General features: G+C 40.5%; 1 protein-coding gene across 3 annotated transcripts; it reads left to right on the top strand.

Annotated features, from left to right (window-relative positions):
- Positions 1–51,659: 51,659 nt before the first annotated feature.
- Positions 51,660–96,599, top strand: GABRA1 (gamma-aminobutyric acid type A receptor subunit alpha1). 3 transcript variants are annotated; one of them, XM_087760125.1, is made up of 10 exons: positions 51,660–51,811; positions 55,268–55,355; positions 59,158–59,270; positions 69,309–69,376; positions 75,175–75,395; positions 77,009–77,091; positions 81,720–81,863; positions 87,250–87,402; positions 90,058–90,260; positions 93,759–96,599. In XM_087760125.1, the coding sequence occupies exons 2-10, from the start codon at positions 55,282–55,284 to the stop codon at positions 94,065–94,067; spliced, it is 1,368 nt and encodes a 455-aa protein (XP_087616251.1). In that variant the 5' UTR covers positions 51,660–51,811; positions 55,268–55,281; the 3' UTR covers positions 94,068–96,599. The 3 variants fall into 3 exon arrangements, with proteins under 3 accessions (XP_087616251.1, XP_087616249.1, XP_087616250.1); XM_087760123.1 differs by lacking the exon at positions 51,660–51,811 and adding an exon at positions 52,645–52,815; XM_087760124.1 differs by lacking the exon at positions 51,660–51,811 and adding an exon at positions 52,748–53,043.
- The last annotated feature ends 24,429 nt before the right edge of the window (positions 96,600–121,028 follow it).

Here is a 121,028-nt window from a genome sequence, read left to right as displayed (position 1 = left end):
TTGATATAAAACATCAGAACAGGATTTTTTTTTTTTTTTAAATACAATAAGGATTGCTAAAATAAGCCAGATTCTGAACTGGTCAAACTTGGCCTGGTTTCACTGAAAGGTTAGGAGCTGCGCTGATTTGCAGCACTTGAAATTGACCCAAAGTAACGTTAAGAAATCTGTCAAAGGGAGCTGCAATCCCATCATGTTTTCATAACCCTTTCATAGAAAAGATGAATGCTGAATTTTGATTTCATCTCCTTTAATTTGAGATAATATTTATAAGGAAGAAGAGATAACAAAAAAGGAAACAAAAATTATTGTTCATGTACTTTAGCTGGTTAGCTATGATAGCCTAACTTTTTTTGTTGAGAGTGACCACGGAAGCACAACCGGACTAGGAACAAGCAATTTCCCAGCAGGATCTAGACATGCAGGACAGAGGTGTCAGGGAGTTCTCAAGGTCTAAAGCCGAACAGACAGAAAGTTGCAGCTACCCATCAAGCTAAATGCAAGCCTCCAGCTCCAGGGAACTCCCTGGAAGCAAATCTTGACAGCTAGCTAGGGAATAAGCTGCATTTTATCAGCTGATTCTACTGAACTGCCTGTAGCAAACTCCTTAGAACATTTTTCCAGAGGCAAAGTACTATCAGCATATTCAGAGTTTAAAGGTAATAATATTTGATGTATTTGTCACTCTCAACACAGTCACAGTATATTCACCCTTCATCTCCATAATCCTTCTTAAGAATGTAATTAGGAAAGATATGCCTAATCAAATCAAACCCAAGCCAGCTTTGCTGCAGGTGTGATGGACACTGGTGGGAGTCAAAAGAAGACACAGAAGTTTACATGCAGCCAAATAAAAATTAAGGACTCCTATCTTGAAATTAGTTTTAGTACATTAAAGAAACTTGAAATGCTGCATTGATTCAGGAAATTCAGGGTCTTTTGCTTTGTCTAAACAAACATCTTAGTCACTGTGAGAAAATATTTAGGGGCTGACTAATTGACCAGTAAGCTGTCCACTGCTTTATTGGCACGGTAACAATTTTAACTGTCTGATGACCTAGCTCCAGCTGGTTTCCTCCTCCTATTTCCAGAGGAGTATATAGCTTTTACTGGTGTGGTAGCTGGACTGAACAGGTGAGACCACTTTTTGTACTCCCTGTTCTTTAACTCTGAAGAGCTTAGATGGGGATAATTCAAGTAGATTTGAGTCCGTAATAACTGTTGTTTGCACAGAGATGTCATGTTTGCAGTTTGCTTTCCTGACTGGCTGCAGGCTAGCACGCTTGGATGTATTTGTAAGTGCACTGAATTCTTTCTTCATTTTGCTTTGAAACTAAAATTGTGACAATTCTCCCATTTTCAGCCTTTATATACTATTTTTTAAAAAAATTAAAATATGGACACTGGGCAAGTATTTTATAATTTGTAAATACATCTTCTTTTGCAAAAAGCAAATTGTGCTGTAGGGACCCAGAGGTTATTTTTCAGTATAACTATACTCATTCTTGCTTCACTGACTACTTTTCTGAGTACGTTAATATCTGTAAGAGTTTTCAGAGTATTTTAAAATTGGTTTATGCACAAAATGACAATGTTTAAAAGCTATGGGAAAATAAGCGACACTGAAGAAGCTGAATTTTGTATCTGACCTTTGTTTAAAAGAAATCTAAATACGAATTTTACAGAAGATGCAGAGCGTTACTAAATAGTCACTATTTCCTTGGAGTGTAGTATTTCAGTGTATAAAATAGTGGTAACTTCCTGATTAGGAAGCTGTATCGGCACCTGAAAAATGTAGTAGCAGCTTTTGGTATTTAACAGCACATTTCAACGTGACCACAAAGACTGCTTATCTTTTTTCAAAGGAGCTTTTAATGTGGAAAAGGTAGAGAAGGGTCGGTTCTCCACATCTGTTTGAATGGTAGGAAGGGAGTATGTATTTTTCCTATTACATGCTTTGTAGAGACACAGGTGTAATCAATAATAATGTTAATAATGTCAAGTTATATCTTAGAATAAATGTCATTACTTGCAATTAATGTCAGTTCTTAACAATCCTGGTTATGGTCAAACATTAACCAAACAAGCAATATAGCAAAAAGAGCAGATAAACAGAAAAGGTTGTTATGTATATATGTATATATTTATGTATGCATATATACATACGTATTTCTGTAGAAAATATAAATAATATCTATTTCTCTTTAACACAAATTTAAAGGAAATTAGGGGATATGGGTTTTTTCCAGTATTTTTTCCTGTACTGCTATAGGAAGAGCAGGAGCTAAACTTGCTGTAAGAAGATGCGAATTTGCACGTGCAAGACAGGACACTGCGGGGGGAGGACGGGCAGTTACCTTGAGCTGTCGCACTCTGGCAATACATTATTCAACACTGACCTAACTTTCTCTGTATCCTGGTAGAAAGGATGCTCTGGTTTTAGCCCACAAACCCCTCAAAGGGATAGAGCATAGCTTAAATTCATCTTTAGTGTGTTCTGCTTGATCAGAAGTGCAAGAAATAGAACTAAACACAATTACAGAATTATGTCATATTACAGCAGAAACCTCAATGACATATTAGTCTTTATTATTATTGATCTGGGTTCCCCCCACCCCCCCTTTTTCATAGTTTATAAACAAATAAAAATCCAGCAGTTTTAAGATAGAGAAACTAAGCGATGTCACACTAGATCAGCCCTGAGATCACCCGCTACTACTGTGTTCAAAGGATAGTCCTCACCAGAAGCTAAAGCAAGAGTAGGATAAACCCCAGATATGTGAGGATGAAAATCCTCAACACTCTTTTGATATAGCCTGCTGTCCAGGGTTTTGATATTTTGATGCATCCTGTTGTAAACTCGGCGTGCTGATTTAAAATACATGGAGACAGGGTGTTCCCAACAGGGATGCGGGGAATAGTTAGGAGGTTTAAAAGTGGGTTCTCAGCAAAGAAGTCACAGGTTCTACCTGCATGTGAAACAAACCATAGTAAAGAGAGAAATACTAAAGCTCAAACTATGCCCTTTATTTTCTGCTTTCATCCTCTTTGTGTCTATCAAGTCATCTGACGGAACTGTTATTTAAATTGTTATTTAAGTCACTGCATAACATTTGCAATCTCATCAGGAAATCACATTAAAGAGTTGTTGGTTCCATGGATGAGTCTGTGGGAAAGGCCGGATTGTGATGGTGAGACAGGCTGGAAATGACCAGGAACAGACTAGTTCTTCAGCCAAAGATTTGAATTTCACTGGATTGAACTTGTTTTAAAAGGCAGAAATACCTTTGCGTGAACAAAAAGACGGGTTTTAGTCAGTAAATGTAATCAAAGTGCATTCTCACATTTTAGTAAGTTCTACATTCCTTAGGGGCTAAAACTTGGTATACTTCACGCACACACACACCCCCCCATTTTAATGTGTAAAAGCTGCTGTTTCCTTTCTGATCCAGTCTTCACATAAAAACCACCATTAATTGCTTGCTATGAGATGTCTGCTTGCAACTCAAATCTATTCAAAAGTAAAAATAGGTGTTCTTTTTAAGCTTAATCCGTTTTAAATTTCACCCAAGTACACTTTATTTTGAAACGCTCTTTAGCCTTCTCACTTGTTTGCCTGCAGATTTTCGTGAACTACATGACTCTGCTTGGACAGCGGCCTTTTAGAACTGAGCAGTAAACAGCTATCTGAGTAATTAGAGTTCATAAGATGTTTCTGAGTTACAGCAGATCAGCTACACAGCCCTGAAGGAGCACCTGAGTAAGTATTAGTGAAGAGTAGTTTTAGTGTTACGAATACATACATGAGAAAGCCAGAGTGCAGCTTCTGAATTACCTACTGGTGTATTGAATTGATTCCTGTACCACATGCTGCCAAGAGCAGCATTTCTCTTTTGTTAAGTAATTTAATTCAAAAATAAAAAGAAAGCAGCATTACAACAGTAAAGCAAAAAAAAAAAAAAATTGCATCAAATCTCTCAACGTGGGCAAAAGCTCGCGAGCAGAGTGGTATGTGATTGGTATATGGTGTCTTCCATGAATGAAAGATTCCACTAATGGCAGCCAGGGCGCAAACCATGGACTGAGGGCAAGAAATGACCTTCTCTTCGTATCTGTAAAATGCAGACTGAGCACAGTGTCTGGGTTTCGGCTCGGATAGAGTTCATTCTCCTCCTAGTAGCTGGTATTGTGCTGTGGTTGGGATTTAGGATGAGAATAATGCGATAACACACTGATGTTTCAGTTGTTGCTAAGCAGTGCTTACGCTAAGTCTAGGACTCCTCAGCTTCCCCTGCTCTGCCCGGTGCACAGGGAGCTGGGAGGGGGCACAGCCAGGCCAGCTGGCCCAGGCTGGCCCAAGGGCTATTCCATACCGTGTGACACCATGCCCAGTAGAGAAACTGGGGGAGTTGGCCGGGGGCAGCGATCGCTGCTCGGGGACGGGCTGGGCATCGGTCAGTGGGTGGTGAGCAGTTGCATCACTTGTTTTTCCTGGGTTTTGTTTCTCTCTCTCTTTGTTGTATTCCTTTTCATTACAATTATTTATTATTATTACTATAATATTTTATTTTGTGTCAATCATTAAACTTCTTATCTCAACCCCCAAGTTTTCTTACTTTCGCCCTTCCAGTTCTCTCCGCCACCCCACCGGGGGGGCGGGGAGGGTGAGCGAGCGGCTGCGTGGTGCTCGGTTGCCGACTGGGGTTAAACCACGGCACAGGGAGAATCAGTACATTTAACGTTACCTTTGGATTTTCTGCTTCTTCCTTCATTTAGTTACATTTCTAGGTAGGTTTTGTTTTCAGGAGTAAACTGCTGAGTCACTCACCGGTGGAGTAAGGAAGACCTTAATAACACTGAACATGGGCTCTGTAAAATAGTTGAAAACATTTCACAGTGCAGCAACCATAGAGTTCCTGGTTTCTAATTATTACTTCCCAATTTAATAAATAACAAGCACATCACCTGTCTAGTCTTGGATTTGAAATCATTCGGACATTTACAGTTCAAGTATAATCTGTAGACAGATTATACTACATCTGGATCCCCAAAAACGTCCTTTTCTGATACGGCGGACAGAAGTCAGTATACGAGTCTGACAGCTGGAGTCAGGCTCTATGCTTTTAATAGTACCTAAAGTTTTTTTCAGGTAGATTTTTAAATCAATACGAGGAAGCAGTAAGTTTTGCCCTTACTACTGTAAGGGCTTTATTCCGATATTACTTCCAACGCCATAAAAGTGGAATAATTCTACTGCAGCAGAGGGAACACAACCGAAGTGAAAGGAAATAGAATTGAGACTAACCGGTGCCATATTTAAGATGATGTTTTAAATACCGGGTTTTAAGCCTATATGATAGCTCAGTTGTAATAGTAGTATATTACTTAAATTTAATATGGAACAACCTATTACAAAAAATTACATAGATCTATTCACCATAGATTGAGACGGCTTAAAAAGGCCAGCTAAAGAACAGTAGAATGTTTACAGCTTCAGTAATTACACGAATTAAGGCAAATGTATCCTGAAATACTATACTTAGGAATGCCTATTAGAGTACTTTTTTTAAAGAATGAAAACAAACCCCAAACCATCCTTTACGTGCCCCGTGAAGGCAACGTGAGAAGATTATAGCAGTGAATAAAGGAGAAAAACCTCCGGGGTGCAGGAGCTCGGAAGGCAGAAAGACCGCAGGCGCCTGTCAGCAGCTCCCCACCCAGGGCACCCATGCCTGCTTCTGTTCTGCAGGCATACCAAAACTCGGTATCAGAAAATCACCGTCGGTGTTTGAGATCTGCTCATTAACAGCTCGTTACAGAGCAGTCACAGGAGTATTATTGTGTGCTTGAAATAAATTAAAACCACCGGGTAATGTGCTTTATTCAGCAAAGCAGCAAACACAGCTAAGCGGGTTGAAAACTCTAATTCTAGGTGTACTAGAAGTTGAGAGCCACACGACTCCAACAGCCTACCTTTATTTGAAGATTGGAAAGTAATTTATTCACTCACAAGGTATCATTTCATTGGGGGCTGATCAAGGAGTCCTGACTTTTATAAGCGAGCACCTTAATGTTCTGAAATCACCAGGAGAAGATTCAGGTCAGCGATGTGCAAACATAACATTTTTCTCTCTGCGCGTTCCATTTAAAGGTGCAGCAATCTCAAAACATCTCCCATGACCCCCTCACAAGGGAAAAATCATTCCTGGAGAGGTTAGATGGAAAAATGTAACTGGAAACTCTTCTGATTCTAGGACTAAAAGGAGAAGGCAAAACTGGATTTTGTTACTTACAGGTTTCTGCAAGGGACAGTTTGGCCATTAAGATCATTAAATAAGTGTCGTTTGTAGCGGTCTCCGCGAAGGCACGCTGACAATAACAGACAAATTAAGACCTACATTCACCATCTGAGACTCTTCCTTATGGGCCACGCGACTCACGTCGCCTTGAAGGCTGAAGAGATGGTAAAGGCACAACTACAGAGAAAATATGGCTCCAAGAGCAATCTTTTTGTGGTGCCGAAGGAGAGCAGGCCGCCTAGTTCCTTCGCATCACTGGAACAGCAAAAATTGAATAATACTTGGACTTGAATCCAGCGCAAACCCTTGCTGCTAAGCGTACTTCAGCTGACACGTGGTGGCTCACGAAAGCCAAAACGTCACACGAAAATCGGTATCAACAAAACTGGAACGTGGGGTTCCCTGAGGTTTAGGAGTCTCTCTCTGGTCCTTTCTGACGGGATGTCATAAATTAACCAAACACAAAACGTGGTAAGCAGACAGCATTCAAGTCAGCACAACTCTGCTTTACGTTGTTTTCAGGGAAAAAAAAGTTTCATTCTAGAGACAGTAACACATTTCCTCGGAAATTGTCGGGGAACGGTTTTCCTGTCAGTTCCCATATTATTCTGCATACGTTTCTAGATGGTTAAATAAAGCCTCAGCAGGTTAGGTCAATATATGGCCATCCGTAGCGACACCACCGATGCGATGCGTCACCCCACTTCAGCCGTCGTTAATACGAAGGCTTTCCTTGGGTGGAGCGCAGGTTCTGCTGCCCGGGAGGGATGCCGAGTAAGGCTTCTACTGCGGTGAAGCGCAGCGTGTCCCCTGCCACGGCTCCGTTAGAGCTGAGCGAAGGGACTGCACGAAGGCTGCGGGATGGATTCTCCAGCAGAAACACAAAAGGGCTGTGGATCAGGCTCCGACCAGAAGTGGTTCTTGCACTAGAAAGCTTAAGTGTAGAACTGGACAGAGAAATGATCCTGCCTTCCCTCCCTGGGAGATTTTGATCATCGTAGAATAAACCAGAGCATTCATAGAAGCAATTTTGTGATGTTATTAAAATCAAAACATTAGTTTTCCAAATCATCTTTTTTTCTTCATTTTAATCTTTCTGGCTAAAGTGTTTTAGGTTTGGGTCTAAACTGTATCCCCATCCCCACCACACCTTCCCTAAAGAAGGTGGATGATTTTCAGGGGGACACACACCAAAAGCATTCTCCAGTGGACAAAAATTTTGTTGAAGAGACCAATTTTCCATTGAAAAACAGTTTCGACAGAAATGAATTAGGATTTAGGTATCTATAATGCATCCCAGATGGAAGAGAGTTGGGAAGTAGAAGCAGCGACGTTCAAGGAAGTTACGTCTTTCCTAACGATCGCACAAAGATCAGTTTGCAGGGGAACCGGGGACGCATCCAGACCGCCGCCCCCGGGATGGCACGCCTTTTAGGAGGAAGAGCTTTAGGGAGTAGGAGCTCTACTTTGAGAGGAGCCGTTTTCACTCGCTTGTGAGAACGCGCCAGCGCCTGCTGCCGGTTTGAAGATGACAGAAGGAAGACGGACAGCGCTGCCAGCGTTCCGCCCAGCCCCCACGTGCCAGACCTAGCGTGCCAACTGCCACGCAAAAACGCACGTGGCCTCCAGAAGAAGAGCGCGCGCGCTTGGAGGACCACGGCAGTGTCCCAGGTACTGCCGGAGATACAGATACAAAATACAACCCCTATTGTCCAGAGACTTTCAGAAAGGGCACAAACCGAGCAAACAAAGTACCACGAACATGCCAGCAACGTCACCTGGTCAAGCTACGGATGAAAGGAGGCAAGTGCAGATATTCAAGCCCAACAGCAAGGAATTACAGCCCGCGCTCAGAGTGGTTCTGGCCCGAGTCGCACAGCCACAGCTCTCCTGTCCCGGGCGCTCCCTGGAAGGGAGGGAGCGCTCCACTGCTGGCGCCGAGCTGCTGCTGGCTAGGACGAGAGGGGCACGCATCTGCGCCTCCCGCAACTGCGAGAGAAAGCAGCCTCGGCAACTTCAGTCACCAAAGCACCTTGCTGAGTCTGCCTAAAAGTTCCTTCTTGTCTTAGAGGGGGTCCAGGAACGTTCCCAGTCCTGTGAAACCAATTGGTTCACAGACTTTGGTCGCTGAAGATCACAGCAGTTGGTTATGTTTTGTTTTTCTGGTTCGTTCAAATAAAAATGATAAAAAGAATAACAAACTCGGCTTGCAACGCCTTGAGTTATATGGGCTGCATATTGCTGTGACTTTTAGGACAAGACTGCAGCCATCGCCTGCGTCCTCCACTCCAGGCCACGGCAGTCCGTCTCAGCATTTCCTTCTCATTTCCATGAAGGGTGGTTCCCAGAGTCTCGTTCTCATTATTTCAAACAGCATTCACAGAATTTTCTTCCAAAATATCAAGGCTATTTTCTTTTATAACTCCAAACCCCCAAACTTGCTGTATACAATTACTTCATCTATTTTTTCACATTAAAAAGTCTTTCTACACCCGGCTGAATAATACAAATCACTACTTCATGACATTTTTGCCAACTGCTGAGTACATTATTCATGAATATGTATTTATTACTGCTGAAGCAGCTCTAGAGATAGCGAAGCAAGGTGCGCTAAGTAGTTTTATTGTGCCTTTTATTTTCATAAAACAAAATAATTTGGGAGCGTATTAATTTTTTAATCCAATACGCTGTATTCATGTCGGGGGCAGCATACTCCTGTCACAAAGCACTTCCATAAATGTATTCCGCCGAGGAGGCTGAAGACTGGCCTGTCTCCCGATGGCTATTCAAAAGGTAAGAAGAAAGCCCTCCAGCGTACGTTCCGTCCCTGCAGCTAAGGGCAGGCAAGCGATCGCCCTCTGCCTAAAGCCCACCGTCCGTTCTGGGCACAAAAGTCAGTCAAACCAGTATTTTATAAGTGCTATGGACACGTTTTTGCAAAACCACGATGGTACATAATACCAGGATAAGGTAAGTTAACAGAAATTACTTTGAGATCTTAAACAGGCTTTTTATCACCTTACTACTAACTTAATGCTAATTTGCATCCAAGACATTAACGTGGTTTTCCTAGTACACATTTGTCAGATGAGCAGTGTTTTACGGACCGTCTGCCGCGGGAGCAGGGCAGGGCGTGAGGAGCCCTCCCCTGGGGAGGCAGGAGCGGCAGGGACAGCGTGGGATGGACTGACCCCAACCCATTCCCGTCCCCCTGCGCCGCTGGGGGGGAGGCAGAGAAATCGGGAGCGAGGTTGGGCCCGGGAAGAAGGGGGGGTGGGGGGAAGGGGTTCTAAGGTTTGGTTGTATTTCTCATTACCCGACTCTGATTAGATTGGCAATAAATGAATTTCCCCGAGTCGGGTCCGTTTTGCCCGCCATCTCTCCCTGCCCTCATCTCCACCCACGAGCCTTTCGTTATGTTTTCTTTCCCCTGCCCAGCTGCAGGAGGGGAGCGACGGGAGCGGCCTTGGCGGGCACCTGGTGTCGGGCCAAGGTCAACCCACCGCACGTTTCTTCAAGGGTTCGTTTCTACCTTTTCACTTTCAAATGTTTTGATTAAAAAGCTCACGATGTCCCTGTAATCTGTAGAACTTTTATTTACCTTATAGACACACTCGTGTTCATCTGTTGTTGCGGTGTACGCAATTGAGCAATGCACGGTTTATTGACTAAAATGCCAGTTGTTTGCTGGAACCCAGACAGTCTTTCAGGTCAATAAGAGAGCTGGTGCACGTAAGTAATAAAACGATGCTAGAGTTGTTTTCCACAGTGTATCTGCCAGGCAAATACACTGATTAATTAACCTCATGACAAAGTAATTATGCAGAAAACGTAGGATGTCAAGGAGACGTTCCCGGTCAGAACAGTTGCACAGGCAAATATGCTGAGGAGCCTCTAAAACACCTCATCGTGCCACAGCTGCATTAACAACCGTAATTAAACTCTCCGATAAAGTTCATCTAAATATTATATATATAAAAAGAGTGGACTAATCTGTGGTAAACGGGTTGAGGAGAAGAGAGCTGGGAGATAAAAAGGATACTTTTCAAAGAGCAAAAATTTGAATGCATAATATTTTACTGCAAAAAACTGATCGGTTACAAAATTGTCAGAAACGTATTTGTAAATTTTAATTATACCACGGCTATCTAGTTTTAGTGCTGTGATTGCGTGTTACATACTGCAGGACAGAAAAGCGCATTCGAGTACCTCATGAAGCACTGATGAGTTGAAAGTCCAGCGCTACGACACCATCTGATTCTCGGTCCTGTTGAGCTCCCAGTCAGCCATCAAATTAGATCACTACAAACTGGGTCTAAGTAACACCCATTAACTTTACTTGCTCTATTTATGACCAGTACTTTCTCACTGGAAATATTTAGAGACGTTTCAAAATGGAGCTGGCATTTTCTATTCCTAGGAGCAAGGTGGCTCACTTCATAAAGAGCCTTGGCTAACTTAGGGGCTGCAAGTGTCACTTCGAGGAAGGTCCAAGGAAACGTTTCCTTAAACGTGTCTTTTATACCTTATTTTGATCTACTTGGCATCCATTTTGCACATTTCCTAACCAAACTGCTGGATGCTTCAGGTGTAATTGCCGTTCTAGAGAAAGCGCTTTTGTATCTATGGTTTATCAGCATTTTTTAAGTTGAACTTATTATCCTTGTTATATTATTAGTACCATGACAGTTTAACCCTGCAGTTCATTACTAACCAAAAACAGTTCTAGCAAGTAAACCGGTCTAATTTAATAAAAATATCAGGTGTTTCTTCTCCTTTCTAAACTTAGGCTAAACTGCTATAGCCTTTGTGGTGATGGGATACTTTCTAAATATAAGCGTATTCATAGTCAGTTCACTTGAATTGGAAAACTTACTGGAGAGACGTTTGTCCTGCTTCTGTTCAGGTACACCTAAAAGGTCTCCATAGTGCTAACAAGCTAGCAGAAATCCGATCTGCTGCAGCCATCATCTTCTGCTTCCACATCTTTAAGCAGAAATTAAATGCGGGACATTTCATTCCCAGCTTGGGGACACAGGGACAGTGAAAAGAGAGTATTTTCATGTTAATTCCTGAAGTCCTGGGGGGGGGGGGGAATCATCGTACACACAACATGGAACACCCCCCACCCCCCACCCCCCCCCAAAACCAGGCAGGCCAAGTCCATAAGAAGCCCGATCTGGGGATCAGTAGCATTGATTTTACCACCTCCCGCGATGCTCCCGAAGGGTGACGTTGCCCACCCCTGGAAGAACGGGGCAGGCGACGAGCCCTGAGCTGTGGGGAGCCCTGCGGCAGTACTGTTCCGACACTGCTCTGCCCTTTGGAATGAGACAAAGAAAGAGGGTACAAAATCCAGGCTTCCTAAGCAAATCAGCCTGTATTCAAAATTTCCAAGCCAAACAAAGACTATTTGGGAAAATAATTCTCCAGCAATTCCCAAGCATTTTAAGCAATCCAGGTTACTAAACTTTACACTGAGTTTTGTGAAGAGAATAACGTTCCTGCTTTAGGCTTGTGGGTCTTATATTTCCATCTTATTACTTCCTTGCAAAATGTGCAAAATTTGCAGTTGCCTACTAGGAGCCAAAAGCTGGTACAAAAGTCCTCCTTTAATTAACAGCAAACAACGTTCACAGAGCTCAGGGGGCTGCACTCATTTTGCTAAATATAAAAAATTGTCAGAAGTGCTTGTTAATATGAGAAGATAATTATGGAAACTCGTACAAAAACATACCTTTCAGACAAATTTTCACTTGGTCGCCTTATTAAAACAACAGTAGGTCCTACCGTTACTAGTCAAGAGGCGCAAAGACCGAGGGATGAGCGAGCACCTATCTGCTAGCTCCATTCAGCAGTTCCGAGATTTAACTGCCAGAGGTTTCAAGGGTTGGAAGAAGCAAATTTATTTCGTATATTCACCAATAAATTCTAACGTCACATAGGCCATTTTCACCGTATCTTTAAAACGGGGGCTTTTCCAAAGGCTTCAGCAACGTCAGGTCCCATTCACTCATCTCCGTAGGGCGCGAGAACTCCATGCCGAGTTGGAGGCAGCTGGCCGTACAGTTCACCGTCACGTTTCCAATGGCACAAGAGGAAACTGTGAAAGTTTTCAAACCTAAATTCTGCATTCCATTGAATTACTTCTAAGTAATTATACTCTCTCTTGTAACCAGCTCTAGTTTTTCTGTTTCTTTCTCCACCTGACATAGCTTTGTTACGTAATTCTGAAAACTCGCATTTCTGTTAAACCTTTAAGAGGAGACTATCAATGAGAATACAATGTTCCACGCAAGATTATACATGTATTAAATATAATAGTAATTTGGACATACTGTAGTGACAGGTAGCACCAGATGGTGCGGTTACAGGTAGTATTACTAGTTCATTTTCAGTTATGAATAACCTATTTACTTCAACAAAATAAAATGTAGCTGTTTGTTTTGCAGTCCAGATTCTCGTGGTCGCTTGTTTCCAAAGAAAATGGAAGTGTTCTCTGATTTTTTGTCTCTACCTTTTTAGCGGGTGCGGTCTTGGTACGGCGTTACACATCCCGCCCCACTTCACCCCCCAAAGCCAACAAACTAATGTTTGTACCGTACTTCTTGATTAAAAGAAGAAAAAAGCTATGCCTGCATTCTGTTGATGAACATCTGTTCAAGATAGTTTTATGCAAATTCACATTTCTTGTTTAATTTGCTGGGTGGGCTCAACATCATTGAATTCCCTCCCCGCGGGAGCACCACACCTATTGATATTCGCACAGGCTTGCACTGTTCCCCCCTCACCCCGTATCCAAATATTGAGTTCTCGTCAACCCCTACCACACCTGCAGCTGCAGTGAATGAGAATAAGCAATGCCCTTTGTAAAAATGGCATTGATTATGTCTATAAATCAGGTGCAGGAATGCAAATTACTATCCATTTTGGAAACAAGGGGCTTTACAAACATAAAACTTGAAAGAGTTCGGTTCAAAGTGCCTGACGCTTTTTCCTAATATGTATCTTTAAAGAATGCTCAAAATTAGAGCAATCACTTTAAAACATTAATTTTTTTTGTCCTTTTTTACAACAGTAATTATTTTTAGTAATAGGTTTTTCAGCATACTTTTCAAGATAAACTCCTTAATTTTCCATCATTCCAGGGAGCTGAACGCAGATGTGTTGGGGCTGGTTGGTTGGTTGGTTGTTTAACCGATGAGAGCGCTAAGATGGCAGGGGCACCAGCTCAATATGACATTCAGCACCAGATGCACTGCAAAATTCTAACTCTCATTAATTGCATTTAAGGTTGCATGTACAACTCAGCTGACATGAGACACTCAAAATTGCAGACTGCTTTTAAAGATCTCAATGCAACTTTCCAAGGTCAGATGAGTCAAGAGAGAACAAAAATGAGAATTCATAAGTTTCCTCCTCTGTGGATTTATAATTACCGATAGAGTTCCTTGTATGGTTATTGCTAGTCTAAGTGCTGCACAACTGCAAAATAATACGTTTTGCAGAGGGATAAAAGTCCACCTGCTCTTCTTTTAGCTGGAATTTTCCAACCTACTTTTGTGTATTCAGCAAAACCTGAATTCCTGTTTTAAAGAGGCAAAGGATAGCACTCACCTACCCGACAGGAGGCTTTGCTCAAACATTCGAAGCAGTGAAGAGCTAACGTACAGTTTTCAACCACAACCCAGACACAGGTATAACGATCTGGACCCAATTTTCAGTTACCAAAAGGGAACCAGTAAGATATAGGACGTTACAGTACAGGCACTAAACCAGGATTAAGGCTATTTAAATTTGTTTCCCGACGCTGTCAAGAGTCTCATATATGGCCTTGAGAAGTTCATGGTCTCTCTGGAATTTACACCTGGGGACTCCACACAATAGAGATTCCTATCTTTTCTACATATACTGTAAACTCTTCAAATCATCAGGGTCTGCCTTATTACATGCTCGTTACAGCAAAAATCCCCAATGAAGTACCAAACCCATCATTGTTCTCTGAGTTTCCACAATATATAAATACACTAAGAATAATTTGAGTCTTCCAAATCATGCAAGTCAACGTCAGGAGACATTCTGTCTCATTAAAGGGAATGTCAGGAGCCTCTTCATCCCACTTAGTCTGCAATTGGTGAACATTCATCCACCTCACTGTGGGTAGAAACACCTCTCACTTTCAGAAGCTATGATATTTTTATGCACACACTTATATGCAGCTGTTATTAAGAATGCAGTCACATCATTTTTTATTCTAATAGTGGGAGTACATAATCAGTTCAAGTGCTGCACTAGTAAGGAGAATTCAAGACAAATTATAAGTCATAGATAATTACTATTAATAGAAAATATGCCTCAAGGAGAATGGAGTTATTAGATAAACATCATTGCAGTGCTTCGTAGCTCAGCAGTGGATAAAAGAAAGGAGAATGAGTTGCTTTGGGATTCCTCCACCATGTAGTAGCTGGTGAAGGGATATTTTTTTTTTTAGCATCCTTTCTGTTGCTAGCCACATAAATGCAGATTTCAGTTTAGAAGAGGCATGAGAAACTACAGAACAGTGCCATCCTGAAGCAGTGCGATGTTTGGTATCGTTGCAGGGGATGCAACAGCTCCTCAGCCAAAGCAAAGGCTCACTCTTCATCTTGGGCACCTTTCTGCCTCAACTGATCGTGACTGAACCTCCTCACAGCAACACTGTTGAAAATACTTTCGTACTATCAAAAGCAAGTTTTTGTGCCCATGACCTGGCTGCTTTAGATTTAAATTTGCATAGACGTGACATAATTTGCTTGCTGTGTTCAGTTTTATGCCCTGTACTGGAAGAAATCTTTCCAAGCCTGCCCTCCTTCCTCTCAGCCCTCCTTCAATTGGACAACTGACTGCCGTTCTACCAGATGGCAGATGCTTTTCCTTTAACTTTAGTATTAAAAAAAAAAATAAATCAAGAAAACACCTAGAAGAAATATCCTTTCATCTTGAAGAGGAAGGTGTGATTACTGAACCACTGGATTTGCTTGATACGAGGGTATAATCTTCGATTGACCACATCTCCTCCGAACACCTGGGGGCTGGTGTCCTTTAACGGCACTCTGGGAAGGATGACCTTCCAAGTCCGACGAAGCAAAGCCGTAGCAAGCCAGCCACTTTCAGCCCTGAAGGGGCTGGCTGCTGCCGCACACGATTGGGGCACACCTAAGGGGGGAGACCAGAGGCCAGAACAGCAAGGCTTTTGACAACCTGAAAAAAATAAATCAATAGCTTCCTAACACACATCCTGAAGTGTCTCAGTGCTAACAAAGAACAGATTATTAACCTGACACATCAAAAAGTTTAAAAATTAATGTGCCTATTATATCGCCCAAACTATTGAAAAAATTGCTTGTTTAAAAACCCTTTTACAGAGAGAAAGGGATCACTGCAATATTTCTTTTTCTACATTGCACATATCTGGCTTTCTCCTTCCTTTAATCCTCCCCCCCTTCTGTAACTAAAAGAACACAAAATTTTCCCAGCTATTTCTGAAAGCAACCTGCAGTTGTTTTAAACTGATCCTTCTGTGCTATTTGAAGTCAACATGTTTGCTGTAAACAAGAAAGGTTTTCTTCATTGCGGCCTCTGTGCAACAAGTGGAAAGAGGAGGGCAAAGCAGGAAGGCCAGGACTGCAGAACCCGGGTGGAGGCTTTCCTGGCCGGCAGCGGGGGCTACAGCACGACCTCGGGCAGGAGGGTGCCTCCGGTAAGCGACACCCGTCCTGAACCGCGCCCTTCGCTCCTCCCGTCAGAGTAAGCGGTGCGGGACCACCTGCAGAACTTCCATTCTTAAAAGGAGGTCTTTTCTTCTGAAGTTCTGTTCCTAAAAGACTTTCAGTACTTCTGGCAATCAGCGGCCTCACGCTTTATGACAATTCTTGATAAATTAGCCTGATTTCACACTGCTTTGCAGTCCAGGACTGCAGAAGAGAAATATTGTCTGGCATTTTCTAGTCTGTATGCCCGTAGCCAAGGTAAGCATATAGAATATTTTCCATGGAAAATTTCCTTGACTTACAAATATTTCACATTTCATAGAAGGCTAATGTATTACTGATTTACAAACCCCATTCAGTGCGATTTCTGTAAAAGCAGAAGACTAGGTAATTGTAGAAAATTGAGCGTTGCATAGAGCATCTAGGAAAAGTAGCGTTACAACCGTTCATGCTTAGAAAAATTAAACCATTGTTGCCTACAACACCGTCGACCTACAGCTCACAGAGCGACGCCATAAATGCCTGAGAACAGCTATTTTCCACCTCTTTTGAACCTTGGTTCTTTCTGAAAGATATATGGGGGAGGACGCACAGCCTCCTTGAATCACAAGGAATTACAAATTGCCTTTTTTACCCCTGAAATTTCTCATAAACCTTCTGCTCTTCCTTTCCACTCCGCCTCCAAAGCTGGACAGGGAGCATAACCGCGTCGGCTGAGAGAGAGGGAGCTGACCCCCGCGGGCTCTCGGCCTGCGCGAGGCTGTTGGAAGCAGAGGAGGAGCGCTCGGGCAGCAGCAACACGAGAGTTGGCATGAGCACTGTCTTCTCTGTGTTTCGTGAGTGAAAAACAGTCCCCATTGGGTTATGCCATAAGTCACAATCCATAGAACTGCTTGTTAGAGCCTCCATCACGTTATACGCGACTCCCCAGACACAGCTCTGTGGCTTTTTTATCAACACGAGCTCACGGACGCCTAACTCCCCCGTTGGATTGAACGGCGGTGCCAAATTTGGCACAGTCCGACCACCCTCTGTGTAAAGAGACGTCTCAGAAGGGACACCTGCGAGCTCAAGTGGGAGGTAATGGAGACCTCTCCTGCCAGCTGGCCAAGGGGCAGCAGGGGTGTCAACATCTGTTCTTCCACCTGCAAGAGTCACGGTGGCAAGCAGCTTTCAGAGCAGTGGGGAAGACACAAATGTATATTTTCTCATTATGCAATTGCACTCTCCTGCCTATTTTCCATTTGGGAAAGGAGAGCAAATTGGCACAACTAGAAGTTTTGCTTCACTAATGCGCACACGGATCAAATGGGAGCCTGCATTACAGAACAGAAACGGTAGTCAAAACAGTTCTCAACCTCTACTCACTGTAATGACAAGAATTACGATGTCTAGTAATTTGATGCAAAGAAACTTAACAGTGCTGTAACGGAAAAGAAATGACATAAGGAAATATTTAAAGCCAAAGGCTAGATTCCATGATACATAAAGATTTTTCCCTTTATAAGACACAGCAGTCAGAATTGACATGATTTGTCTTTGCGGCACTTCACAGAAGAGAGAATTCATGAATTAGGGAACCAATGGTAGCTCTATTTATTTATTGGCGGTATGGCAGAGCAGCCCTGGGACGTACACTCCTGTTTGCTGCCTTCACTGGCCCCAAACCTGGACAGAAGCTTCATGGTGCTCTGCACAGTTCTACTCTGAAGTCCCGGACGGCTTGACTTCTGCGTGACGACACTGGCCAGGACGCAAAGAGCTACTCAAAGTAGAACACGTAACAGGGGCTTTTGGTCCTCGCAGCATGGGTATTCTCCACCAAAATACAGGGCACTGAGACCCCCTTATTGCAGTTTCAGATCCTGAAATACTTCTCTATACGAAATATAAAGTAGCAAGGCGTGACAACAAAGACTTCAGCAAGCCTTCTCAGTTGTAATACTGCATTCAGACTCACTGTCTGAATAGCATCCTAAAACTCTCAGTCGGTCATTCGTAAAAGCCTTCATATGAAACAAAATCCCATATTAAGAACAGTCACGTAGTAATAAGATTACCTTCTTCATCCTATTAGTATTTAAAAAAACAGGTTCTAAATAAGTGATACTTTTCAAGGAAAGGAAAAATTTGAGACAGAAACTCGGGCAAATAAAATACCGAAGGAAAGCACAAAGCTCTTTCTGCCAGTGTCCTGGTCATAGCTAGCAGGTCAAAAGCCTGAACAATACGCACGTGTACAGAAAGTGGAAGGATCCATGTTAAAAAAGTGAGGTAGGCATCATTAGATAAGGACTTAATATTTCTGAATACCCCCCCTTTGAATTAAGGGATATCCACAGTCAAATCCTTCTTTGGAGCTGAGCCTGTGAAAAGCTCTCAGAGCCAGATTTTCAGGCTCTCACGGTTGATGTTTGGAGCTGTATTTCCAAGGGAGGACAGCTGACAATGAAGGGCTGTCATTAAGATCATAATACTAAACTTTTCTTTCAGGAAACAACAAGCAATGTAACATATAAAAATAGTCACAGATATTCAGGATTGTTTTGTTGTTGCTTTATGTTTATTTTGTTGGCTTTCTTAAAGATAGGAATATCTCTTCCAAAACTGATGTTTGAAAAGTGTCCTCACAAGGCTGACTAAAATTGGAATGAATAGAACTAGAATAAACACAATTTCATATTGGTTTTCATCTGTTATTATTTTCAGCTCTCCATTTAACGGTGAACGATCATGAACAAAATTTGTTTCTCTTACTAATGACACACTCCTCTTACTCTTTCATGTGGGATTGCTCAGATTGAAACACACTAATGAGCCTTTCAGAGCTGAGCTCCCAGTTCCCACTTTCTTTGAGCCGTGCTTCAGAAAGCAGATTTGCTATTCGTGGAAGCAGGGAAGAGGAAGAAGCTTTAGAAACGAAGCCAGGGCAGGTCCAAGGGATGACCCTCGGGACGCACCCGCCGCCTCATAAAGCAAGGAGCCTGGGGTGGGACGACGGAGTCTGAGCTACCGGCACCCACCACCCTTCCAGCAGTACCCAACGATTAGTTTTTCAAAGATGTACAGCACTCCTTCATTTATACAGAATCAGGGAGGCGATGAGCAATACAGGTCCATGCTACACCTAAACAATCCGGCAGCGAACCCAGCGCTTCCAACAGGCTGAGCAGCAGACAGACACCACGAACGGCCAAGAAAGGGCCTACAGGAGTTCACTCATACACAGCAGTAACGAAGCCCTCTCTCTCAAAACCAAACCAGAAACAGTCAGGCAGATACTTTATTATTCCATAATAGGTTTTTGGTCAAGACAAAACAAAAGTTAGAAACACGACATCTTGTTTTAAGTAGTGTCTTAAGCCAGCAAGAGTAGATGTATTAATAACAAGAGCCTAAGCAAGCTATAACTGGAAGTTTTAGCTTAAGAAGCTTTTTCTACTCCTATTCATACACTGGAAATACATTTAAAAACCTAAAACAGAGTGATTAGAAATCAAGAAGCCTCCAGTAGCAGAAAAATTTTGAGAGAGAATCAGAAACTTACTCAGAAAAAGCACTAGAAGAATGTAGTTCTAAAAAAGGACCAAAATAAAAACCTGCAAATATTAACAGGAAGGCAGGAAGAAGAAGAAAAAAATATGAATACCAAACATCATCCCAAAGCCTTGAGAAGGTGATTTCAAAGGAAACAGAGAGATAAATGGATGACAACATGCATATTAATGAGCCCAAAGCAATTCTCAATTACAGTTCATTATCATTAACCATTTGAAAAGTAAAAACCAGATAAACAACTCAGCCTACTCTAGCAGGAGTTGCAAATTGCCTGGCAAGAGATGCTTCCCTCTCAGGAATTCTAAGTAAAGGCAAAGAGCCTCTGAATGTAACGCTTAGGATTCAATTCAGATAATGAAAAAGACTCGGGGAAAGGGGAATTGAGTTGTATTATCCAGAAGGACAAATAGTAAGACCCAAAGACACCGCGCTATTCATAATATTCTGAACCTTCCATTAAATACATCCTCCCGTGCTGGCTCACATTAATACTCCACTCCGAGCCCCAGGGTGCAGTGCAACTCCCCTGACCTCTCCACCTTCATTTAACCTCCTCATCCCACCCCCAGCCCTGCTCATTCTGAAATAACGCCCCATCAGCAGGTTTCGGGGTCTGCTGATTGTTTTCTTGGTGCTCACTACTGTAGGAACTTTCTCTGAAGACTGCTGACTAAATACAATTCCCATGCGACTGCATACGTGCTGGGGATCTATTCACAGTACACACATTATAGGTTCAATGTCAAGAATTTCTTGCCTTGTAAGTATAAAAATGAGTCACCTGCCTTGCTTAGATCCTGAATTAAGTTTTGGAAGGAACAAGGATATCAGAAGGGGACAGGATTTCGACACTAGAAGAGCAAACTAAGGCTGGTAGAGAAACTGTGGGAGGCAAAGGATTCATGACACTTGCTGTAAAGAGCACAACATGCTCCGTTTGTCACACTGAAGAAGTTTTAGAAACTTGCCTTCTCCCCTCAGAGCCTGTGGCTGACTGCCGTGGTGAGCCTAAGCCATCGCTCAGCCTCCTGGGGACAAATGTCTAGAAATTAATAATTTGCAAAAACCTGAAGGGGTTTTGGTGACCCGCAGGAGCGGGAAATGAAGGAGCAGAGCATATATCACTCGGCAGCTTCTCATCTCTGCCATCTACCAAAACAAACATGTTTCGCTCTTGAGAGTCTGGTATCGAGCATTTAATTCACAGACCAGATGAAGCACCTAAGGGAAGGTGCTGGAGCGCTTGCCTGCAAATTAATTGAGAGCTTGGCACCTCTGAAGCGATTCCCAGAGTGCTACCTCGGAGTCGGCTCCTCTGCTGACAAGAGGGGTGTAATTGTGCTTCCCCGGGGAGGCTGCCCTCCGTCGACGCCATCCTCCAGGGCTTGTGCCTTGCGGACACGGCAGGTGGCCCTGCGCTGCCCAGATGCCTCGCGCGCCCCCTCCGCCGCGTGCCCGGAGCGGCAGGACCCTATGCCACGGTGCAGGCAGCACTTCCACGTTCAAAGCTTCATCACTAGTGTAATCTCTTTCAAAACTGTTTAATCTATATTTTAAATCTATTTCATCTGTATTCAAAAATAGGCTTATCTACTCCAAAACTTCATCAAGAGGCAATTTATAAGCTCTTTTCCAGGCTTCGGGCCACTCGGACAGAGGTGGGACTGTCGTGACTAACACGACTTCTGTTTCAGTCGGAGTAGCTGTATGTATGCCCCAGCTGTCCCTTCAAAAGTCTGTGTGAAGAAAACAACTGGAAGGAGACTGGCAAAGAAAGAAATCTTGCAATAATTCCATATTAAAACCAGAGAGGTTCAATGGCATTACTTTTTTCTTTCTTTTACTTATTCAATTGTATTTTCTTTTATTTTTCTTATTTTCAAAATTATAACTTCTGGTAAATTCTCTGCATTCTTGGTATTTTCCCTCTTTTGATGTCACAAAGTCTTCCACTTTCACAGCTTGTTTTATAGAAAGTAGGAAGCCATTTTGCTAAGCTCCAAATTTTTTAAGACTTATAATTGGAGCTTGAAAAAAATTCATATCCTGCCACTGGGTCAGCAGTGGAATCGTCAGCAATTCCCTTCATGTCAGAAACATTCGTTATAACTTTTCTAAAGTAAGCTGCTTTAAACTTTTATTGCCATCCTGCATCTAGTACAGAGGGAATAAAGCATTTGTCTAACACTAGACAATTACAATTTCTATGAAGATTTTATTTATGAATGAAAAGCTGAGAGTCGGTGCATACCATCAGAAACACAAACTGTCTGGGTCTGTTTAATGACACTATCGATGAAGTCAGCAGGCAGAATTTGTTCACGAGCTCTGTTTCTTTCAAGGGAACAGCGCAGTTCTTGCTCTTTGTGGCGAAAGCAGGCAATCGTTCGGTTCTGTACCGTACGGACTTCGCACTGCTTTCTTCCCAAAGCTGGTATTGTCTAGTCCTAGTCAGGATTTCAGAGCAAGTGCTAAGACGTGGAACACAGAGGAAGAAACCCACAATTATGAAACCTTTTCTCTAATGAAATTCGCAGAATCGATGTCCAGTTCTACACAAAAGCTTCCAGCACCTCTAAGTGAAAATAATTTTATTTTCCCAACTTTGAATACAGTAAGCAGGAAATGTAGTTGTTCAATATTTGCATTGGTCACTAACATTTAGGAATTGTATCCTGATATTAAACACATTTCATGAGTTTAAAAATACCCTTTCAAGAAATTATTACACAGAAGCTTCTGTGTAGTGCATAAATCTAATTTTATTTTATTTTTTAATTCAATGTTGGAACACTGTGGGATGCTTTCCCATAAGAATAACTGTTTTTCAGAGCAATCATTCTTTTGTTTTCTTGAAATGTACCTAGTCACTACAGGGTTTGGGAAAACAGAACAGAAATAATTAATCTGGATGAAGAACTCCAAAGTATAAGACTTGTTCGTTTGTGCAGAGATCCTTCAAGCACTTAAAACAGAGTTAACCTATCATAAGCTCTTTGACTGAGAAGGGCTCTAACGACATTTCTTTTAGCAATTAACAGTACTACTTCTGCATTCCAATGTGTTTAAGCAGGCAGAGCTAAGGTAGAGAACAGGGAACAGAGAAGCACACAACAGTTACAAGACCTATTCAAATATCATATTCATCTTTTAAAGCACCTCCCTACACACATCGGGTCCACGATGCTCAGGTAACAAGGGAGAAGAATGCTGTAAAATGACTTTCCCAAGCAGGAATTTTTACATAGGATTATCACCATTTTGTATTTGTTCATTAAGCAATTTTCTGCTTCATTTATAGGAGACCTACACAGACTCACACAACTCACTGACATCTCACATACTCACGACGCTTCATTTACTCCTCATAGCGGCACTACGATTTGTATGACTTCTGGTACACAGGCGATTTGGAGAAGTCGCACAACTCTTTACCAAAGGCCCTGAAGAAGCCTCACCAACAGTCACTGTTCTCCCATTCTTAAAGTCACTGTCATAGACACCATTAGAAGAAAAGGGGAAAAAAAAAAAAGCCCATAATTTATTTTCTATTCAAATTTTTTCCCCTGCAGCTTTCACTAACAAAGTTCACTATTAAAGACATTTTCTGCTTTATTGCTCAATATTACAACAATGCTGCATTGTTTAATTTCAGAAAGACATTTCAATGCAGCATCTACTGTTGAAAACTTCTTGCAGACTACCTGGCCAACAAAAGTTTTACCATTAATTTCAATAAGCAGAAGCTGTCAAATTCATATTAAGAAACATATTTTGCTGATGTGCAGTAAGCAATGCGATTATAGAGGTATATTACCCATCTATCATTTCACTGCACTGCTATTGCAGTAAAACATTGGGTTTAACTAAACGCTTTGACGTCATCAGCATCCATGAAAATGGAGCGTAACGAATGCGTGAATGGGAGACCTCTCCAGTCTGGAAGTTAATTTGCATGACATTATGACCTTGTTTGCATTGCAGAATATTAAAATATTCCTTTTAGAAAACACTGGCATTTTGAATACCCAGGAAATGCAGTGCTGAGATCTTAATAGGTTATTCGTTATATTTCAGCTTCCCCAAATTTTTCCAGATGGGTGTAATAGAAAAGAAAAGAAAAGAAAAGAAATTCTTATTATGGGAGAAAGGGTAGGGTTTTTTTTTTTCTTTAAAAAGATCTTTAAAGATCCAGGAGAACAATGTTAACATGTATCAAGAGAACAGTATTAAGCTACTGCCAGTCCTCCCTGTTAATATTGCACTACATTTTAGAGGAACACACGCGCTATCATTTTCTCTAAGAATTTATATTGTTCCAGATAAAATTATTACCTGTATTTTCAGCTTTATAAAAAGCTGAATATTGTTGTTATTATTGTATTCGTTAATGAATGAACAGAATGAAATAAGGCAGGAATACACTTGTTTTCATCCAACAGCACAAAATCTTTAGCACTTACAGCTCTAAGTAAGCAATAACAGTTTATTACCCTCAAAGACAACTAAAAGGAAAAAATAAACTAGCAGCAAAGCTCCAGCCCTTGGTTACTGCTTGCTCTGGCTCGCAGGGGTCGGGACCAGAGGCTACGCCGTCCTGCTGCCCTGCGCGCCCCGATGCTGCCCTGCAGGCACCAGGAGCCGGGGTGCTCAGCCCAGAGCAGTGGAAGGGCAGCCGCGGCCAAGACAAGGCCGAGCGGCTCCCAGCTCCCAACGCCAGCAGCAGCTGACGGCATTCTCGCACGGATCAGTTCAGCACGTGCCCCGTCCTGCCTACGGTACTGACGAACCTGACTTCTCCCACGGGAAAGCAGAGACAGAGACAGCAGATGCACACTCACATTCGGTGTTTAGGGTAAATGACATTTTGATGCACCAAGGTCTTTTTACTAATGGAAACTAAGCTCCGGAAGTATTTTGAGAAAGTATCATAAATCCTTCAACCCTGTAAATCACGGCATTGCATATGAATGTGTAACTGCTGGTATCTGCGTTTAGGAATTCATCAGAGGTTCAGGATGCAGCACATTTTCCCTAAATACTCAGCTTCTAGACTGGCTGCTTGGAAAACATTCATTCACAACACACCAAGGAAAAAAAAAAAATTGCACTTAGGTTAAGCACTCCAAACTCTACTCCAAAAAGGGACATAGATATCCTTAAGGCAGGAAAAAAAATTATCTAATGGCAGCCCACAGCTAAAGACTCCTATTTTCATACAGAGCTATCTACTCCTTCAAAAAGCACCCAAGAGCAACTCTTGTTTGCTGGAAAATGGTACTTATTAAATCACAGTCTGATCTTTTCAAGATCTTAGAGATGCAGAATCTTCCAATAGCTGGTCATAATGTTCTTATTTTTCTACTTATTCTTTTGCTTGTGCTCTCTCCAATATGTCACCGTGCTGCTCTTAATGAAAACATTCCCAGAAGTACATCTGTGAGAGCAGAGACAAGTGTAGCCAAAAATCAAGTGGGTCATTCACAGCCCTTGAATTAGAGGGGAATGCGAAGTCCCTGCAGGCTCAGGAGTGCACGGAGCCCGGTCCCGGGGCAGGCTTAGCCCCAGCCCTTTTAAGGGGGATTCACACATCATTCAGACACATGGCAGACTAAGGGAGTCTGCCATCTCTGGCGTCAAACTGAGTTATGTATCCAACTTATATCCCATGAGTTTCTCTGGCTATGAAATTATTTCATCTGTAAAACATATATTAGCTGTCTTCAAGGAAGGGGATGGGCATTTCATTCAGAAATGCAGAAGACAGAAATTGGAGGAGGAACCTAAAGCTGTTCTCAGAAGGCAGTGCATGTGCGATGATGGGGCGGGAGGATGGAGGTCCTACCCGTAGTCGTGCTGGTGACAGAGCGGCAGGGGAGTGCAGAGAGGCACCAGTCTCTGCTGTCTGTTGCAGTTATTTTCCCTTTCCATTTCTGCTATGTTGTTCTTTCCCCGTGCTTCTTGCCTTTGCCGCTTTCTAGACTGTTTAGACCTTGTCCAAATTGCCAAGTGCCATACCTATTTGACTGCGGTATCGCCTCTTCCCTGAGGAACTACGGAGCCTAGGCTTCTTCCTCTGTTCCTCACCTTAGAGAGGCCATCATCCGCTAATCGGCTGCAAGATGTAAAGAAATATTCATAAGCGACTTCATTTTCATAAGACATCGCTAATGCCACAGAATCATGAGTTACATGAAGGACATTAAGCTTTCATTCAAAGGAAAAAAAATCCTTTCTATTATTTATAGGCGCAGAGATGAGTTCCGAAATCCTGGCAGAAGTTTTCTGCACTGGCCGACATCTTGTGCCGGCAGGTCTGAGCTCCTGCGAGAAGTGTGATAAAGCCAAACCACACCACTTCACAGCAGGCAGACACCACCTTTGAGGACTGCTGGGTGCAGAGCGGGAGTAAGCAAATGCTGGCGACTCCTGGCTCCACCTGAACAGCACAGGAGGTGTGATTCACAGCACGTCTGCAAGTGCTCGTCTTCCCCCATCATCTCAGGAGAACTCCAGCCTTCATCTGCACTCGTGCGGCCTGCTTCCTTGCGGCACAAGGGGCTGGAGGGTTGGCCAGGAGGGATTCGCATGGCAATTTTTGCCATGAGCTGGGGACACCTATGCCCAGCTAAACAGCAGCGCGGTGTCCTGCAGTTCAGGCATAGTCCACTTGACCCATCCAAGCAGATGTCATTCGACTGCTGCGGTATTTAAAGTGGTACTGAGAAGGGGACTAGTCACACACACGTTGCTTCTGACTTTTGCAGCAACGTCTGAAGGATAACAGTCAGCGAGACCTTTTTTGTTATTTTTGATGGAGGAAGACAGTTCAACCTGAAAAGGAGCAACTAGAGAAAATTTAGCCAAATGACAATTTAAAGAGGAACTAGAAAATTTGCAGATAAACTACAGAAAGTTCACTGAGTAAATTTCCAAGAGTCAGATACTTCATAAAGCCTCTGAGGTCTCGTAGCCTCAAGGGGTCTATGGCCCCAGCTACGTTCAGAGAAAAATACTCTGACTGAATCCATTTCGAAAAGATACCTCGAGCAGAGTGCAATGTTAGAGTCTTAGCAGTGACCTGAAAATGGAGCCAGGGCTGCTGCTTCCATCAGCGCTAGGGAAAGCATCATACCCGCTTCGCATGAAAATGGGACAGGCGAGCTGGGCTCTAAGGGCGGATACGCCCTGCAGCAGTTTGCGTTTGGTTAGCAGGTATGGCTAGCACGCTTGTTTTAGTAATGCTCCAGGCAGATCCCAGGAACTTTATAAATAAAATGGCTTTTTTTAAATTAAAAAAAATACAATACTGAAACCATAACTTCCAAAGTACTAAAAAAAAAAAATTAGAAAATTTTCAGCCATGAGTCTATTATGAACTACCAAAGCACTTAGAGTTCAGTGACACATACAGACACATATGTAGATTTAGCTTTACACAAAAAGATCATTTCATGCATTTAGAAGGAGAGATTTTTTCTAACAGAAGAGAGTAAAGACATTTCTTCCTATTTTGCCTGTTTTCTGCAAACAGCATAGTTGTGCCTGCTGTCAACAAAAAGAATGTGTCTTTCCTTTAGCAGCAGATCAAGGAGTCTAATTGACAGGAGTTTGTTTTAGAGAACAAAATATGAACATCCTTATTTTTACTGTGCAGATATTTAGTTCCTTCTGCTGGGCAATCCAGTCATCAACTTACCCAGTCCAGTCTACAGGCTAATCCTGGATCTCACCTATGATAGCTTTGTCACACCAAAGGGCCAGAGACTTAAGAGAGTCTTTGCTGAAATAGATGATAATTTCAGATTTATTTGGTTTGGAGTCAGTCAGTAGTGTTGTTGGCAGATAACACCACTCCAGTCCTGTCTTTGAATCAACACGTGGTTTTATCAATGCATTGCACGCTATGTTCATTTATGCATTTTTTTTTTTCCTTTTCCTAAAGGAAATAGTCGCTGTATTTCTCTTTAACCTTTCATTATTTTATTCCAGATGGTACAGAGGTGCGCTTTCCCAAAAACATTCCACCAGAGGAAATCTTGAGGGAGACACACTACTGCTTCACAGGCTTGTGAGCAAAATGCAGCTAGGAGTGGTGTGTGGGGAGCAAACGGAGGTTCTTCATTGCCTTCCGTTGTGACTTGGGATCACTTGTTAATGAGGGAAGCTTCATAAATTTGGGATAGTTTACGTTTTGATTCAGAGGCCCTTGTGAAAATACCCATTTCGGCACTCTGAAGGGTGCTTGAACCTGGGCCAGGCAGAAGCTTCCCCCGAGCACCAGTTACTGTGCTCGAGCAGGTGCCTCTGACTTCAGACATGAATTATGCCCATGGTCAGATAACACATCTGAAACCTAAATGCTCTGTTGCCTTCATATGGCCATTCCCCCTTCCCCCCAAGCTTATATATAGCAAGAATATTTGTGTTCTGAATCATTATTTTTCTTTGAAACATCTAAAAATACCATTGCTGGAGGAAGCCAGCCATTTGAACTATGTATATTTAGTCTTCTCCAGCTGCTGGAAATGCTGATAGGATTTGAATTTATCAGAATTTTGGTTTAGGCTGCAGGTTTTTTTCTTAGCAACAGTTGCTATGCAAATTATTCAGAGAGAGTTTCTGCTGCAATTGATGCTGGATGGAGATTTGGAATATCAGAGTCTTAAAAATCTTGGCTGTGAAGCACCAAGTTCTTAACCTTTTAATGTGTTGAAAGTTGATAGCTCTATCAACAGAATCACTTGCCCTTCAGCAGTGAAATCTTAATATTTTTCTTCATAATACACAGAAAAATTAGGGTTTCTAATATTCCCAGTATTGCACAAGAGAGCAACCAAAGAGACATGAAGTTGTCCTTTTCTCTACTCTTTCTTTACCACAGAGGGATCAGTCCCTTGTAAAGGCAAAACCACGCTTCCTGGTAGTGCCAGACTCTTGAGGAAAAAATGGGGAAAAAGCAGAACTCTCATCTAACATTGTCTGTTAAAATCTTTGTGAAGGTTGAGTCAATTTTGCATTCATTGTACAGACAGATAAATCAAGCCATGACTAGGTTAAATCAACTGTCTCAGAATTGCACAGTAGAACTAGGAATAAAATAATCCTGAACTCCCAAATTTCAGACACTCAGTGCAAGTCTGCAATAATGAAGCACGTTGTACTGGTCATCTCTCCCAGGTCACTTCTTGAAGGTGTTGGATTTCCATTATCTGCTATTATGCATTTATGCAAAAGCACCTTACATAACCCATCCTGTTCTGCCAAGAGCGGCAGCTGGGGAACCAACCCCATGCTACTGCTGCCATTTAGGAGTAGGTACGAGATATGGGCCGAGTGATCACATTTCAGTTGGGTTTAAGCAAGGTTTCAGTGTTTGAGCCTCTCAGTAAGTCAGAGCTATAGCTGGATACCCAGTTAGGACTATTCTTTCTGCTTCCAAAAATCTCATGAAGTTAATACAAGTGCATAAAGATTAATTACTCTACTGAGAGATTTTGTGTTCAGTCTGGAGCGAGAAAATAGGCCACTAAGAGTTTGAGATCATACCCATAAGCATGTTTCTAGAGCTACAAATCTGAACAATCTTCCCTTAACCCAAGAAAAGGATGATTTAAAGCCAAGCTTTTAGTTCCCTGAGAAGTTTTGTGTGACAAACATAAGCGAATTTATCCTTTTGCTCATTTTACTTAAATGGGGGCGGGGGGAATAATCACCAGTGACCAACTGATAACTCCTGAACTTGTGCAACACGTGAGCAGATGTAAGAACTCCAGGTCTGTGATTACATTTTGCATATTGCCACAGCAGTGATCAGCTGAGGGGAAACCTTTGGTTTTCAGCTGGACTCAATGGCAAGTCCAAGCCACGTCCAGAGGAAGGACTAAAATGACTGAGGTGAGAAAACACTAGGGAAAAAACCTAACCCTGTCAAAGCGAACTATGGGGTGAAGAGTCACAAGTCTACAGGGGTCTTAAAAAGCTGAAGAGAAGCTGGACTATTTGGAAAATTTTCCCGCAAGTTATAGTTCTGTACTTCTGCTGGGTGTGTTGATATTGTACAACAACTGCGGAGTTTGAGCTAAATCTCTACATGCCCATCTGTAATCAGTGATTACTTTCGCGAATGTCACATGGTTAGTCAGATTCTCATTATCCGAGAATTGTGCATTTCTGTTCTACGTAAACAATCAACGAACAAGAAGTCCTCTTCCGAGGGCATGACAGGCAAATGCATTATGCAATATCTTACATTAAAGAAGTAGAAAGCATAACATTTGGGACCTTCTAGACTCTCCAGCTAAAAAAGGCATATCAGCAAAAAAAATTATATTTGTTGTTGTGAAGAGGATAATCTAGATCTCAATTATTATGTTAAGTAGCATACAATGGAAACAAACGCACGATTTAGATACTCCCATCCTCAGCTGCTATAAGCCGCTACGGCTCGCAAATGTACTGCGCGCTAACTTAACCTTCTGTGTCAACCAGGGAAGGTGGGCATTGCGAAAGGCATGACAACGAGCACCATAGGAGCCTTTTGTATAGGTGGCAGGAGGGAGGGGGGTAACGTATTGCAGTAACTTCTTTGTGAACCATTAGCAATGAATTTACTCACTGAACTGAGCTAAGAAGAGACAAAATGCTAATAAAAGCTTGCCTTGGGCAACAACTTTTTTATTTAAGAAATTCTATTTCCATTTCCATCATCTCTGAGCATTACGAAAATCTTCCTCTGACTTTATTCACAAGAACATTTGTTCCTATGGCAGAAGAGCTGCAGTACTGCACTTGGGGTGAACACTCTTACTTGGCATGTCTGTTCTTTTGTGCAAGGTTCATCTCATCTTGTGTTTGATGTGCTGTAGCCAGCTCCATCTCAGCAGGGAGTTTAGGCTCCTTTCAGAGACACTGGGGAGAAGCAGGTCTGTTCTAGGTACAACTAGTCCCATTCTGGGGCAGTTGTCTGAAATAGCAGACAAAAATCACATCCTAGAAATAAGTCTGTGAGGGAGTCCAGCTGCCCCACTCAGATGTAGGCACCTGTTTGGTACGGAGTTAAAGTCAGATGAGGAAAAAATCCCAGCCATTCAGTCTGCAGTCTCAGTCCTGTGCATATCTGAAGCCACAGCCTATGCAGAAAGTTATCAGACAGGTCCAGAATGACTATTTTAATAACTATTTTTGAACACTGAGGATTACCAGATAGCTTCCTTCATTCTTTCCCCTGCTTATTCCTAATATCAGTGAAGAAGGCTTCCTTCTGCCTCAAGAATTGTCTCTTCCATTATAGCTTTAGCTATTAATATATTTCTGATAAATTGTTTCTCCCAGGAATAAGCAAAGTGCCTCTGAAGCCTTTTTGTGCCTTTTAGGTACGACATGCTTCAGAGTCGGTCACAAAATAGGGCCTTTCACCAATGGGTCCATCAGATGGGTCACCAAGCAAAAAACAAAGGGGAGGACTATCCTGTTGCGTTGAGTGTTATAACCAAATAGTCCCCTTCCACTTCAAGAATTAATAGTGTGCTTCCTTCCAGAAGCATACCTGTTCCTTGCCTGGGCAACACTGTGCTCATCTAGGGCAGTTAGAGAAAACCAAATGAGTTTGGCCATTTAAATTTAAAGTACTGGCCTCAGATCTTTTGTATTGCGTATTGTATGCTATGGATACCCAATTTTATCTTCAGTATCATTCCTAGAAACACAATATAAAAATCATTAAAATCCTACAAGTCTATGCATAAAGTTGTAAGATGGTCCCTTGCAAGAGTGAAGAAAGATTACCCTATCTTCACATAAAAGGTTCAGCACGATAGGCTGTATTTATTTAAATATTTGTTCATTTTTCATTTCTTGTCGCAATTAAAGTGAACTATTAGCATGAGTTAGATAAAAGACTATATAGATCATTATGATGACATGGCAAATTTAGTATTCTTTTTACGACTTTGCTGTTGAACTATAGGTTACTAAGATTCATTGAGAGATCTGAAAGCTAAAGTTGATTTTCTGCTATGACAGACCCTTATTCCTTCCTCCTCCCAACCCCTTGCTTAGGTATGTCTTGTATTTTTTTCTTTTTACGTAGCCTCAGCAACCCCAGCCTAAGAAAACTAATTGCTTTGCTGTTTTTGAAATCGCTGTGAGCATTCCACTGTAGAGAAGCTGCTTTTCTAAAGCAAACATATGAGTTTCAGAGATAGAAAGGCTTCAATTGACATCAGAGGGCTTTAGAATTGCTTCTTACTGTTTACATACTTTTTAACAAGGCCGAATTCCCTTTGTAGAAATCATTAGTGCAAAATTCTTTAGCAGGCTACATTCACTTCAGTCATTTCAGTTGCTGTTTATTCTGAAGTGATTTAACATCCAAAGCAAATGAAGGTCTGCTGCAGTAAAAAGACAACTTCTTGCTGTGCCACTCTGTGCCACTGCATGTAATAAATACAGAGCAGACAGTATAACAGAATTATAGCAAGAGTGATTTGAACCGCAGTCATTTTTCTAATATGTTTAGTACTGACCGCTACTGCTTGTGACGCTGATATAACTAACAGACAGAGTTCTGGTATTTTTAATGTCTCATTTTCTAGCTTTTTTGTAGAAGTCAGATCAATTGATCTGACCTTAGTCTCATAGCACAATAACAAGCCAAAATTCTACGTCCAGTGAAGGAGGGAAATACATTTCCCAGTTAAAAGCTATTCTTTTCTATGAATCTGTCTCTAGCGAGAATCCTTTCCTTACGATTTCCAAATCCATAAGGTAGGTTTGGGGCAGCGTAGTGTCAGACCTTACTCCAAGCTTCCACAGTGTATTAGAGGCAACCCTGACTGACACGGTCCTGATAGCTGTTATAAACCAAGTAACAACCAAATCTTTCACCAAATCTCTTCACAGGGATCCTTTCTGGCAGCAACAGGGCCAGCCAGTCAACCCTGAAAATCCTAGTGGAATAAACCAACAATCCTAGCACCCATGCAGAATTTCACAAACTCAAGGCACAGGGTAATGGATGGGGATTGCTTCCAAAAGCAATCTCCATCTTTTCCCTTTGTACAAGCATGCTTCCTTGGCAGCCATCAGCTACTGAATTAACAAGAGACCTGAAGAAATCTCCCCTCTCATACCAGGACTAAGTCATAGTGTATGCAAAAATTTAAAAAGAAATAGAAACAAAACCATGTATGTCTACCATATGGGCTCTATTGGGTTCCTACTGAAAAATTCTCAAAGACTAGTCAGACACCAGCCCACAGATCAGTGCATTTAATATTTGCAGTATTTGACAACCCTACTGCTTAAGTGGTGAGCCAGACTTGGAGCATAAACCATAGAAGTTTGACATACAAAGGAAAGAGGGAACTGAGTGAGTCCATTTTCATCAGCATTCCTCCAGCACTAGCTTTAGTTACCTGGAGACAGCTCACGTGGTCACACACAGCCCACTGTGGTGCTTACTGTAGCTAGGAATAATAAAAAAAAATTAAAAAAAAAATCAGTGCTCTCATTTTTGGCTGGAAGGAAGGGTATTGCCTCCTGCGCAGGACAACATTATCAAGTAGAAAAATACAGTAGAAAATGAGACCCTCAAACAACTTGGGATGGCGTGTAAAAAATTCTTCCCTCTATTCAGTTTCTTTAAACGAAACCAGGAAAACTGAAAAAAAAAAAAAAAAAGAACCAGACTTTGCCTAGAAATTTTCAGGCTTTAATAAATGTGCACATGAGAGACTGAGGGAAAAAAAATTCTTCTGAACTATGTTTTGAACATCTTTAAATGCATCAGTTCCTGTTATTTCTCTGCTCTCTCAGCTGCTTTGTCAAAAGAGGCTGTCCTACACTTGATAAATTCCACTTTAATCAGCAGGTGTCTCTCTCTATTTATGACTGAGGAGAATAAAAAAAATTGGTTAATCAGTCAAAAATGTATATAATCAAATAAAGAAAAACTCATAGAAACTCTGCGAGACAGTGTCTGGAGGTGATTAATAATTAACATTCCCATTTTCAAAAGGAAGTTTTATCCTTAGAGGTGACTAATTTTCCCATTCAAGATTCCATCTTCCTTATTTGCTTTAATATCCTTTTAGAGCAAATAGAAATGCTCTTCCCAAAAATTCATAACTCTCAAATGAAACTCAAATGCATTTCAATAACAACACTTGCTTTCCAGAGGTTAATGTGGAGATTGTTTTTTCCCTTGCTTTTTGCATTTCAAAAGAGATTAAGCTGTTACTGTACAGGAGGAATACCATTCAGAAATGGATGAAATTAATTAATTTTAAACACTGAACAAACATATATTCTTGTTTGTCAAAATGGCTTCCATCTTAAAACAATAGCCATAGCAAAACATTTGCCATAATGCCATTCATAGTTTCCTCTATTCTCTCTCATTCCATGCAGAAATATTTGAGAATTAAGATTAGAGATTAAAGGTTTTGCTTCCATTCTAACATAAAATAAAAAAGAATAGGTAAAGTAGGAAATATTTGATACGTAGTAAAGAAATCAAGGAGCTGCAGTATTCCCATCCCCCCGAGCAGGTTAACAGGACTGCTGTAAGCTATTCCTGTCTAAAAAAAATCCTGTTTACAATTTCTAGTGGACCATAGTCAGTAGAAATTACTTGTAGTTTTACTATCCAGAACTCTCTAACACTTGAAACTCTATGACTTAATGAAAAGCACAGCATAACCTTCAGCAGTAAACCTCTTTCAAAAAGCACTCATGTGCTTAGACTGCCAAGTGAATTTAAATACCCTCCCACCAGCGAGAGAAACCGAAGTTTCCTGCGCTGGTGCGAGCAGGCGTTAGCTACACGAGTGTCCTCTAGCCCAGCTCCTGCAGACCCTGCACGGGAACCTGCCCCTGCCAGAGGGCTCTCTCAGGGGCTCTCACAAGCCCGGTGTTAAAATACCACCACCAAATTGAAGGTCGGATTATTTCCCTCTCTCTGATGGAGTGCACCCCTTTCTGGGTACTGCTTAATCATCCCTGCTAGAAATAACTTTCCCCTGGGGCTTATGGAAAGACTTCTGAAGAGAAAATCTTTCGCTTTCAGAACGTATCAGGCTGCCCAAAATGGCAGGTATTTTCAAAGGCAGTGTTCCCAAAGGAGGATAACCTCCCTACAAGGTCTTTACTCTTTCGCTTTACCCAGCTCCACCAGCTGAGCACTGCACCGGCATATTAGCATGCACAGCATCCCTTTATGAAAAAGCATAAACATTTCCAGCAAGGGCACTCTGTGCAAGTTTGTCTGCTAAGTGGCTTTGCCTTCTCCTTAAGATATGCTTAAAATAAAGCAGCTCTCAGCAAAACAGATTCCTTGTTATTCCCTTCCCCGCGGAAGGCATTCAGAGCCAGGTCATTTTTAGACCCTCTGCATTAACTCCTGGGAGTTTGCATCCAGCCCCCCCATCTTTTCACGGAGGGAAGATCTTGTTAGAGGCCGGGGTGAGTGCCCTGTGCCCGCGCTCTGCTGAGGCGCCAGCCGTGCCTCGCTGCAGGACCGGCTCCCTCCGCTTCAAATGGGCTCTGCAGGCAAAGCTAAGTCCTGGGGAACAGATGCACGCCATTGTTTCCAAACCAGTACAGAAGATACCGGTGATCTGATGGTTGCACATGACATTGCAGATTGGGCTTCAGTATTCCTGCAGGATGTTGTATTTTACTGGGAAGAAATAGCGGGAGGAAACCTATTGGCTCTGTTGTTTAGTTTTTTACCTGATAATTAGCAGTGTTAAAGTGCCAAAATAATTCACCAAATCCTTTCAGATTTCTCTATATGAGCTATAGGTTCTGGAAGGGTACAAAAACTCCAGCTCACTCCACTAAGGTATCAAAGGTTATCCTAGTGGCTCCCCTTTCTTGCACTGAGAAGAGACTGTCTTTACAGTCAGTCCCAAAGGCTCTGCAGCCAAGGCTCTCCTTGTGGTTCAAGACAAATAAACCACTCTGACCTGTAGCTATGAATATTGAATAATACAAATTTATAAGAATTATTTTTATTATTCACTATTCATGGCTACAGATCATATAGTCCTATTAATTTGCTTTGAATTAATCAAAGATATAAAAGGAGACTGGCATATATGCACATATATTGCTAAATATACATACAGATAGATATATGTACACACATCATGCAAGTCCACATCTACTTCAAAGAACAGATGCTGACCAAGACTCTTCTGAATATCATTTCTTTTATGCACAATGGTACAACAGAATCTACAGCTTCATTTAATGACACGATTGGATTTGAGCTACTAAAATTTCATTTCAGCAGAAATAACCATTTCTCACTTTGTCGTACAGTATGGATTATATACTGTTAGATCTTAACTACAATTTGAAATATTTAAAAATCCTTTACACAATTCCTATGAATTTTGTGTTTGCCATTTATCGTTCACATTGCAGAGAGGATCTAACTAATTAAAAATATATATTACATAAACAGAAACAACAGAAGACAATCAAAGAGAGAGAATAACCAGGCTGATGCTTCAGTTTAGTAAAATACTTAGGCGCCAGCTCCTCCGAGCTCACTGGAACTACTTATATACTTCAACTAAAAAGTTACATGCCCCAGGCCAAAGGCCCCAGAAGCATACGGCCGCGTTGGCAAGTACCCTGGAAAGACTTTGCTTTCGCGCCCACCTCTGGCCCCAGCTCGATCTGGAGGCAGCCCCAGAGCACGGGCATCGCCAGGCTGACTCACAGAAAGGAACGCCACTCGGCCAGCGAGAGCTGAGGAGCAGAGGAGGGCCTGCCCCGCTCCAGGGCGCCTCAGGTCCCAGCCAGCGCCGCTGGAGTTACGGGAGGAGCAGACGGAAGCCATCCCGACGCTGTAGGTGTCTCCTGCCTCGCTACTCATAGGTGCTTATCCTTGATTATGCTGAGCACAGAATAGGAACGAGACTAGCAGGGGAAAGAATAGAAGCTTAATGAAAACTACCTTTTAAAATACCAACTGATATCTTTTTTAAAGTGTTATAAATATAGACAATACAACCTTTGGCAAAGCCCCCAAACCTTCAAATCTATAGTTAGCTCAGCGAGTGAACAGGAGTAGAAGCTAAACTGAAAGCGATGGTATATATTTTAAGAGAACTAATAAATCATTCATCAGCCTTTAATTATCGTACTCTATAATCACAGAATCAAGCAATAAGCATTTCATATCCAGATAGAACACTTCTACCTGGCCATTGACTAAAATTGGGAAGCACTTAAAGACTTCTGTTTTGTTTTAATTATAGACAGCCCAATTTCAATCTATTTATTATGTTATTTGCATCTCATCCTGAAAAATACATATGCATTTCAGCATCTTTAATTGCGCAATTAGACCAATGACACTAATATCTGTAAGACTGTTTCTTTTCTTTTGAATAATATTACTCTGGTACCAGAACAGATCCATTCTGAAAATACTTACTGACACTTTACTGTCTTTTAAGACTGTTCTTCAGTACTCAAACCTAAGTAAAAATACAGGAAAATGTTTTCTTCCTTGACTGTTCCTCATTGCGATTAACACACTTTTAAAGTGCATTATTGCTACTGCAGCCCATGGACTCTTACCGGGGACTCCAGGGAATCCATTCTCTCACCGCCCCTGGAGCAAATGGCCTGCTAACAAACCTGCATGTCCTTGTAAGAGACGGAGCGAGCCAGAGATCACTTGGATGTCAGAGTCCCCACTCATCACTTTTAATGTGAGGAGTATCACGTAAAGAGTTGGGTAGTTAACATATAATTTAATGACATTTTACTAATTCTGAGAAAAGGTTAATTAAGGTAATTCAGAGATAATAGAGAATTGTTTTAAACTAAATGCCAAGTTTTGTTAAAACCTCTCAAAAGCAAACCCTAACTTAATCAATTTTTCCTACAAAGGGAATACATTAGCAAATGTGTGGGTTTGACTGTCTTAGAGGGTATTTTTCCACTTAATATTATTATGCTTATGTGCTGTAAAGAAATGTTTATGTAAAAGAACATTCAATTATAAGTTTAAAAAAAAAAAAAGACCAGGACTTATACTCTATAAGGATAAAGTATACATGCAAGATTGCCTTTTTATTACGTTAATGTAACTTCAAAAATAACTGAGAAACCTCTGAGACACTTAAAGGTTTGCTCAATCAAAAATACACATTCAAATTTTATTCCAATTTGCCATGTCTAACATGACATATAGTCTAAATAGAGAAACAATCCTGACAGTCTGTTTAAAGCATGATCGTAAGCAACTTTTGCTATTCAGTTTACACAATTGCACCAGACCCACTACAACTTCTGCAGTAATTTTAGCCAGTGTATACCTGCATCGAAGGTCTAACAAGACTTAAAAAATGAAAGTTCATTTTTAAGTAGATGTCTCTTTGAATAGGAAATTCTTTTTCCAGCACCTTTGCTATCCATACCTGCTCCCCAAAACAGATTAAATTACATTACAGTGCCCTCACACATGATCTTGGCTGACTTCATATTTTAAGCAGGTTAAAAATAAATCAGCCAAATCTGTCCGCCTTTGGTATCAGCGAACATTTCTCCTCCTGGTTTCAGTTGTGCTGGTGACATAATTGGTTGGGAAGTTTTCAGGACCTGGAGAGTCACGACACCGTAGTACAAGTTTCGTCAGCGACGCCTCCCTGCAGTAAGGCTGGTATGCCCCAGCATACTGCCAGAAGCACCTACTGCCAGAAAACTTAGCAGATTTGGGCCTTATCTTTAGGCATTGTATTTTTTATTTATCTGAGCTTTATCATATGCCCGGAAAACCCAGCTTCCCTGTGAATATGTCTCAGCATGTCAGTTAAAGAACCCCATAGAGAATGTCATTTTTCACAAAAGCCTTGAATTAACCCATTGCTCAAAGTTAGATCTAGAAATAAGTATTAGAAACACAATACTGAAGTTAAACCTGGAACATGTCTTTAAGCTCACTCAAAGAGTCTCAGGATCTGCCCACCACTGCCAGATTTCAAACAAGAAGCATGGCCCCGGGGGATAGGCCACCAGCTGCCTGGGAGGAAACCGCTCCTTTCACACCCCTCAGGCTACAGGACTGGCAAGCTCTCGGCCAGAGGATTCCCGTGTAGCTCCAGAGCACTTCTTCACTGCTACAGCTTTTGCATCCCCGAGAGCGTTAACACTAAGGATACGATCGCACTTCGGCCTTCACCAGTGTGAAACGGCTTCCAGCAGCTGCGCTGCCTGGCCCTGCGAGCGCGGGGCCTGGCGTAGGCCGTGTCCCGTGCTTCGAAATCGCACCATGCTTGCAACCACCATCATAAAATGGCAGCCGCAGCGGCAGCTTCTTGGCCACACGGCTATCAGTAGTACTGCATATACGTATGTATGTATACAGTATGCCGACAGTGAACAGCACGGGTGAGAGACGTTTCCTTGCCATAATAATGTTCTTCAGCTACAAAAAACTATTGCAAGGATTGCTCAGTTTTCCTTTGAGAGCACACACGCTTTTAGATTGATCTGGTTCTGAGCATCCTATCAGAAACATGAACTCCTGAACTCCAGACCCAGGTACCACAAGGTTCAGCTCTAGGGAGGTTTGGTTTTTCCCCCCTCAAGTTTTCTAGAGGCAATGAGCCAGTCTTGTCAAGGAATAAGATCAAGCAGATGTCAGGTCCTTGTATTTTCATCAAGGGCAGACTTTATTCCCTTCCTATTGAAATCTCATCCATATTATTTTCAGAATGTAGTTCTTGTTCATCGAGTTGATGAAAAACTAACACCCTGAAGCAGCCTGCTAATCCATACAGGTTTTATATCTTGACATACAAACAACAGGTATTGACAGTCAATACTATCACACTATATATGAAGGGTTTTTTCCTTGAGCTTGGGAGAAATACAGCAGTCACATGAAAAAACATGGCAAGGAAAACTAAAGTAAAAAAATGTTTGGTTGTTCCCCAGGTGTAAATGTGCAAGGGAAAGAAACAAAAAATCAAGTTTCATATTCCTATCAGTTCCTGTGCTTTAACCCTGCCTACTGACTTCTTCGGCTGGATCTCATGCAAGAGGATGTGAATGCCAGTGGGTCTCCTGGTACTGACGGGAAGAATAAAAAGGTTGGTGGTGTTTTTTGGTTTTTTTTTTTTAAAGTTTTAAAAAGTTTTAAAGTTTTTTTTAAAGTTTCTTGTTTTAAAAAGAATAGATATATATTATAAAAAATCTGCTTTATAAACTCATGTATTTATTTACTTTTTTTACTGTGCCTTCCTTATTTGGTCAGAAGCTGTGTTAGTAAAGTGTAGATGCAGTATAATAATTTTGCTGGAAAAAGTAAGGACTAAATGAATGCTGGTGCTTGTCTTGTTTAGGGCTAGGAGGTACGATTTGAAACTCTGGAGATCCTGAAGAAAAATTAGGGTATTCTGAGTGCATGTGTTTTTATAGCTCTCTTAATAGTGTTACTAAAAAAAAAAATTATAAAACCTGCAAAGCTGCTCCTGAAAGGCGTACACATTTTTCTTGGGAAGGTTCGTTATCTGTCTGCTCATGCCTTGTGCTGTCTTCTGCAGATTCTTGAAAGGGGCTTTGAAGCGGGAGCAAGACAAGTGCCAATATCCCGAGCAAGTCTAAATATTAATTCCTCTGAATCCTGACACAAGACTTTGGAAATATGCATAAGAGGCCAAGAGAGAGGAATGACACTTATAACCGCATTCATTAAGAGCAAGATCATACCCATTCTGTGCCTAACGAGTGTCCAAGATCAACAGAACTTCCTGAGCATCCTGAGCTTTGATTTAGGGAGATCCTTAATAACCTAGGACGCAGGATATAAATGCAACTACAGTTACACCACCAAAACCAGACCAAGGATAAAATCTTGATCCTTTGTAACGGCTAAACATCAACTTTCATGATATAGCGCTGAATTTCAGAAACCTTGATTTACTTGCTGATTTGTGAGTCATTTCTATTCTAAGCAAACAATTGCAAATTCTGAGTTGATGAAAAGTGTCACAATATAAATGTTTGGGATATGCAATTGCTCCTGTAATTCATCCATGGCATACAATTACTACCTCTCTAGCCCTGTATAAGAAGCTATTTAACAAAATGTATTAATAGTTGAAGAATGGTGCTGGGAGATTAAGACTAGGAGTTGAGAATATAATACATGTATTAAAATTACATAATGTTAATGCTCTTTTAAAGAGCAATTTCTGTAGAGGAATTTAACAAACATTATGGCTAACAAAAATAATGGATGCAAAGTTCAAGACCAGACTTGTTAACAGTGCTGCAATTTTTTTCTAATACAAATTTGACAGCATTTCATAGCTTTGACTTTCAATTCTCCACGTTTTGTTACAGCAAGATCCGTAAGATGTTTTGCTGGTTAAATCTGTTCTCATTTTAGCTTACTTCAGAAGCACACATGCTGTCCAAAGGGCTAACAACCGTGTGTAAGGACCAGCGTGTTATAATTTAGTTCACAGCCACCCATATTTTCAAAAGTACAATAGCTACATCAAGACTATGTTTCACCTTGGCTCTCCTGCTGTGGTGCTATACCTCTGCTTATGCTTTTCTGTGCAAGCCTTGTCTGTCTTCTTCTTGGTGCACTTTTTATTACAAAATTTCTTTAACTTGGCAAGTTTGTGTCTCATGGTTGGATGCTTTAAACGTAAACCTGATAGACGCTCTCAGCTGTCGCAAGCTGTTTTCACAATTTTTAAGACAAGCTCAAGGGTACGGAGTCCTGCTCCTTTGCTGAAGCACAAACCCCTCTGCACAGGCCACGCTGGGACCAAGTCCTGTGGGTGCTGCCTGTTGGTGATGCAAGAAAAACTAAAATAAAACATCCTGTCAGAGATGGTAGGGCACAAAATGCCCCTCCATCCCCCTGCTGAGAACAGGGACTGCTGTGTGCTACACTAAAGCCTGACAGAATTACCAAGGAATAGAGAATGCGTGTGAATACTGTACTTGAAGGTCAGAGATAGATAGGGTGACAACTCACCCTTCAGCATCTTTTAAAGATTACAGTTTTCATTGGTTTAACCTTTCTTCCTTCATGGCAGTAAACTTGTGCTAAGACAAGCTGAAGGGATTCTGCCTTTTGTGCGTTCCTATTAACGGCCTGTCCCCTGTCACTCTAGTGGACAAACTCTTACATGGTTATAACAATGGAAGAATCCAGCATACTTCCCAGCACATTTAAAGAGCTTCAACATAAATTTAATTCTTCAGTGTTTTTTTTGGTGTTTTTTTTTTTCCCTCCCAATTTTTAATGAGGATTAAATACAGTTATCTGAAATACCTGTTTGGTTCTGCATCCTTACTACTGCTTAATAGCTTCACTACCTACTGTAAAGCACAGCTTCCAAATTACTGCGTAAAATCCTTCCAAGTTATTTCTACTCTGTGAGTGACATAAAAGCATCTGATGTTGGTATTTAATTCTTACCATGATACCATTGTTACTATCAAACAAGAATCTCTTATAGTAAGTATTTGCTTATTACTCATTATCAGGATAGCTCTGTCTGCATCTTTGCGTTTTTATGTTAAATTCAGCAACAGATAATTCTGTGAGGATAGGACATTTTACAAGCATATTTCACATCTCTCCACAGTATCTTAAGACACTTTTCACTTGAATTTCAACTGCAATGTTTGCTATGTAATAGGCGAACAGACACCGTTCTGATGAGGACTTCCTTGTTACATTGCCTGACTCTTGCCCTCTGAAAGCTTTAGCTTTCCAATTTCTTCCTCCTGTAAAAAAATAATGAGGTCCCTTCTGTGCTGCTCCATGTTGTCAGTCATTCTTCATTGCAGTGGTCCTTTAAATAGTTTTTCTGTCATAGAAGTTGCTCTAAAGGTGTTAACACGGTATACTGAAATAAATGCATTCATCCACCTTAATTATAAAAAAAAAAAAAAAGACAGAGCTCCGTGGGATGCTGCTAGCAGGGAAGCAACATTCTAAATCAAGGAAACACATGGCTGGCATAACCATACACAGGTATATGCCGATCCACCCCCTAAAAGAATTTTGAAGGTTGGGGACATGGATATTGGCATGCCTAATATCCATACTATCAGTCCCAAATGCACAGCAAAAGGTAAAGTGAATTAATACAAAATAAAAATTATGATTCATATCTAATTACCATAGGCTGCCTTTGCATGCTCAAGCACCATAAACCAGTAGATAGAGATATCTAGAGCAAAACAGCTGATGCAGTAGATCAGCACCCAACCTTTATGCATTTTGAGAGAGTTACTTTAGTCTGGCCCCATGGGCTGAATATCCCTTAGCTACTGGAGCATATCAGATACACACCTGGAGACTACCGTCTGATGTTCTTTCATTGGTAATGATTTGAATTTCCATGTTCTAAGACTCCTCCCTAACGTGATCCAAACTGCAGTAAATAGGAATAGCCAGATGTGCTTCAAAAGGCCACACAACCCAAATAAAACACTAGTGTAAATGCATCTTTTAGATACCGAGTTGCTAAATAAGGCTACCTGTGACTCCAGCGCTTTTCTACAGTGGACATTCTTACTATGAATAAGTACTCATCAGGTCAGAAGAGGCAATCAAGAGTACAATTGCTGCTTTAATTATCCCATTGATTAATCCCTATCATGAATACCTTCCAGTAGCAGCTAAGAAATTCCCAGATACCCTGCTGAATTCAGGATTAAGATGGTTCCTGGCAAGGGGGTAGGTCTCTCATGGAATCAAGTCTTCAAGTTTGCTTTTGAAGTACATTCTTATTTTGATTGTTTTTCAGCATTTAGATTGCAAGAATTTCTAACATATGTGTGTTCCTGCTACACTTCCTAGAAAATGAAAGCCTTTAATGGGAAAATCTGAACTACAACGTGTTACCCACTCCTGTGGGTGTCTACTGCAAAACATTCACGGAAAAGAAGTTTTAGCATTAGACAGCAGAAATGATTATGCTGGATGAGCATGCATTTCAAAACCAGGGAAAAATGCTTGAGTGGCTTAGGTGACTGATAATTTCTTCTATACTACTCAATTTCAAGAACAATGAAAAGATAAAACAAGGAAAAGTTCATGGAAAAACCATGGGGAGAAGAGTGTGACAAGTGCATATTCTGTTCTTTGAAGAAAAAATTGGTAGAAAAATGTAAATTATATACAGAATTATTTCCATAAGCACCTTGAGCTGTTTCTCCTAAATGACAACAAAATTTGCAGTTTTGACTGACCTTACTTTGTACAGCAGATATTTTGTGCTAGTGAACTTCTTGCCTTTAGCAGACTTTCTTCACTTCTTCCATTTTGCTTCTTTACTGGGAGTGGGGGGGAGTCCAAGGCTGAGCCCTTTCTGGCTGCCAAGGATCTAGCATGAGGAGGCTTCAATAACTACAGTCTTGTTGACTAACCAGTTGTATTTGCAGGCACGTGCTGGTTTGCTGTCCCACTTGTTCAGTTTGTACCACTGACTTTAGAAAAGGGCCTTCACTCTCTCTCTTTGTCACCCAAGGCAAAGCACACCTTGATATATTTTAGCCACTAGAGTAAATCACTACGCATAACCAAAGAAAATACCAGCAGTTTTGCAGTCACAGGGCCACTGGCATCCCTAACAGATGAGAGAAGTTCATGACACCACTACAAAGTGAGCGAAGATTTTGCTGCAGACTACTAAGACAAATGTCACATGCCAATCGCTTTATGATCCAGACTTAAGCCATTTCAACATTTAGGCCTCTCAAATTCTTGCTTGAATTATATAAGTTAGTAAGTAACACCACTTTTAGTTTGCAACGAGGAAAGTATTTTCACTCTTGACAAACAATCTCATATGCCAATATGGTTGGGGTTTTTTTTGTCCTGAAAAAATGGAGGCTATCGTCACGGCACCACACCTGGCTCAGTATCAAAATACTGCTGTGTTGGATATTTCTCTTGAATTCTCAATTGATCAGATACAATTGAGAAACTGTAAAAAACCCGACTCTCCAGAACTGCTACAAACCAGCAGCAATGTTCTATAAGCCTGAATTTAGAATCCTTTATTACATTTACGTAACTAAGTTTTAGCTAAATGTTTATTAGTATTGTCTAGTAGAATGCGATATATCCCCACGAAAAACACAATTCATTCTATTTCAACAGTCTCTTAAAAAAAGTAGAGTCATCTTATCAGTCTGTTGATTACAAATGGTATCTACATGAGAAGTTAGGAATCCAATTAATTAGTCACAGCTGAAGATGGGTTAGATGAACCCTGCCTTTAACAACCTGCAGAGCAGAGTTTTACTTTCAAAACGAACAGCTGACTCCTGTACTTGCTACCTTACCACCAAATGAGAAAGTCGGACAACCTTTTGTCAGCCCGTGAAATATTGCTAATAACAACATTCCCGCGTCCAGAGCCTGCGCGCTCCCCTTCCCCTCCGTAAGGGCAGCCAGCGGTAACCGAGAGGGTGGTCCCACAGCCGCACCACCGAACTGCTCGCAGAAACGCAGAGCTCTTCTCCCCACAGCAGGACTAACACAAGTGAAAAAGTAGTTTCCCTCCCAGTCACACCACCAACTGTTAGCCTGAATGTTGTCCTAATCTCAATTGCTTGGCTCTTGACTGGCAGCAGTAAGAAAAGACTCCACACTCCTTTTTACGGAACCACTACTGACTAAACCGGTGCTGCTTCTATATAGACACATTTTGTAATTTTCATAAGTAACAGTTCGAGCTCTAAAACACAAACAAATTAACATTAGTACACAGAATCTCAAAAGCAGTAGAAGTGCACACCAATATCCACGCTACAAAGATGAGGAACACGTTAACAGTTTTACGAAAGCAGCAAGACTATGAATGCTAAACATGGCTTCGTATTAAGCTGACCGCCTTTTCACATATTACCTGAGCAAGCCTGGCTGTTCATAGCAAGTGCCTAGTTGTTGAAACCAGGTAGTAGGTGGGGACCAGATCCACAGCTGCTGCAACAACCCAGCTCAACTCAGCCCAGCTGGGCCAGTTCACACCTGCTGGGGAGCCGATCCACACACCTGCAAAACTGGTTATGCTATGCAACATTGAAGATTATTGCTCACATTCTAAAATATCACTTGGATTATCTTGGATTATCAGAGACCTTCAGAAATGGTATTGTTATAGCTCTCCTTAGAATAAAACACAGATTCAGATTACAAGACAGTTTCAATTCTAACTAATATTTACATTCACTGATAATGCCCAGAGAAGTATTTATTTTTATTTGTTTGGAGTTTTGCCTCCATAGCCCAGCAATTATTTCAGCTGCTTTTCAAAGAAAACAATAATTTCCTAATATAATATAACCACATATAGCAAACTATTGTAAATGCAGACTTCACGTTGCAAAGTTGGCATATAAATATAAAAATTGTGAGGTATATTTCCACGAATAAAATAGCTGGAACGGGAAATGTAGTTGAATCAGTAGGTTACAATCAGCAAGAAAAACATTAAAGGTTCATCAAGCAGCTCTCTAGCCAACGTCAAAATTTCAGTTCTGCCTGACTAACACTGGGGGCTCTGCAAGGGAACTCAAAACATATAAATCAGGTTTTAATCTGTAACAGTAAAAACAAGCAACATAAACCACAGAAGAAATCAGGAAGAACCCACCTTAGAAGCCAAACGCGCAGAAACTGGGAGCCTGGGGCCAGAGGAGGGCTTACCTGCAGCCTACCCTGCCCTTATATTGCCTGTAAATGCCTGCCGCTAACACCTGGACCTTCAATTACCCCAGCACAGCAGCTCGGGGCAAACTGCACACGTTTTTTCTGTATAATTTTCAGTAGGTATAAAACCAAAGAGAAATAATTTTAAAATGGGAGGACAACGCAGAGGAGTTGTGTTAGTACCTTTTGGATAAAGACCTTAAAAGAGGTGAGTGCAAAAGCTAAGCGTAAAATCATGCCATTACAACATCACTGCGTTAATGACTGTCCCCGTGTATTCCTCATCGGTATTTGCTGCGCCTGACTACGCTTGGATTTTTAGCACTAGGCAGGTCACACAAAAATTAAATTTGAAAATCCGAATATCACTTCAACGTTTACTCTGCTGTTCCTACAGCAGACTTCAAACTCTAGAACAGGACAGCGCATGCCAGAGCGCTTTGGCAGTGCCCTGCAGCCGGGCAAGTACATCTCCACGCAGTAATGCCAGCCGTCCGGAAGCATCCGGCATGTCCAACTGGAAGGTAAAATCATCGCAAGAGCCTCCTTGTCACCAGCTCTAAGGCGGCAGCGGAGTAGGAGGAATGGGTGAATCAAAGGCTGTGTGCTTCTAAACGACAGTGGGACCCAGCACCTGGCAAGCTAACGTGTGCGTTACCTTTGCTTTACAAACTTTGCTCTGGTTTCTAAACCCTATTTGCAAGAAAGCTTCAGCTTAGTATCGCGCTCACTGAAATCTGCAGGAATTTTGGCTCACTGAACTTCACGGGTTGCAATGTTCTCATGCTAGATAAAGGCATCAAGACATGGGAGAGGAATTACATGTGTCTGAGGTCGCCTAATAAGTCAGCAGGGTATTCGGCTTCCAAAGCAGCAAAGCAGCAAAATTCAGCCCAGTGTGACACATTTAAGTTTAAGAATATTTATGACCCGTGGCATTAAGTGGATTCTTAAGTGTTTGGCTGAATAGGGATGGATTTAAGCACATTTTAAGCATCTCTCTGAATTCAGGCTGAGATATTCTGACTCTACATCTTTTAGTTCAATCAAAGGCAAATATTCATAGTCGGACAATGGTGAACTGAATTTTTCCCTACGGATTTTTTTCCTTAATTTTTTAAAATTTATTTTATTGTTTCTTATCTCTGTAAATATTTATTTTACTTTGACCACTTTCTTTTCATAGTCACTTATTTTCGTTATCCACAAATAATAAGTACCAAGGGCTTATTAACGCACTAAACATTGTATTGTTAGATAGATTTTTTAAAGGAAAAAAAACTATCAACCTTCAGGAACTTTGAATAAGCTAGAACTTCTGCTTACATAGATTTTTATCCTATCTGATTTTAGGAAAAATCATCATTCCGGATCAATACTGTTGCTTAAGAAAATGTGCAATTACAGGTTATCATCTCATTGGTCCACAGGAATATGAACTGTCATTAAGTATATCAAACCGCAAGTCATAATTCTAAGGCCTGAGTCCCAGACAAATCTTTCCTTCCAAATGCAGAGCAGGAAGGACAGCGAGCCACAAAGTTATTTTCTTATTTCTGAAGGGTACCTGAATGACATCCACACCGGGACGCCCAGAGCACGCTCCTCCCTCTTGGCGGGGGAGCTTCCTCGGTGTAGGCGGTGTGCTGAATTTATACTAAAAGGGTGCTGTGAAAGCCCCAGGAGGTCGTAGATTTCCAGTCAGGACTTCACCTCATCAGAAGCAGAGTCAGAGCACGGCAGATAAACACAGTTGGTGTTCGTATCCCACTATAGATAAATCCAGCTGTTGCAGGAAAAACCTCCTGAAAAAGATCTCGTCAATGATCCCCCCTGGATTTACCCGGCTCTTGTAATCCCCACAGGCTCCCGGTTGTGACCTTTGTTCTTTTTGGTGGTTTTCATTAATTCCACAGCGGTTTTGTAGAAAACAGATTATTATCCCATTCTTCCTTTCTGACATCAGACAAGAAATCGTATTATTATCTAGGAAAGAATCCTCCATTTCTGGCCTTACGGATTGAATTTCATGATGTTTGGCAACAGCGCGGCAAGGCATAATAAATTGTTGTCTCTGCGGATTAGAAAGTCTGAGAAACTTGTAAGTAATTCTGTTTTCTGTTTGAAATATTGTATTTGGAGACTTTAAAATTCAAGAGACATCACTGTCTCTAAGTTCCTGGGCATCAGCTATTTTACATCTTTATTCCATTATTAATAGCTAACGGGTTGAAAGAAGGGCCACTTTCAACTTTCGACACAGGTCTAGGAAGAACATTCCGATGTCCTTAATGGGCAGCGTATCTCAGATTGACTCTCTGAAAATCACGCAACTTGTTTTCATGACGATTCTCATTCGTATTTCCCTGGAAGTTCTCTTTCTACTAATTTTTTGAAGAGGAGAGAGGCAACGGATAGAACCTCACTGTAAAATGAAAGAGGCGTAACAACAGTGAACGTTTTTTTTATGTCATCACTTGCCTCTTATAAAAACACTAGCTGGCAACTATATGCCCTGATTTCTTGACTGTGGCTCTAAATTAAAGGTAAAAAAAAAGTTAAGCAACTGAATTTCGTTACGTCTACCAAAGGGTCAATTGCTATTCTTCAATGTATTTTTGAAACACATTAAATTAGAAATCAAATTCAAATCGTATCTTTAACAAAATATTTCCATTTAATCACACGAGCCGGACTGGTAAATAACAGAGTTCAAAGCTTTGGAGCAGATGGTCTTTCTGTTTTAATTCTTTATCCGATCCGCTGTATGCCAGTAAATCTCGGAGTTTCATTTGCTTTATTCAAATCCCTTGGCTATTCAGGACACATTGTGTCAAAGCATTCTGCTGTGGAATTTCAGTTGGTTTATATATGCTCCAGAACTAAAAAACCCATATGTATATTTTGTACACACACAGAACAACGTGATAAAAACCACAACACTGGGAAAAAAAAAAATCTTCCCTGATGACTTCTGTAAGTACTCTGTCTATGTGTTACGTATACACATATACACAGAGCGAGGATGCAGGCACTTAAGGAATAGGCCGGGTTTCAAAAAGTGTTTACTAGAAATTCAAAAGAAAAAATCGTTCTAACTGCTTTAAAGATCTTTCTCTCTGTCAATTTTAATCCATCATTTAATAAATTTATTTTACCAAAATAGGATTCAGTTGGTTTAACTTCATTGCTACTAATCACTTGCACTAACATCAAGGTTCAAAGCGTTGCACATAGTAGCTGTGCCAAGTTCGTTTTGGCTGACTGTTTCGATTTAATAACATTGTTTTTAAAGGATTTAGCTCTGCACTACCTCGTAACATGAATGACATCGCCTCTTTTTGAAAACTCTATGGAGTCATAAAGCTGACTTGAAAAAAACTTAGGTCTCCTTGACATCTTCATCTTCCAACTGTGACTGTGAAACCATGCAGTGAGATGCACATCACCTAATACCGACTGACTTGGAGGCGTTAAGTTCGAATGCATGCTCCCTTCCTCATCTGAACAATCCGCTCCAGAATGAAATCATACGACCCTAAGACTCACTGGTAATGCACACATTCCTGTATACAGCTTGAGACTTTCAAAGATGCCCTCTTAAGTTAGGTGCCTGACACCCACAGAGGGACTTATTTGATAAATGCATTACCCTCAGCGGGGTTTGGATTAGGCCAGTGGAATTTGGATGGGAAAGGGAAAAGTAAGAATTGCAAGACCTGTATCTCCCACTTTGTACTTGTTCTTCGAAAGAGCACTCCTGTTGGTAACAACAAATTATATTCTTTAAAGATGAGATGTTTTCTCTTATAGTTGGTTTTTTTTCCTTAAGAAACAGTTATTTTGTTACCACGGTCCACCATAAAACAGCTTCTTTGTTTGATTGCATCCAAATATTTTGAGCGTCTACTATGGAATGATACGATAACTGTGATAACGGCCCTTGAAAAGAAAAGGGAAAATCTGGGTTACGTGTGAGCACTGATGGACAGGAATCTCAGCCATGGAGGAAAAATAGTTTTGTCCTACTTTCTGAACAGATGAAAATTAGAGAGAGAATGAGCAACTTTCAATTTTAGGTCAATATTTTCACCCAGGGAGAACTCAGAGAAACATATCATCCTTTGGCATGCGGCAGTCGTATCCATGGAGGCAAAGACTATCCTGTGTAACCCTTGACGCTTTACTCAAATAAAACCAGTTGCCATGGTTTGTATACTAATGAAAACAAGTCAAGAAGAAAAAAGCAGGATGCAAGGTTATGTCTCGTTGGCTCTGAAACTACTTCAGCTGCCCACTTGCTCGGATCTTAGCGCACAGAGGTAGCTGAACCTCTAGCCGTTCCATCGCTCGCTTTTCAGCCCATCTGTCTGTCCAGCTACCTATCGCAGACACACATGCAGCACATGTACTTATCGTTTCTTTGCTCATCAGAAACGACGGGGAAAATGAAACACTGGAGCTATGTTGAACATTTATTTATTTTTGCAAACATATATTATTCATCTAGAAAAAACAGTTGAAGGTCATTGTAGATAATGTAATTAATTCCCTGGTGACAGGGCAAGGAATCTCAGCGGTTTTACAGACACACAACGTCCGTGTACTTCAGTAAAAATCCCTTGTGCTCTTTCCGTAAACTCAGCTGAGGACCTCAACTTACTTGTTGCTTAAGCAAAACTCTCTCATGCTTCAGTGCAAGAATGAAAGAATAGTAAATTATGTTAGCTAAGAGCAAATGAAGGTGGAAACATTGCCTACTTGGAAAGTACCTCGAGCCACTAAGAGCATGCCTATGTGCTAGTGATGTGAAAAGTCGCTACTTACTATTCCCTTGGGAAGTCAGTAGGTTTTTCTGTTCCCTGCTTTTCTGTGCACTGCTAACAACCTTGGCTCAAAATGAGATGAACTACATTGGGAACGTCAGGAAAGTAAGCAAAAAGTCCATCGTGAGTCTTTAAAATAACCTGGTGGCTATTTAATGCTGATCATAAGGACGGGGTGAACCTGGTGCACTAGGGGACCTTGATAAACAAAATTTCTATTTTCCCTGTGCTTAGGAAAATCATTGCAGCGTTTAGACTGTTCTAAGTCAGGCACTTATCCAAAATGACTGCCACCTTGGAAGTTATTGCCAGCCTTAGCGATGAATGTCATTGGTTTGTTGGGTCACACCAAATCCTCGTGCTGTTACAAAGACAAACAAATCGTGTATTTTGTGAGGATGTGCAGAATGTGCAATATTTGATTTTAAAATCTGGATAAGGCTTGCAACAGATAGTTTAACTGTAGCACAGGATACCGGTTCAGGCTATCTCTGACAAAATACATGGATTTTGACCTCCCTTGGAACAGCATCATAGGAGGGAACAGAAACTGGATGGGCGATGGCACTGAGAGGGGAAGAGTAGCCAGTATTTGAAGCCCAGTAGGTGCACACGAGATAAGGATTTTTCCCACCCCACGGACGCCGGTAGAGCGTTGTAAGTAGCAGACACTGCCGCCGGAGGAGTCCGTTTTGCCTCCGCGCCGGACAGAGCTCCGGCAGCTGAGCGCGTTCGCGGCCGGCAGCAGCGGCCGCCGCTGCCGCAGGGGGCCGGGGGCCGGAGCCGCAGCCCCGGGCGATGCCGCTCAGGCCCTGCCCGCCGCGGGCCCGCCTCGCCCCGGCCGCTCTCCCCCGTGGGCAGGGCGGTCGCGGCGGGGCCGCTGGACGCCGCCTTCCCGCGGAGAGACCGCCGGTGGGCAGGGGCCGGTCCCTGTCCCTGTCCCTGTCCCGGGGCAGCCGGGGCGCGTCCCCGCCGCGGCCCCTGCGGGACACCGGGGGCCGGGGCAGAGCCGCCGCTTGGCTCCCGGCGGCCCCGCGGGGGAGCGGGGCCGGAGCCCCCGAGCGGAGCCCTCGGCCGAGCCCCGCCGCCGGTAAGGGCGTGCGGAGTGCGGGGGGGCGGCGGGTCCCGGCGCCCGTTCCCCGGGTCTCAGTGGGACCGCACGGCGTCCCCGTCCCCGCCGGCTGCCCCGGGGCCACCGCCCGGCGCCCCGTGGGTGCCACAGCCTCCAGGCGCACACGCGTCCTGCTGCACCCTCTGCGTCTCCAGCTAGCCTGCGTTCATATTTGTGCCGCGATTAAATATTTGATCAAAGGTTGAACGCTAACGCCGGTCGGTTGTATTTTTAATGTACCGCCCTTAAAATAGACTGTTTTGTAAACTGCAAGTGTCTAAAGATTGCCAGCGCAGCCTCCCCCGGCCGCGCAGCCCCCCCCAACAATAATAACGCTGCAGATTGTAGAAGGATTTGAGTCTGCAGCCAGAGAGAAAGGGATTAGGGCGAGAGCGCTGGAAGTTAAATTGTGCTGCATATAAAAAATGGGCGGATTGGTCTCTAGATGAGAGCTTGGTACCACCTTCCTTTCTAAAATAAAATCTCTCTGGCATGAAGTCACAGCCTATTTCACATCCGGTTTACCCTGGGACGTATTACTACTGTCTTGGTAAAGAGAAAGCTTTTGTTGTATAGCGGCGGTCGGAATATTGGGACGAGAAATCCGGGCGCTGACGGCGGCGGAGCGGAGCGGAGCGGAGCGGAGCAGCGGCGGCGCGGGCGATGGCCGAGGCGGAGTGAGCGGCGGAGCGGAGCCGCGCAACCTCCGCGCCGGCGGGCGGGCGCGCAGCCCGGGCAGAGCGGCCAGCGGCGCCGCGGACCCGCGCCCGGGGCTCCGGTAAGGGCGGCGGGGCGCTGGCGGGCGCGGGCGGCGCGGACCCGCGCCCACCGGGGGCTCCCGGCTGCGGCCACCGCGTCCCGGCGCAGGCGGCTCCTCTCCCCTCGCCCCTCGCCCCGCAGGCACCGCCGGGATTTTCTCCTGTCCCTCCAGCCTGGAAATCCGCAGCGATCGGGCGGCATTTTAATTCGTCTTATTTATTTACCTTTTAGCGCGGACTATTTCCACCGGTCGCTTGGAAAAGGTTTTTTAGGTTTGGGGCTTGCTTTTTTTTTTTTTTCTTTTTTTTTTTTTTTTTTTTCTCCGAGGGAGGCGGTGGGAGGGGTGGCTTTCTCAGGGTGAGGGGGAAATACAAAGTTGAAATGCTGGGAGGAAAACAAGTCTCGACTTGCGCCTCAGAGATGGGCAAATCTCTCACACCGGGGGTCAAAAATGCATCAAAATGCCCCCCTTTTCCCTCCCCCCCCCTTTTTTTTTTCTTCCTTCCCCCCCAGTGGGAGCTGCTGAAATTCTCCCAGAAGCGTGGCTCTTCCTCCCATTTTGAATGGGAAAGCCAGAGCTGGTTTCACGGGTGGTGCGGGCTGGGGGAGGCCAGGGTCCGGGGGCTGCTGGTGCTGAGCGCTCCCGCAAAGTCTCTGCTAACAGTTGCCTTTCCCAGCTGCAGGAAACTTTCCTTCTCCAGGCTTTCCAGTGCCTGCGCGGGCTTGCTGGAGCGGGGGGCGTTGGGGGGCCGGGCGCGGAGCTGAGCAGACCAGGGCCGTTGGAATAACGCGCTTTCCGTGCTCTACCCCGAGGAGCCTTTTGCAAAGGCAGAAGTTGGCAGGGCCGGGAGAAGGCGATTTTTGAAGGCACAGCTGTTGCCTTTCCCTTTGAGAGGGGGCCGATCACAGGGCAAGTGAAGATGCGGGCTGGTCCCTGAAGATCCCTATCCACGCTTTCCTGCCACGTCCAGCTCCTTCCCAGCCAGTCAGACTAGCTCAGCCCCACTCAGTGCTTATCTGCCGATCATTTGCCTATCAACGCATTAATTATATCTCATTGCTTACATACCGCTTTGTAATGATACTGCATTGATTTAAATTGTCCCTGAGAGTGTGCAGCGAATTGGGGTAGCTTTATTTAAAGGTACAACAACATTTCCATGTACAGGGCGTCATTTTCTCAGGCATTTACAAAAACTCCAATTCACTACTGGGGGAAAATACAGGCTTCGTATTTTGTTGCCCTTTTTTAATGTAACAAATACTAAATATCGACTGGATTCCAGCACACAGTATACAGATACGTAAAGGGACCTGCAGCATCTCCCGGGCAAGCCGTTGAGTCTGGAACACCGATTCCACAAATATCAGCTAACTTTGTATTTTATGGTTTACTAGAAAGTGAAAGAAACCTTCTGGGTTGTGTTACTTTTTACTCAAAGGTAAACCGAGAGTAACTCGGTGAAGTCTGGAGAGAGGACAGGAGGCATTTGGAAAGGAAGAGAAGGCTGCTAAGGCAAAAACATTTCCTAGCAGCCATCAGAGACCGGTAGGGATTTAGGAGATGGTGTGCAGGTTGTCAGCACATGCTTTGATTACGAATTGGGCCCTTTAGCCCAACAAAAATATTAGTGTGCATATGTAGCAGCAGATCACAGAGAATCCGATCAGTTTACTCCTTCTCTGATAGTATTTCAGGGAAGAGGAGAACAGTAATATCTGTAGGAGAAAGTTGCTTCCATCACATCAAAGCAAAGCAGTGGCTGTGAGGGAAGCGCCGCTCCCCTCGGTCACGCTACGGCACGCTGACACCTTCCAAGAGGTTTGGAAGGACTCGGGCGGGTTCAAGTCAAACAAAAACCACTTACACTTGGTTATCTGGAAATGTTATGGAGGCGCCTTGTCGCATTTTCAACGCAGGAGGAAACTGAGTAAGAATTGCCACAGAGCTTGGGGACAGCAGCTTCAACTCAGAACTGGTTTTGTTAAAGTTCAAGAATAATGCAAACAAGAATACACCCTTACCGTAAAGTAAATCCCACCCTCAGCCTCTGTGTCTAAAAGCAGAAGGTAAGCAGGAGAGCAGCCAAGGCCGTGCTCCCTTATTCCGAGTGACAGGAGCTATAGTATTGTGAGGTCATTGCCTGGCATCAAATTATTCTGCAAAAGTTTCCAAAATCAGACATTTTTTTCCACAGTACCTGTTTTAATGTAGGGGACGTTGATGATTATTTTCCTTCTAGTTTCAGAGCCCACCATGAAGAGACTCCTGGTGCTTTGTGACTGCCTCTGGGCCTGGAGCCTCCTTCTGAACGCACTGACTGAAAGAAGGTGGGGAGATATTTTTTAATGCACCAACATGTTTTAGCAACCTTTAATTTAATACGGCAGCATAAGGCAAATACTGCATGGGCTGCACTACTACTAAGTGTATGGGGGAAAGTTAATCCCTGTTCAAATCCCAGCTAAATCTAACGAAGGGAAGACTGAAAGAAAACTACTATTTGTTTGCGTAACATCTCTTTTTCAATATCGTGAAGAAAAAAAAGCAAAAGCTTTCTGAAACAAACTGAAACTAAAGTACCTCTTAAACACCTGTGCAACCCTTTCTACTCTTACATAATGACTGCTCAGAAATCCAAGCTTCTTTAGAGGAAAAAAAAAGTGTAATTACGTTTTTTTAATCTCATTTAAGTGCTATTTAGTAACTTTATTGTCCCTGCAAGCAGAGGCAAAACTTTCACCCCTTGGTTGGTCAGGACTGTGTCCTAACTTAGTAGCTGTTTTTGCAAATCCAAAGTAGACCTGGTGAAGGCAGACTGCTTGGATGAAGAAGAATTTGTAAGCTCAAACCCCGTAGCAGTTTATGTTTGAAAGACCACGCTGTGCTGAATGTTTGTGGAATATATGGTGAAATCATTATCTAAAAGTAGCATTAGTATTAAGACAATCTGTAATCATACAGCACCTCATCTAACAACTAGTAGGTTAACTAAAGACTGTAAAGCAGTCTGGAGTATACTTGAAGTACTCTCTGCAATTCAAAATTCAGTAAAGGTGTTTAAGACGACTCACAGATATATTTCTGTAGTTTAAAAATATTAAGGTCCTGTCAATAATGCTACCTAATGACCGAAAAGCAGTAGAAATTTTGTATTGTTAATAGTGATCCCTAAAAGATGTATTTGTGCCTTGATCTCCAGAATGTCTCCTTATGCATTTGCAGCTCTAGATAAACTTATCTTCTGGCTACCCTGAAGATTTTAAATAGAGTGGAGTGGGCAAAGGTTCACCTGCACAAGTGTTTCCTCTTAAAAAAAAGAAAAGCGGGTGATTCACGTTACAATTGCTGTATTGAATAAACATAACATTTTAGAAGAAATACCTTTATTTTGATAATATATTAAGAAAGGTGAGATTTGAAGTATTCATGAAGTACTTCCTCTGGCCTAGCTAGAGAATTTTGTGAAAACGTGTTTATTATATAGATACGTGTACATATATATGTGTACATAGATTCATTATATCTAGAATGTATGCATGTGCATTCTTAAAGTGATAATTAAAACGCATTGCACTACTGTTTAAAAATTACACGGTGTGTCACTATTGTAATGACCTGTAGATGGAGTTAGTGCACAGTTTTTTATTATACTGTGGTTTAATACGAAAACACAATCGCACACAGTCCCTTTTTCCTCAAAATGTACACACCTTACATGAAATGTATGTGTTTCTAAAGCTATTTTGTCATAGAAACTTCCCTTGCCTTTTCTTCTGGAGTGCTGTTAATCCTTTATGATAAAAAACAATTGATGAATTAGATAAAGTATCTGATACAGGAAGACACAGTCTTCCCCTATCATTCTTCCTGTCATAAAAAAAACAGCATTAAGACTATTTTGATATGTGTGTTTTGAATGAAAAATCACAGTCCCTCTGGAGTTACAGTATACTTTATATGTGCATAAAGGTTCACAGTCTTCCTGTTGTGACCATACATCAGTTAAAACCAGCCCTGACGGTGCTTTTTACCTCTGATAAAATGGTGGGAAGAACAGGTGAGGGTGCTGACAAATGCGACAGCCAGGATGGAAGCGCTGCATCGTATCGCATCCTTTCCGACTGCACTGCCACCAGGCCATCTTTCTCGCGCCTCTTCCGCAAATGTACCCATTTATTTACCACGAAAATTTCTGAAGTGTTTTGATATCCTTCTGCCACCTTAATCCTGATGACCTTCTGCTATCCTTGAGATATGTATGTACAGCAGCTTGTTTGCTGACAATGAGTGCTAATATAAAATTTAATTCAGTGAAAAGTCCCGTGTTGCAATTCTACATAGGGCGTATGAGGAATGATCCTTTGAAAGATAATGCTCACTGGAGACAGCAGGAGAACTTGTTATTTGGCAACATATAGGACACATAAAAGAAAAAAATATTAATATCTGTGACTTAAAATGCAACTGTAGGTATGAAAAATAAATATAAATCCACCTGTTTTTTATTATGTGAAATTATATGATATGGCTAGAGGAAGTTCATAGTATTTTTTAAAACTATTGGAGATTTTGTCGTCTTCATTAGAAACAGTGATTTATATGCATCGAAAAACCCTGAAAATGGTTCTCTGCAAAGTCACATCCTGTTGAAATAACCCAGAAGTTAGTAAAACTTCTCTGAGTGTCAGTTCTGAAACTCGTTTGAATTTGTAGTGTTACTTATTCAAACCTGTACTGCAAAATAACTTGGAAGCATTTCCAGAGTACCTGTGTTCAGGGTATCTTTCCTCCTCCTCTCTGTATTTGATACAAGTGGAATATACGTGTGGAATACACAAAGGATGTTTGACCGATGCGGCTTACAGAAAATCATTTCGCAGGTATTTTATTTAATAGAACCGGATCATTCCATGTAACAGTATATTAAGACTGTAAGACAGTCTTTGCTGGTTAGAGCAGGAACAACCGGCAGAGCACCGAGACCCGTACAGCGCTGTAGCCGTAGGGGAACAAGCTGCCCAATGGAAGAGACACTTTTGTGACTAGACCCGATCCTACCAAAAGTTTTTGGCACTGCACTGTTTATCCAGTTCAGTAGCAATGTGCGCGTCAAAATGATGTTTTGGAAAGCAGTGCTTTTGCTTTTAGTCATGATGACTACACGTGTTTATAATGGAAGTCTTCCCAGCAATGAATGAAAAAACGATACTGGGTTTGGCTTTAAGACAACTGTAATCTATGATTAAGGGAATCATCTGTGACAGGGTATTTGGTAAAGGTTTCCGATTTAAGAAAAAGGTTGATTCTGATGTCATCTACAGCAGACAGAAACCACTAAGCCCGAGGATTTCATTCTGATTTGTATTGCTGGAAGTAAGATTTTGGTAGCTGAGTTCAAAGAGCTTAATTTTATCCTTGTTCAAGCAAAATTGCAGGACCTTTGGCTGAGTTAAGAGATATACATTGGGGATCTGTAAGCGAAGCTTTATAGACATGAGAGATTTCCCTATCAACAGATGTTTTCGTTACACATTTGTAAGGAAAAGGTGGAGGTATTCCTCCAAATCTAACTGCTAAAGGACAATGGGAAATAAAATAAAGCAAAATTATATACTGACCTATGACAATGCACGCTTACTTGGTTTACTTCTAGATTCATAAAGAAGACATCTCAGTATTTCTTTTATCTTTGTTTTAACATTTATTTTCAGCACTTAAGTGTCAGTGTTCTAAATTACTGTTTTACATCTTTCTTCATATGCAAACCCTTTTTAACTATTATGAATTAAACACATTATCTTTTGCTGACAAATGAGCCTTTTCCCGAGGAACACATATTAGAATATTATAACCATTAATGAATAAAGAGATAAACGTTAAGGAACTGACGTTCTATTTGCTCATCGTTTATAGAGAGGCACTGGTTTTCTTTGATTTTACAAAAAATGTACAATTTAAGAAGAAAATGTTTAAGTGAAAGAACCCTATAAAGCACTACGATCTTGTTTTATGGAGGAGATTTTGTGACCATAAACCAGTATAAGGAAGATTAAACAGATTTTGGAATTATTGTTTTGTAAGGTTATTAGTGGATTACTGTTTTTCAGTGTTAACTGTTCTGTATTTCAGCTATGGCCAAACCTCATCACAAGATGAACTTAAAGACAACACCACAGTATTTACCAGAATATTGGATCGGCTGCTGGATGGTTACGATAACCGCTTGAGACCAGGACTGGGAGGTGTGTTGTATTATAATTTTCAAGGTTACCTGATAGATAAAAAACAGTTAAAACAATGTTATTTTTCCATTATATACTTGTTTTAGTTCTGTTTATATATACACATAAAATAATGCTGATACATAATATCCATTTTTTCCAAAATACCATGCCCTCTCTGTCTTTCACATACTCGGTTTTCTCACACTTATACGCAAAAGAAGAAGAAAATGGTTCACAATTCAAGAACACTTCTGAATACGTATTAAAACTTCCAATGTATGAAGAATAAAAGATAATAAAATATGACCTGTGACCCGACAAATGAGAAGTTTATGAATCGGGCCTAAGCAGCACATCTCTCTATGACTATCTTCATAAGAGGATTTGGTTTTAGAAGTGAAAGCATCAATCAACCTTAGTCATAAAAGTCTCAGAGAAGTTTATAAGATTTTTTTCCTACTTAGGTGTGTCAGGATTTGTTTCTGTAACATTTTGTCTTCACAGATTGGTAAAAATGTCTCTTTCTTCTCCTGCTCTTGGTGCTGAATCCATAAAAAGGTATAAAACCGCATAGCAATTACATCTTTATAAAAACGTTGTTACAAAGCCTAGTCTTTATCAGCATCCCTATGTTCACTCTTTTTAAGACCCAAAACTGGGTCTTAAAAGCTCACTGTTCACAAATGTGAAAGTCCTAAATATACAAGCACAAATCTGTTCTTTCCAGTGCATGGAAAGGTTGCTTTTACTTCTTTCAGATGTCTTTTTTTTTTTTTTTTCTTTTGGACTCTTCAGGTAAAATAAAACAAAGCAACCCAACCCACAAAGTGTAGTTCAACCTGTTTTCATATAATAGCTCTCAGAGGAACTGCATTGTAAGAGGAACAGGGTATTACATTAAGAATTCTTATACCATCTCCTGCAGATGAAACGGAAGGTAACTGAGAGTAAGCTTATTGTGTGGTTTGAGGCTACCATCTTGCAACAGTTCTTGAATTGTGAGCCAACTTCTTCAATGGTTTGACTTCACTGACTTCAAGGAATGGCTAAAGATAAAATTCTATTTATAAAGTATTAATTAACACATTTTAAAATGGGTTGGTCTGTAAATTTTTGGCTGCAATTTCAGATAATACACAACAAAATAAGAATCACTTTTTACTTTTATCTACCCGTAGTTTTGCCTGCTTACTTGTAAACCCTTGGACCAGAGTAGAAATAAATGCTCCTTAATCTTTGATTAATGCAACTGTACAATGCAGTCAGCTACTATATCCCAGTAAGTAAACCTAGCAGAGAAGGCAATAAATGAACGAAACTTTCTAAACTGCGTAGAGTCTGGTACACGCCTACAAGAAAAATCTGAGCCCATGATGATTTCTTCTCTGAGTTTTGTAGCTATTATGATTTGTTTAACAGTTACTAGGAAAGCAAACAAAGGGAGACGCAGGAAAAGGCTTTTCTCTCATTCTCTGGATTGCAGTGTAGAGAACTAAGTACGTCAGTGCAGTCTTACGCATGTGTGTTCATACGTATGTTCCTGAAGACAGACTTCAAGGGTGTACTGGGAGAACAGGTCTGTGTACCTCACGAAAGGATCATCTAGTCCAGTTAAAATTTACTCCTGACAGAAAGATGGTTTAATGTAACTGCTTCTATAGGAGGAAATGAGTCTCTTCGCAAACTTTAATAGCCGTTTGCACCACTATCAGTTAAAAGCAAAAATGAGTGGAGCACGGGAAATACGGGGTGGAGGGCAGGCAGGATTGGAGTAGTTTCTCTAACCAAGGGTTAGAGAAGTTTAAATAATGTTTGCATCCCTCCTTTTCTGAATTGTGTTGCATGTTCCTGCCTGTAGCCAAGAACCTTGAATATCACTGTTTCCCTGTTGCTCGGTACGTTACAGTTTCATGGTGTCAGTTCAGCAGAGTAAATTTAATTTATCTTTTATAATTGTCAGCTTCGAATACTGGAACTAAGAGTACCAGGACTTTAAAAAAATCCCACATCTAATGAACTTGTGGGCAGTAAATTAGTGTTTAAAATCAGATGCAGTAAGAAGTAGCTTTACTCTTTTGACTGTTGAATAATGCTTTCTTCCAAAGACATAAATTATAGATTCCTAAAACTAGGGATCTAGCATCTAGGCCAATGTTTTCAGTTCTGGTACCAATTTATAATAGAGGGTTTGCTCAGGAATTTTGAAATTCGCCTCCGCAAAACCTTCTTGCTGAGGTACCTAAATATGAGCTAAGAACCTCAAGATGACTCCATTTTGACACTTTGTATAATGGGGAAATGTATTCTGAAACAGTCCCTACGTAAAAGTATCCAACGAGAAATCTAAATCGATATGTCAAATATAGCACAGTTTTTGGAGCTGGAAGTTCAACAGCTTTCCATTATAGCATGATCTGTTGCTGGAAATTTTAAAATGTATATGGAAGAGCAGTGGTTTCATTTTTCTTCCCAACATCAGTGATGTCTTCTTATTAAATATTTCAATCAGAACACGATTTTTATCTACTCTAAAGAGAAAGTTAAGAAAGCTACCAATATAACAGCATTTTTAGATATACAGAATTAGGTCTAAAACTCATTCATTCCATATAAGCTGTGATGTAGCTATCGGAGAATTTAAGAGACCAGAGACCCTCATACATACATGTTATGTTGATAAACTTTACGCTGTTAGGTACAATGTAAATCTGCGTACCACTGATTGCACTATAGCACTCTTCCAGTTAAATTGTCTGTCCTGGTCTTTCTATGCCCTCTGAGAAACAGTAGATGAAGTAAAACATTGTGTGGTACAGTTACTTTCTTCTACAGAAAGGGGCACACTGCAGAAAACTCTCTGCTTATCCCTGTACGACCTCTCCTTCTGTGGTGCAGTTTTTCAAATAGATACACCTACAGAAGGGAGAATTCTGTGCACGGACAGGAACAGAAAAGAGAACCAATTTCTCTCTTTCTCACCTGTGGAAGAAAAGGTAGATAATAAGAGTTTCTTCAGTCTGTTTGTTTGTTTCTCCTTCCTTGTGCTCATGTGTATGGATGAAGAACTCGGTGACAAGAAGGTATGCTTACTGCAAAATTGTAATGAACTGCGAAAGGGGTTTGATCTTGACCTTGCTCTACTCGCTTATAGGAGTAATTTCCTCCTTTTTGAAATAAACGCAGTGATATTTCTCTATCCCAAGTTTGCAGGCTTCCTATTAGTGTGATGAACAGTTTCATTGTTTGGTAGAAATACCCTGGTGAGGCAGATGAGGCACGATGAAGCCAGGAACAAGCTCCTGGAGAGATCTCATTACAAAGATACATTGTTGGAGCTATACTATATATTAATTGGAAAGCCAGGTTAAAAGGTGGAGCATTAAGATAATGAAAAATTTAGAGGTACTGAATTTTAAATCACTCTTTCAGCATGCATGGAATCAGTGCTAGGTTAATATTAAGCCCTCCCGTTCCTTTTTCTAGATCTTCTTTTGAGGTACCACTTCAAAAGGAAAACTAAAAAACACATATGCTCCATAAAGAGTATGGGAATGAAAATTATTATTCATTAGATAACCCAGTAAGGCCATCTCTGAAATTAAGTGAGCAGCTCGGAGCGTTTTGCCATTAAACAATGAAGGAATTAGTTCTCATTAACAAGAACATAAAAAAATGGAGTAGGTGACCCACGGGGAAAAGTTACAGTGACTGAATATGCTTGGTATTTAAAAAATGGCATTGTGGCTAAAATGAATCTGATTTTTCTTTAAAAGAAACACATAGCACTATGTTATGCATTGGCACATTTGCACTTCTTATCAATAATTATTGATAGAAATTATGTTATTTAGATGTTTGCCTCCTTCATGTGTGGGCATAGTCACTTAGTCAGACATTGCTAGGAAATGGCATCTGTTGTACCCATCCATAAACATGGACAAATAACTACATTTACAGTTATTTATGCCTGGAAAATAGAACTTTCAAAATGAATGTAAAAACATTCTGAATCACACTAGAGGACACCTATTAACTCCATGAGAGGATAATAATTTACAAAAAGCAAGGAGGAGGAATTGCAGAGAGTAACATATTGAAGCTGAAAAAGAGGAAATTATGTTAGACATTAAGGGAAAAAATAACCAGTGAAGTTATAATAGCATAATTTTCTGTGGGAACTATCTGGATCCTAGAACTACAGGTGATCAAAAATAGGCTAAATAACAAAGATGCTGTTTTCTTTTCAAATACACAATCCTGAGCAAAATAAAGGATCAGATAGTGGTGGAAAGGAGTCAAACAAGGAGGAAAATTCATCTCAATGTCTGGTGACCTCTCATAGTAAACCACTGTATCTAGAGCTGGAATTTAAAAGAATTGAAAAGCAACAAAAAAAGATGGAAAAAATAAGTTCCTCAGATAAATGGATATGCCGTTGCCTTTTGTTCTGGCTTGTCTTCATGTGGGGAGTAGAGATGAGCCCCGGGATGCCGCCGTGGCAGATCTGGGGTGCCACCGTGGAGAGAGGGCGGGCTTGCGCAGGGCAGGTTGGTTCTACCTGGTGCCGAGATTCAAGAGATCAGGGGCAGCTACAGAGTTTTTGTGACTATCACCTTTGCAGTGCACACATCCCCTCTCTGAAACTAAAAGACAGCATGTGGTCTGTGACCTTTTAACTTCGAATAATTGTAATGTAAAGGTGCTTTATCCCTTTATAACATGTATCATTTATCCCTTTAACACATTTATAATTGTAAACGTCGTTTATCCCTTTGAGAAGGACTTTGTAGTAGAAAGGTTGTTTAATACAGAACTAAGAAGAACAAGAGTGAGTTTGGTTAGGCAGATCAGAATCCTCCTAAAAGAAACTTGCTTTTGTAGTTGGGTCGAATGCCCATTAGATCATTCCAAATAGATTATCAACATTACTCCAGTACTGAACAGAATTATACTTGATTTATGCTATCAGTAAAAGCGATTTGTTGAGCTCTCCTGTGTGATGTTTATCAAAATTGAGTGTGACTGTCCTTAAGTGGAACGTCGGTCCATCTCAGGCAATTCATTACTTCCACAGAGTGCTTGTATTTAAAGTGATGGAAAATAAACCTGACAGTATTATGTTAATTAGGTTTTAAAATTCAGTTTTATGAGAACGTTATCTATAAATATATGATAAACTTACCTCTTGGTGATTGAGGTCCCAATGGAAATTGTTGGATTTGAACTCATAACTGAGCCAACTTAAAGTTTAGGGAAAATATGGTTTTTGTCTGTATGCGTAATAAAAATTCAGTTAAACCTAAATGTTTCTACTCTAAATGAAAAGAGAGTCCTATTCTGGACCCCTACACGTAATTCTGTAAGTGAAGGAGGACTAGGTGCTATACTTAACTCTGTAAAAACTGAAATGACTGATTTTGGTCTTTTTTCCACTCTGTAGGCACCACATTGATGTAAAGGCAACTGTAAAAAGCCACAGAAGACCCTAGCAAAATTGATTTAATACAAAAGTAGGGAGGCAGGGGGGAGATGAGTAGCTCTGAGCTGTTACCTGGCGTGGAGAGAGCTGCCCTGACACCGTGCAGCTCCCAGTAAACCCTTCATAGCAGCACAGACTGCAGCTGGGCAATCACAGGACAGCTCACTAGTGGTTCCCCCTTTTGGGCTCTACTTTTCCAAAAGCAGCAGCACAAAATTCTTATGAATGTATTTGTTGTGGTTCTTTAATCAAAATACTTCACAGGATGCAGCCAGGGTGATTAGTCTCCAAGATTTTTTTTTAGTAATAATAGTGTATGCTATACAGGCATCTAAATTCCTTTCATTCAAAACCATAGGAAAAGTCTTCTCTATTTTAATAATTATAGCACACACTTACACAAGACATGCAAGAGGAACAAGTACATTACCAAAAAAGATGGAAGTAATTTAAACCACCAAAATATACAACTTAAATAAGCCTTGTGCTCAAATACCAGCAAGTCAAAAAGGGAAATAGTTAACGTATAGTTTCCTATGATAAATAGGCTTATTTCCTGCTGTTTAAATAAATCTGTATTTCTTATTTTGTTCTCAATTTGTAATCCAATCACAATTCTAGCAATAATGAGCTCCCTGGGAGTTTAAATCAAAATATTTATTGTTACTAATTCTGAAGGTTTACGTTAGTCTAGCATCATTAGCAAAACGCAGTAGTTTGTAAGCAGTAAAATCACAGTAGTTCCCATTGACTGGTGCTTTCATAGCTCTGTGTGGATCAGTTGCCTGAGACTATGTTCCAGAGTGTCGAGTTGTGGTACTCAGTTGCTATTTTGCTGATCAGTTACTACTTGGATCCTATGGTTGCCTTATAGTAAAACTAGGAAGTCATTAATAATGTCCTCGGCGGTTTTTTTACTGGAATTGTTACCTGTTCTACAGATGTCCCTATATGACTTAGTCCTGGTTCATGAGATAGATGCTATAGTCAAGAGATATGGTTAACATGTCTTTACAACTGATGGATTTATCCTCAGCTGTCCGATCAGCTCCTGACGTGAGCTCGTTTTGTTCAATGACTTAGAATTTTCTCTAGTTCTTAGGGATATTGTAAAGGTTTTGAATATAGCTCAGGATTTGAGGTTCCTGAAAAATGCATTCTGAGCATTGGAAGCACAGTTTAAGCCTTCCCATGGTAATCAAGCTGCAAACTGAACATGGTTAACCTTGATTCTAAATATATATCCCAACCGTATGAGTAAACACGTGTCCTGTGCAGGAGTGACTCACAACTTCTGAAGCTCTCCACAAAGCACAGCTGAATCATCTAATTAGTAAAGCAGTAAACAAAAATTTCAAAACTTCCATATGGCTTTGGAGGGGCTAATCTTTTTCTGCGTGTTCACACACACTTTCTCCTTGCTCCTGAAAATGAGGTACATATCAAAGAAAAAAGAAATCATTTGCTGGTGTGTACAGTGGTTTTAGCTGGATTTGAAGAGACCTGGGATTAGATGGTCTGCAAAAGAGTAATCAGCATGAAGATAACACAATCTCTTGCGAGTTCACATTCTGAATTTTCTATTATTACTTATGACTTACATGCCACTTAAATGATCTTCAATATTATATAGAAATGAAGGGCATCACTCATTTTTCCACTCCCTTGGAAATCTTCCATCTTACTGCCAAAGCCTTTAGTTTCCATTTTGTGTCCTCAAAGTGATTTCCTTAAGCCTCAACCGCTCCGCTATGACCACACGCCTCCCAAAACTAGAATTCAGGATACCACTACGTGATACGCTGCTGATTCAAAGAGCGCGTTCTGTGTTTGTGCAAGGTAAATCGGTTAGCTATATTATATTAAACAGAGGCTCGCTCAGAGCCGGGACTCTGAGTTTACACCGTTAAGGGATGAATGCATTGTGCCTACTTCTAGCATCTTCTGTCCCCTAATGACACCAGTGGAAGTGCCTCAGTGGAAAGGAGACAGAGAGATGGGGAATCAGGATGAAAGATCTTTAAGAGTGTCACTTGAGTTTCGCTTTTCAATACGTAAAAGGCTAATAGGTTTCATGATGAGATTAGTTTCTCAGTCTTAAGAAAAGGTGATTCAGTAGTGGGAACTTAAAGAACCCATTCAGCAATGTTTTACTGGACCTTGTGAAATCTCCATGCCAGCTGTTTCAAACAAGACCACAGCCTCTTGAACTTTTGTGAAAGTGATGGGCTGAAGGAGAGAGTACTTTTTTTTTCCACGCTAAGTAATTTCTGGACAACCATATGCTTCTGCCAGGAATAGAAGGCTAAATTCTCCCTGTGAACTTCATTAAGTCCAGAGCCAATCAGGTGTCAAGAGAAGACTTAAATTTCTTTAAGTCAGTTGAAAAGCTTGTAAATAGTGACAAGGTCACACATAAATTTCACCGGACAGCCAAGGAGGAAACTTCACCTAGCCAATGCTTTTGTCAGTAGTCACTGTAGTTTGTACACATCTCAGCCGCAGGTATAAAGAACAAAAAGAATATTATTAGGCAATTCAGCCACATCATAGTATTTTACTTTCTGTGATTATGAATGATACATTGGAAATTTCATCCTTTCACTTTTTTAATGAGTCCTGGAGATTACTTTTGCTACCACCTAATTCTTGCATTAACTTGCTAACAGAATACAAGTGCCATTCAGTGCATTACTGGAATGACAGGAGAATCAGATCTAGTGTTACATCTTGATTATTGCTGTCTCACGAAAGGAGATATTTTGTTGTATATATATTAAACATCTCTATTAAACTGCTTACATTTATATACATTTAGAAGTTGTAGACTTTTTGGAATGAAAGTGAAAAGCCTGTACGTGCATTGTAGAACACTGATTCTCATTAGGACTTTTGCATCAGATACAGAAATTTATATTGTTACTGGCTGCTTAATTTTGATTCCTTATTTCACTTCTCTTCTGTCAGAACTTTCTTGTCAGATGGAACAAATCATATTTAAACAGTCCAAAGTCTTTTGAAATCAGAGGGCTGTATTAAATTAGTTTTTAATTTAATCATTTTACAATATTTAAATCACATTATACAGATAGCTACGTATACACTTTTCTAAGTCTTATGAAAATTCTTGTCTGCTGTGTGACTTTTGCTTACTATACAAGTACTTTTCTGTTAGCCTCTTTTCTTTAGGATTACTTTTAACATTCTGAATTTCTCAATTTATTTCTTTTTTGCAAGTTATTTGAGAAACGTGTCACTCCTTCCCCATTTGAAACTTCTACCACAACCCCCACGCTGGCTTGCAGAGCACTGTAGTAAACGTATTCAGACTTAGGTCACTGTAAATTCTGAAAGCTGATGGGGTGAGCTCCACTCGACACTGTTTGCGTTTGTGCCTCCAGGTGGTGTTACTCCCTGCAGCTATATTTAAATCAACAGGGTTATGTTGATATATGCCATCCTAGGTGAATATTTTGTGATGTGTGGCCTAGAAGGTACCAGTATGTTCGGAAGCGACCGATACGGGGTGTGCGCAGAGCGGGAGGAGAGGAAGGGGGCAGGTTAAGCTTGTGCGTTTCTCAGAGCGCCTTTTAGCAGGGGATCTGCAGAGGCCAGAGGTTTGGCTCTTTCTGGAGATCAGCACCGTTCTGGGTGTCTCAGACTCAGCGTTTGTGACCGCTAAAATCATTAGATTCTGCTCAAGTGGCCGAGGGCGTTGTGCCACAGAGCAAATGTACATCCTTGAGATCACAGAGAAGACTAGCTTTATGGTACAGCATGTACATATAATCTGCGTTATTTACAAGTTACAGATTTCTGGATTATTTGTACTAATCTATCATTGAGGCCTATAAAACAAGTTTGGTAGTTTAAGGGAAATCTAATGCTAGTGCCCATATCAATTTAAACAGACATCTAAAACATTTACAGACTATAACATTTATACATAAGTAAAAAATTCTAGTAGAGAAGTTTAGCTGATATTTATTTGGAAAAGTTTTAACTCCTTTTTGTTTATTGCAGTTAAGGGTAACGCAGCCATTTCCAACTCATGCCAACAGAATATCTTTACGTTTTCATACACCGTAATGTATTCTCATTCTCTCTCTCTTTTTCTTCTATGTTCCTCTGTCTCAATGCAAAGTACATAATTCATAAGCCCAGGGTTAATTATTAGAGACCTTCATTCAGCTTGCCCAGAAACACGGAGTACCCAATGAGACTTTGGAGTACTGCGTAAAATATTCAGCACTGTTTATATTGTCAGACAAGAAGATTTATTAGTCAAAGAGTGAAAAGATTTACACAACAGTGGAACCATGGCTGCTGCACCGTGGCATCACAAGCTATGTCTCAAAAAGTTCTGTGGAAACCCTGTAATAAAAAAATGGTTGCTGACAATATTGACTGTGAAATTACCTCTAGAAGCAATAAATTATCAGGACCGTATTGTAGACCAATTTTAGAATGGCTAATCAAAGGCAATAATTTTTCTATTTATTGTGAGGATTGGCAGTGGTTAGATCTAATGCGGACTGTTGATAGACACTCACTGTCCTAATTTCCTGCTTCATCAGAGCGTGTAACTGAAGTGAAGACTGACATCTTCGTCACCAGTTTTGGGCCTGTTTCAGACCATGATATGGTAAGTGATGGCCTATATTTCTACAGCCTTCATTTTCTCTTGTCTTTTTACTCTGGAGGATGAAAGATCTATGCAATACTTATTTACTCCTTTTAAGGCTGGGCTTTTCTTAAACCCTCGATTCCAAAATGCTGTCAGCTTTTATGTGCAAACATTGGTGCTAGCTGTGACTGCATTTAAGTGCCCTGAAATTAGCAGCCTCGGTGACTTTAATAATGTGTTTTAACAGATCTTACACTTGCTACATAATATATTATGAAATGCATTAGGGTTTGGATACGTATTCTTCTGAGAATGATTGCTCAGGTCCTTGCTGGCACGTCACTGATCCAATTTGCCGAGAAAGTTCATCATCTTAAAACGCAATTAACACTTATGCCTACAGTGTGACATCTGTACAGTCTAACCTGCATTTTTATATTAAAAGCTACGAATCAATGGGAAGTGACTTTCCTAGATCTCGCCTGCTGAAAGAGAAGAGCAGATTAATGAGAGAATTAGTGTCACTTCTTTATAGAATGAATATTAAACTGCTAGATAACTGCAGGGGATGGAGAAGTTCAGAAAACTGAATGAAAATGTTGTGAGCCCTGGTCTTAAGAGATATTAAAAATTGTGTAAAAATACGGATAAGGTGCTTTAAATTTTGCATATAAATGGGGTCTTCACAAGTAGGGTGCTACTGACAGGGACAGCCTGGTCTGCAGCTACTAATATCTGCTGGATCCTGTCTTGGGATGAATGCTGGCAACACCAGCACCTGCCTTTATTTAAATGCAGAAAAGAAAACAGTTCAACCTTGTAGCTGGCTACATTTAGCTAAAGACATTCACCAAAGGAAAGATGAAAAAAAAAGAGAAAAAATTACCACAGGAAAGGAAACAAGTTCCATTTGTTACCACAAAATTGTAAGTTGTCTAATTTGAAGTAAAACTGTAGACACGCCTGTCTACAGGCCTACAATATGTACAAGTTTCTGATTACTCAAAACAACGTTAAGGGATGGAATAACAGAGAAAGTAACTTTTACAAGGTAGTTTCTTTTCCTAAATGAACTTCATGCAAAGACACCATTTTCCTGATTGCTTGGAAAATAGCATTTATAAAACTACAGTCAAATTTATAATTGCGACTGATACCGTGATATTTAAATGAGAAAGAATAGCTTGGGCACCACAGACACTTTGACCAGTCATTCTGCTGAGAAGACCTACAATAGAAGGGTAGTCCAGGGAAATAGCTAGACTGGTGACTTGTCTCCTCAGCACTTATATACAATACTAAGTACTATATATACCATGAGGAAGAATTAAAAAAAAAATCCATTCAATGACTTCTGCTTTTTTGTTCTGTGATAATCTTGTGAAATTACAATGTCTACTTATTACTCTAAATGATAAATTAAAAGAGGGGAAATTCCTTGCATTAAAGATTGGTAGAAGCCACTGACATCCATAATTTGTGTTCTGGTTATTGGTTCAGCAAAACACTTCATCTTGCTTTCCCATTTCTGTCTTGAAATAGGTAACCAACAACCACTGGACAAACTGAACACTTCGAACAGAGTCATGTGACTAAAATATATATATGTTTTTAATTTAATAGTCTTTGAATTCAAACTGTAGCAGCTGCAGTTTGTGAGTGATCCGAGGTTGCTCCGTTTTTGTAGAGACCTGTCGTCTTGGGACAGGTCTCTTGTTAATCTCCCGAAAATCGACGGAATTTAAAGGGTTGGGCTGGACACAGGTGCTTGTGGGAGGTGAACAAAAAGAGAGTGATAGATGTATGTGGGTGAATGTATGCTTTGTGTTAATATTCATTAGAGTTGTTTTCTGCAAGTCAGCTGGCTAAGCTAGTGTTTGCTCTGTTCAGAGAGATTTACTGGAAAACTCCAGTAATGAATGGCAATCTAATGAACAAATGGACATGGATGCTTTCGTACACGTAGACATCAGTTTAGAGTAACTGATAGGCCTGCTGATTTACTTGGGACTGTATAATGTTTGGACTTCAGCATCTACTTATACTTTGTAGTTTCAGGTGATTTAATTATTAAGTAGAAGATAAAGCTAATTTGACATTCCTAGGACAAACTGATGTTTGTATGGGCTTTGGGTTTTAAGGAAGACTACAATACTGAAGCCAAAAATAATCTACTTTCAGAATTAGGAACAGGTATATTTGAAAAAAAATTATTGACTTCAGCTATAATTCAGTATAGCTGAATTACTATAGCATAAGCGATCCCTACCTACAAAAAAAATCTCAAAAATAATTAAAACCCCATACCACATTGGCTCCTGATTTTCACTTAGTTAAACAGGAGGAAGAATTCATCAGTCTCTTAATAAAGTGTGTGACCAAGAAACACCCAGACAGGTGTTCATATGTCTTGAAAACGAAGGAATTACAGAAAAGTATTTAGCGCAAAACTCCTACTCACCTCCCCTAGAAAGTAATCTGTGTGCAGCCTACTCATGCTAACTCTTTTGCTTAAGGAAGGAAGTGTGAAATCAGAGACAGAAAGAGAAAGATAAAATGAAGAGCTTACCAGAATATAAAGTTTATATTAATTTCAATGTACATTTAGTGCAAAGTCCTCTGTGCGTACTACAGGTTGGTTGCAGACACCATCATTTGAGGGCTGCCCCGGATTTGCTCCAGGGAGCAGATTTCCAGTAAGCATAGACTGGGTCGTGGGCGCTGGTCGCGGGGCGGCCCGAGTCGCAGCTGCGCTGGCTGCTGCCTGAGCCCAGGCCTGCTGGCTGGCAACGGGCACGGAGCTGCTCCAGCTGACGCCGTGTGTTATGAAACTGCAGCCGCAGCCAGACATCAGCGTACCTAGACCATCTGCTTGCAGGAATCCAAGGAGGCAGTTATATAGATAGTAGGTTGATATATCGAGGAGTACATGGTGTTCCTACCCACTCTCAATCCACTCTTTTAAGAGCAGCATAGACATAACCTGTTATTCTATAAAGAGAATGTCTTGGCTTGTTCTTAAAGTTGTGAATAAAGTTAAACAGGAGAAAAGCACTTTTTAAAATAAAAACATCTTTTCTTGGAAGAACTTTGCAGGCTTTCAGGCATGCTCTCTCAGATGGTGGACTGAACTAATCAACAGATAAATGGTTGTTCTCAGATGACTGTCATTTTTGTGAAATTTTCACGTATATTATCTGGAATAAGAAGCATTTTAAAATTACCTTTTTTCATAAAGACAGAACTTTCCTAGTAAACCTTCCTTCCCACTGCTTCTGTACTGCAAGCTCTCCAGGAACAAGTTTCTCTCTTACTGCCTTCCTGTACAGCACCTAGTCTGATATAGACCACAGTGTGGTCTACCCTGTGAATAAACGGTCTCCGGGCAGAGAGATCAGATGAGTAAATGACCGAACATTTAAGTCAAAGTGTTATAAATATTCAACACCATACAACTAATTGCCAAAGTGCGGATAGGAATCTTCTTTCTTTACCTGCACACTAAGAAATGAAGAGTCTCCACTGTGGAGAATTTATTCTGAATTTCATCTCGCTCATACGTTTGCACATAGACCACTGCTATAGCAGAGGGTTTGGAGAAAATCCTTCTGTTCCCTTGTTCTGTACGGCACCCTCCTGGAGAAGAAATCCCTAATCAGAGTCTCCGATGACTTGATCTTCAAGATCAGCTGTCTGTCAGGATTCATTTGAGGAGAATTTTTGTACATGTTAAAGTGACTAGTGAAAGCTAAGGAGTTGAGAAAGCTCAGCCAAAATGAATTCATCCTGTATAGTGCAACAGGCTGGGATAGAGGAAGATTCAGTCTGTGCCAGGCATGACCTGTCAGCTACTTCTTAATTGAGTTTTGTCTTATGCTGTCAGGTCCCTTATCAGATCTCTCAGACTCCTTGTTCTTTTCCAGCACAAGAACCTTGTGTTCATATAAAGTGAAGAACCAGACTCCCTCCTCTCAACCTGTACCACCTCCCACTCACCTCCTCCTTTGCAGTTGAAAGAGATAAAAAGGGAATAGCTTACACGCACACCGAAATGATGTCACCTTCTGGGCATGTCTTTTACCTTTCCCATGCGTGTAGGAGGAAATTTTCTTTGGAGCTAGTAAAACAGGGAAGAAATCCAATATTTTAATGCCATCTACTACATTTTAAACCTCCTTCTCTCCTACTCTGCTGCACACCTGGGGCAAGATTTTGCCCACAGTTCAACCTAAGGCCCTGACCCAGCAAAATTCTGCAGCAAGTGGTTGGCTCTAAGTGCACAACTGCCGTCACTGGAGCTGAACAAATCCAGGCTTCAGCAGCTCACTGAGCATGTGATTAACAAAATGGAAATACAATTAAGCATGCACCAAAATGATTCACAGGTCTGGCATGTAAATAAAATAAAATAAAAAAACCCCAACCAAACAAAAACCCCCAAACAAGCCCAAAGTAAGACCACACCACGGAACTACAACACTTGCATGCCCACAAGAAATTCATTGAGGCATTTCATGCCCTAAAACCAGGACAAACGCACCGCCAGTAAGAATCCCCATTCTTACTTGCTGATAGTTGCACAAGGAATGAACAGCTCACAATTGCTTACGTTGTACGGAGCGTTGCCATTTGTTAAAAGGAAAATCCCAAGTCTAAGGCAGCCTGCCACAGCGAGATTTCACATGCTCATTCCAGAATGCTTCTGTTTACTACCTTACTCCTTGGGGCAGCTCTTTTCCTTACGGCTGTGTGTGCCTTCACACACAGGAGTTTCCTTTATTTCAGGATTTGCTGTCTCCGTTGGCAGGAGATCTCAGCAAAGGTTCAGTTTCTCAGCCAAAAGTTTGTCATTCAGGGTCATTTTGAACAGCGTTTGTATAGCTACTTTTGACGTATATCATAATATCAGAGGCATGAACGATGGAAGGGGCAGGATAATCCCATACTGAACTTTCATGTCAGAGTGGAATTTTTCCTTGGGAAAATATTATACTATACTGCGTCCGCAGGAGTTTTCCACATTTTCACCCCACATACATCTGTATTTTATGTCTAATACTTCAACATCTTTTTCCTAATTTTACCCTCTCCTTCTTAACTTTGTTCCTGTTGCTTTGTAACAAATAATTCTTTCATTTCATAGCGAGCGCTGGGTATTTTGAATCTCCCCACGTACACCAAGTCAGCCACTGCATCCCTTCCCCAGTGGCCCAGCCCTTGCCTAACCAAGCTGTAATTCTTGGTCCAAGCCTGTCCTCGGCTTGTGCTCTCTGCAGTCCAGTGGTCTGGCCCAATAAGCCATTCCACATCTCATAAATCAGACCACGTAATTTGAGTGACCTGCGAACTTTTCGCAGGTGGACTGCATGTTTCTGCTACTGAGACACTTAGAACAAAAGGCTCCAGTACGACCTGTCTCACCAGGCCTGTTCTCTTCCAAGAGCCATATTCTTCCTGTGCTGCGCAGACTGGCTGCGTATCCACAGCTTCAAATTACAGTTTTGTGGAAGGGGAAGGAAAAGTGAGAAGAGGGTGAATTATTTTGTTTCCACTATATTATATCTCAAATTCTTGTCTAATTTTTGATATACTGTTCTCCCTAACATTTATTCTATTGAACACAGTAATGATATTGTAACTGTTTAATAACCAGCCTCAGGTACATTGTAAGTAATATAGAGAATAAACGTTCTGATAATTACTAATTTCATTAATAGTCATCTTGCTTCTAGGGAACGGTAAGAATATACTTTTCGAGTTCTCATATTGCAACATATGGCATCATAAGTGTTTCCTTTTTTTCTGAATTGATGTAGGAATACACTATAGATGTATTTTTCCGCCAAAGCTGGAAAGATGAGAGATTAAAATTCAAAGGACCTATGACTGTTCTCCGGTTAAATAATTTAATGGCCAGCAAAATTTGGACACCCGATACCTTTTTCCACAATGGAAAGAAGTCAGTGGCTCATAACATGACGATGCCAAATAAACTATTACGAATTACAGAGGACGGGACATTGCTATACACAATGAGGTGAGCCCTAAAATATTATGTCCTTCATTTAGTTTGACAATTTAACTTGTTAAAGCATCATATTTTCCAAACAGGAAACAGGTTCCTTTTTGAGCATAATTTGATTGCTGCTTAGTAATTATTTTCGCAACAGGCCATGGAATGATGGACAGACTGAGGCATTTGCAGTATTTATTTTTTTCCCCTCCTGCTGTGCCACCTTTACGCTCCCTGGATGTGTCTTAATGCTTCATTTTAAAAATCCGCCAATTTGCAGAGGACCTTAATTTGGAGTTGCTTTGAAGGATTCCATCAGCAAAGTATAATAAAGCCTGAAACTTTAATATAATCTAGACTACTAGATTGTGTACAAGGGTCTTTAACCTTTGGATCCTATAGAAAGCAGATCGTAAGAACTAGCAGATGCACAGAGAATTGATTGCCCATTCTTCATATTTGTTGTGCTTGGGAATACAGAGCACGACAGTCTAAAAATAGACATTTCTTATTCCATTCATAACAAGAAAAACAATTCACTAAAACATTTAGAAAGTTAGGAAAAAAAATTCTTTTTGTGCTGGCAGTGCTCTTACTGGAAACATATTCTCTTCGTGGATAACTGAACTTTAGCTATCCAGTTGTCAGCAGAGGAGTTAAATCCTTTTGAAATAACGATGATACAGAGTCACGGAAACATTCTGGATTAAAAGACTGCAAATTAAACAACAACAACAACAACAAAAGGTCTGTTGTCTCTACAGAGCTACACATCCCCTCTTTACGTCTCCCATGGAGTCAAGCAAGGTATAAAGTGCTTCTGTTGACTCCAAGTCAGGATGGATAGCTTAGTACATAGGCGAACACGGAGTTTTCTTTTAACAATTTTAAGGATGTTTTTAAAAGAGTACAAGTATTTGGAGAAAACAAAGTCTCCAGGCTTTTGGGAGCCTGTCAAATATGTTCCATTTATTCTGCGACATCTTTCAAGACTGCCTAGGCTAGGGTAGAATCTGCTTGGCTGGTAGTTACGCAAGTCCAGGTCAATTTTTCTTGTCTTCCTAAACGCTTGGCTGTTAGGGATTTAATCCACAAGAACACTCCCTTGGCAGCACACTGTTCACATATGTCTCTTTTTTTGACCATAACCATTTCTATTTGCTCACCTTTGCAAGTGCCTTAATGCAATCTTCTGCCTAGTATTCAAGTATTATTGTTCGTTCCTTGCTGATGTGTGGTATGTGACTGTCTCTATTTTATTTAATCTCTTTTATTGAGAAACGTGTTTGCACCCCAGCTGATAGCAACGAAATGATTTCAGCAAATGCCTGAGCATCCAGAGTGGGCCAATTTAATGATGGCAGCAAGGAAGCAATTTCAGTTTCTAATAGGTTTTAGCCCTCGCACCAAGCGAGAAGCCTGAGCATGTCTCTGCTGTAGAGCGAACCACGGCAGAGCCAGGGGCCTGCTGTGTCTACACGTGCCTGTCAGCGCCCCAGCCAGGTCCCGTTCCAGCTGCTAATTAATCACATAACAGATATGATGCTGTACTTACTCTGTGTGTCGTAATAGAAGTCTATTTGCTGTTTCTGTGAAACTAGAATAAATGTGTCCTTTTGCTCATTAATCCATTATAGATTGACTGTGAGAGCAGAATGTCCAATGCATTTAGAAGACTTCCCTATGGATGCACATGCTTGCCCCTTGAAATTTGGAAGCTGTAAGTTTATTTTAAATTGAGGTTTCTCCCTTTTTAGGCCACTTTACAAAAGTATTTTGCAACTGAGAAAACCTCAAGGTTTTGATCTTGTCTGTTTTTCACTTTTTTTGCAGGGTTGTATTTTTATTCTTATATACATTTATATTTAATATAATGAACCTCTTCTACATGTCTTAAATATCCTCCAATGTCCTGCCTGGACATTCACGAAAGAGAAAAACGACAGTGCTCTAAACATCTAGAGTAGTAGTTTGTCACATAGAAAATGTTGTTAATCTTATATTTGCTTTATTTTGTTAAGACCCAAAATCAATGTTAGAGAAAAGTAATACAGACCACGGATAACTGAATTGGTTTAGGCGCAAAGAATTCCCCTACCATAGTCTTGGCACATTTAGAACAAAATTTTGCGTAAGATTATAGAATATTCATATTACAATTATGCAGCGTTTCTGGAAGTGAAAAATCTCGCAAATCTCCAGAGTCCTAGACTTGCAGCATTTGTAACCTTAGGTTAGAGAACACACTGGACAAAATGTAGTGTAATTAAAATCAGTGTAATAACTCACAAAGCTTTCTGTAAACTGAGAATTTCCCCCAAAACTTTAATTTGAATAACAGCCAACCTGACACTGCTACTTTCAAACGCAGTTAAACACAATATTTTTAAAAATTAAATATAGTCGCCCTTCAACTCTTTAAGTAAAAAAAAAAAAAAACCCAAACTCAAAAAAAACCCAAACCAAACCACAAAAACCCTCGAAGAGCTGTTTTACTCGGGTTGGTTCGACACAACCACGGAAGACAAAACGTGTGGAAGACGTAATAGTGTACAAATGGTTTCCTCAATGGCTATTTTTTCTAGCAGAAATGGGTCGTTTCACTGATAATGGGTACTTCCTAGCTTGATCTATTTTAGAAGTCACAAACAGAACACGCAATTCGTTCTTCACGTGTTACCAGACAGGGTGGTAATTTACTTTGGGCTGAAGAGCTCTCTGTTTGCCATGAGAAAGGACTGATGTTTTGTCTTTAAAGAGCCACTAGCCGCCTAGATGAGATTGAGAGGACAAACGGCTCATGCAGACTGGGAGCACAGCTGACCAGAACAGGTCGCTCCTCCACTGTTCACTTCTTACAGCGCTTTTCCCAGCCCTCGGTGCACCGGGAGGGGCGGGGGCCTTCCTCCCGGCCCCGGCGGGGCGAGCGGCGGCAGGGGGCCCGCACCGGCGGCGGGGATGGGGCGCCGCCGCTGCGGGCCAGGGCAGGGCCGGTCGCAGGGCTGCCCTTCGGAAGGCGGTTCAGGCGTTGCTGCGGGCTGCGTGCTGGATGTGGAAGGGGGGACGATGGCTGATCGTGCATAAAAGCCGCTATGCGAAGTTGCACCACCAGCGGGTTGTGAGCAGACGTGAGCTCCTAGTTGAACTTCCATGGGCGCGCTAAGAGGCCTGTCACCCCATCTGCGCGTCGCCGAGCCACAGCCCAACACCAGGCTGCACTTAAACCCCCAGCCTGAACAACAGTTCCCATTTTTTTCCGACATGGGAGTTCTCCCAGATGAGTGTATTCTTGGCTCCCAAAGCGCACGGCTTTCCAGATGGCTAAGGATCTTGCCTCAATTAAATGATTAAGAGATATAGAAATTAGGAGAGAGAACATGGATTTGAACACAACTCCAGAACCACACCACAAAGTAAAAACAAGATAGCAAAAAGACATGCAAGTGCATCTGCACATCTTTTGTATTTAAATTGGTTTTCTTTTTATCCCGCAAAAAGATTTTTATTATCATAACACACATCATTTTCTTAAATGAACAAAAAAAAGGCAGTGGTATTTCTGACGGAAAGACCAGTTCTTACACTAAAGTCAGAGGCGATAACTGGCATTCTAAGCTCGGAGTGCGGGCGTGCCTCGTCCCGGTTTACAGGCTATTTTCATTATTTTTTTGTTTTGAACACTAGCTGGCTACCATGCCAGCTGTCCTAAACGGGACCTAGCAAAACAGGTAACTCCAGATGCTGGAAAGGGCGATGAGACAAAGTCAGGGAGTTTTCAGGGAAACTTTGCATTCCCCTGCTAAACTGAAGTGGGCTCCTAATCTGGGATCCTCGCGGGGAGGAGTTCCTTCCGCAGCCTGCTCTCCCTGCAAGCGCTGCAGGGGGAAGTCACTGTCCAGAACAGGGCCCTAAAGCTGGACCTCTCCCTCCTTCTCGTCAGATTATATGTCACAATTATCAGATTATAGACGATTTGTCTCAATATTTAGTTATTGATATAAATAGAAATATCTCCCACAGGACAAGTGGCTGGACCCAAGCAAGATATGAAAATGGGGCTCGCCATTGTACATAGAAAAAGAGCAGTTCTTATATTTAATTGCCACTTTTTTCAGTGGGAATCATATTTAAATACACTTGGGACATTTCTGTCAAACAATGAAAGCAATTCATTATAATAATCTTAATGGACTGAAAAATTTACTGAAGAGAGACCTTTAATTGTCGTGAAAGCCATGTTTTAAGTGCAGACTCCAATATTACACTCATTAGCTCCCCAAGGTAGCGTTTGCCCAGCTCTGTTTGGTTTGAATTAAATTGAATAAGAGTTTTTCCATGTACTCCACTGTTACTCATCACTTGTTTGGAGCTGGATTCAGAAAAGCCTCATACTGAAGGAGTTACAGGTCTCCTACGGACTCTGCCCATACTGTAGACGCCGATAAATGTTTCGCCCAGCTTCAAGGCTAAAGTGATTTGCCAAAATCGCAGCTTAAGCTAGAGGTTATTCAATGTAAATTCAATGTGACAAATGCTAAAGAGGTTCTGGAACAACAAAAAGCCATATGTTGTCAAAACAAAATCAGGAAGGCAGATGCTCTCCTCAGCTCTTACCACAAAAATCTGATTGTCAGTTTAAAACTAAGGCCGCTCTGGAAAGCAGCAGTGATCGGAGCAAAAGGCTGTGTTGCTACGTAGGCAGTATCTGAATTGGAAGCTGAGGAGGGAGGCTAAGCAGAGCACCCCGTCGGGCAGTCGCAGGGCAGGGCCAGCGCGTTCGCGCTGATGAGCGTACTCCCGTCCCTCTCGCCCAGTCCGGCTCCGGAGATCAGCCCTCTCTCTTCCAAACTACTCCCGTGCTCCAGAACAAGTAAAATGCTTGAAAATTAGTATTATTATTGCCACTCTTTCTTTATGTGGCTAGATTAGCAAGCCAATTCTTGTACTTACTGTGGCCATTATTTTTAAGGTCACAATTATTAAGACGTAGATTCGCATTTACCATTGATTCCAAAAAGCTATGTATATGTTACAGTGCTTGGGGAATATGAAGTCTGAGGGTAAAAGCACCCTTCTGCTTCAATAATGCGGGATCAAATGCCGTGCAATTAATTTACCAGCACACTCCATCCAACACCATCTCTTCAATTACTAACTGTTATCTCTTACATTGCTAAGATAAAATTACTAACTCACAAATGAGGTCAAGTGAATCAGATTCCTCCTTTTCCTTTCCTGCTTGCCAGTCCTGAAAAAAGGGGAAATCTCATCCCGTAGGCAGGAGTCTAGTGTCATTGTAGATGCCCTAAGAGGTCCCACCTGGCTTCCAGCTGCCTTTGGTGGGTGCAAGCTTTAAGTCGGTTCTGAGCACACATTCAGTCCCATACATGTCTTCAATACTCTTAGGTGTGAAGAATGACACTACACGCTTCTGTGTAGACAACTAACTCCCACCCGAACTGCTCAGCGTGAGAGCTGTCAGACTCCAGACTACGCAAAATGACAGAAGAATTTTACAAGGGGACAAAGATTAAAAATATTTATATATAGTTTGATTCCCAAAATAACATAAATAGCATACTAATAACAGCACACAAATACCTGGATGGCACATTTAGTATGCTACTGAATTATCTATGTAACATACTAGACTACCCAGGTTTAGAGAGCCCACAGTGTTTCTCTTTTGCTTCGTTCAAGACTCAAATAAATGTGAACTTGAGCATGAGCATTTCCCAGAAATAGCCAAAGCAAAAAATAGATTAATTGTGATTTCAACCCACTCGAGCCTAGGCAGCCTCAGAAACGTCTGCTATGCCTGTTATACAGCAAGGCGAGTGCGGGAGGGGGTTACCGAATGGAGAGCTGGAGCCAGGCCGATGATGATAACATCACTGAAGCCACTCCGAGAAGGACTTATTTTCTTACAGTGGCCCGGACAACACCACACTATGACAAACTGAAGGGACCAGGGCTCATCTTTCTTGATAGTAGTTAAAAGTTAGAGCTGGAATCCTCGCATGCCCATGAAATTCCACATCTCACTCTCGCTTACAGTTACTCAGATTTTACATAGGTAGGAATGATGTAAGAGAAAGACTTTCATGCCATTGAGGACCTACCTTAATCCAGCCCTACAGCAGATATTTAGCTAATCATCGCATGGATAGACCTATAATACCGGTTCTATTTCCCATAGATAAAAAGTTCCAGTAAGCTACTTGTGGGTTTCTACAGATAATTAAAGAGAATTTAATATTCAAACTACTGCTCAAACCGTTGTTCTGATAAAGCCATATGGCAATAGAAGGTGCAAAGCTGAAATGCAATGTATTTCTTTTAAATTAGATGCTTATACCAGAGCAGAGGTTGTGTATGAATGGACACGGGAACCGGCAAGGTCAGTGGTTGTGGCTGAAGACGGCTCTCGACTGAACCAATACGATCTGCTTGGACAAACTGTGGACTCTGGAATTGTTCAGTCCAGTACAGGTCTGTGAAAAAGGTTTTCTGGGAAGATATTTAACTGCCAAAATACAATTTAGAGCAGGAGAAAAAAATACAAAGACCAAAGAGTGAGAGAGGTAAATTGCAATGTATGAGCTTCAGATTAGGAAAACATGACTCTGAAAAGATAACATATCACGGTATTATTTTCCTACTTCAACTGGTGGTTAAAATATTTGAACAATTAAAAAGCTTCCTATAGTGACAGATCTAGCCAGAAGAAACAGTAATTTACATTATAAAGAAGCACTCCTCATATCCTTATCGTATTACTTACTTACTACAGAAGCTTAAAAAATAGTATAAGAATATGAACCCTCAAAGATCATATTCCTGGAGGCAGTGAAGTTGCTAAAAACAAGCATATAGTTTCTCAAGGAGGTATTTAGAGAGTGAAAAAAATACGTCATCAAATTAAAAAACATCTGGAACATCCAAACAGGATTTAGGTGTCTTAATGCTAGAACCAGCTTTAACTCCAAAACTATTAATGACATACAGAAATATAGCCAACATTTACAGTATTATTTTGAAGCTGGCTAAACCTTTGCTTTTTCACTTTGCAATGCTTGTTTCAAGATGTAATCTTTTTTTATTTTATTTTAATAATTTGGAAGGGGCATGAAGACCTAATTGCAGTAATAAAGTGAGCGGTAGGCACGAACAAGAGCTCAAAGTGTTGACTAGATGACTGTTCAATGGACCAAAGGAAGCACTGCATTAGGAGAAGTAGTTGTATTGCTTTGAATGCACCCGACGATGTGACTGAACTAGAGAAGTACACTTACACCTCCATCAACCAAACTTTCTAATGTGTCATTCGTAAAGTCAGTGAACATTTAAGGAAAAGTGAGTCAATTTGAGGTGAACCCTAATTCGTGTCTAAATTTTTTATTTAGCGTGTCAAAATATATTCGTATGCCCTATTAAGCCAACAAAATTTCTCACAGACAAAAGTTTCTAGTGGACCAATGTTCAGGTTAGTGCTTGGAAGCTTCCGTTCAGTTGATGTAATCCCAAAAGAAGAAAGCGGGGTGGCAGTAATAAGGACTTTGCATAAGAACAGTATCAACACAACTGCTCCCATAGATTCACTGCTTCCATTATTGAGCACAGAGCCGTGCATCGGACAAGTGAAAAGAAAAAGGGAGCACTCCTGGCCCAGCCACGGCTAGAAGTGTTGCCATTGACTTTGTGGAGTCAGTAATTCACCCCAGCTGCCCTTTGCTGAAAAGTCAACAGGATTTGGGAGGAACTGCAAGGATCTCGAGCTCTTTGCTCTGTCTGTTCTGAAGCTACTCGCTCAGAGAGACCTTGGCAACCTGCGTGCCTGCCCTTCTGCACTCATCGCCAAATCTTTGCTTGCTGGATGCATTACAAGGGCGGCAGGATAATCGGAAGAGACTCATAAGCTTGGGAACATACCTAAACCAAATAGATAATACCAGATATAGTTCAGGGTAATTAGATAGTAATGTGAGAAGCACCCTATAAATTATTAAGAAAGGCAGATAATAAATTTTTAAACAGAACTGAAGGCAAATATAAGAAGTGTAAAAATTCTTCATACATTTCAATGAAAAAAACAAAAAAAAAAATTATTTTGCCCATGATATTTCATAGGTTTGAATTCTGCCTCCTTTTTCTACCTGAAGAAACTCTTTGCCAAAAATGCTTTGCCTTCCCCCAATTAGTGGTGGGGACCAGAAGTGGTTAATCATCACTTTTCTCCCCATTCAGGCAGGTGGGCAGCTAGTCCCAACAGAATCCTCCAGCACATCTTTGTCCTCTGAGCATCTCTGTGTTAAGATATGACAGATGTAATGAAAATTATGAAATCCCTCCCTACTTTCAGAGTTGTGGATGATGACTCATCTGACAAAAAGAACTGAAGACAATCTTCACTTCAGAGTTCTCAGCACCTTTATTAGGCAAGAAAATGAAGCCCTTGTGCAGCTGATTCTGTGGATTGTTAGAGGCCTCTACATCATCTCGGGCAATTTTAAGACGATATTTATAGTAGTCTGGAATTCCAGACACGTATTTTCCAAGAATTTGGGTGTAACTGGGTTACTCTAAACATTCGCAAAACTATTAAATGATTTGGTCAATCCGTAAAGTCGTTTATTTTTTTCTTTAATTTCTTCCTTTGCTAGTAGGCCATCAGCTATCCTTACTTCTGGATATAGAACAAGATAACTACCAGTACTGATTTTTTTATGACAAGAGAATCTTGAAAGACTAAAACTTTTTTTATAGTGTAGTTATTCATCTATGCTGGCAATGGAAGGTGCAAGTACTACAGGCTTCAAAATAGTATTCAGTAAACAAAATAATAATCATTGTTGCTGCTGTTTTGCTTAAGCAAAGTCATCCATTTTTTACTTGTATGTGAAATTCCTGTCACTCTCCAACTACTGACTCATATGACTCTTAGAAAGAGTTCAAAATGATCTTTTTTGTAAGTACCTTAACAGATGCTTGAAGGGCTCGTGCAAGTTTCTATTTACATGGAATTATTTTGCCACCTTGAAAACACTGCTTTGCACTGAGAATCATCAGGATTTATACTCACCATGGTATATTTTTTTCTGATGTTCTGTAAATCTACTGAGAAGATGCTGTTCTTAAAGAGTTTTTCTATTGGGTTACATGGCTTAAGCAGTAAATGCGACATACTTTTAAATTAATGGCAAGGACAACCTTACTTCCTACCTACAGTGACAGAAAAAGTATTATTATAGCTAAAACTCAGTCCCTACCTCAAACCTTACGTCTAATGTGATGCACATTAATTTTAGGTGCTCACCTGATAAACTGCGTTTATTACAAATAGTTTACAGAACACTGGGTAATAGGTTTGACGCAACTTTACCAAATTATCAACTGTTTTCTTCTAAGGACACAGGTTAGTTTACACCACTTGAGCATTTGACTCAATGATTGTGATATACTGTAGAATTAAGGGCTGGTTCGAAACTGCAGCTACAGCAGTGTTGAGCACAGGCACAAACTCTTCCTGAGCGCTAGAAGTATTCAAATGTGGACAATCATTTGAAACATTAAGTTAATATAGATGAAGGAGTTGTGAGACCACTTTTAAATGCTTCATATTGTGTAATCATATAAACTAATTTAAACGTCATGGTATAAATAAAATGAAAAACAAATTTATCTGCTCAACACAGTTATCTGTAGAAGACTTTAGGAATTCCAAGGAAGCTAAAAAGAAATACCTTTCTAACGTCTTTGGATAAGAGAATAAGAGAATGTAAGATGCATAAGCTCCAACTTGTGCTACAACTTGTGCAAGGCTAGTCATCAGACACTATGGACGTAGGAGATGTTTTGCTCAAGAGCTATTTGAAGTTTTAGCTTGTAGGGAATTTCATGGCTGAATTACAAACCTTTGAAAACAGAGTTACAGAGGAATTGCTGGGAAGTTAGACAGCGGTCAGCAGCTGCCATGAATGTGGCTATGCTTTTCAATTAAAGAAAGCCATAAAATGTGGGAAGCTAAAGATTCAGTAAATAGCTGGAGTACTTCCATGTCCTGCAGTTATTTAAGTACATCTCATCCAAGATCCATTATCTTCTAATAAGTGACTGCAGTCCATTGGTACGTTGGAGACTTAAAAAGTTTTTGCCTTGTAACTGAAATGTAGGCGTTATTCTAGGCCTAGGCTTTGCCTGATTCGCTCCTCGTGGCATTACCTTTAGCTGACTTCTAGCTCAGACCTGCTGCAATGCTTAACAGATGAGAGTAATCCCTGTCTTTTTAATTGCCTTTATGCTTTGAATCTTGTTCTCATTTTCCAGAGGTTAAAAATACTTTGGTAATTTAAGCAGCTAAATAAAGCTTCAGAGCACAGTGGTGTGTTCACTCTGTATTCTTAGCTTGCCATCTACAATCACTGAATTAATTCTGACATACCGTTGTGAGCATTCTATATCTGATTGCATTAAAATAGCTTCCCACGTCATATTTTAGTAGATAAAATTAAATTACTGGCTCTTCTAGCCAAGGCTGGCACCCTTCATAAGATCATAATCTCTGCTACAGAGGAGAAGAAGGTTGTTTCAGTGAAAGTTAAAGAAAGGTGGGCAAAATTCAAGTAACAATGCCCACTATACTACTTCTGCCAGTCCTATTTTTGAAAGAAAATTTTTCTCGTGTATGCTTTGCTTTACCTCTCAATTTATCATTGATTCTCTTTTCCCCCTTTGCTACTATTTTTTGTATTGAAACATAGCAGGAGTAGTGTCACATCTTATTTATAAGCTTTCCTCAGGCTTATACCTTGAGCAAGATTGTTCAAATGAATGTTCTTCTAGACTCTGAATTAAAGAAAAGGGCATTTGACATGCTCGGTGCATAAGCAGTCAATGTCTAGACATAGTTTTTCAATCCAATTTAAGCTTTTCCTGTACAAGAGCAACTTTGTCTTTCCAACTGCCTAAATTTTAAAATAGAATACCAGTAATTTCACGTCATCTCTAATCTAGACAGAGGTTTCCGTTCAGTTACATGTCCACCTGTTTCTTTCCTAAGATAATGTTTATTGCATAAGAAGAAGAATCAAGCTACTCCAAAAAAAAAAAGTCAGAGTAATAGGTTTTCCAGTCTTTTAAGACTATACTGTTTTTCAAAATCCATTTCCAGTGATGTACATAATGATCTGAAAATGAGGCATTACTTGCTGTGCTCTCACATGAAAGGTTTATAGAGTCATATAAATACTTAAGATTCCCTTTCAATTGCGATTAGAATACCCAACTCGTATGTTTTTGTAGCACCCAAAAAGTTAGTGCTAATGAAAATATTCTGTGTAATTCTTGCGTTGTCCATTTACTTCAGGAGAGAATAATCAGTTACTGAAGTACTGAATTAGCAGAACAGGGACACTTAATCTTCAGAGTACATAAATCACAGACAGTGGTAACGCGGACACAATCACATCAACAATTGCACCTTAAGCCTGGTCTGACTGAAACGCTTCTGAGTGCCTGTCTTGAGTTAGTCTTTGTATGATGTTTACATGTGTATATTATGGTGGTTTTCCATCTTCTAATGGAATAAGGCCTTTCACAAGAGGCTTAAACGGCCACCAGTTAATGCACTTCCATTCACTACTCAGCAGAGATGAAAAGATGTAAATTTAATTAGCGTTTCCCAGAACTGTCCAGTTTTGTCTTATTAGTGGAACTTCGGAACCTGCTTTATTACATGTTTTCTTCAGACCTGACCTGATTGGATCTGAGGACTTTATTGTTACAATGGGGGTGAATATAATGAAAAAATACTTCCTATGAAGCCCTCTAATATGTATATTTATACAAGCTTTAATGTTCCTGTTTTTCTTGTTCTCAGGGGAATATGTTGTTATGACTACGCATTTTCATTTGAAGAGAAAGATCGGTTACTTTGTCATCCAGACTTATCTGCCATGCATCATGACAGTGATACTGTCACAGGTGTCCTTCTGGCTTAACAGAGAATCTGTTCCAGCAAGAACCGTATTTGGTAAGCAAGACCTATAAACCGCTTGGCAATCGTAAGCCAAATAGCTTTAAGAAATTTTATGGTAAAACTCGTCATGCATAACACAGCACTGAAGATCAGCACGAGCCTGGGCATAGCGCAGTAGACAACGGTTAACACGTTTTGTTGTGAAGATGTAGTAGAAGCTGATTTAAGGTCCAAAGCCTTTAAACTGATTTTAAAAAGAGACCTGAAAATATCTTAAGCGATCTATTACAGTTTGACCTTTCCAAAACAATAAGTATATGAATAGAACATTTCTGACAATGGCAATGACATTCATTCATGGTGGGGATTGTCAAAAGGGCTTTAATCAATGCGTTTTGATCATTTGACATCCTTAGGCCCTTTGAAAATTCTTATCGTAAAAATCTTTTCCATCAGTCCCTTTTGCAGGCTGCTGCTAAAGGTGTCCTATTGAAATCGGTTAGAATGGTAAACAGATGCACTCAACAAATGCGGTAAGCAGTCAGTCTAAAGGACTCTAAGTTTGTACAGTTGGTCCCTAGTGTTTTAACCACTGCCTGCAAATGCTTATCCTAAAATTAGAAACAAACAACTAGCATATTCTTTGGAGATATTAATCCAAGTCAAGTACATAATTAAAAAATAAAAAAAAAAACAAAAAAAAACCCAAAAAACCCAAAAACCCCCGAAGATGTAACAAATCTTCAGTTAAGGAAAACAGACGCTGAGACTCCTGCTAAGTGACCCGCTCTTTTTTGCGATGCTCAGCTGGGACACCTGAGCACCGCAGGCAGAAGGAGGCAGAAGAACAGACAGCCGAGCTGGCTTTTACACTAGTTCCCCTGCCTCAGGGCACTGCCGGGGCAGGACGCCATGGGCCTCCCACTTTGCCAAAGAGAATTTACCCATTTACACTGGACACAGCAAAACCAGGGTCACAAGGCCTGATGCTGAGAAATGCAGGCTCTGAAACTCTTGTTGACCAAGAGCTATTTTTATTGACCTTTTCTGACACCCTTCACAGCTGTGCTTTAGTTTCCCAGTGGCTCTGGAAATCAATGACAACTTGCATAGCCTTAGACATCATGAACCAAAGTAGAGGCTTTCTGTTGATATACAGATGTGCGCTTACAGTAGAATAGCTTAGACCACAGTATAATTAACCTTGATTTACATAATATTGTTCAGATTAACATCTAAAATTAGTTACGAATTTTTATTATCGACTTCACTGAGAATTAACCTGGGACTTTTACGGGCCTCTGTAGTAAAACTGCAACTATTTTACGTCTTTTCGTGCATGCCATTTAAAAAGAAATGTCAATGATCAGTTTGAAATGCTATACTTTATTGTCCCAAGATGGAGAACAAAATTTGCTAGTCTCACAATGAATAATATATCATACTGCATGATGTTCAAGCTGCTATCTTCACAGGCTCAAGAACCCCCACATTTCTGAAAATTTTCCTTCTAGAAGACAGTTATTTAGTAAATAGTCTTGTGTTTACTCCATCATTATGTACCAAGATAGCTTTTCAAGATAGCTTTTTCATTTCGTAATGGCAGTGAAACAATGTTTCAGAAAGTTTTGTGGGAACGTATATACGTACAGAAGCACAACTTACCTCTTTTCGTCCACTTAGTACCACAGATAATAAAAACTATAAATCCTGTTTTGCTACTATGTAAGCTCACTAATAATGAGTCAAAGACAAGATTAGGTTGCCTCTCAGGGAAGAGAAATTGCTTCCTCATTAGGCGCTAATAATTCAAGCTCTTTACACCAGCATGTAAATACATTGCTCATTATTTGGCCTATTTAGACCACGGCACATTCTCGCTACTGCTCGGTGCGGCGAAGATGAACTTGCAAGGCACGTTCGCGACATGACACCGCAGTTGTCAAGGGAACTTGCGGACATGTGATTTGATGTAAACGCCTGGCCCGCACCCGTAGATTTTTTTCCACGCAGCTGCGAGCAGAGCGAGTTCAATACGGTCCTGCTTGCTCTCTGTGGCCGGTTAAGGGAAAAGGTTCATCAGCACTGACAAGCTCTGATCTCAGAAATGCAAATTACGTTATCATTGTTCTTTCATAAATTCTTTGCTATTTTCAGGGCATCAGTGAATAAAGGGACAGAAATCTGTATAACCATCAATTCAAATAAATGTAACGTCACCCAAAGCTTAGTGCATTTCAGTATACGTTTGAAGCAGCATATACCAAATAAGCTGAATGAAAACAACAAGTTTTTTAGTCTTCTATCTAAACATCTTAGCGCTGTGGCAAGACAAGACTAAAAACGTTACGTTGTTACCTCCGTAGGACAATTCACAGGGCAGGAGTAAGGAACAGCAGTAACGATGCTCCAAATACCAGGAAGCATAGAGTAGTATCCAGTCCACAACTCAAAATATTATTTCCATTCCAACCTTAAAAATATTGTTCTACTACAACAGTGTCAGAGAATAAAGGTATAAAAGACGTTTTGAAGATCCTGCAACTTCCCCAGAACTGGAAATCTGATACCCTTAATTAGCACAGAAGCGGGGAGGTGTGTAAGAATTAGGGCTGAAGACAAGGCTTTCCCACCCATTGTGACAGCTGAGAAACGGAGCACAAAATATAGCCACCGATCCACAGCCGCTGAAACCGTTCGCTTTTGCAGGAGTGACGACCGTCCTGACAATGACCACTCTGAGCATCAGCGCCAGGAATTCGCTCCCCAAGGTGGCCTACGCCACTGCCATGGACTGGTTTATAGCCGTGTGCTACGCCTTCGTGTTTTCTGCGCTCATCGAATTCGCAACAGTGAATTACTTCACAAAGAGAGGCTACGCGTGGGATGGCAAAAGCGTTGTTCCTGAAAAGGTAACACCACTTAGTATCTATCCCGACACGTCATACTGTGCCGTGCTTGGTCGCTATATGGCCTTTTTTTAGCCCGCTGGAAATTCTTATTATTTAGAATAGTGAGCAATTATTCCAAGAGAGTTTCCTCATGTGCTCGCACACAGCATGTCTACACACAAACAATGATGACTTAGACATTGAGTACCTAAATACTACTTTTGACATACTGGATGGTATTTAATGCTATTAATAATTAAAAATTTTACTGAGATTTTGACTTGTGCAACCAAGCAGAAAGAAGATAAATGTGTATTTTTTTTTTAAAGGGAAGGCAATTAATTTTCTAGTGTTTGAGCAAGAGAAAATGGGGATGCCTCAGTATAAATGTAGAAAAAAAATCTTGTGGCTACTGTATTTGGCAGTTTCCAAAGTATATTGCTCCCCAACATGAACTTCAGGAGGACTCTGTGATCATGACCAAATAAATCACCGCAGGACCTTTTCTTTCCTTTCTTTTGCCTCCTATCATTTCCCTAGCTCTTAAAAATAGAAATATTATTTTTACTTCTTAGTCTAGAGGAGAAATGGATTTGTTTTGGGGGAAGCATTGGCAGCTGCGTTGGGAGTGTGCAATCGGATCCATACCTCCCTGAACGCAGCAGGGAGACACCGCACTGACTGCCTTTGGTCCGGGATCAGGCCCAGCCTGTAAATCACAGGCGCATCAAGAAATTGTTGAGGACATTTAGGGGACGAAAGAGAGAGTTTCCCATTTCCTGTGAGTTATCATGTCAGCTGCTTCTGTGAGGAAGCTCAATTGTTGGGGCTTTTTTTTTTTTTTTGAGAGAGAGATCTTGAAAGAGATTTTTAACTTCCCTAATTGGTTATTATGAACATTCACAGACTAGAGATTCAGCAGAATAAATATTTGGAGGAGCAGATGTTACTCATTGGTACATGAATATATGTGTTCAATTCAGGAGTGTATGCCTATATAGACTTTTTTTTTTTTTTCCTATTGGAGTTGCACAAGTCAGTGAGAAAACAGAAATAAAATTAGGACATTTACAGAACAGCAACTAATTCAAAAGTATTGTAGAACAAATGAGTGAAGTAACAAAACAAACTTAATGAGCTGCACGACTGCTGGTGAATATTGAGTTTTCAGTTACTGATGATACTTTTATTGAAAATAATTTGTTTGATTTTTTGTTGTGCTCCTATCTTTATGATATCTATTGTGAAAATGGGCTATATTAATAGAACAAAATCCTTAAATGTTAAATATTGCCTTGTTAATATAACCTACCTTGAACACAGTTACTGTAATCGGCCATTTTATAACCACACCAAGATAAACACAATATTCAAACACTGTTTAAAACATTGGAAGATCTATGGCTTTGCATTCCTCAACAGGTAAGGGTCTTTATGTGTCATTTGATCTAAGTCAGCAAAGACCTACCGGTACCTGGCAGAGCGCATTATCTGCAGACGTAAGGGAAGCCGAGCAAGGCAAACTAACGGTGAACAGAGCATCGCAGCTTAATAAAGTTTAGGGCTCTAACTAGCTGTCATATTACTTTTTCATCAAGTTGAATTTGACATGAAATATTAAGACCCTGACCGGCATCAGGACTTTCTGTGGATCATATTCCTCGTGACATTTAAATCTATAGAATGGGTCTCCTCAGAGACTTCTGTGAAACGGTTCTTTGACCGCTGGATTTATTGCCGCTCACTAGAGTCTTGAGCTGAGAAGGAAACAGCACTGGCTTCATGCTCAGCAAGTGTGTTAGCAGCCTTCCTGCTCAGGAGGAAAAGGTCAGACAGACACACACACAAAAAAAAAAAAAAAAAGAAAAAAAAAAGTCTTTCTGACATCACCTTTCTTCTTTTCTGAGTATTTTTTTTCAACTTGTTTGTTCTTCCTATTCAGCAGAAATATTCTAAGACAATTTGAAGCTTTTCCTTAGCCTCAAGCTAAGCTGAGCATTATTGCATGAAATAAAGAGCATCTTCATCAGAGTCATTAGGTGAATCCCTTTTCTTCCTCAGTAGCAGAAACGTACCACCGCGGCCTCCGTGTCCTTCCTGCGCGGGCTCCAGGCCATGCCTCACAAGCCTCTCCCCACTTGCCCTGGTGCTTTTGCAGCTGCCCTTCACATTGCCAAGCGTCCTGCAGGGGCCCATCTGCTCCCTGAAACGCTCGCCTCTCCAACAAGAGCTTTTTACCAAAGTCCCCCTCCTGGGGGGTCTATAGAGCTATCGATCTGTAGTTGATCTGTCATAAAAAGTACTGTGACTGCTTTAAAAAATATTGCCTTCGTGGGACAGCTGCTTCTTGGAAATAGAGAATTATATTTGCTATTTCGTGAAATGACATACTAGATCGCATTCTGCTGATACTTTCTCTTTAGCCATATCTTTTTTTCTCCTCCTTCCAAGAAGATAAAATGGATAACATTTGCCTATTCTTTTTGTGGCAAATACTGCCTAAAGATTTTCTTAGCTCTTGGGATTTTTTTGTTATCTGTTTTTTTCTCATAATTTCTCAGAGAAACTTGGAGCAAAGCGATGCTTTTTACACCTCCTTAATGACCCACTGCATCTCTCTCCTGCATTTATCCTTGCGCAGTGGCGGGAGGAAGGGTCTGAACTGCCTGCAGCAACAGGGACAGCTGAATTCCAACTGGTAACCCCAGATGTCAAAATTTAATTTTTTTTGCTACAAGTAGATCCCAGAAATAGAATACTAGAAAACATAAGGACCCAGGGGAAAAATCTAGGTATTCTTTCTGATCAATAAGTTCTTCGCCACTGAAGGATTTTCAATACATTCTTGCTTTAGCAATATAGGTAGGTGGATGCAAAAATCATACAGCTATTTAAGTCCCTGTATGTGGAATGGCTTTCAGCCATTATCATCCAAGTGTAACATTCAAACGAGAACATTAAGATTCTGTTCTGTAATGCATATACTTTTGGTGTAAACTGTTAATGAACAGAATAGTGGCAGCTTTGCATTTTATTAAATAATCCCCTCAGTGCATGGTCACATGATATTTTTATTGTATATTTGTATGTATGAACTGTGTTAGAACGCATCATATAACATTATTTGTCTTAATATTGGAAAGCTACATTAAGTAGTTACTTTTTGTCCTGGTCAAGCAGCACAGTTGACTAAGCAAGTATTGAATTATGAGCGGTTTGTCACTGGTGATTACCATTAAGGGTAATTTTGTCAGTCAGTGAGCCTAGCTATCAGTGTAAGTCCTTATTATACTTTATCCATCATCTAATTTGGTTTAACTAATACAAGTAACGCAGATGGATGATTTTGTCTTCACCTAAATATTTTGAATGAGTCACGTATCCAGACACTAACTTCTTTCTTACAGCTTATTACAATTTGTGGTATAAATTTGATCAATTGCAAAATTTTACGGGGCTTTTTCATAATCTTATCTGTTGAGAAGATAGTGAGAATAAAACGTTTTCTTCTTTCTTCAGCCAAAGAAAGTGAAGGATCCTCTCATTAAGAAAAATAACACGTACACAGCTGCAGCTACGAGCTACACCCCTAATATTGCAAGGGACCCTGGGCTGGCAACCATTGCTAAAAGTGCAACGATTGAGCCCAAAGAAGTTAAGCCAGAGACAAAACCTGCAGAACCCAAGAAAACTTTTAACAGCGTCAGTAAAATTGATCGACTATCAAGAATAGCCTTCCCATTGCTTTTTGGAATCTTTAACTTAGTCTATTGGGCTACCTATTTAAACCGGGAACCCCAGCTAAAAGCTCCAACTCCGCATCAATAACCTCATTTGTTCGTATAGTTCCGTTTTGTCTTTTGCTCTGGGAATTGCTTCCCGTTCTCACATACAGTAATTCCCATTTGCTTCATTGCCTCTGTCTTAAAGAGAATAAAGGTTTCTTTATTTAACAAACGGTAAAATATATCTGTACATTTAAAAAACCTGTGTGTGACGGAGAGAACAATATAAGCTATATACTTTGGAAAAGTGATTCTGAAAATGGGAGAGAAAGAGTTGTAGAGTAATGAAAAACAGAAAAAGGAAACCATTTGTAGATAGCTTAGTACTGAACGTTCCCCAAAGGTATTGTATACGTATGTGAAAAAGATATTTTTATTCAAAGGATCGTAGGGAGTGGGAAAATATTCTTTATGACGTTCCTGATGCACATACTATACTGCACCATTTATTCAACCACCATTTATAGTCTTTTCAAGGATGTAAAGCTTTCCATTTGCTGAATCCCATCAGATACGTTATTTTCCTAATGCCTTTTCTCTTCTCTATTCCAAACCACCTGACTTATGATATTAAATGGTCTTTAAAGAAAAAGGAAATCTACTCACTCTAGGTACAGTTTGTCACTGTATAGCACATAAGATCTAACGGTAACAAATGTTTTAATCTGCTGTCTTACCGCAGTCTTGTTCTAAGCGTTAGGTTGTCACTAGAGTAGATTTAAAACCAGTTGCACGATCAAGTGCAGATCCCAAGTTCCCTCTATCACCTCAGTAATCCCAACAATTCCTGGATGCTTTTACAGATAGCTTTTACTCATCACTATGTTTTAGAGAGGTAAAAAAAAAAACCACAAACAAAAAACAAACCAACAATTTTTGCAAGCTCTAGATATGTTGAATGTATTCTTTTATAAAATGATACATTAAAAAGAAGCTTTAGACTGAGATTTATGGATAGCAGAAAGACAAAATATAGTATTTAAATAATATGTAAATATGCAGCATGAGATTGTACATTTTTTTACTTTTTTAAAGTTGTGTTCTTAAAACATTGCGTAGGGTTCACCTCTTAGCTCTTAATATGTTGTTAAATGCTCAATAAAACATATTTAGAGCCTAAATTAAAAAAAAAAAATCAGTGGTACTGGAAAGCCTAAAAAAAATACATACGCAGAAAGTGCTTGGAATTAATTCCATTTGTAAAGTGGTTAAGTGTACAGTAGCTTGCAATTTGACAATGTCATCCGATGTATACTATTAGATGAATGACTGGTCTGCTCAGGTCATGCATAAATACTAAAGTATGGGATTATATTTGGTAGGTAAAAATGGTGAAATATTTGTTAAGACAGAAGTTCATCTGTATACTACTGCTATATTTGCTGATACATAACTGTTACAATAAGTGATGTAATATATGTAGCATTAAATACAAAAAAGTCATACATAAAAGAATGTACAGGAAACTAGATTTTATTGAGTAAACTTACTACATTCATTTTTACTGTAGCAATATATTTGTAGGAACAATATGTAAGGGCTTTAAATACAAGATGTCCATTTTGCAGGTATTGTGCTCCCTTTAAAGAAATTCTAGTCAGTATCATTACTGCTGATTCTTAGAAATAAAATTTCAGATAAAGAATTTCCAAAAAAGATGGGAAGAATGGTGGATATTTGCAAGCATCAATTAAAAAAACCCGTAATATATGGTATTGAATGAATTTTAAAACAATGCTACATGAGCCTCCAGAGAAACAGCTACTGAGAGTCAAATTTCATAGGCAATGTTTTCTAAACTCTTTCTCAGTAAATCAAAAAGTTGACATTCTCTATCTACAAAAGGAAATAGTTAATATTTTGTTTAGAGAAGATTTTTTTTTTTTTTAAATAATGCTTCATTGTCTAACATTTAGTCCTGTCTAAACTTGATAAGTTATCTGATTGGAGCTCATTAAAAGGGGATGTTTCATCTTCTGGTATCATGTGTAGATACATGTATAGAAAAAAAATAAACTATGGCTCTTTAACTTCTGTGTACTTGTTTATCTTGTTATTTTTGGCGTTAAACTAGTGTGTTCATTTAGGGCATTTTACCTTCCTAGCAATTCATAGCTACCTTTTGGTCTGCATTTTGCACATTAGATGTGAATATTACTTAACTAGTCTGCTTTTTGCTATGCAATGATTGCATTATATCACCTCTTAGTTAGTCTGTGCCGATAGTATTATACTGTATAAACCTGATTGCACAGTTTATCAAAGACAAGGTATTCTCTATGTAGCTTTTTTACAATGCTTTGCTAAACCATGTAATAATAGTAAGTCTTCCTTGAAAATAATGATACACTCTTATAGAGGACAGTTTCTGTTTACTCCTGGGATAATTTTAAAAAGATGACATTGAATGTTTATTGCACCTCAGTGCAGTGATGTGGCAATAAAACCTAAATCTAATAGAGGTTGTTTATGGCAGAAGCATGTATTGCTTTACAGAGTTTAGCAAAAGCTCTTTATTTTATGTCAGACTGTAATTCTATTATAATAATAAAGCTAAAAATGTTCAATAATGAAAGTGAATGTTTTACTTTGGTTTTCTTTAGTTACTGCCTTTTATGACACATTGCTTGATAAACTGCTGTTCATTCAAAAACTTAGTTTCTGTGCATTTGGTAATGAATGCAGTTTTAATAGATGTAATTTTCTGTCCAGTCTTTTCCAGGGACAAATATTACAGGAATGTTTCTGAAATATGATTTGACATTCAAAAAAAGATAGTTCAGTCTGTACACTGTATATCCAGTACAGCAATTAATTGAATCAGATGAACAACTGTTAAGCTTTAGCACCACAAGAATGAATATGATATAGGGTAGGAACAGAATAAAATGCATTGTCTCCCAGATAAAATGGCAGATAAAGCAGAGAGTGAGAGTAAAAATGTGGGTATTTATGTTATGGATTTCACTGTTTAAATAAATGCACAGATCTAAAAGACTGTTAGAAGAGAACCTCAGGCTGTGCAAAATAATATTATTTCAACTTACTTACTGAGTTGTGGGGATTGCATTCGAACAAGCATATGTATAGCTTGAAAACTTTGATTCTCAGCTCTTCATTCTTTCCACATCAAAAAATACAGAGAGAGAAGTCATTCCAGTGTATTCAGCCCTCAAATTTTCTTGGAAAAGTTCCTGCAAAGCAAGGCTCATGCTCTTATGTAGGGGGAGACAACCAATTGCAGACATACAGTTTGAGAGGATCCAAAGCAGGAAAGGCTGATGTACATGACATCATTCATAGTGCTCTTTAAGGATGAGTCCTACAGAAGGATTCTTCAAAATGGAAGGAAAGATTTTGTTAATATGGACTTAGATTCTATTAACTTATTATGCTTTCCTCTATTTTGAATGAGAATAATGCAATCTGAATCCCTGTTCCTTGCCTCCTCCTCCGAACTCCACGGAGATGAATCCCTATGGAAACCCACACAGGATTTTCTGGAGGAGTGCGGTAAAGAAAGTGGCGAGTGGCACTGCACGCCCACCTCCTGTGCTCACATGCCAGATGCAGAGCATGCATGGGGATTCTCACGTCTCCTTTCTCACTGCTCAGGCACTTTTCGGCAAAATTTTACTCGAGTAAAATGGGCAAAAATATCTAGATGCAACAGGATTTGACTCGGAGAAAAATAAATCGCACTATTCAGCTTCGCAGAGTGGAAGAACAGGCTCGTCTGATGACAGGTTCACAGTCACCAGACAGTCCAGCGTGACACCCTGACATGGCGTTGCTGTTTGCTCTGAGAGTACACCTGTAGGGGAAACTCCTCCAGTTTTTCTTGGATCATTCCTAGAAGCTACCGCAGGACTTTCTTAATGATCAAGAATTTTTTTACACCACCAACAGCTTTCTTAATGATATTCTTTCTCTTGGACTGACTACGTAAGACCTGAAAAAACTGATTTCCTTTTCTCTCTATTTCCTTCTGTTTTTCAGCAATATGGTAAATAATAAAAGCTTATGAAACACCCTAATGGCTAGAAAATGGGACACACATGCTTCAGGGAGCAAATAATAAAGAGAACCTCTTTCAGCCTGCGCTTTGTATCTGAATGACTGTCCAAATAAATTAGCGTGACTGGGGAAAGTCAAACTTTTTCTTAGTGGCTGTAAAAATATCAGTCATACTTTAAAAGAGAAAACCTCAAGATCCCGTCAGACTTTCTATAGCAGATCCACAGAAGAAAAAAAAAATCCTCCTGCTATGCATAAACATGACATAGCTTAAATAAAAATGTGTTTGCAGTCTTCCCACATGAATGTTGCCAATGAAGTGTATTATCAGCTTGTCAAAGTGTTGCTGTCATGTTACATCGGATTACAAACTACGTCAAATACAACAAGCGAGGTAAAAGCCTTGGAAGGACAAGGTTCTATAGGCTCCGTCACTCTGGCTACGGGCCCATCGACCAGGCAGGATGACTTCACAGCTGCCGATAAACTTCTTTGATTCAACTGCTTTAGGGCATTTGAAGATGCTCCGAGGAGATTTTGCGCTTGCAGCACAGCTGTTACAGGCACTTCACCCAAAGACTAGAGACATCGCCCCTCAAAAGCCTGCAGACAGACAGACTGACCAGCAAAGGGCACTGCTTTTCCGAGTGCGCTGTCGAGGGAGGCAAGATGTATTTGCTGCACGCTTTCTCCAACCAAGGACCTTTGAATGCCAACAGATAGGATGAATTTCTTTCCAAATGTCCTCATATATGAAGTATTCGATTAACCTCAAGTTGTACAAGCCTAAGGATCTGAAACAGGCCTATGATGCTAAGTTTGTTTAGAAGTGGCTTGCTAATGGTTGCCCAGAAGGCACTATCTTTGCTACACGATAGTTTTACGTGTATGCATCATCTGCGTAATACTAGGTGACTAAACTGCCTCATAGGAAAAAAATAATTCAGGTACTATGGGACTAATGCAAATTTCTTGACACCCCCCCCCCCCCCCATACTTAGAGCTCCTATTCCATTACTGCCCGTGGCAGCAGAACAACCCCTCTAAACAAGGGGTTTGTAAGCTTCTAGGATTGCTCTCCACTGTAGTGATATTTATTAATGCAACAGATTTACCGCAAGGATATGAAAACTTCCAGAAAAAATTAAACAGAAGAAAATCTTTTATGGTCATCTAAAACCAAAAATAAATCCTTGTGAAGCTACAATAGAAAGATCTTTCTCTTAAGTTAAATTACTTTTTTATTAAACACCTCACAAAAACAGAGAAGTGGATTTCAGCCAAGAATCTTTTAAATGAATGCGCCTTTCAAGTAAGAGAAGAAGCCAATAGAGGCCACACTAAAAATCTCTGCCAATTGTTAGGACCTACTGTAGGGACATAAATTTAAGAAAGAAAAACAACGTTTTTCAATTAAACATAATCAACTAAATGAAGAGGCCACCTCCTTTTTGGATGAAATTGTTCATTTCAATAGCTTCAGGAGGTGTTTTAGACAGGGTTTTTGCTTTGATTTTTTTTTTCCTACAACAAACCATGAAATTCAACTTCAGTTTTCATCTTTTTCCTGTCTGAGGGACTACGGCAGGCATGAAGAGGTAAGGGACACACTTCTCAAACGTAATGGTGCGTATCTCAGGAAATAACAGCGTGGGAGTCTTAGATCAAACATCAGTTTTAATATGGCAACATGAAATATTTTTGTAACTACTCATAATGCTCAGCTAAGCCTCACGGACGCGACAAAATAATATGCAGATTAACGTAAAACTTTGTGGGCTTGATAGAATTTTGTTTCTCCATTTGTGCGCGACAGCTAAAAATCAAGCTTCAAAAGAAAACTGCTACATACAGTTATTCAGAAGACAATACCTACTGTCAATCTGATTTTGGCACACTTCTGTCATCTCCTCCCTAGCTTGCCTCACCAGCGCTTGGTTTATAAGGAACTGGGCTAATTTAGACCAAGCACGATGGGGCCTTGGGCCATTAGAGCCTTTACCAGCTTGGTTGTGACCACCCTCTCTCCTAACTATCCTGTGGGAAGGCGGAGAAAACATAAATGAAGTAACTAGAGAAACGCAACCCACTTCAACAGTTTAAAAGGACACAGTGCGTATTATGAGAGCAATATATGTACTGATCTAATGTGTAGCTGGCTGCAAAGCCAGAATTTTCACACCTGAGTGCGCTTCTCTTGCATCCATCCGTAATCTCCTCCCCCAAAAGACAGCCAGATTCCCAAAGAAGGTGCATCTTTTCGCAGTTCCACGTGATACTTCCAGAAGATCCCAGCCATGATTTCGCCAGCAGCTTTCTAAGAATGCATAGGAGTTGTGTTCTGCTCATTGAGTTACTGAATCTCTATGGTTATGTTCATCTGTAAGTGACTCTAGCCCAGGCCTTCTTTTCCAACAAAGGTGGCAGGGCTGAAAATGTCCGCTTCCATTTAACAGTTTTTGAATGGAAAGCTTTTTGGCTTGCAACTCCCCAGCAGTATACAAAATTGAGAAAATTAAGAACACTGAGACAGAAGAGAAGGATCATTATGGATAAGATAGAGATCGGGTAAACCAAAGTTCCCTTTCAGATGTTTATCATAGCTTTAGTCCTGACGATTAACCATCCATCACCCATTCCCCTACCCCCAGACAGCACTGGCCTTCTCCTAGCAAATGAGTTAATAAACAACAAAAAGCCTTTCAAGTGGATATGAGCAGAATTAAACAAGTGCTTGATGCTTTTGAAAACCTCACCCAATATTTCCAGCCATGCATAGAACAACTTTTAAAAGCATACTGGTGATGCCAAAAAATAATTACAACAGAAAGCAAGAAAAAGATCATTAGCTTTTACAGCAAGTTCTGCTAATGAAATTTTCTGAGTCTGGATTTTGCCAGAGCGTGAGGCTGAAAATCTTATTCTTGCAGACCCATAAACAGTGCCATAAATACTTAAGTGGTAAGCCACACAAACATGGGTTTCAAGTCTTTGAAAGAGAAAAAAGAATTCCTCGTTATATTCACACTGCTGCAAAAGATTTTCTTAATTATATGACAGAGCTTGAAATTTATATTGAGGGTTGTCACAGATCTGCATGGAGCCATTGATCAGACAAATTAGAGACACAAGTTAATTATTATCTTCCTGTATCAGGCCTTAGTAATGGCAGGAGGAATAACAGAAGTTCAAGTAACTCAATTCTGTGAAGTATTTCTATCGCATTATTCTAGAACTGACATAATTTATCTTTTAATACGACTTCTTTCCTAAATATCATCCTTGGTTAATTACAAAGATATAAAAAGCAAGAACATTAATTTTGTTACAGCCTTAGGTTCAAAGGGAATAAGCAAGCTTCAAGAAATATGACTGTATACCTAAAGAAAAGCAGTTTTATCTGACTACCACAAGAAGTAAATGCAAAGAAGTCTGTAAATAAATATGATTCATTTGTTTATAAATGCCTAGAGATAAAAAATAATAACAACTCTCTAGTGTAGCACACGCTGACATATTTATTACTAAACATAGTGTACTTAACAACAAGAATTGTAAGACAACAGGCTGTTTTACTACTGCCTCTTAATGGGAATTACATGAATAATGAGTCTCAGGAGGCACTTAGCAATGATAAAGGTAAATATTGGCTCTAAAAAATGTCAGGCAAGCTATTATACCTCTCTATTGCAAGCAAGCTATACAGATTATTAGCTATTATTTTGTTTTATTGTATCTAGTATTTAATAGCTAGCAATGCATATTTAAAAGATAAAGAGACTGATGATATCAGAAGGCACGGTCAGTGCAAATGACAAATAGTCATCCATTTCTCTTCACATCCTAGCTGTGGCTGGATGGCGTGCATCACTAAAGTAAAGAAAACTGGCTTCAAGGTCAGCACAGTGAAGGATCTTGAACAGAAACCAACGCAGCAGAAACTGTATTGTAATGCATCCAATCCCCAGTCCCACACCAAAAATATATATATCTTATTTCTACTATTAGTAGAAATTAGTTTCTGTATAGTAACAGAGGAGAACTTGCCTGACGTTTCAGCTGTGCTACTTGAGGCATTGTGCAAAGAGTGCCAGCACTTTGCGTAGTTAGAACGGACACACTGTTCTCATCCACGTACATGTAGAAAAACGAGGACACAGAAGCTTTGCCTACGCAACACCAGAAGGAACTGAAGGCAAGAAGGCTGTAAAGGTGAAGCAGCTTAACGCAGGCTAGGGGAGGTTGGCAAGCAGTGAACGTGTGCGTCTGTATGACTGGGAAGGAGATGATGCCACAGCTGCCACTTCACGATTCCTGGGCAGGCCGAGGCTTCAGCAGGAGCCAGTGCCGGCACACCTGAGCAGCCCGGGCAACGTTCCCCTGCCCGGCTTCCCCTGCCCAGTCCTTGCCCTGGCCCAAACAGGCCTCCCTGCAGAAGTGACCTGACACAGAGCAGGACTGCGCCTGCCACAGGTTTGTGGGGAAAAACCTCAGCCTTAGTGTGGGGCTGTCTCTGTGGTCCCTTCAGAAGGGGCACTGTGGCACCATCCAGCAGTACGGCTGAAGAGGACTGCAGGAGGTTGTCCTTGTCCACGCTTTGCTCCAAAGGGGGACCAACAGTCCTCACAGAAATCATCATTCCCTATGACTGAAAAATTCCGATTAAATGTGTACTGTATTAGTTTGATAATTTCCACAGTTAAACTAATGTGTTTCAGAAAGGCCAAGAAGCCATTAACATTGGATGCATGCCGAGATCACTTCTGCAAGAAACTAAACAGACTTCCCCAGGTGAAAAATAGGGCAGACCACACCACAGTCTGTTGCTAATAGTAACCGCTAACTTGTAACATCTGGGATTTAGGAAACTGCTCACCTAAACATAACTTTCTGTCCACTTCTGCACAGTCACAAGAAAAATATTCACCATGGTCACACCACCATAACTCAGGGGATATAATCCAATGGCTTAGCTATGGTTTAACTCTCCAGGACTTAAACTACTGAGTCTTTTTCTGGGTGAATGTGGATAAGTCACTGTTTCTATTATTGCATTGCTTCATTGGTGAAATGGTGATAACAATGCTGATCTGCTTACAAATGCTCTGAATTCATGTTTCCCTCTTCAAACAAATGGAGGTTAAGAGGAAGAAGTACTTTGCGGTTCACTGGGTTTGAAGAAATCAGGTAAGGACCCACTGACTCTGCTTTCCCAGGCTTCTTGTATGACCTTTATATTCTGCTGAGAAAAAATGTCATGGATCAGCTAGGTATTATTGCTATTAGCTAGAACAGCAGCTAGAACCTTTGGTGAGCGATTGGGATTTCTCAGCAGTGGCTGTTGTACAAAGAGGTAAGAAGCAGATAATTAGAAAAAAGGAGGAAAAAATGAAAATCTCACCACAGTCATGGTTATGATTATGCATATTAGAAGTCTCAGCAGAGAAACGTGCTATTGATAGCCAAAAGTTTAGCTCATACTAGACAATAGCGTACAATAATATTGTGGCTAAGGCATTTTTTTCAAAGAGAATTTTAAATAAAACAAGAATACGTTTTATAGAGACTTTTTTCATCCCAGCATGTTTCTAATAAAAAAAAAAAAAATCTAAGATTTTGGCAATAAATTGTTCTCACACAGTTTATGAAATTCTTAGCAGAAGTCTAAAATATGTTCAAAACAACTTCGGGTGATGCACTTACAGGGCAGACACATTCCCTGTCTTTCAGGGGATTTCTTCATAAAGAAGAAAGTTTCCGAGGTTCGACTCGCCCCCGTGGTGACTGACTCCCAGCTGTCCCAACTCTCTCCACTCACGAGGCTGTCACTTCTGATGTCCCAGAAATCCCCAGTTTGACTTACATTTCTTCTGCCACTCGTGCCACTGCTGGCCAGTGCAGTGCAATAGGTCAAGGGGCACAGTCGTAAGGATACGCCAAGATGAGGAACATCAATTTCGGAGCCCAAAAGGCAAAACTAGTGATGCGGAAGATTACTAAATACAACCAGCTGCCTTATGGCACTTGAATATTCCAAGGAGGACACTGTGAGGCCGCTGTTCAGTAAATGTGAAATAAGGTCTTATGGCAAGTCAGAAAGAATAAGATTTTTTTTTTTTTATTGCTCCTAATTACTATTTGCTTGGGGGAAAAATATATATCTGTATAAAATACATTAAAAATATTTGTGGCTAACATTACAGAAAGAGTGCAAAACCTGCTGACCCTTAGACAAATCTGCATCAGCTTTGGGACTCTGCCAAGGGCAGAATGTCCTTGGGCGAAAAATAACTACGTCTTAAATACGTATATTTAGAGCTTGAATTGTGGGATAATGAGGAAGATCTCTCAACCCTAGTGAAACAGTCCTAAACCTCTAATCAAATTCTTGGAATGCTGTTAATATATATATTTTTAAATGTAGATATATTTATACACACATATATATGAATTTTCTCCCCAACTTCAAGTGGTTCTTTCTGCAGTAGCCTCAGTGTTAATTTGCACTTAAACTTTGTTGTCTAGTCACCTACTAAAACAAGAGGATTCACGTAGAGGATGCCACATCGCGTAACTTCCCGAGAAGTGTGAACAGTGCCACAATTCCTCCTAAACTTTGTGGAAATCAAAGGAAAGTTTTGGGTTTGGCACCCACTTCAAACTTATTTTCCTTTTTTCTCAAAGCAGCAACGTGTATTAGAAGCTCAGGTACAATATCCCACTCCTCAACGGCTGCACCATCTGCTAAGATGGTGAGTTTTGATTCACATAATTTAGTTTAAGTCTATTTATTCAATTCTCTTCATAGACTTCAATGTTGAACCAGATCACATAATCTGAATACATCTCTTATTTGCCTCACTGTAATTATTAGCGTTTTGATGAAAAAGTACAAGAATTCTCTAAAAGTATCTTTCCAAGACCGTGTTTATTCTTGCCTAGTACATTTAAATATCTTCAGTACCTGAAAACAGCATGCTTGAGTATGACTGCTCAGTGCCACTGAGACACAGGCGTGACAACCGCTGTCACCAATGCACCTTCCAACCCCATTTAACCTACCCAGCTGGAGTACACCGCTGATTTGCTGTGAATGCATTCGGCTGAGAGTAAGCTGTGAGCTTCAGCACAGCGGGGCTGAATCGATCTCTACATTTGGGGCCTGAGCTGTAACCACAATTTTGAATGAGCCAGAGCAAGCACCCCATGAGTGACGCACATCTCAGTAACGCCCAAAACTTTGTTCCCATTTCCCATGGAGATAAATGGTGAGCTATTCAAATGTGTGAATGGCAATCATGTACCTAACCTGGAAGTCTGATTCTAAATGGATATTTCAACTCGTGACAGATGCAGAGCTCCTCATTCTGCTTTGCTACACTCCATTCCCATCTTTTCTTCCTCCTTTCCCCACAAAGTAACTGTCTTATTATATGGGCATACTTGATTTGACAGTCTTGGGGTTTTCTACAAACCTGGTTTTCAAGCTGTGTTTACCTAGACAGAGTTGTCACTTGAACTAGGAAAATTAAGGTGGCCAAATGTCATGACTGGGCACATGATGGCCAGATCTCTCTTCCTTAACTGTGGTTAACCACTGAAATGTGGGTGCCTAAACAAGTTCGAGTCTTGGACCATATAGGCTGAAATGTATTTTTGATTTTTGTTAAAATAATAAATCATGGAAATACATTTCTGTGTGATAGTAACACAACATTTGAGCTAGAATTTCCTTGCAAATTCCCTCTATTTTGTTAAACCTTCAATTACCTGCTTTTGTTTCACACTTGCTTTTGCCAAGACTTGTTAGGGCTAGATACAGGGAATAGACTCAGGGCAAAAGCGAGATGACAGATTGTTTCATGCCACAAGGGATCGTGGGATTAAAATACCACGGAGAGCTTGTGGAAAGATTTAGTGGCTGCAGGCAACCTATGTCAGGACTAAAGAGCAATAGTCCTGGGACAGCAGTGCCCCAGAGCTGTGACTTGTAACAACTGTATATGGCCTAAATGCCTGCCCCCCGCCCCAGTCATCTCTGATCTAGTCAAAGGAGAGAGTAAACCACAGAAAGGAATAATTAAGTAGGTGCTGCCCTCCTGCCCATCCTGAGCTCCTTATCCCAAACTAACACTACCTTTGGATTTGACAAAAAAAATTAGCTTTTAGAGCAAAAGTGTTTTGTTACTCTCTGTAAGATCTTGTGACACATCACCAAACTGGATCTTTGGCACAAGTACCACGAGTATTCCCCTCCGTCTTTTTTTTTTTTTTTTTTTAAAATATAGTTTTCCTCCATATGGTAAATTTTACTCGGACTCGAGAAATGGAAGAGAAGGGAGGGGAAGATCATGGCTTTTGCTTTGATTGTACTGGGAAATTACCCCAGGTTTAACAGTTGATAGTCACCCCTGTAAGTATCATTCCTTCTACAAGCATCCAGCAAGGGAAGCAGTAATTTGCAAAGATAAGGAGTGGGGAGGGAGATAAGGGTGCTTTCTGCTTCACTGAGTGAAATACCTCAGCAAAACAATGTTTATTCATGTCTCATCCGAGATCCAGTGATGCTAACATCCCCCACTGTAAGGAAAGCAGTAGTTGTATACCTCTCATTGATGATGATTTACAATCGGCGGTGGTGGTCAAGGTCTTGAAATGGTAAGCTATTTAGTATTATAACAAAGGATAACAGATTTTCCTTGTGCGTGAAATGAGTTTGCCCCTAAAAAGTGTTGAAAAAATACTGGAATTTACTTTTAGTAGATCATACCTAATGAATAGGTACTTTGAACGTAAAATTTCTTGGAGTCCAAGTCTTTGTGAGTCAATTATGTACAGTTTGAGAAACCCGAATTAGGAATATCCATGTACCACTGCTCTAGTCTAAACCAAGTTCAATTGCACCATACAACAGGCAAGACTCTGAGCTATCAGTATAAAAAAATAGCCTGTTAAATACTGAAATATAAAATTTCACTGGCTGTGCTCCTAAGTTTTTTTTCTGCAGATTTTAAAAGATACAGTTGTACTTTATTTTGAGCAATATATTCTTGCTCTGAAAGAATGGTGATGAGAAATTGTAGGAATTTTATTTGAAAGTGAACAGAGGATATAAGATGATATGAAAAGAATTGTGGAAGTCTAAATGAGTAAAATGCAAGGTTGATAATATAGTAATATTATTAATGTGGTGTCAAGTAATTCACAGGAAATAAATAGCTGACTGAAAAATAAAATCCCGCTCAACTTCCATGAGTTACCAAAACTTATCATAAACGTTAGGTATATTCTGCTATATAAAACAAATTCCCACATCTGCAGTCTGTCTTGCGTTTTATACTGAATAATATAAAAAGTGTTACGTACAAAAGAAAAAGATGAGCAGTGAGGCCTGCCAGGGAAAAAAAAGCAGCAGAGTATTGGATTTCAGAGATGTGGCTGGAAAGGAAAGTACTAAGAAGTGAAAAAAGCCCTGCGAGTCTTCCTTTTCTTGCACAAAGAGCCTGCAGCAGAAAGAAAGAGGGAACAAACTCCCATCCCCCAATGAAGAGATTTGAGGACATTCATGTACATTCCAGGACTTTACTATTTAGCTGTATTTGTACGTCTTCATTTTTGATTCATGCTGAGAAACAAAGATCTAAGTAATGATTTCATCTAAGAAGTCAGGCCCCTCTCCAGCTACATCACAAAACTTTTGTTATTGTAGTAACTGAGCCAACATACATATAATTCAAATTGGATTTAATTCCTGATTCATTTGGAGGAAAGACATCTGGAAAAAAGAAAAACATTCCTGCACCTTCATCAAGGTAATTGCCACTACCATCTCCTACCTGGCCAAAAGATCTGATGAGAAACTGCAGCCCTAATTAGGAAAATCAGTCTGACCCATCCAACTTTGGACCTGCATTCAGAGTCGGAAATTATGTGGGTTATAGCTGTGGGCTTTTTGCACCTCAGCATTGAACAGAGATTTGAATAATTTGACACAGTTTGCAGGTTGCGAGTATGATGCTGCGTCACGTGTGGGAAAAAGCGCATGCTGGACTCAGGCTGGGACACAAGTGAAAGGCTTTTAGTGAAGTAACATTTTCAACTGCAGAGAAATAGAGGATTTCAGGGAGATTCAGTGGCCCTGTTCATAACTTGGGTGGCAGTTTTTAGGCAAAAACCTATCTTCATAATCTTATGAGGTGATTAAAGACAAAGCTTCAATTAATGAGGATTGTTATAATGTGATTTGAAGTGGATTATAGTATCACTTTACTGCCTGGGCTTAGATGATGGAAATAGCAGATGAGTGCAGATACAAGTAGGATCCTTTTATTTAGCAATAAAAGGAAAACCTACAAGCCAAAACCGGGAAGATAAACCAGAAAAGCACGTGAGAAAATCACTGACATGAGGTCTAGGCTTATGCCGCTGCATAGTGACCAGGGTAGGGATTTGGGAGCTACTGCTGAAAATGTACAAACTTCACTCCAAGGCACTGCTGTCATGAAGGAGGAAAATGAAAATCAGAACCAAAGCTCCAAAGAGACAGAAGTGGAATATAAATAAGAAAAAGAATTGATGGTGTTGTCTATTTTATTCTCACCTACAGCACTAGGATGTAAATACAGAAATCCTGTTCATCTCTGGCTGAGAAAACTGAGACAAGGAGGAAAACTGAGACAAGGAATGAGAAGAGTTCATCCAGCAGTGACCGAGTAGCGTAACTAAATACGTCACATTACTTAATACTAATCAGAAATTAATTTTTAAAATATAATAAGTTAAAAAATGAAAAAGTGTCTCTGATTGATAGAAAAGTAAAGATTAAAATGAGTGGCAAGAACAAGGAAATCTGTGCAGTAGTTCAGACAACTATGCATAAAACGATATGTTACCTGTTTCATTATGAAGCAGTAATCAAGCAAGTTAACTAGACCAATTAATATTATGCATCAAATTCAAATTAATTGGCCTACTGGGATATTTTCTGTAAAGGCAGAATTATTGTTTATCAGGAAAGCCACATTCCTAAGCCAAAGTGAAGGAAATTAATCTGCTTCATCACCAAATCCTGCTGACATGCAAAGTGTAAACCTCTAAGGGCTAATCCTTGTTCATTTTGCGAACTGCTGAGAAGCATACAGACCGACCGGTCTGGGAGTCCTCGTTGTACGTCATCTTGATCAATGACGAGTTAATTCCAGTTAAAATAGATATTTGTAAATGCTTATTCAGATATAAATGCTTATTTGGTCCGCCTTGGGTGAACCACGAGTTTCAGTCGGCACAACAGACAGCCCAGAGCCCCAGACAATACCGCGGCTCAGCTGAAACAGGCACTGTACAAACAAGAGGTCTTCAGGAAACTACCGTTAGCAAAGCGGGAGAAAGAAAGGTTGGAAAGAGAGTCAGACACACAGGTAAGAGGAAAGCAGATCAATATCAGAAAGACAAGCAAATCTTCTGAGTCTTGCCCAGTGTCTCCTCTGTACAATGCTGTATCTCTGTCGTACTCAGAATATAAAATGTGTATCTTAGGTTCTCCTTTTTTTCTTTTCTCACTGTCCCAGTCATCGCTTTTGCCTTGTCCTTTCAGACCTGGAGCCTGGCTAGACAACAGGCTAGAGGCTCGCTTTCCAGCTTCGCTGGAACAATCATCCAAATATTTGAAGGGGATTGCATATAACCTCTCTATAAAATTAATCTCCCTCCCCCCAACAGACCCTTGCCACTCTGAAATACAAAATAAGCCTCTCCTGAATCCCCATAATAATGAAAGTGCTATAGCCCTTGTTATAAATAGATTTAAGTGACCTCAGCTTACTTGTTGCATCACTCTACCAGATAATCCCTTTGTGATAGCAAGATTATCATGAATGGCCTGGAAAATTATGTTAACCCACAGCAGCTCCAGCATTGTTACAGAGCAAGACACCTTAAAATAGTTATTCCTATTCTTAACGCTTATTCATAGAAGGAAAATCCGTACTTAGGGGAGTTCCTTTTTCTGCTTTTCTTTCTCCAGATCTTATTTACCTTACAGAACACGGACATCCCTAAAAAACAACAGATACCGTCTAAAATTTTTTTTTCTAATTTCCTGATGTTCTTTCCTAATTTTGACTTTAAGATACCAGAAGTCAAGGTTAGTTCTAACGCATTTTCTTCAACATATAACAGAATCCAACTTCTTTACACAGTCACACTCCAATTAGCTTGTGATTGACAGCTGTCAGACTGGTTCATAACCAGGGTTCTATATAACAGATATTTAAAGAGACTAAGGAAGAAAAAAGCCATAGAAAACTGAATTTTGATAAGTAATCAGGCTACTGTTAGTTCATTGCGACTTTTTTGTTGTTGTATATGCTTCCTTACTGATTTCCAAGACAGGCATGCAAAGAAGTAGTCCAGCTTTTCCATACCAGAGACATCTAGTGAAGTTTATAGACAAATTACATAGTCCAGGAATGAAAAATTAAATTATTTCACCCAGCAGAATTACATACTTCAGAAGAAATCTGTGAAAAGTATCGAACACAGCATATGCAAAGAAAACAAATATACACAAATATGTAAAAGACACAAGCGTAGCATGATTTTACAAACAACAGAAGGGGATCTTAATACTGGAAATGAACATTTCTAAAATTAAGAGCGCCTTGCTCTGCCAGACTTCTGACAAAGCAACACTTTATTTGTGTATTCAAACGGAGGGGAGTTAGCAGGAACTGCCACCTATCCTTCCTAAACGCCTCACAATTCATCCCCGAGATGATTCGTTCTTCGTCCCGTTACTGTTATTCGCGTCATAACCAGAGCCCATACCGCACCGTGCCAGGTGCTGTACAAACACAGACTGACGGCATGAGCGTGGTCTTACTGAGTGGTCAAGCCGAAGTTCAAAACCAGGGCCAGCTGTCTTGACACAAAAAAAGCACTATACATTTAACGATCAGTGTAGCTGGAAATCACCAAATGCATTTTCCCACCTTCTTTAATTCCCTGCCTGCAACAACTAGTTCACTAAAACGCACGGTACTGTTTAAATTGCTATATTTTAGAAATTCTGCGCTCCGAATTTGGCCATCAACGACTAGTCTACAAGAACCACCTCAGTCCTCATAGGAAACAGAAAAGCTGTCATGGAGTAACCGTTACAGTTGAGATCATCTCATTCTGGACTGAGAACAACAGCCCCAACTATCACTGTCTCTGCTTAAAAGTTGCCTCTGTGTTAGCCCCCCCCTTCCACGTGTTCTCATGGGGAGAGAAAGAAAAAACTAAGTATTCTGGAAGGTGACAACTCCACACCGTTTTGGGAATGGCCTTGTCTTACTGTGCCGGTTTCACTGCGCTCCTAATTGTAGCATCAATAGTCATAATTAAAATGTCACCAAGAAATTAAAAATGTTCCTACTCAGCAACACAAATAAAGCTCTGTTTATTCAACCAGGAGAAGGATTTTTGACACAAAATACCCTTCTCACACATATTTAATGAGCTCATTTTCTAGGGAGGATTAACCGATAGGGTGTTTGGATGGAACTTAATTATTCTTAGTGAGATAAAGTAACAAATTAGGGTAGACTGTGTGGATTAGTAAGTAAGTAATTTATTTTTCTATAATTAAGACCTAACTTAGAGCACCAAGTAAGATGGGTTGTGTAATCAAGAGACTGTAAGCTACATTTTTCCCAGCATTCCTGAGTTCCAGCACGTTAGTTTATCATCCAGAATTTAAGGGCATTTAAGAAAGAGAAGAAGATACAGTTAGAAAGTGAGCAAGTAAAAAATGCTATATGTTTTCATGATAAATATTTACATACGAAGCACATTTTCTGTTCAGATTTCAGAAGCGTTTGAGCTGAAGAGGCCCAACTATTTTCAGAATCACGAGAAGACGAGTCTTATATGTCCCATTGTTTATGTCAGGTTTTTTTTAAAGACAAAGAGGTAAGTATAAATTAGCTACATCTATATAATCCCAGAAAGATAGTTAATACGGATTGCACAATTGTTCAACGACACTAGGAATACTCCAATATCATTATGCATGATCATTCAGTATCCCACCACAAGGCTAGAAGCCGTAGGCACACATTCTGAGATCTTCTATGCTTTTCTTGCTGAGATCTTTAAGTCTGAAGGTTACTAAAATGTTTCACATCAATGAAAGCTCTTGTTTTAGCTAGATCACCCACATTCAGCTCGTTTTTAAGCTGCATATCTACGGCTGGAATTCATAAACCATAGCACCGCGGGACAAACACAACCCGTGTTAATGAAAATTGGGAATTTTTCAGTTCAGTTTCATTTGAACTGAAACAGGCCCATAGTGTAAAGCCTACTCCATAACATCATTAGTAGTTACACACTTGGAGCTACTGAGCAATGCTTCAGCCACACCTTGGTTGATTCAGGACTTAAATAGGAAAGGCATCAGCATCCAAAGCAGCTCCCATTCTGTTCCTGCCCGGGAGCCGGCGGGACCGCGCAGGACAGGCATGCCTATAGCCAGCCAATAACACAAGTTCGTGTCCTCCCAAAACTCACTTTGTGCTACTGCGTTAGCATTTACACTTGTAATCAAGCTGCTGGCTGCCATTTCTGAAAACAAGTACATAAATAATGATTGATCATGTAAATTAGAACATCTCATAATTTGCATACGCTCTCTAAATATATCATAGGCTTCAGTCTACCCATGGCAGAAAGGTGAGGAAGGTCATGCTCTTCCCAATGCCTTGAACTATTAGAAGCTGAGGAGCTGCAATGCTGCTCCCCCTGCCCCCCCTTTAATATCCAGCAATACCCACTGCAGAAAGGGCATACCTACTGCCTTTGGACATTCAGGAAGACTGCAATTTTACTCCAGGTGTTTTCTTTAATTCTCAGGTTTTTTAACTTCAGATTCTTTCCCTTCTGGTATTTTTTCTCAATGAACTCCACGTTGCTGACAACTAATCAACCAACAGGGTGCGATGATTAGCCTGCTGCGACACACAAGTGGTCAAAGAGCACTGTCCATAAACGGTACAAGGACAGCAGATGTGTTTGACTTTCACCTTTTCCGCTGAAGCCTCAATACCTACAAGACCACAATACCGAGATGCTGCTTCTCTCTGATATTTTCATACCTTGCCTCCAATGACTCTCTGGGTTTAATCATCCTTGTTTGTTTTGGTCCCTACAAGTGGACGCAATGTCCTGGAAGCAATTACTCAAGCTGCTGGTCTGTTTGATTCTTTCAGGAGCGGCACAAAACTGGATGTCAGGCATGTCATGCCTGTGTTATTAGAAACTACGGGGCAATCAGTCAACAGCACAGTGACAGAGAGGGAGGCAAATGATTGACTCCAACCTGGTTTCACATTGCTACCTTCCTTTCCACAGGCAAACATAAACAAACCTTATATGTCATTAGTTATTTAGCTTAAATCAATTAGCATATTCTAGGCTTATTCGGGTGTATTCAATTGCTACAATATTTTTTTCTATCAATTTATTATTCCTTTTCTGCAAGACAAAAACATTTATCTTATGGTGAGCTACGGCTCCCCTACCACAAAAATTCATTTCAACAACTGTTATTTTACAGTTGCCTGCTGCTTCTTTGCCCTAAAGCTTCAATATTCTTTTCTCAGAGTTAACTGCAGCAGCTCAAAAAAGCCTGATGTTCATACCCATACACCTTGTTTTGTTACTAAGGCTCCATGCGTGCCAACACCAATGACAAAGGAAGAGGCAGAGCACAACCTAGTCACCCCAGGGACGGTACATTAAGGGACCACGCCGGGTTGTGGCTACCGCGTTACCCTATTCAGTGCACCGCCTACCATAACCCGTAGGTCACCACTCCTCAGAGACAGTACCCCATTCTAGAACGGGACACACGTTGTGTTACTAGGTACTTAAACTAGCCATAATAAAATGCTTATTGCTCTTTTGTAACCTTCATCTAAAGAATTCAGATAATTCTGTACTGGTGAACTTTCGTATCCTTTCTTTACTACCCTCTTTTTTTGTCTCATATGCAAGCCCTGCTAGGTAATTATGTTTTCTTCTTGGATCACAGAAATGCGTAAGTCTGTAAGGACGGTGTGGGAACTCATTAGGAACACATCCTTTCCATGATCTATATTTTATTTCTTACTTTTGCTTTGGAATTATTAATTTGTAGTTTTTTAAAATAACTTTCAAGTGTCCCATCTTGATTTTCTATTGTAACAACTTACAATTAAAAATACAGTATGCTACCAAGCTAAATACCTTATACAGGCCAGGTAAGACATCGGAGTTCTGTGTGACTTTATTTACACTTTCTGTAGCTCTTTAGAAAATTGTATTAAATTCTTTATCTATTTGAAAGTCTTATTTTTGTTCTGAGGAAAATCTCCTTAAACTGGAATATATTCTGAAAATTCTTTCCTTTGAAGCGTGCTCTGTGCTTTTGACAGGTACATCCTTCTGGGCATCGTAGACTATTTTGCCCTTTTGGTGGGGGAAACCAAACAAACAATCCAACTGATTTTCATTAGGAACTCCCCCAACCAGTTACAACATGCTACCCCATTTCAGAGTGAATCTTTGTCTGCAAGAGCTAGACTGCAGGTCAAGGTTTTTCCCATGGGACAGTTTATCTAGTATATACTGTGTATTCCTATTATTCCATTAAACTAACAAACTTTTTCATAAAAAGCAAAGCTGCACATTACTAGGTGCATAATGATGACCTCCTTGCGTTACAGAATTGCTTAGCAGGTAACTATATAATGTCTTACCCTCCAGAGAAGCGAACCGTCAAGAGGTAAGTTGCAATGCAGTTATTTAGGTTGTATACGCCTATGAAAACCTCCCTGATTGTTTATATTAACTCCTTACTATAGGTATGAAATACCATCTTGCGCATAGAAGAGCAAAATAAACCATATCAAAGACAGAGGGAGTAATGGCAATTGATTAACCGTGGTCCTTTTGTTGACACAAAATACTCTAACTGAATATTGGACAGAGTTACAGAACCAAACAGAAGTGTCATTATACAGTCAGCGACCTAAAACTGCTTAATCTGATTTCTCTGACATTTTCAGTGTGTATATGGGGGCATCTCTTGACTTAGTATAGAAATCATAATTTAGCAATTATTCCTTAGGCTAATCATGTGTTCAAATCTTTTTTTGAGGTTCATGACCAGGGTTGCTGCAAAACACACTGAATTAATAAGTTGTATTTTCTCTCTTTATAATATAGCGATGACCTTTTTGTCTTACTGGAACTAGGCGATACAAGTTCTAGGGTAAGATAAAATACATTAGTCCTATGATATGAAGAGACGTTGTTTATCTGACAGATTTGCAAACATACCAACACATTTTCAATTTCCTTGGATGTTTGATTGCAAACATGTCATTCAGCACCCTGTTTGACTTGTCTTTTTTCCCCTCACTATTACAATATACAAATAAATTAATAACCAACAAATCAAACAAAAGCAGTTTGTATTCTCCTCATACACAAATTTCAACTGTTTTAATTCCTACCTACCTTTTACATTTTAACTTGAGTGCTATAATTTTGGAAAAAAAATTGCTACTTTGGTTTACAAGAAAACCCAATATGCAAGTTTCTGGTCAAAATAATTTAATTCAAATGATTTAAACAGGATTGGGGAAAATAAAAAAAAACTGCTCAGACTACTGCGATAGTTGGCGAGGAAAAGGCATATTGCATACCCAGAAAGACAAGAAATTGGAGAGACAGCAATGCATTAAAGTGACTATTTTTTCTAGACATTGAGTCTGATTTATAGTTCAATTTCACTCTAGACAACCGTTGTTCACACCAATACAATCTGAATGCAAAGTTATTGTAAAGGACTATCAAATAAAAATTGATAGTGCGTTATGTTGACTTGCACCTGGTAAAAAGATTACAGAAAATACCAGACAAGAATGAACCGGAGCATGTGCCTTCTCTGCAGTCAACTTCTGAACAGTGCAACTCATTTAAAATATAATTTTTCCTGTAGAGAAGAATTGGATTTTTAAGCTCTTATCCCTCACTAAAAGATTCACACAAGATAGATGCTCAGGTAATTCAGTCAGCGAGGCTAAAGAGGTCTTTACACAAATAGGTACGGAACTTTCCAAAACAAAATTATTATGGAAAGATTATTCTGAATCTGTCAATATCATTAATAAAATATAATTTGGACTAAACCTATTATTAACTCAGCAGATAATGTGTGTAATTTGCATTGCAATGTAAAAAAAGATTATAAACGTTTTCCTTTTTTCCCCCCTTCAGTCATGATTTTATTCGAGACAGCAGGATCTGCACAGGAAATGGCTTTAATTCCTCGCGGTATTACCAGAAGTCGAAGGGATAAAGAACATCTAGTTGCCCATCCTGCCGAACAACTGAGGTGAGAATCATGAGAAAGGCTCCAGGTTGGAAACCTGTTATCATGAGGCCCAGCGACACCAGCAGAAGGAACCCGTCCGCGAGGCCGAGAGCGGCCGCCTTGCAGGAGCGCAGGCGGCCGCTGGCAAAACCTGCGGGAGCAGCTGAGCGCAGACCGGGGGAGAGCCTGGGGGGACCAAGGGCCCAGGAGCTTCAACCCCTGCTGCCCTTGTGCAGGCCCAAACTACCTCCTCCTGCTTAGTCCCAGCAGTTCCATATGCTCCTGCATATTTCACTGGCATTCCCCATGCTTATTTACAACAAAATTGGGGTAAAATCCTAGGCAATTGGGTGTGGCTGAAACAGAAGGAAAAAAATAAAATGAAGAGGACTGAAAGAAGAATTTTTCCCTGGAGAAAAGATTAACCGCTCTAGTAAGAAATGCTTCAGGGAAAGGCTGGTGTGGAAGAACTCACGGAAAGCTGGGGAAGGCAATATGAAAGTCTGTTTGCACGTAGCACTTTTCAAAGTTTTGGTGAATTTGAGCTTCTTTTTACCTGTATAAACTTGAATATGAGGGTCTTTTCATGGATTGTAGCTCAGGTTTCATGAAGAATGGGTTTAGCAAAAAACCCAGTTCATAATGATACAGCCCTAACTCACATGAGTCGGAGATAACAGTAGCAGGCTCTCACAATACATTTACGGTTCCATTAAAAACAAAACAGGACTCAGACGAGGGTAATGAATGGTCTAACAGTGTCAGTGCAATGGTAACATACTTTTTAAAAATTCATACAGCTTCTCTCAGATAAAACAGAACGGAGAGATTTGAAAATCTAGGGATCATTGAAAAAACACTCATTTTCCTTCCCAAAACAACACCTGTAGGATGCCAGCTATGAGCTTTTTCTGAATTGCTCCTCTTTCCCAAATTTGTTGCATCAACTTTTAAAGAACACAATCTTTTCAGAACAAGTTGCATCACAGGAGTGGTCATAGGAACCACTTACAAAATCTATCCTTTGCTCCACTGGAAAAGGGGATACAGATGAGGGAAAGGAGACGTTTCAGTCCAATTCATAAATAATCTGTCCTCACCTATTCTGCTCAAGCCTAAACAGTGCCACCATGCCCCTCTTTTTATTTTGAACTTGTCACTTAGGGCAACCGGACAGATTATTGATCCCTTCATCGAGCATCTCAGTCTCAACTTCGATGAATTGCTTATGTTTGTTTCTGGGAGTGAGGATCTCCCTGAACCGCAGTGGCGGATGAGAGGAAGCCGTGAGAGGCTGCTCCCAAACTCAGGAGCGCTCACCAAACGCCTGGGCAGGCCCTCGGAGGGTCCGAACGCCATGCTTTGGCAGACTTGCGCTTGTACCTCATCTGAAACACGAGCAACTACTAAAGCATTCAGCTGAATGCTGACTTAATGTCATATAAAAAGTTGAGCTCCAACAATCCTTAAAAATTCCAAAAAGAAAGTACAACTGAGGCAGAACTTCCGTATCTCATTAATCACTCACTGAATTAAACCTAGGGTGATCAAAAAGCTTTCACCAAAACAAGGTTTTGCTCAGAAAAATACTCAGAAAGCATGCATAGAATTTTGTTGTTGCTGCTGCTGGTTTTAGAGAAGTTCTAGCTAATATACACAGGAATTTTCAGTGAGACTTTTGTCCAGCAAAAGTAATCATTAACCCTTTGGATGACTTACAAGACCGGGACCCATAAGGAAAAATGAGAAACTTGACCTGATGGAAGAGGACACAAAGCACCAGGTTCCAGTGGGAACCACTGGATCTTTGTGAAAAGGTGAGGATTTGGAAGTATCATCACGGAATGTCCTCAGTTTCCCTTTTCCTATAACAGAAAGACCTCTTCTTCTCTGGGAGATGCTCTTAGATATTCTTTCTGGTCTTCTTCCTTTTTTTACCTGCCTATGTTTTATTCTAACCAGTTTATTTCCTCTGGGGAAGGAATTGCTTTCCTTCCACTTTCATTTAGCTGCATGTCATGAAACAAAGTTATCACTGATGAGTGGATCAAAATTAATGCAGTGCTTCAGTTGGCACTTCACTAATGCTTGTGTGCGCAGGAGCCAACGCTGTACCCGCTGAGCATTAAGGGGCTCAGAGGGTTCACAAAACCATGGCAGGCTCAGAAATGGAAGGCTAAAAGGTCTGAGGCTGAGTGGGTGAAGGTAACGGTGACCAAAAGGAAGAAACCTTGACCGATATGTGAGTATCAAATAGCTACCCAGGAAACAAACTGAAGAAGAATAAAGAACTGTAATACCTCTATTAGTTTGGCCATATTTTTATGAGGACAGCACTGTATATAGACCTAAATATCATAGAATCATAGCATGGTTTGGGTTGGAAGGGACCTTGAAGATCGTCTGGTCCAACCCCCCTGCCATGGGCAGGGACACCTTCCACCAGACCGGGTTGCTCAGAGCCCCATCCAGCCTGGCCCTGAACACTTCCAGGGAGGGGGCATCCACAGCTGCTCTGGGCAACCTGTGCCGGTGCCTCACCACCCTCATACATCTGTCTTTTATTGCTTGGATCCCAAGGAAATAATATATAATATTTCAGTACTTCTGTCTTTGGTGAGGAAGGGAAATCAGAATTCAGAAAAATTAATTCAGTGGATTTGGAAAGGGCTGAGACATATTCAAGGTTCTCTCTTGTGATCTTTCCCTGTCTAAAAGGCCGCAAATATGTAATTGATGCTCATAGTTCCGCAAGTTTAATGTGTAATTTTTCTATTTATAATCTGAAGTAGAACACATTAGAAAAAGCTGAGCAATCAGTGACCATTTTCAAACTGCTGTTATTCTCTGCTGATACTGGGTCTGCTCCCTGCAATCCCAATGCAGGAGAAATTCCATTGACTTGACAATCTTTCTCAACCTTATCTCCTGAATTAATATAGCTGAACTCTGATTTTTCCATGAAAGGAACTTTTTGGAACCACGATTCACTGTCAGCTCTATGTAGGATGGAGGGATCTCGCTGCGTCTCATTTCCGGCTTGCTCAAGCACACCAGCTCGCAAAGGTCATGTCAAACTTCACAGTGACTATCCCCCCACTCTGCTCTGATGAGGGAAAGAGCGGAAGAGAGTTAACACGTGGTAGGGACAGATGAACTGGAAAACACAGTGGGAAACAGTCTGTGAGAAGTTTACGTAAGGAACTTTTTAAAAGGAGTACAGTACATCTTATAAATTAGAAGTTTTGTGCAGATCTACTTAACGACACCTTACCTATCATATTGATGTACAACTATTTTAAATTTGCCAACTATTTCCTTTGCAAAAGATTTTCTGAATTAAAAACAACCTTTCCAAATACCAGTGATCTCGGAAAGAACAAGACAAAACTCTCACTGGCTTCCTGACGTATCGTGTGTCATCCCCCACCCCGCATTGTGAAAGGGTGATTTTGGGGTATGAAAGAAGGGAGGAAAAAAATTATTATACAAATGTGTTTCCCAATGATTAATAAGTCACTTGAGTAGGTGACCCTGTTAAATTTGAACTCCCTCTCAGAAGCAGAGAAAAATTCTTAAAGATATGTCTGTGGATTTTGCTACTTTTACCGTTCTCCAACCAGATGCGGCCTTTTCCAAAATAGTTCTTTTTTTCTTTTTAGCACTGATGTTATCTTGTGATACTACAGATACAGAGCAGAAAGCAGCTCATTGTTCACTAATGCTAGTTCACCCTGCCACATCCCTTAAACAGTTACATACTAGAGAAGAGATCCACCATTTCAGCATGGCAATCCTAAGAAATTCAGCAGCTTATAAAAGTCACCAGCAAAACGCCTTTGTCGTTTCAGTCATTTTGAAGAAATGTAGCTAGTTCATCATTTGACAACTTGACATCACGAAAAGTCCAAAGCAACCAAGACCCCAAACCATGTTGTTTCTGTTTCTAATATTTAAATTATTACTTAAATAGTTCAGTTTCTTTAGGAAAAAATATTATTTAGTACTTTTACTCCCCCACACAAAATTGAGGTGGACTTTCCCTTACTCTCCCCATTTCACAGCCTTTTTTCCACTAGAAAATTCAAGAAGTGGAGAAAATTGTGATTCCGCTTAAGTCAGCTAGAAATTACCATTGACTTTGAGAGGATTTTGTGCTTCAAAGATGATTACGTGCATATACGTGTAATGTTATTCCTGAATTTCCTGTAACTCTGTAGGAATAGGAAGAAGGATAAACAGGTAGACTGACCTTCACATTTCTCAGATGGTCCTTCTTCAAAGATTCTCATATCTTTGAAATTTTAACTTTGAAGTGTTTAGATTCAAGGGAGCAAATATGATTATTCTCTGGGAGACTTTAACCATCTTAAGATTTTTTTCAGAAGTGTTCTACTTATAGCAGTAAACTAATTATGTGCAATTAGAACACAGCAGAAGACTCAGAAAATGAGAAGCTGATAGAAAGCGAGCATAACTATTTTTAAATACAGCGTTCCATCTTTCAGTCTTGTTAAACCCTGCATTGTATAAAACAATTAGATAACTTAACATTGCCAAATGAATATAAATGAATATACATGT

The sequence above is a fragment of the Nipponia nippon genome, unplaced genomic scaffold, assembly GCF_047370975.1.
Source record: "Nipponia nippon isolate SJK-2023a ecotype South Korea unplaced genomic scaffold, ASM4737097v1 scaffold_21, whole genome shotgun sequence".
NCBI lineage: Eukaryota > Metazoa > Chordata > Aves > Pelecaniformes > Threskiornithidae > Nipponia > Nipponia nippon.
Note: the sequence above shows the minus strand (reverse complement) of the source record. Positions and strands in the feature narration are given on the sequence as shown.

What these genes read in the sequence shown, in the direction of transcription:
- GABRA1 (XM_087760123.1), top strand. Translation starts at nt 52,758, where the DNA reads ATGAAGTCACAGCCTATTTCACATCCGGTTTACCCTGGGACGTATTAC. An exon ending in GACGTATTACTACTGTCTTG is followed by an intron (nt 52,816 to 55,267) that starts GTAAAGAGAAAG and finishes TTTTCCTTCTAG; the next exon opens with TTTCAGAGCCCACCATGAAG. An exon ending in CTGTTTCAGACCATGATATG is followed by an intron (nt 69,377 to 75,174) that starts GTAAGTGATGGC and finishes GAATTGATGTAG; the next exon opens with GAATACACTATAGATGTATT.